The sequence below is a fragment of the Jaculus jaculus genome, chromosome 12, assembly GCF_020740685.1.
Source record: "Jaculus jaculus isolate mJacJac1 chromosome 12, mJacJac1.mat.Y.cur, whole genome shotgun sequence".
Lineage (NCBI taxonomy): Eukaryota > Metazoa > Chordata > Mammalia > Rodentia > Dipodidae > Jaculus > Jaculus jaculus.
In genome coordinates, this window is record NC_059113.1 from 55,177,945 (window position 1) to 55,299,840 (window position 121,896).

At 42.2% G+C, this 121,896-nt stretch overlaps 1 protein-coding gene across 2 annotated transcripts; it reads right to left on the reverse strand.

Annotated features, from left to right (window-relative positions):
• Window positions 1-27,090: 27,090 nt before the first annotated feature.
• Lcmt1 (leucine carboxyl methyltransferase 1) lies at window positions 27,091-112,253 on the reverse strand. Of its 2 annotated transcripts, XM_004668335.2 has the most exons (11): window positions 112,003-112,253; window positions 89,391-89,482; window positions 86,135-86,256; window positions 76,739-76,815; window positions 71,728-71,789; window positions 63,686-63,788; window positions 56,482-56,602; window positions 38,182-38,283; window positions 34,714-34,805; window positions 31,066-31,163; window positions 27,091-27,310 (listed from the first exon to the last, which is right to left on the reverse strand). In XM_004668335.2, the coding sequence occupies exons 1-11, from the start codon at window positions 112,092-112,094 to the stop codon at window positions 27,288-27,290; spliced, it is 984 nt and encodes a 327-aa protein (XP_004668392.2). In that variant the 5' UTR covers window positions 112,095-112,253; the 3' UTR covers window positions 27,091-27,287. The 2 variants fall into 2 exon arrangements, with proteins under 2 accessions (XP_004668392.2, XP_044987709.1); XM_045131774.1 differs by lacking the exons at window positions 86,135-86,256; window positions 112,003-112,253.
• Between the last annotated feature and the right edge of the window lie 9,643 nt (window positions 112,254-121,896).

Genomic DNA, 121,896 nt, shown 5'->3' on the forward strand with positions numbered 1-121,896 from the left:
AAAAAATGGCTACCCCTAGCTACAGATGATTGGGCTTCTGCGTGAGAATGAAAATACTTAGTAGCAGAGGCCAGTAAGTTAAAAAGGAGACATAAAGGGTAGAGAAAGGAAGGGAGGAGGATACTTAATAGGTTGATATTGTATATATGTAATTACAATGATTGTAATGGGGAGGTAATATGATGGAGAATGGAATTTCAAATGGGAAAGTGTGGGGGTGGGGAGGGAGGGAATTACCATGGGATATATTTTATAATCATGGAAAACGTTAATAAAAATTTATTTAAAAAAATGGCTACCAAGTTGTTGGGTACATAAACACCAAGAATTTGGGAACCTCTATGATGGTCACGCTTCTACTTCTAGGACTTCATGGAGGCAGCGTCTCACTCTGGCCCAGGCTCACCTGGAACTCACTCTGCAGCCCCAGGCTGGCCTCAAACTCATGCCAACCCTCCTACCTTAGCCTTCCAGGTGTGTGGATTGTATAGGCATGAGCCACCATGCCTGGCAGAAAGAACATTTCCTAGCTGATTTATCACCACCTATGTTTAAGACACCGTGCTTTCTGTCCATCACTCATAATGAAAACCCTTGAAAATTTAGTGGGCTGATGACATCAGTGCTCTGTGGACAATCCCAGAAATCAAAGCAAATACCTTTGTTCTGGAAGGGAGCCTGGGTTTGCACAGAAATAGCTCAGCTGTTGTTTCCCCCTGAGCAATGGCTTGGAGCCACCGGGCAACTTGACTGCTAGAAATTAGTCTAGTTTTCACTGTTCTGTTTGCTCATGTTGCAGGATTTGTCGGAACCCTCGTAACTTCCTTTCTACAGCGTCATCAGCACCTTCCTTGCTTCCGTGCAATGTCGAGTTCACAGCACTCCATGGCTTCTGAGGCATCAATAAACAGACGTAATGGCTATATTAGAATTCTCTATAGCCAGGAAGTTGCTGAACAGAGAAAGCAGTTCACTAAGACTCATTGACAAGGCTCATCCCCCATCATCTGCATGTAAAATGGTAGTAAAAATGGCTACCATTTCCTGAGGGCCTGCTCTGACCTTGGCCCTGTGTGACTTTCTATGATAGATCAGAATGTTCTCATGTTTCCTTTTCCTTTCTCTTTTATTCTTTCCCTGCCACTTAGATTTCTACAAAAGAGAAACTTGGGAAGGTCTTGGAGTGAGGCTCATTTGGGGGAGGGCTTGTCTAACACTGTAAGCTGGTAAGCTGATATCTGAGTCCAGTGGGGACCCACTAGGACTTGCAGGTTCTTTTGTCCTGGAACAAGGAATTGGCAGAGACACATGAATAGTAATAGAAGCAGAGGCAGTTTATTAAGAAATAACATGCTTGCCGGGCATGGTGGCAAATGTCTTTAATCCCAGCACTTGGAAAGCAGAGGTAGGAGGATCACCAAGAGTTTGAGGCCACCCTGAGACTACATAGTGAATCCCAAACCAGACTGAGCTACAGTGAGACCCTACCTTGAAAAACCAAAAAAATAAAATAAAAAAATTATTAGCATCCACTGCTGACAAAGATGAGGAAAACTTGTGAACTCAGACACCGATGAGCAACAGAGAAGGACATCCAAAGTTCTCTGCCTCCACACACACGTGCATGGTGGGTGTGCAACTGCACACACATTCACACACCACAGATGATTTACACACACACACACACAAGCAATATTTATCAAATGCTTACATACACATATCCATAGGCCTAGCAAGCCTCAAGTTTGGAAATTTATTGAAATAAAAACTATAGTAGCCAGGCATAGTGGTGCACACTTTTAATCCCAGAACTCAGGAGGCAGAGGTACGAGGATAACAGTGAGTTCAAGACCATCCTGAGACTACATAGTGAATTCCAGATCAGCCTGAGCTAGAGTGAGACCCTACCCTGAAAAACAAAACAAACAAACAAACAAAAAAAACAACACTACAGTAGATAAAAGAACACTTACAGAAACACTAATGACATAAAAACATAGAGAATGATATGACTGGTCAGAATTCTGAAAACAGTTAAACAAAATTAGGGAATTCCTATTTTAGCTTCACTCACATTTCAAGACTCTAAACAGACTGTTTCACTCCCACTACTCCCTCCCTAATCCTGACAAAACCCTACTCAGCAGCTTTATTGAGGTCTACTTGATATGCTGCACATAAAATAAGATAAGGTCTTGATGGGAGAGAGGAGCATGATGGGAAATGCAAGAGAAGCTCACAGACTTGAGGCAGAAGGACAGGCATGGAAGCACGCACCCTGTGGAGTCAGGGTTCACAAACCAGCAGCAGCAACGGTTCTGTCAGTTTAGGGAGGTTACTGGGGCAGGGGACACAGGGACTTTGGAGTGCTGGCATGTTCACTGTGCAATAACTCACAGCTTTTCTGTGTATGAGTCTATGTGATACTTCAATAAAAAGTTAAAAATAAACCCAATCTTTGTTTAGAAGAAGCTTGCTGTTTCTGTTTCTGATAGGTTCTTCTGGACATACTAAAAAGGGAATCTTGAGGGGAATTTATGGCCCCTAAGAAGAGAATACTGAATCTAATTTCAAAACTGCCAGTGGTACATTTTATCACCATAAAAATTAAATATAAACATATTCTCAGTGAAAATTTGTCTTTAAAAATCAGAAACTTGAGCTGGAGAGATGGTTCCGGAGGTAAGAACACTTGCCTGCAAGCATGAGGGCTCAAGAGAAACTGAGTTAAATCACTAACACCCGTAGGGGAAAATAAAAAATCTTAGCCCACGTGTTGTGGTAAGGCCCTCACAGAACAGAGAAGACAGCTGTGTCAATATGCATGTAAACAACCTTGAAGCCCAGTAGCTTAGGGTAATATGTTACTGTATTGGGGCAGGGGCGGAGGCTCCAGATGATGGGGTGGGGGCTGAGGAACTGAAGAAAAGAAAAACAAAAAAACATCTGCAGCAGACTGGTCAGCATCCTCCAGCCTACCTACCTCCCCTCCCCTGTCATTCTGTTCCACCTGAGATAGAAGTAACCAATCACATGTTGCTAAATATGTTCAGTGTGAAAAACCCAGAATCAGGACTCAGTTTCTTTGGAGGTGACTGCCACTGAATCATAGCCATCTAATAAAGCTGTTTTCTGGTGATCTTGGTGCCTTGGCCTTTCTTCTCCTGCATCATTGGAACCCTAGTCTGTCAGGAAGCAGAAACTGGAGTCTTGCTGGGGCTCACTGGTCAGCCAGTCTCACCTAAAATGGCAATTCCAGGTTTACAGGGAGATTCCGTCTCAAGGAGACAAAGTGGGAGAGTGACAGAGGGGGATACCCAACACTCTCCCCATCCCCCACACACATGCATGCGGGGCACGTTTCTCTGCATGTACATGTACACACATCACACCACACACACAACACACAAATAAATTAATGGCAGTAATTTTAAAAATCACAAACCTTAAGCCACTCCTGGTGATACCTACCTAAATAATCCCAGCACTGGAGAGGTTGAGGCAGAAGGACCGCCAGGAGTTCAAGCCTGAGCTACATTGTGATACTCTATTTCAAAGAAAAAAAGGGAGGGGATCTGAAAATAAAAATTATAAATCAGAAGCCTTTGCTTGTGCTTTATTACTGTAGCAATGGTTATTGTTATCAATAGCAATGCAGGTTAATGATCAGTAAATTCTAGTCCAGGTCATATACTGTTTAGTGAACATTGTCCTATTTATTCCTCATGCCAATCCCATGAGATAGATAGGCAAAGAGCCAAAGTGCAAAGACCTGGGGACTCTCTAAATAAAGGTCATATGTAACTGGGGTCTGAGCAGGCTTGCTAACTAGAGACTGTTTTGTTTTTTGTTCAAACAGGGTTTCACTCAAGGCTGGCCTTGAACTCATGACCCTCCTGCTTCAGCCTCTTGAATGCTAGGACCATAGGCATATGCTACTATTGCGAGCCTCCAAATTTATTTTATTCTTTCTTCCCCTAAATTTCTGACTTCTTCAGAGAGCAAAGAGCCTAATTTAATGAGAAAAATATGGTTTACCCAAAATCATAGTGCAATATTTTACTCCAATAATAGCAGAAAAAGTTGGGTGGTGAGCCTAAGAGATAAAGAACAATTGATAAGCAAAAAAATTAAAGGTAAAGCCTGAAAGCTTTTAAGATTAATGGACTAGAGCTTCCATGAAGAATGGGAGGGGAAAGCTTCTAAATTGATTTTTTTTTAATTTTGTGAGGTATTTGTTTCTTTCTTTGTTGATTATACTCTCTTTAGTCTAGTTTAATTTTTTATTTTGTATATAAAAATTATACCTTTTATGCCCTTGCCCCTACTACTATTATCCTGGGGCCTACTCAATGGGATTATGATATTCACTGTGGGGTCATGAAGAACTCAGTCAGTCCCAGTGTATGTGTGGAGAGGGGAAGTAGGGACCATGCCTCAGGATATACCTACCCACTCTGTGAATCTTACAATCTTTCCAACCCCTTTTCTGTAATGTTCCTTGAGCCATAGAAGGCCTCTTGGCAGTCTAGTTTAGTGTGGAATTGTTTGTAGCCTCTGGATTTCTGCTTTGATTGATTCTCCATGGCTAACTTCCCTTGTTTCTTCTATTGCTGGCCCCCCGATACTACTGCTCTTAGGCCTTACCATAGGACCATGCATTATTAGTGCTCTATGTAGATATATAAAGAAAAGAATAAATTCTGTTAAACTCATGGTATGGTGGACACAATACACCCCCTTGGATGAAAACACCCTAGACACTGTTCTTCGTGAGTCAAGGATTTGACTTAGTGTCAGATCAAGGGGGGAAATGGAAAATGGAATGTCAAAGGAATGATCCCTCTGCGCAATGCAGGTGTTTACTGTTACCTAAGGAATGGGATGATCCCTCTGTGCAACGTACCATGACCTCCCCGTATCTCTTTGTTTCTAACTATCTTTGTGATTACATAGCATAGACCGTTTTTTGCCTCAGTTCCCCCTTTGTGACCTATGTAACCTTGTAACTTCTTGTAATACCCCCCTCCCCACCTTGTTTAACAGTACGTAATTTTGTGGTTTAACTCCCAATCCTTTTTTTTTTTTTTTACTATAAACATCATGTAGTTATTTCTAATAAAAGCTGCCACAGCAACAACAAAAAAATTATTGTGTCTGTCACCATCACCCTGGGGCTGGTTGTCAGAGTAGCAGTAAAAACAGTGTTCATGTCACTGCTTTCTCTGCAATTTCTCTCAATTTCTCTTGGACCCTAGCAGATGTGGTAGAGGTGGTAGGTCCTGTGATGGGCAGTTGGCTATTTGTTTATCTGTGGATCTTGGTTCACTTCTGTTTTCTCGGCCGTCTGTAAAACAAAGCAGATTCTTTTAAGTTTTTAAGCTATTTTAAAAAAGATTTATCTGAACTACTTGGGAGTTTAAAAGTAGCTGCTGATATTGTATATATGTAAGTACAATGATTGAGATGGGGAGGTAATATGATGGAGAATGGAATTTCAAAGGGGAAAGTGTGTGGGGGTAGGGAGGGAATTACTATGGGATATTTTTTTATAATCATGGAAAATGCTAATAAAAATTTTAAAAAAAAATAGCTGCTGAGGGTTAGAGAGAGAGCTTAGAGGTTAAGGTGCTTGCCTGAGAAGCCTAAGGACCCAGGTTTGATTGCCCAGTACCCACATAAGCCAGATACACAAGGTGGCATATGCATCTGGAGTTTATTTGCATTGGCTAGAGGCCCTGGTGTGGCCATTCTCATTCTCTCTTTGTCTCTCTCTCTCTAATAAATAAATAAATAAATAATTTTTTAAATGTTTTTTAAAAAGCCAACAGTGGTGGTATATGTCACCAGAACACAGAAAGTTGATGCAGAAGGATCAGGAGTTCAATGTCATTCTTGGCTACAGAGTAAGTTAGATGCAAGTCTGACCTACATAAGATCCTAAATAAATAAATATTGCTGAGCCTAACTCATCCACACAGAAGCTGACTGGTGTAAAAAATTTAAAAGTTGCTGGGCATGGTGGCACAAGCCTTTAATCCCAGTACTTGGGAAGCAGAGGTAGAAGGCAGAGGTAGGCGGATTATCATGAGTTCAAGGCTACCCTGAGACTACATAATGAATTCCAGGCCAGCCTGAGCTAGAGCAAGGCCCTACCTCAAGGAAAGAAAAAAAAAATTAAAGTTGCCAAGCATGGGGGCACACATATTTAATCCCTGCACTTGGGTGGCAGAGGTAGGAGGATCTCTATGAGTTCAAGGCTGTCTTGAGACTACATAGTAAATTCCAGGCCAGCCTGGGATAGAGTGAAACCTTCCCTTGGAAAAACCAAAAAAATTTAAAGCAGAAAGAATTGGGAGTGGTGGCATGTGCCAATAACGCCAGCACCTGGAAGGCTGAAATAGGAGGATGATAAGTCTGAAACCAGCTTGGGCTACTTAGCGAGACTATCAAAAAAAAGGGGTGAAGAGATGGCTCAGCAGTTAAGGTGCTTGTCTGTGAAGCCTAATGACTGGGTTCGATTCCTCAGTACCCACATAAAGCCAGATATTCTCGGTGGTGCATGCATTTGGTGTTCCATTTCCTGTGGCTGGAGGCTCTGGTATGCCCATTCTCTCTCTCTCCTTGAAAATAAAAATAAATAAATAAAAGATTTTGGAAAGGAAAGGAAAAAAAGAAGAGAGGGGAGGGGAGGGGAGGAGAAGAAAGGAGAAGAGAGACAAGAAGAGAAAGAAGAGAATCACAGGCCCCGGAACCAAATCCAAGGTAAATTTATTGCATGACCCTTTGCTTTAAAGGGTGTTGAGCAAGAGGCTAACTTTAGAAGTACGTTTTTATGCTATAAACTTCTTGTGATTCGTTGAAAATTAACAAAGGCCATGCATGGTGACACACGGCTTTAGTTCCAGCACTCGGGAGGCGGAGGTAGGAGGATCACTGTGAGTTCGAGACCACCTTGAGACTACATAGTGAATTCCTGGTCGGCTTGGGCTAGAGCAAGACCCTACCTGGGGAGGGGGGGAGGAAATTAACAAAGACCAGGAAGGTAACTAGCAAGGACCAGGTGAGTGTGTGAGTGTGCATGTATGGTGGGGGGGAGGGTAGAGGTGTGCATGTAAATGTAAAGCCTTGGATATAGAAGAGGAGGGGCCAGCCTGGCTCACACCCAGCATCATCAACATAAAGGAGTAACCGGGCGTGGTGGCACACGCCTTTAATCCCAGCACTCGGGAGGCAGAGGTAGGAGGATCACTGTGAGTTCAAGGCCAGCCTGAGACTCCATAGTGCATTCCAGGTCTTCCTGAGCCAGAGTGAGACCTACCTCGAAAAACAAAAACAAAACAAAACAAAAAAATATAAAGGAGTAGACAGCTCTTCATTGTGGGAGACTATCCTGTGCATGGTAGGCTATTAGGCTATTGAGCTGCATCTCTGGCTTCAATCAGTAAGATGTTAGCAGCACCCGCTCCCACTCCCCCCCCCCCCACTTACAGAAAGGACTCATGAAAGACTAAGAATGTAGCTCAATGGCAGAGCACGTGTCTAGCATGCAAGAGGCCTTGAGTTCCGCCCTCAGCACTACACATGCGTGACACAACACATGCTGGTGACTAAATCTCTGTTGGGCAATACGAATGTCCCTTCACAGACCCAAGCATTCACAAAATGCCCAGACCTTTTCGAGATTATAATCTTACTATTTTCTCAGAAATTCTTAATACCTTGGTGATGGGACCAGAATAACTCAAGCTACTTTGTCGGTCTATCCACCAAATTCTCACTGATACTCCTGATTGTAGAGTGATGCCTGAAGGAATCTGAGAAGAATGTATTTCCAGGAGGTGTGGGCAGGAGGCTGGGGAGATGCTCAGAGGATAAAGTGCTTGCTGCACAAGCATGAGGACCTGAGTTCTGATATCCAGACCTCCCATAACAGCCAGAAAGTTTGGCTTCTGCAACCCTAGTATGTCAAACAAGATGGGAGGCAGAGACAGACCAGCACTGAACAATGACAAGAGACCTTGCCTCTTAAACAGGAGGGAAAATACAGCAGAGGGGTATTAGGGGAAAGGAGGGAAAGGGCAGAGAGGAAGGGGAACAGAGAAAAGATGGGAATCAACAAAACAAATTATCTTTGAAAATGCCAAAAAAGAAAAACAAGGTAGAAGGCAAGGTCCAACATCAGGAAGTTATCCCCTTCCTTCACCTGTGCACCATAATACATGCTTGCTTGCAACCACGCACATGAACACATGCACACATATCATAGACACGCAAACCAAAAATGAATAGATAAAAGTGAAATGCAGGGCTGGAGAGATGACTTAGAGGTTAAGGTGCTTGCCTGCAAAGCCTAAGGACCCAGGTTCAATTCTCTAGTACCCACATAAGTCAGACGCACAAGGTGGTGCAGGTGTCGAGTTTGTTTGTAGTGGCTAGAGACTCTGGTGTGCCCATTCTCTACCTCTCTCTCTCTCTTTCTCTCTCAAATAAATAAGTTTTTTTTTTTTTTAAGTGAGATGCAGACAAAAATCTCCCCTTTCTCCCAGACCCAGTTATAATGGCTTCTCTATTTTAATTTTTTATTGTATAATATAAAACTCATCATTATAACCCTGTCTGTCTGTTTATTTGAGACTGGGTCCCACTCTGTAGCCTAGGGTGGCCTACAGCTCACAAAGATCCTCCCACCTCTGCCTCCCAAGTGCTGAGATTACAGGGAAGAGCTGCCATACTTGATTTAAAAAAAAAAAAAAAAAGTCTGTCTTTTGCCAGGTGTAGTGGTGCATGACTTTAATTCCAGCTCTAGGGAAGCACAGGTAGGAGGATCACTGTGAGGGCACCCTGAGACTACATAATGAATTCCAGGTCAGCCTGAGCCAGAGTGAGACCCTACCTCGAAAAACCAAAAAAGAAGTCTGTCTTTGTTTTTTGCTCTTTCCTTTCTTTCTCCCTTCCTTCAATCCTGTCCCTCTTTTTATTTATTTTTTAATATTTATATTTGAGAGAAAGGAGCAGAAAGAGAGAAAATGGGCAGGCCAGGGCCTTCAGCCCCTGCGAACTCCAGATGCATGTGTCCCCTTGTGTGCCTGTGCACCATTGTGCACTTTCATCACTGTGTGTCTGGCTCCACGGGACCTCGAGATTTAAACATGCTGCCTTAACCACTAAGTCATCTCTCCAGCCCCTTTATTTCCTTTTTTTTTTTTTTTTTTTTTTTTTGTTTCTGAGGTAGGCTGACCTAGAATTCACTATGTAGTCTTAGGGTGGCCTCAAACTCACAGCAATCCTCCTACCTCTGCCTTCCACGTACTGGAATTAAAGGCATACACCACCATGCCTGGCTCTTTCTTTTTTTTCTATTTCTCTTTCTCTTTCTTTCTTCCTTCCTTTCTTTCCTTCTTTTGTGAGACAGAATCTCATGCAGTCAAAGCTGACCTTGAAATATGCTACTGACCATGATGCCCATGAACTCCTGAGCCTCCTACACCACCACGGTCAGCTGACATTTTAACCATCCTTAAGTGTACTGTTCAGTGGCATTAAGTACACTTATCTTACTGGGTAACCATCACCACCATCCATCTCCAAACTTTTCCATGTTGTAAAACTGAATCTCATTAAACCAATTTAATGCACCATTAAACAACACCCCATCTCTCCCTTTCCAAGTCCCTTAAAACCATAATTCTACTTTTTGTCTATGTGAGACTGACTACTCTAAGTAGCTTTTATAAGTAGAATCTTGAGGTGTTTGTTTGTTTTGTTTGGCTTATTTCACTTAACACAATGTCCTCTTGGCTCATCGATGTAACATGCACCAGAATTTCATTCCTTTTTACAAATGGATGCTCCAGTGTGTGTAAACCAACTTTACCCACTCAGCTTTGATGTATGCTGGCTATTCTGAATGGTCCAGTGGTTGATTGTGTGTGTGTGTATGTGGGTAGGTGTGTGCATGTGACCTTTACCCGTTCATTTCTAATGAACTGATGATGAACAGTGGCTACTATGAACAGTGCTGTCACACACATTGGTGTGGCTCTTCTTTGTTGATCTAATTTAATTTGGCTTTTGTTTTGTTTTCTTTTTATGGTTTTTCAAAGTAGGGTCTCATTCTAGCCCAGGCTGACAGGGAATTTAATATTTAATCTCAGGGTGACCTTGAACTCACAGAGATCCTCCTACCTCTGCCTCCCAAGTGCTGGGATTAAAGCTTGTGCCACCTGGATTAATTTGTTTTTTTGAGACAGGATCTCACTAAGTAGCCTAGGCTGACCTTGACCTTGGTATCCTTCAGGCTCAGCCTCAGCCTCACTAGTGCTGGAGTTACACTGTGAACCTCTGTACCAGGTTCTTGATTTTTTTAATATATATTTTATTTATTTACTTATTTGAGAGAGAGACAGAGAGAATGGGTACGCCAGGGCCTCCAGCCACTGCAACGAACTCCAGATGCATGTGCCCCTTGTGCATCTGGCTCACATGGGACCTGGAGAATTGAACCAGAATCCTTTGGCTTTGCAGGCATGTGCCTTAACTGCTAAGCCATCTCACTAGCCCTCTTGATTATTTTTAATCCTATTTGCTCCTGTCAGTGGTTGGTCTCTTTCTAGGTTCCCTTCTGTCTCCTGCTCCACCTCTGTAATGCGTATTGGTCATGACTCTCTGCTCATGATCCAATTCTTCATGCCTTGAGTGAAGCATCTTGACTCTCTTTGGGGAAACCACCCTTCCTCCTAGGTTCACACTGTCTGGAGAGTGCTGAGGGCCCTCCCTACCAATTCCTAGGTCCCCCAACCATGTTCTCCTCAGCCCTTTAAGGCATGGGCGTCCAGCCCAGCAGATACTCCATCTTCCAGGCCAGACCATACTGACTGTCTCTGGGATGGGCCTGGGATTCATATAAGGACATTACCAAGCAATTTTGAGACTTTTTCTCAGAGTTCTGAGAGCTGGAAATGTCCTCTCTTTATATCACACGCACACACACACACACACACACACACACAGCTTTTAAAAATGTTTTTGAGGTAGAGAGTCATTCTAGCCCAGATTGCCCTGGAACTCACTCTGTAGTACCAGGCCTCAAACTCACAACAATCCTTCTGCCTCTACCTCCAAAAGCTGAGATCAAAGGTGTGTGCCTCCATGAGTGGCTATACATAATTTTTTATTGATAACTTCCATAAATATAGACAATATACTATAATCATAATCCCCTACCACCACCCATTTTCCTTCTCCCAAATTGCCCCTCTACTAAATCCTTTCTTCTTTTGAATTTGTCTCTCTTCTATTTTGATGTCATATTTTTTTCTTCCTAAACAAGGAAGAAAGAGAGAGAGAATAGGTGCCACTTTGTATGTCTGGCTTTACATGGGTACTGTGGAGTTGAACTAGGCATCAGGCTTTACAAGCAAGCAACTTTTACTGCTGAGCCATCTCTCTAAACCTGGAAACACTCTCTCTATGGGATGCTAGTGGAGGGGAAGGACTTGAAGCTGCAGCTGCCATATTGACCACTATGAGAGAAGAGAGAGGAGAGAATGGAGCTGCCCAGAGGAAGGCAGAGCCCAGAGGGAGAACAAGACTGATGAATACATATTGTGCCTTGGGACAAGCCATGTGAGTTTTATAGGTCTTCTTTTCCTTTCTCCCTTTCCTTTCCTCCTTGTCTTGCCTTCCCTTTCCTTTCTGCCTTCCCTTCCCTTTCCCTTCCCTTTCTTCCTTTCCTTCCTGCCATCCTTCCTTGCCTTCCTTCCTTTCTTTCTTTCTTCCCTTCCTTCCTTCCTTCCCTCCTTCCCTCCCTTCCTCCCTCCCTCCCTCCCCCCTGCCTCTCTCTCTCTCTCATCCAGGCTGACCTGGAATTCACTCTGTAGTCTCAGGGTAGCCTCAAACTCATGATGATCCTCCTACATCAGCCTCCTGAGTGCTGGGATTAAAAGTGCGCACCACCACACCCAGCTCTCTTTCTTTCTTAAGCAAAGTCAAGCTAAGGATGTGCCTAGTCCTGCTTAGTGCCCTCATTTCCCTTCTGCAGCTACCACTTGCTTATCAGAATTTCTATGAGACCCCAACCACACACACCAAGGAAAGAGACATGCCCAGTGCCTCTGGACCATGGACATAGGTGGAGGGCAAGGCAACAATGTAATCATCCTGTGGCACACCTATCTTTCCAGAAGAAGGATGAGTAACTGATAATCTCTGGTGAATTTTACTGGCAAACAAGTCAACTAACTGCTACAGGAGGCAAAAGGTGAGGGCAAAAGCCACCTTTTGAGAAACTGTCCTAGAGTTTATAGCACTTCAGATGACTGACCCTGGGCCAGCAGATGGACTGTACATCCCATTTGTCACAATGCCAGACTGTCAGACAGTATGAGGACATCATCCTTTCCAAGAATGAAAATATCCCAGTGAGAATGAAGCATGAGTAGTGATTCATATGACTACCTGGGCTAGAGTGAGACCCTACCTTAAAAAAAGGAAGGAAGGAAGAAAGAAAGAAAAAGAAAGAAAGAAAGAAAGAAAGAAAGAAAGAAAGAAAGAAAGAAAGAAAGAAAGAAAGAAAAAGAGATCAGTTGACTTTGGCCTACAGTGAGAGCAGGACTCCAGGTAGAGGTCAGGAGTGACAGGGCAGGGTGGACAGCAATAGGGCAAAAAGTCAAGGAGCTACTAGGTAAGTAAGAACCAGAAACTGAAAGCAGCTGGAGTGACAGTGTTGTGGGGTGGAAGTTTACGAAAAAACAGATGTCCAGGGTACCTGGATGCCAATGGGTGGCCTCAGACACACTGCATTATGGTTTCTCTTATTTTTAAATATTTTTATTGACAACCTCCACAAATATAAACAATATTCTCACCCACCACCCTTCTTTCCCTTTGCCCCTGAAATCCTCCCTCCTCTGATTCCCTTTTTCAAGCAGTCTCTTGTCTCCTCTCTCTCTCTCTTTTTAAATTATTTATTTATTTATTTGAGAGCGACAGACACAGAGAGAAAGACAAGAGAGAGGGAATGGGCGCGCCAGGGCTTCCACCTCTGCAAACGAACTCCAGACGCGTGCGCCCCCTTGTGCATTTGGCTAACGTGGGACCTGGGGAACCGAGCCTCGAATCGGGGTCCTTAGGCTTCACAGGCAAGCGCTTAACTGCTAAGCCATCTCTCCAGCCCTCTCTCTCTCTTTTTGAGGCAGGGTCTCAGTCTAGTCCAGACTGACCTAGAATTCACTATGTATTCTCAGGGTGGCCTCAAACTCATGGTGATCCTCCTACCTCTGCCTCCTGAGTGCTGAGATTAAAGGCATGCGGCACCAAGCTGGCTCTTCTTCTATTTTATGCCATCATTGTTTCCCTTATCATGCAGGTCCTGTGTAGGTAGCATCAGCCACTGTGAAGTCATAATAGCAAGGCCACTTTGTGTCTAGAAGACAGTATCATAAGCACTCCTTTCCCTCCTTTGGCTCTTACATTCTTTCCACCACCTCTCCCACAGTGGTCCCTGAGCTTTGTGTGGCAGAGATGTCTCAGTAATGAGCACTTCACTGTCACTTCTCAGTACTTTGGTGAGTGATGAATCACACAGTGGTCACTACCATCTGAAAAACAAAGTTTTTCTAATGAAAAAATGAGATTAGAATATATGGGCATAAACTTAAGAATTTAGAAAGCAGTTTGGTGGATATGATATACTCATTTAGCCTAACAACAGTAGTAGTTCCCCCACCCAACCCCAGTCATAGGCTTTTCATTAGGTTTTCAGTCCAGGCAGGATTTTCCTCCTGTAGAATGGTCCTCAAGTCAATCAGAGAGCAATTGGTTACCCCCTGTATTGGTTTGATTCAGGCATCCCTCATAAACTTATGTGTTCTGAATGTTTAGCTGGTACAATTTGGGAATTAGAGCCTCCTGGAGGCACTGTATTATTGGTGGCAGGCTTATGGGTGGTATGGCCAACTTCCCCTAGCCAGTGTTTGCCACACTCTCCTGTTGCTGTTATCCTCTTGATACTATCCAGGAAATGATGTCCACCCTCTGATCATGCCATTGTTTCCCCTGCTATTATTATACTACCCCTCAAGTCTGTAAGCCAAAATAAATTCTTTCCTCCCATAAGCTGCTCTTGGTCAGTTGCTTTCTGCCAACAACAAGGAGCTAACTGCAACACCCCCATGACAGATATGCCACCATTGTACCAGTTGGTACATTTGGCCTGGCTGGCCAGCCATAAAGCTGGCAGGATCCACTGCTGGTTAAGACCACTGATGACTTTTTTTCCCCCAACAAGTTGCAGTGGTCTTGCCAGTATCCTGACAGCTATTCAATGAGGAGGAAGCTTCTAGCTCAGCTCCAGCTTGATTTCTCAGTGGCCTGCAGCCCAAGCATGTACAGTCTTCAGTAAAAGGGTCTTACCATCTAGATCTGGTGGACAGTCAAGAGCCTTGGCAATATCCTATAATGTTTTGGTAACATCAAGGGACTCCCTGACCAACAACTTGCTGGATGGTACCCTGGCCCCAGCACTGAAATTTTTTCAATAACAATCCATATCTTCTGGGCACAGCATTGTTCACCTCCACGGGACACTTCTGCCCAAATGCTGTCTTTGGGGTTTTTTGTTGTTGTTGTTGTTGCTGCTGTTTGTTTGTTCATTTGTTTTTCTGAGGCAAGCCCAACAGAATGGCTTTTTTTTTTTTTTCCTTAATATAAGTCAGGGGAGAGAATTTGCACACCAGGGTCTCCAGCCACTGCAATTAAACTCCAGATGCATGTGCCACCTTGTGCACATGTGTAGCCTTGTGCACTTGCATCACCTCATGTGTCTGGCTTATGTGGGACATAAGACAGTCAAACATGGGTCCTTAGGCTTTGCAGGCAAGTGCCTTAACTACTAAGCCATCTCTCCAGCTCCACACACTCTCTTTTTTAAACACATGTATTATTAGCTAGGGAAGAAGTAGTTTTCACATGTCTTATTCATACATCTTAACTTTTGATTAAGCCTCTTCCTACTCCCTTTCCCCCTCCTTTCCTCTATCCCTGAAGACATTATGGCTTCTCTGGATTCACTTAGTCCTCTGTGGAAGGTGGGTTTTATAATCATTAGCTTCATTTTACATATGAGAGAGCCAAGGCCCACAGAGATAAAGGACTGACTGTGTTCCAAAAACCACATCCCTGCAAATAGTAGAGCTGGAATTAACCAAGATAGCCTCCCCAAAGCCTTACTCTTTTCATTCTTCAAACTTGTTAAAATGTTATCTTACAGTTTGCTTTTGTTTAAAGGCATTAGGTGTAGCTATTCACAGTGAAACCATTTTATTTCCGTCATCACCGTCACACACACATGTAGACAGAGGAAAGATGAATAGCGTGAGCATGGATGTATTTCTCAACTTCAACTAATTCTTTTCTTTGCAGGGGAAACACAAAGAACCTTATCAATTTGAATAGCAAAAAAATCTTTAACACATAAATTGCTATCAGGTAAAATAAATTTCAGTTAAAGATAAGGCATGCACTATATTTCAAGGAATTCTTGGTATAAGTGCAGGAGTAAATAATTTGTAAGGACCAAAATACTCACTTCCTTGATAGCTGGCAAGTTTTTTAAGGGTGTCCTTTTAGACTCAGCCACATGCTTGGAAATTACTAGAGTTTATAATAATGATTCCTGATATCTAAATACTGTTGGGAAAGCTGAGTTGCCTCGTTTTTTAAAAAAAGTTGGAGCTTTGGGCTAGGAAGCAGTGCAAGTCACTTGTTTGCAACACCTTATGGCCTGGGTTTGATTCCCCAGTACTCACATAAAGCCAGATGCACAAACTGGTGCATGTGTCTGGAATTCATTTACAGTGGTAGGAGACCCTGACATATCCATATTCACTCACTTTCTCTCTCACTCTCAAGTAAATTAATAAAATATTTTTTCAAAAGTTGGAGCTTTGTCTCTTTCTTTTTGGCATGTGTGTATGTAATGTATGACAGAGTCCCTCCCTGTTTTTTTTGGTTAGATTGGCTAACTAGTGAACCCTGGCAATCCTCTTGTCTCAACACCTCTGATTTCAATTTCTAAGACCAGGAAAACACAGGATTCATATTTATTAGTTTGTGGTACTAAAAAAGGAGAAATTTTTGTAAACAGGACACCAAACACAAAAATAATAAAAACATTAAAAGACACACAGCACTGATAAATATGTAGATCAGCCCAATGAAGGAAGGAGAGCAGATGAGCATATGTAATGTTGAGAATTGTCACTCATTAGAAATGAAAATTGCAGCCAGGCGTGGTGGCACACGCCTTTAATCCCAGCACTCGGGAGGCAGAGGCAGGAGGATTGCTGTGAGTTCGAGGCCACCCTGAGTCTCCACAGTGAATTCCAGGTTAGCCTGGGCTAGAACAAGACCCTACCTTAAAAAAAAAAAAAAAAAAAAAGATGTCCAAAATAGGACATGAAGATGGACCACTCATATGGTACTGGTAGGGATGTTCAGCAATTGTGGACACAGTTGCATTGGGTTCACTTGATTGATTGTTTTAAACCTACAAATAACAAAAACAGTATTGGGTTAGAATCCAAAAGGTAAATAATGAATCCACATGGATAGAAATAAATGATAAATAAGTAAATAAGTGAGGGAAAGAAAAATCTCCCAGAGAAGTTAAACTAATTTTATAGAAACCCTATCTGACAGATGAAGCCTCTCCTGGGCCTTTAGTCTGGCTGTGTATGGGAACTTCCTTTAGTGTTGGTTGTGCATGCGGACTCCCTTCCACACAGGATGGTATGGAAAGAAGGGAAAGAGTGAACTTACAGTGGAGAGACCCTACTAACACTACCCCAGCCCAGCAATCAAGGTCAACATCTTCAGTAACGTGCTGTGTTGATAGTATCTTTGACATAATGAGATGAAAACTGACATCTGTGACAATTTGAGTGAATCAACAGAGAATTATGTAGAGAAAGGCCAGCCCTCAAGGATACATATTGTAAGAATCCACTTAAATAAAGTTCTTGAAATGAGGAAATGATAGGAATTGAGAAAAATTAGTGATTGCTATGTTTTAAGAAGGTTGGGTGGGAAAGGAGTGGGTGGGTGGGCTATAAAGAAGACCTGAGGGATCTTTACAGTGATGGAAATTACCTATATTCTATTGCATCAGTGTCAATATCCTGACTGTAATGTTGCACCATAGTTTCCAAAATACTAACATTGGATGTAAGCCAGGTGTGGTGGCACACACCTGTAATCCCAGCACTTGGGAGGTAGAGGTAGGAGGATCACTGCATTTGAGGGCAGCCTAAAACTACAGAGTTCCAGGTCAGCCTGGGCTATAGAATGAGACCCTCCCTGAAAAACAAACAGACATTGGATGTGGTGGTGTATACCTACAATGCCATCTCTCCAGAGGCTAAGGCAAGAGAATCGTGAGTTTGAGAACAACTTGGGCTACATAATGAGACTCTGTCTCAAAAAGACAACAGTCAAAAGACATTACCATTTAGAAATATATAAAGATTACAGAATATACCATGGGATATATTTTATAATCATGGAAAATGTTAATAAAAATTTTTTAAAAAAAGATTACAGAATATCACCCTGGACCTTTTCTTGCAAATGCATGTGAATTTACAATTATTTCAAGATAAAAAGTTTAGCTTTGAAAGGATACTTATGATTTCATTGAAAATACAAAACATATGTGAATTAATAAGTTTTCTCACTGCTATGACTAAATACCTGACAAGAAGCAGCTTCAGGAAAGAAGGGTTTATTTTGTCTTACAGTTCAAGGGATAGTTCATCATGATGGTGCAGGCATGAGTCCACAGGAGCTTGCTCACCTTCAGTCATGACACAGAGAGCAATGAGTGCTCACACTCAGCTCAACGCCTGTGTATTCCCTCTGGTACTCCAGCCCATGGAACGGTGCTGCCCACAGTAAGGAAGGGTCTTCCCATCTTAACCTGCTCTAGAATCAACCTCACAGGCAAGCCCAAAAATTTGACTCCTAGGTGATTCTAGATCCAATCAAGTTGACAATCAAGATTAAACATTACAAGATAGAAACAGAAAAAAAGAAAACTGGAAAAATATTCACCACATGACAAAGGTAGGCTGTAACAGTCAGCCTCACATGACTGGATGAACTTCCTCACCAGACACAGTTATGAAGAGGGAGATTTAGTGAAGATAGAGGGGAAGTTCTACAATGGCAGAAGAAGCTGGCCTACTTTCACAAGCCCAAGCAGAGAGAAGAGCCACAAGCCAAAACCCAAAAGCCACACCATTAGCGCAAGCAAGCACACTTCAGAAACACCAGGGAAAGCTCAGGCACTTTGCATATCTTTAGACTGGAATTTCAAATCCACCCCCATGCCTTAGGGCTCAACTCTAGGATCAGCCCAGTGATACCTCCTCCAGCCAGGCAGCTGGAGATCCATTACAAGCTTTAATGAAATCCTGAATATATTGAGGGACATCTATTCAAGCTACCACATTCTGCTTCTGGCCCCCAATATATTCATAACCATCTATATTGTAAGTTGTGTTCAGTCTAAATTCAAAGCTTGCCATAGTCTTTACCAAATTAAGATGGTTCTAAAGTCCCAAGTCTCATCTGAGATTTAAGATTGTCTCTTAGCTGTAAGTCCTATAAGAGCTTTTGCTTTTATAGTACATACTTATTTTCAAGTTATATACTATCAAAATATTAAAGGCACAGAGTAAACATTTTCAACAGCTACAAGGCATAGCAAGGGGAGACCGGAACAATGCAAACTCAATAACCATCAAGCAAACATCAAAATTCTGCAGTTCAAGTCCAATATCATAACTATTGACCAGTGAGGTGTCTCTGTATTTTCCAATTCCACTCCTCCAGCTGAGCTGAATATCCAGGGAAAATTTCCATCCCTAGGCAACAGCCTCCATGGTAGTCCTTTTATAGTCCTGGTATATCCAAGCATCTTCAGGACTCCATGCAATCCATGGTCCATTTCCCAATGGCTTTGACAGTCTATTAGGGTCATCACACCCTGCCTCATGCTGTCTCCGCAGTGGCTCCTGGGACCATGTGAACTTCATGACTATTCCATGCATTTTTTTCATGCTTCCCAAATCAATACCAGGTGTGCATGACACAGCCATATTCTTAATTCATGGTTAAAATAAATTGTAACCTTGAAAATCAGGTTTCTTTTCCAGTCAACTCTTTTACAAAAGAGTTTGAATATCTACAATAGTCTTTGCTCAGGCATCTTTTCCATTGTTTTAATGTAAAGTCATTGGGCCATCTTCCTTTCAAATGCTTGTATTTGACAGTAGCAGCTTCAGCAACCAGTTCTGTACCAGTAATTTTAAACTTGCTTGAGTTTTTCCAATTTAAAATTTTTAATCTCTTTGTGCCATATCTTTAGCCAAGCACATCAGTCCATTACAAATTTAACTTTGATCAAACTTTCTGGGCCTGGGCAGCAAAACACAGCCAGCCCTTATGCCAATAGCCCAGTCTTCTGCAGTCATTCCTTCCCCCCAGAAGTTTCATATGCCAAGACTGCAAGTTGATAAGCCAAAACTCCAAATACAGTTCTCTCTACACTTAGTATTCTCTCTCTCTCTCTTTTTTTGAGGTAGGGTCTCACTCTAGCCCAGGCTGACCTGGAATTCACTATGGAGTCTCAGGGTGGCCTCGAACTCATGGCAATCCTCCTACCTCTGCCTCCCGAGTGCTAGGATTAAAGGCATGCACCACCATGCCCAGCTTATTTAGTATTCTCAAACTCTCATCAGAATAGTCCATAAAACTTGGCTTATTGCTCCAGAAGGCATCTTCGGTTGCAAGTAGCAAGTTTCTCATTCTTCCAGCACACAAATTCCAAAAGACCAAAATCCACATGGCCAGATTCATCTCAGCACTTCCACTCCTCAGTACTGAGAGGGATTCAGTTAGGATGACTGGGCCCCGGAAAGTAAGACAGGAATGTCTACACTTACTAGAAATCAAAGATGATCTGACTTCTTATCTCTTACCTACTTCCCTAGACCTGTTTTTCCACAAAAAAACCTGGGACTCCTCCTGGGAGGAAGGTCTTTCCTAGGAAACATTGTGGTTGGTCAAGTTCAGGCCCTGGAATTTGGTGTCAGGGCTAGTCTCTTTCTGAGACAGGTCTCTGGTTCACCTGAGCCAGAATGCAGGGCCCACCACCAGAAGGTTATAAATACATTTGCAAGGGTAGGGGACACTCTCTGAGCTGCCTGACCACTTGGGAACTTCCAGCTGTTGGTAAATTTGCCCTCAGCTAGGCCCAAGCCTAGCCAGGCATAGCTGAGGGGAGAGCCCTCTAGCCCTTCCTCTTCACATGGACCTTTATTATCTTCCAGCTCCCCACATAGCAGGAGATCTTTGAACTTTCTTTTCTCTCTTCTCTTTCCAGTTTCCCAGACCCTCCATGTGGGATCTCTAGCCATGTGGGTGCCCTTCTTTGGCTCTGTAATTCCTGCAAAAATATAGTAATTTAATAATTATCTTTCTCATTTTTTATATTTAATTACTTTATTTATGAGACAGAGAGAGAGAGAGGCGGGGTCATGTCAGGGCCTCTAGCCACCACAAACAAACTCCAAATGCAGGTGCCACCATGTGCATCTAGCTTAGATGGTCTTACAGTCAGGTTTGCATTGCTGGTAGAAATCACCCAACCAAGAGTAGCTTGTGGGAAAAAAAGAGGTGTATTTTGGCTTACAGGCTCAAAAGGGAAGCTCTACTATGGCAGGGAAAAAAACGATGACATGAGCAGAGGGTAGACATCATCCCCTGGCCAACATAAGGTGGACCATGGCAACAGGAGAGTATGCCAAACACTGGCAAGGGGAAACTGGCCATAACACCTATAAGCCTGTCCCCAACAATACACTCCCTCCAGGAGGCATTAATTCCCAAATCTCCATCAGCTGGGAGCCTAGCATTCAGAACACCTAAGTTTATGGGGGACACCTGAATCAAGCCACCACAGATGGGTTCTGGGGAATTAAACCTGGGTCTTAAGGCTTCACAAGCAAGCACCTTGACCACTAAGCCATCTCTCTGGTCCCTCAGGCTTTTTTTTTTTTTTAGTCAAGTCTTATAAAATTAGAAATAAACCTGGGTTTGGAATCAAGGACTTTCCTAGACCCTGAGCACCCTGTTACATATTGCTGGCCAAGATGGGAACTATCTTGAGAGGGAAAGTTACAATTATTATATTATGAGAGAAAATGAGAAACACACTTTCCAGCTATGAGCATGGCTCAGGGTATTTCTATGGCTTCTCTCCACTTTTGGAAAAACTAGCTTGCTTTCTCTTCTTGCTGGAGGTTAATATCACTATCTCTGACTAAGCTGAGGGGAATGACTGGCACACTGCATTGGTGACTTTAAAAAAGAAATTTTAAGGGCTGGAGAGATGGCTTAGGGGTTAAGTGCTTGCCTGTGAAGCCTAAGGACCCCGGTTCGAGGCTTGGCTCCCCAGGACCCACGTTAGCCAGATGCACAAGGGGGCGCACGCGTCTGGAGTTTGTTTGCAGTGGCTGGAGGCCCTGGCGTGCCCATTCTCTCTCTCTCTCACTCTCCCTCTTTCTCTGTCTGTCACTCTCAAATAAATAAATAAAAACAAAATATTTTTTTTAAAAAAGGAAATAAATTCTAAATTAAAAAAAGAGAAAGTTTTAACACATGCCACATGGATGAACCTCAAAAATATCATGTTAGGTGTGCTAAACTGGATTTGAAGAACAAGGACTGTATAATTCCATGCACATGAGGTGCCTACAACAGTCAAATTCATAAACACAGTTGAGTTTCACATTCCAACCTGACAAGTCAAACACCTTAGCAGGCCTGTCCTAGGCACATGGGCTGTGACAGAGAAGCTTGATAACCCTCTGCACTTACATGAGGAGTAATATCACCTCAGTATTTCCAAACACACCATTTCTGGGAGTTTTTCAAAACTTTTTGTGCCTACATTGTTATTTTTATAACACTTGTCTTTAAATTAACTGACTTTTAAAAAATGTTTAAGGGGCTGGGCGTGGTGGCGCACGCCTTTACTCCCAGCACTTGGGAGGCAGAGGTAGGAGGATCGCCTTGAACTCGAGGCCACCCTGAGACTGCATAATGAATTCCAGGTCAGCCTGGGCTACAGTGAGACCCTAAATCGAAAAAAAAAAAAAAAATTGGGGGGGTGAGAATGGGCATGCCAGAGTCTACAGCCACTGAAAACAAACTCCAGATACATGCACCACTTTGTGCATCTGGCTTTACATGGGTACTGGGGACTCAAACTCAGGCTGTTAGGTTTTGCACCTTAACCACTGAACCACCTCTCTAGCCCTCACTTTTCTATATTTTGAAAACTCCTTTATTAGAAAAAGATAGTTAATATATTTTGAAACACAGTTAACATATTTTTAAATATCTTTTAGATATGGAGTCTTGATGATATCTGCTTGCTGATACCTTATTTCTAAACTATTTTTGATACTTTTATACATGTATATAACGTACTTTGGTCTTATTCCTTCCTGTGGTTGAATCAGATGTGTCCCATAAACTCATGTTTTGAGTGCTTGGTCCCAGCAGGTGGCAATTTGGAAAGTGAGAAGCCTTGCTGGGGGTGTATTGCTGGGGCCAGGTTTTGAGGTGTTTTAGCCAGTTCCTTCTTGCTAGTAGAAGCTCAGCTCAGTCTCTTACTGCTTTCTTTCAGCTACTATGACAAGAAGTGATGTCTAACCTCTGCTCTACCATCCTTCCCATGCTGTGAGAGAGCTTCTCCTCAAGACTGTAAGCCAAAATAAACTCTTTCCTTCCATCAGCTGTTGTTGGTCAGGTGTTTTTTCCTAGCAATATGAAAGTAAGTACAACTCCTCCCAATTACTCTGTCCATCCCTCCTCCACCAAAGCCCTTTTCCCCAACCAATCCCCATACTACTTTCCTGCCTTAGTGTTTTTTGTTTGTTTGTTTTTTGACTCCTAAATTCAATCAGAGGTGATGGCATAAGCATGGGTGGGAGGTTCTTTACTGGAGCATTGACAAATTACCAGTGGTGCAGCCACTGAAGAACATGACTTCCCTCCCTCAGCAGCTATCAGCTGCCATTAGCTATTCTGGGAGGTGCAGGGTCTGATGAGCTCTTTCTCATCAATGAGGAAACATTGACAGCCTCAATTTTGTGTAGTGAAGCACAGCTGCTGTGGGGTTCATGAGTGTAATGGTTAAGTCATATCCTTAAGACAGCATTTCATAGTGCCCCTTCCTTCCCATCCTCCCATTCTTACATTCTTTCCACCCACTCCTTCCATACTCCTCTTCCATGAGGTTTCCTGAGCCTTGTGGTGGGGGGTTAGATATCCTGTTTAAAGCTGACCACACAAAAGCTACTTACTCTTGGTAATTTTTAAAAAATATATTATTTTATTTATTTGATACAGAGAAAGAGGCAGAGAGGGAGAGAATGTGCACAACAGCCACTGTAAACCCAACTCCAGATGCACGTGCCCCCTTGTGCATCTGGCTTATGTGGGTCCTGGAGAATCAAACCGGAATCCTTTGGCTTTGCAGGCAAATGCCTTAACAGCTAAGTCATTTTTCCAGCCCCAACATTAACATTCTTAAAGGACAAGGTTATATTTTTTTATTTGTTTGGTTTTTGGAGGCAGAGTCTTGCGATATAGCCTAGGCTGGCTTGGAACCAGCCATCCTCCTACTTCAGCTCCTGAAGGCTGAACCATAGGTGTATTCTACCATATCTCACTGTTTTTGTTGAGACAGGGTCCATGTAGCCAAGGTTGCCTTGAACTCGATATGTAGCTGAGGATGAATTCCTGAACCTCCTGCTTCCATTTCCTTAGTGCTAGGATTGTGTACCATGATGGCTGGCACTTTTTTCAAATTTAAATTATTTAACTAATACATAAAACATAAACATTATGCCATGGGATGTCTTCATGCATGTATAGATGTTACGGTACTTAAGTCATGCCGTATGTGTCTACCTTTTCAAACATTCTTTTTTAAAAAATTTTTATTAGCATTTTCCATGATTATAAAAAAAATCCCATGGTAATTCCTCCCCCCCCCCCACTTTCCCCTTTGAAATTCCATTCTCCATCATATTACCTCCCCATCACAATCATTGTAAACTCTTGGTAACTTTTTTTAAATGTTCTTTTTTAAAAAATTTATTTAATTGACAGCAACAGAGAGAGAAAGAGGGACAGAATGGGTGCACCAGGGCCTCCAGCCACTGCAAACGAACTCCAGATGTGTGCGCCCCCTTGTGCATCTGGCTAATGTGGGACCTGGGGAACCGAGCCTCGAACCGGGGTCCTTAGGCTTCACAGGCAAGCGCTTAACCACTAAGCCATCTCTCCAGTCCTACTCTTGGTAATTTTGTCAGCTGTGCATTTCTGCATTAACCTCTGCCCATTGCAGAAAGAAATTTCTCTGTGATCAAAGCTATAAGTAGCACTAATCTATGGGAACAAATATTTAGGAGGAGTGTAACATCCTGTTTAGTCTACAGTAACAATAGTAAATTCTTCCCTGGGGCCTAGGATCTTAGACAGACTTCTGGCCAGGTTTTCAGTGTCAGGCATGAATTTCCTCCTGTGATGTGGGCCTCAAAACCAATCAGGAAGCAGCTGGGTTAGTCCCATAAGTCATGCCACTATTGTACCAGTAGACACATCTTGCTTGGAAGGTTGGTTGTGGAACACACAGGGTCTGCAGTGGGGTAGGACAGTTGACTTTATTCCCCTGGCAGGCTGCATACAACTTCCATTCATGAAGAAAGCCAGCCAACAGGAAGGAAGCTCAAATCTAGCTTGATTTCCTTACATCCTACAATAGATAACATGTGGTATCTTCAGCAATAGGGACTGAACACCTTGCTTAGGTGGGTAACCAAGAGAAACATAAATACATTGTTTCAAGGGCCTCTGTGGCCTCCCTGACCACCAATTTATTGGGAAGTATCTCATCCCTGGCACTGGAGTCTTTCATTAATAAGCTATGGCTTCTGGGACTGCCCCCTTTTTTATTTTGAGAGAATTGGCACATCGGGGCCTCCCAGCCACTGCAACTGAACTCCACTCACGCGTGACACCTTGCACGCATGTGTGACCTTGTGTGTCTGACTTTTGTGTATTCTGGGGAGCCAAACTTGGGTCCTTAGGCTTCCCAGGCAAGCCCCTTAACCACTAAACCATCTCTCGAGCTCTTGAACTCCCTTTTAAAAATTAAATTGAGCTGCTGGGCAGATAGCTTAGGGGTTAGGCCACTTAGCTGTGTAGCCTAAGTATCAGGTTCAATTCTCTGGTACCCACATAAGCCAGATGCTCAAAGTGGCACATGCATCTGGAGTTCGTTTTCTGTGGCTAGAGACCCTGGCATGCCCATTCTCTCTCAAATAAATACATATATATATGTTTAAAGATTGATGTTTTGTATGGTGGTACTGGAGCAGAGGCCAGGACTTTGTGCATGCTAGGCACGTGCTCTACACAGAGCTATACCCCCAGCCCAAGATGGTATTTGAGAGAGATTTCATAACACAATCATAAGTGGTGATGGAACATTATTTCCCCTGAAATTTCCTTTTTATCTAAAATGATAAAATAAAAAGTAAAAAGTAAAAAAAAAAAAAAAAAAAAAAAAAGCCAGGTGTTGTGGCACACACCTTTAATAGCAGCACTTGGGAGGCAGAGGTAGGAAGATCTCTGAGTCAAGGCCACCCTGAGACTATGCAGTGAATTCCAGGTCAGCTTGAGCTAGAATGAGACCCTACCTCGAAACACCAAAAATAAATAAAAGTTTTAAAAAATGAATGCAACGTTGGGTTTTTTAAGTCTAGCTAGGAACTCTTGCTGCCCTCTGGGAAGAGCTGTAATGACTTCAGCCTATGCTGATACAGAACAGACATGTCTCCTACTCACAATACACACATACAAATGAAAAGACTGCAAAGATGGTGCGCATATTTACCAATGGTAATGTGCTGTGATGTTTGTTATTCTGTTCCATCTTTTTAAATTAATGGACTTGCTCCACTAAGCTGACCTATACTCAGTAAGGCTGGTCTCAAGGCTCCAGATATTGGATCAGTGTGCAGACACAAGGGACTAAGACACATCATCATTAACTGGAACCCTTACCTTTGACCTGAGATGTGAAAGGTGACAAGAAAGGAAACAGCTTTCTCAGTCGATGATTCAATTTTATTTCAGGCTGTCTCAGCATACCAACTCCCATTAACAGGCATGCCACAAGAGGGGCAAGACCTAGCTCCAGGGAACACTGACCCAAAGGCTCCAAATGGTAGAGCAACTTCCCAGTTGAGGAGTATCCCAAGGGCTTCCCCACCGCTATTCCTGAATAAGGTGGTCCATGTTTATGGCCGTGTCATGTAACCAAAAAGTTATCTAGGTGTGAACAGGCCTTATGTTTATGAATTGTGGGCTTCGTGTTGGGCTAAGCCATCTCTCCAGCCCTAACCTTTTTTGTTTATTTTCTTTTTGTTGTTGTTTTTCAGGGCAGGGTCTCACTCTAGCTCAGGCTGACCTGGAATTCACTGTGTAGTCTCATGGTGGCCTCAAAACTTACAGCAATCCTCAAGTGCGGGGATTAAAGGTTTGCACCACCATGCCCGGCTCAATTGGTATAACCTTCTTTGCCACAGGAGGCCACACACACTGAGTTCCAAGGACAGGGACAAGAACATTTAAGTCCTGCCTTGATAACCAATATGAAGGATGCTCTTAAGCAGACTAGCTTGGCCAGGGAAGAGCTCTAGCATCTGCAATTGCCAGGGGTCAAGGGGCAGGGCCCACGACATGCTATAATAAAGAACACACAAAGTAAATGCCCAGATGGATTCTAGGTCATGCATGAGTTGGGTCTGACTCATAGGGGTGAGTCAAGGTCCAAGGGAGATTCAGAATCCTTGGATGTAGCTGTCACAGACTTTGTGAATCCTGGCCCACTCCACACCACACAATCCAGGAAAGCATCAGACAACCAGTAGAGGTCCAATGCACAGGTAACTGGCAAGTGAGATTTATTTAAACAATGATAAGTTAACAGGATCGGGGTCAAGATCTGGCACAAACACCTTCACAACTGAGGTTCTGAGGGACAGGATCCAGGCTGGAGATGAGGCCTCCCCATCCCTGAGGAAGCCCAGTGACCTCTTCTTCCAGAGACATCAGCTTCTGCCTAAGCATGAGCCTTCCACAGATCAGCAGGTTATCTCCTTCAAGCCTGAGGGGAGGAAACACAGATGCTGCTCAGACCCCTGCAGCACAGCAAGCATGGGGAGAATGAGACCATTCCCAGAGCTCTGAGCTGACCCTGGGTGCCAGTGTATCTGCTACTGCACCTCTGCTCTCCTGTTATGAAACAAAATTTTATAAGGAAGCAAGAGGTTAGGCCATCTTGTTTATTGGTGGTTTAAAAATGGATTAGGAAAGCATTATAACAATTTATGGGCTCTTTGCTATAAACATCTAAAATCTATCTTTTAACTGCTGAACTTTGAGCACATGTAGAGATGATTCCTCATCATTACAAACCAACCTTCCAGGCAGCTGGCAGAGGGTGGGGATCAAGAAGACCCTGGCACTTAAAAGTTCACTGTACCAACTGGGCGTGGTGGTGCATGCTTTTAATCCCAGCACTCAGGAGGCAGAGGTAGGAGGATTGCCGTGAGTTCAAGACCACCCTGAGTCACATAGTGAATTCCAGATACACAACTGTAATCCTGGCATTCAGAAGACTCAGGCAGGATGATCACAAGTTTGAGGCCAGTCTGAGACTACCACCTTATGGCAAAAACACCATATGGTGGGGCAGTGACAAAAAAGCCATTTCAACATACTGCTTCTTTCTTAAGGAGAGTTAACACAGAGCATTAGAAGCATCCTATGTTTTCCAAAGCATGGAAGGATGTGAGAAAAAATCATGTGACAGAATCTAATAAACTCATTAAAATTATGCTCAGCAAGAGGTTTTAGCAAGAAGAGGAAAAATGCTTATGTCACATTAACTTGAAAAAAATAAGAACCAAAGTTCCATGAGTATGTAAAATTCAACTCCATTAAAAATAAGACAGCTAAATTGGGCATGGAGATGCATGCCTTTAATCCCAGCACTTGAGAGGCAGAGGTAGGAAGATTGGCATGAGTTTGAGGCCACCCTGAGATTACATCATGAATTCCAGGTCACCTGGACTAGAATAAAACCCTACCTTGAGGAAAAAAAGAAGAAGACAGCCTAAACTGGGCGTGGTGGCGCACACCTTTAATCCCAGCACTCGGGAGGCAGAGGTAGGAGGATCACCATGAGTTTGAGGCCACCCAGAGACTACCTAGCGAATTCCAGGTCAGCCTGGGATAGAATGAGACCCTACCTTAAAAAAATAAATAAATAAGGTGTGTTGGTGTGCACCTTCTTTAATCCCAGCACCTGGAAGGCAGAGGTAGAAGGATAATTGTGAGTTCAAAGCTATGCTGAGACTATACGGTGAATTCCAGGTCAGCCTGGGTTAGAGCAAAACCCTACCTCAAAAAAAAAAAGACAAGGGCCAGACATGGTGGGGCAGGCCTTTAATCCTAGCACTGGGGAGGCAGAGGTAGAGGTAGGAGGACCACTGTGCGCTCAAGGTCAGCCTGAGACATAGTGAATTCCAGGTCAGCCTGGGCTAGAGTGAAACCCTACTTAAAAAAAAAAAAAAAAAAAAAACTTGAAAAAGAAAGAGATACAAGGGGGCCAGAGAGATGCCTCTGTGGTTAAGGTGCTTGCTTGCAAAGCCAGGTGGCCTGGGTTTGATTCCCCAGTACCTAAAGCCAGATGTACAAAGTGGAACATGCATCTGAAGTTTGTTTGCAGTGGCAGGAGGCCCTGGCACGCCCATTCTCTCCCTCTCTCTCCCTGCAGATGAATAAATAAATTAATTAATTAAAAAGACAAGGATTATGGGTATAGCTCAGAAGTAAACTGCTTGTGTAGCAGGTGTGAAGCCCTAGGTTTGAACCCTAACACCTCAAAATATAAATAAAATAAAGTCAGGTATGGTGGTAAAACCTGTAATTGCATGAAGCTAAATTGAAGTCAGCTTAGCTACATGTTTGGGCAAAAAAAAAAAAAAAAAAAAAAAAAAAAAAGCCCAAAGGGCTAGGAAGATGGCTTAGAGGTTAGGGTGCTTACCTGCAAAGCCTAAGGACCCAGGTTTGATTTCCCAGTACCCACATAAGCCAGATGCACAAGGTGGCATATATGTCTACAGTTCATCTGCAGTGGCTAGAAGCCCTGACATGCCCATTCTCTCTTTCTTTCCCTTCTTTCCCCTTTCTCTCTCAAATAAATAATAAAAAAAAAAAAAAGAATAAGCCCAAAGCCTTTAATCCCAGCACTAGGGAGGCAGAGGTAGGAGGATTGCTGTGAGTTCAAGGCCACCCTAAGACTACATAGTGAATTCCAGCTCGGGCCTGAGCTAGAGTGAAACCCTACTTCAAAAAACCAGAAAAAAGGAAAGGAAGGAAGGAAGGAAGGAAGGGATGGAGGGAGGGAGGGAGGGAGGGAAGGAAGAAAGGAAGGCCAAGTAAATAAATAAACAAGATAATCTAGGACACATAGCAGGAAATGTTATTGATGTTTATCACAGGCATACCAAGTAGATTTTCTTTGTTATACTTTTTATAAGTTTCTAGGGCTGGAGAGATAGTTTAGCAGTTAAGCGCTTGCCTGTGAAGCCTAAGGACCCCAGTTCAAGGCTCGATTCCCCAGGACCCACGTTAGCCAGATGCACAAGGGGGCGCATGCATCTGGAGTTCATTTTCAGTGGCTTGAGGCCCTGGCATGACCATTCTCTCTCTCTCTCTCTCTCTCTCTCTCTCTCTCTCTCTCTCTCTCTCTCTCTGCCTCTTTCTCTATCGCTCTCAAATAAATAAATAAAATAAACAATAAAAATTTAAAAAAAGATAGAAGTTTCTAGATTCCTAACTAAAAGTTATAATATTTTATAATTAATAGAGAGGATTACAATGTAAAACATATCAATAAGTGATTTTGAATCAAAAACAATGTTGGAAGTTTCTGTGGGTCGAACTGCACAGCTGGGTAAGTTAATAAGCAGAGTAAGCCCAAGCAGGCTTATGACCAGTCTCATGTTACTCAGAATTGTTACACTATTGCCTCTGTCACATTTTTATTTCCTACCAGCTGCCTGTCTGAGGCCATATATCATTCAGCTCATATCTGAGGAAGCCTGAAGGGAAGCTCTACATGGGCCTGGGATCTGATGTGGTCTTCACTGGTTGGAGTTGGCCTAAGAATAATTAGTCACTGGGGGTCAGAGAGGACTGAGGACAGGCATACAGAAGGGCTGAATCAAAATCCCAGTACTTGGAAGGCAGAGGTTAAGAGGATAACTGTGAGATTGAGACTAGAGAGTGAATTCCAGGTCAGCCTGGCCTAGAGTGAAACTCTACCTTGAAAAAACAAAACAAAACAAAAAAAACTAAGAGAACAAGGTGCTGGGATGAGATTCATCCCTGTCTGCCACAGCTAGGGAACCACACCCTAATCCCAGAGATAAGGGGGTAAATTCCACTTGTAGCTGTGTGGGTCTGTTACAGATGAAGCAATCTGTGTTTACTGTCTACTAAACTTGCAGGCTAGTGGAAAAGACAAACACTGGGTATTTTATTATTATTTTAAATCCTCAAAGTCTTCAATCTTCCCAACTGCAAAAACCCCACAGCAGCCCTGTCAAGGGCTGATAGTTTGGAGATTGTGGTTCACACAGTTCTCCTTAATTCTGCATTATAAAAACCTGGAAGAGAAAATCATGAATTCTCAGGACACATTTGTGGATATACACATGCACACACGCACACACGTGTGTGTGTGTATTTCCCTAGTTCTCTGAGCCTAAAGTTAAAGCTATGCCCTTCATTTTTTTGGAGGAAACACCTTCCCTCCTTCCAGGTCAAAGCAACAGAAGCACAATATCATACCAAGTTCATGGCCTCCTCTGGTGGCCCAGCACAGGCAATAATGCTGCATGAGCTGTTCTAGAAGCTCCAATTCATCCAGGAATTCGAGGGATTCTATTCTGTGCAGAGAATGAAAATAGGTGAGATGTATATTTATCATTTATACAATTAAAGATACCAAAAAAAAAAAAGGCTGGACATGGTGATACACACCTTTAATCCTACCACTTGGGAGGCAGAGGTAGGAGGATCACCATGAGTTCGAGGTCACCCTGAGACTACAAAGTAAATTCCAGGTCAGCCCAGACTAGAGCAAGATTTTACCTTAAAAAATAAATAAAAAAGATGAAGGTGATAATGACAGCAGTTACTGCTACAGAGAGATTTTCATTACATTTTACATGAAAAGAGGATAACTACAAAACATTATGACAGACTAGAGGTGACTCAGTGGTTTAGTGCACTTCCTGTGCAAGCCTAAGGGCTCAGGATGGATTTTCTTCAGGCTGTAATCAGCCCAGCTGGAGAGGCAGAATTGGAAGCTCAGAGACTTTTGTTGCAGGTCCAAGATTCTTGACATGGAGCTGCAGGCTTTAATGTTTTCCCTGCTTGTTTTTTTTTTTTTTTAATTTATTTATTTATTTATTTGAGAGCGACAGACACAGAGAGAAAGACAGATAGAGGGAGAGAGAGAGAATGGGCGTGTCAGAGCTTCCAGCCTCTGCAAACGAACTCCAGACGCGTGCGCCCCCTTGTGCATCTGGCTAACGTGGGACCTGGGGAACCGAGCCTTGAACCGGGGTCCTTAGGCTTCACAGGCAAGCGCTTAACCGCTAAGCCATCTCTCCAGCCCTCCCTGCTTGTTTTTGTTTTTTAAGTATTTTTATTTATTTGAGAGAGTGAGGCAGAGAGAGAAAGACAGAGAGAGAGAGGGAATGTGTCTATGAGCACACCAGGGCCTCTTGCTGTTGCAAGCAACAGATGCATGAACCACTTTATGCATCGAGATTTATGTGGGTACTGAGGAATCAAACCTGGGCTGTCAGGCTTTGTGAGCAAGTGCCTTTAACCCTGGAACCATTTCTCCAGCCCCCTATTTATTCTTGATGTTGTACTTGGTTTAGTCATTCCTTGCTGTGTTTTCTTTTGCAGTGGAGTTTTACTCTGGGCCATTACATATATGTAACTTGTGTTTTGAGTTTACAGAAAAGAGACTGTATCAGATGAGATTTTTGGATTTTTACAAGCAAGCACCTTTAACTGCTGAGCCATCTTCCCAACACAAGAGATTTTGTACTTTCAAACAGCATTGGGATTGGAAAAAAAACCTATGGAGACTTTTGTTTGTTTTTTGGTTTTTCAGGGTAGGATTTCACTCCAGCCCTGGCTGACCTGGAATTCACCATGTTGTCTCAGGGTGGCCTCAAACTCATGGTGATTCTCCTACCTCTGCCTCCTAAGTGCTGGGATTAAAGGCGTGCGCCACCACATCTGGCAAGACTTAAAAATTGAACTGAATACACAACAGGCACTCAGCATTTGTCAAATATATGAGCAGCACTAGATTTCTTTTTATACTCCACAGTATTGAGCAAATACAGACAAGCTACATAACATTGACAAAGCTGACAGGGCTGTTCAGGACAGACAGAGCAAAGCCCATTCCATTTCATCCCTGACCTCTGTTGGGGTTACAAAAGGCAATGGCCACACGAGACAAAAAACTGCCTATCAAATCAAATAAAGGGCTAGGGAGATGGCATAACTGTTCAGGTACTTGCCTACAAAGCCAAAGGACCCAGGTTTGATTCCCCAGAGCCCACACAAGCCAGATTCACATGGTGGCACATTTGTCTGGAGTTTGTTTGCCGTGGCTACAGGCCCCCACGCACCCATTCTCTTTATTTGCCTCTCTCTCTCTTAAATAAATGTGTGTGTGTGTGTGTGTGTAGTTTGTGGGTTGTTTTTTTTTAAGGTAGAGTCTTACTCTAGTCCAGGCTGACCTGAAATTCACTATGTAGTCTCAGAGTGGCCTTGAACTCAAGAAGATGCTCCTACCTCTGCCTCCCAAGTTCTGGGATCAAAGGTGTGCACCATCATGCCCAGCTAATGAAAATATTCTTTTTTAAAGACTGCCTACAAGTTACTCTACTTGTGTAGAATAAAGTTGCTTGAGCATCACCATTACAGATGCCAGACAAGGGACGCTCAAATCAGTCATCCTAACAAGCATCAAGTGGAAGCAAGCCTGTAAAAAAGCTTCCAGAAGAATCCAGTTAGCACTAATGTGCTTATATAGAGAGTGTTCTTTCTCTATCTTCAAGGCATTCATTACCAACTTCTGATGTACGTACGTGATGTTTTTACATGTTATACACACATGAAATAAGTGAGACTTTTATTCAAGGTAAAGTCTCTCTCTTTAGCCCAGGCTGACCTGGAATTCACTATGTAGTCTTGGGGTGGCCTCAAACTCACGGTGATCCTCCTATGTCTGCCTCGCAAGTGCTGAGATTAAAGGCATACAACACCACACCTGGCTTAAACTTCATGTCTTTGTGCTACAATTACAAATGATTAAAGTGTGTGTGTATGTGTGTGTACCAGCATGCCATGACCCATGTATGGAGGTCAGATGACAACCTTGGATGCTGGTTCTCATCTTTCACCTTGCTTGGGACAGGATCTCTTTGTTTTGCCTCTGTGCACACAAGGTTGGCTGCCCCAAATGTCCAAGGATTTTCCTGTTTCAGCCTCACATCTTGCTGCAGGGGTGATGGGATTACAGACATGCCCTGCTGTACCCAGCTTTAGCTGGGTTCTGGGTTGTCACAGTTGTTTATCAAGTACCTTTACCCACTGAGCCCAATATGATTTATTTTTAAGTTAAAAAGGGGAGAATTATTTCCACACTAATATTTGTAGTATGAATCTACTGATTCAGAAACCAGAAGGCTATGTGTCAATAAATATTTATCTATTGACATCCAGAGAATATGCTTGACTTTGTAATAAGAATTATCTGCCCCATAACTGAGCAGAAAACACCTCATGGGCACTGTGTAATTTGAAACTATTTTAGAACAATGAACACATCTCTCTTTTTTTATTTGATTATTTGCAAGGGTGGGGGAACGGGCACCAGGGCCTCCAGCCATTGCAAACAAACTCCAGATGCATGTGCCACTTTCTGCATCTGCCTTTATGTGGGCATTGGGGAATCCAACCTGGGTCCTTAGGCTTTGCAGACAAGCATTTTAACCACTGAGCCATCTCTTCAGCCCACATCTCTCTTTTGTAAGGAGGGAAAAGCCCATTTAGAAACCTGTCACCTGCAGTCTTCTCTTTCAGATGCTTGGCCAACATCATCTTTCTTCTGCTCCAAAACAGGGATTATACAAAATTTCCACTGTATCAAAAGCTCTGGGAATTTTCCATATGCAACTGCTTACTCTGACTCAAATAATCTGCTTCGACAAAGGTGCTATCTCAGTCAGTAGCTAATGAGTTACTCTCTCAAGCAGTTACCAATGTTTACCTTATTTCAAAATAAGTCTGCTTAAGGTTTTGTATTGTGCTTCACTTTAAAGAATGGAAAGAATGAATACAGATAATCATGCCTTTGATTTCTAGTTAGCTATGATGGAGCTAGGTTTGCCAGTCACTTACCTGTTCACCTCTGCTCGTGGTAACCTGCTGTACAACTCCATCATGTTGATTGCTGATGCTGTTTCCCACCCATTCAACAGCAGCCGGTCTTTCTGAAAGTGGGGTAGAGAGAACTGGAGAACCACAAGGCCTTACAGCACATAAGGACTGCTATGACACTAGTCCTCTTTCAAAAGCTCATCCTGGTCCCTATCATCTTTCCCCTTTTCACTTTCTAATTTTCTATATTTGAGCATTTATTGTCTTCATGGGGGAAAACTCACTGGAATATACTTAAAAAGATATCAAGGAAAAACACTTTTCAGCCAGGCATAGTGGTGCACACCTTTAATCCCAGCACTTGGGAGGCACAAGTAGGAGGATTGTCATGAGTGCAAGACCACCCTGAAACTACATAGCCTGGGCTATAGTGAGACTACTCTATCTTGAAAAACTAAGGGGGGAAAAACAGTTTTCTATGGATAAGAGCTTTTGTTTGCTTGGTTGGCTTGTTGGATGTGAGACAGGGCCTTGGCCATGTAGTCCAGGTTGATCTGGAGCTCACTAGCCCAGGAAGGCCTTGAACTTATGATCCTTGTGCTTTGGCCTGCCAAATGCTCAGATTACAGTTATAACACACAGCTTCATCTACAACCTAGCTGGAGGTCATATGACAAAACTTAATCTACAGCAGCAGGGGTAGGAGGTATCTCCAGCAAATGAATGACATTTTTTAAAAATGGGGGAGGGCTGGATAGATGGCTTAGTAGTTCAGGCACTTGCCTGCAAAGGCTAAGGACTCCCAATGCCACCTAAGACAGATGCACAAGGTGGCACATGTATCTGGAGTTCTACTGCAGTGGCTGGAGACCCTGGCATGCCAATTCTCTCTCTCATTAAAAAAAAGAAGGGGGCTGGGCATGGTGATACACATCTTTAATCCCAGCACTCAGGAGGCTGAAGTAGGATGATCATCCTGAGTTTGATGCCAACCTGGGCTACAGAGTGAACTCCAGGTCAGACTGGGCTATAATGAGATTCTACTTAAAAAAGACAAAACAAGGGCTGGAGAGATGGCTTAGCGGTTAAGCGCTTGCCTGTGAAGCCTAAGGACCCCGGTTCGAGGCTCGCTTCCCCAGGTCCCACGTTAGCCAGATGCACAAGGGGGCGCACGCGTCTGGAGTTCGTTTGCAGAGGCTGGAAGCCCTGGCGCGCCCATTCTCTCTCTCTCCCTCTATCTGTCTTTCTATGTCTGTCGCTCTCAAATAAATAAATAATTTTTTTAAAAAAAGACAAAACAAAATTAATTAATTAAAGTAAAAATAAAGTGTGGCCCATGGATGGATTCCAACTCAAATATACCTGGAAGCATCTTTTTAAATAACGGAAGCTGAACATGGGCTGAGAATCATGTGCTATAAAGAAGTTACAGTAAATGTGTGAAGTGTCATGATGGTGACATCACTATCCTTGGGGGGAAGTCTATAGTACAAGAATATTCACACTGAAGAATTTAGGCTGCAATCATACATTGTCTGATATGTGCTTGAAAGTACATTGACAATGCTAACAAAATATACTGTGGAGGGGAAACATGAATTAGTATTAGTAGAATATTATTAATTATTGAAACTGGGTGTGGTGCTTTGATTCAGGTGTCCCCCATAAACTTAAGTGTTCTGAATGCTAGGTTCCCAGCTGATAGAGATTGGGAATTAATGCCTCCTGGAGGGAGTGTATTGTTGGGGGTGTTCCTGTTGCCCACCTTATGTGGGCCAGGGGGTGATGTCCATCCCCTGCTCATGTCATCGTTTTTCCCTGCCATTGTGAAGCTTTCCCTCGAGCCTGTAAGCCAAAATAAACCTCTTTTCCCACAAGCTGCTCTTAGTTGGGCGATTTCTGCCAGCAATGCAAACCTGACTGCAACACTGAGTGATGATTGGCATTCAATGTAGTATTCATCCTTTTATGCTTGTTTGAAATTTTGCACAGTACAAAGTAAATTGGGCATAAAAATTTGTGGATGGCATTTATTTGATGCTGACTTCATTCTCTGTAGGAGAATCTGCTTCTCTTTTTCAGATGGACACAGAACCTGAGGAGAGACTCAGCCCATCACAACTCACCAGGGGCCCAGCTGAAACCATAGAATAACTGGGGAAATGAGCAAGAGTGCTGCTTTCTTGGTGAACCTGGTATCAGCACAAGGGTGAAGGAGATAGACACAGAGAATACTCAACTCCTACCAAACCAGATATCCAGAGCCACAGAGGCTCCCAAGACCTCGTCACTGAAGTAGACCTAAAATGAACCCAACATGGCTCAGGGTAATTAGTGGAAGAGGGGACGGAAAGTGTTAGAACCACTAGTTGGGACATTAGGCACAGAGATATTGCTTCTTCCCCATAAGTGATGGCAACCCCCACAATGCATGACCCACAATCCCCAAGGAGGAGGGTCCCTTCAGAGGGGGGAGGACAGGGAGGAAGCTAATGATGGTACCAACATGGCTGTTTACACACTGAGTATGCACATAACTAATAAAAAAAAAAAAAGTCAATGATTGTGATGGAGAGGTAATATGATGGAGAATGGAATTTCAAAGGGGATAGTGTGGGGGGGGAGGGAGGGAATTACCATGGGATTTTTTTTTTATAATCATGGAAAATGCTAATAAAAATTTTTAAAAAAAAGAAAAGAAAAAAATGTGATAAAACAAAGAAATAAAAGGAAAAAGGATTATTAGAAAATTGTTAAGCCAGGCATGGTGGCACATGCCTTTAATCCTAGCACTCGGTAGGCAGAGGTAGGAAGCTTGCTGTGAGTTCAAGTCACCCTGACACTACAGAGTGAATCAGGTCAACCTGGGCCAGAGCAAGAACCTACCTCAAAAAAACAAAAAAAGTTTAAAATTTCTATTATAATTTTCTTGGAAAGAAAACTATTAACTGTGCATGTTTCTATTATTTAGTTATAGTTACATATGTACTATTTAAATATAGTTGCATTGTAGTAATACATGGACTAAGCCATTGAACTATAATATTCAGCTGTAAATAAAATATCTTTGTAATGACTCACACACACACAAAGAAACTGCAGGATGGAGAGATGGCTTAGCAGTTAAGGTACATGTCTGCAAAATCTAACAACCCAGGTTCAATTCCCCAGAACCCAGGTAAGCCAGATGCATAAGGTCGTGCATGCATCTGGAGTTTGTTTGCAGTGAATGGAAGCCCTGGTGTGCCCATTCTCTCTGTTTTTCTCTCTCTCAAATAAATAAAATATTTTAAAAATAAAGAGATAAATAAAATTTTAGGCCGTAGTATATATAAGTTGTGTTTTCCATACCAAAGAGGATAGGCAGGACTTGGGTTGTCCTAGCATCAAAGAAACCCTCACTGTTTGTGGTGCAGGCAGGACAGGGCTTTTCACATGGCATCTGAGAGAATGCCCTTCCTTTGCCAGATGCCCCATGTATGCACTGACCTGTGACTCTAATGACTTGCAGGTTTCTACCCCTGCCAGGTCACACTGTCGCCTCCGGAGGTTTTCAATCATGATCTGCCCAAACCGGTCATCCATGTTCACCTTGGGAAAAGAGAAAGATTGGTTATGCATCACCACAAAGATCTAGTTTCTAAATAAGAAAAGTAATAAGAAATAAATAAGCAAAATAAAAATCTCATTTTTAACTGGTCAAAAGTGATGTGTGGTTACAGGTTCAGGAAGGAATGAATACTAGCATAGGATGATGGCAGACTGAGCTGGCGCAGCCCCAGGAAGGGCACTTGGGCACAACACACCCATTAGTATGCCAACCTGTGGCATAATACTTCCACCAACAGCAATTTATTCTACAGATACTCACATGCATACATATGCACATGAATGGGAGACTTCCCTGCAGTCTTAGATGCAAGAGGAAGAATCTTAAAATACTTATTATTGAAGGTTCTATCATCTTCATATAATGAAACATCATATAACCAAGAAGACAGAAGAAAGAAGGTAAAGATATAGACATGGAAGGACTTCAAGATGAATAAAAAGGTACAGAGGAATGTGAACAGAACACTCCCATCTGCCTCCGAGAAAAAAAAAAATTTCTATATGCATATAGGAAAATCCTAAAATACAGAAAATCATGTTGCTTCCTAGGTCAGAGGATTGAGGTCTAGGGGAAAAAGAGATTTTTACTTTTAGCTAACTTTTCATATTGCTTGGTTCTTATTTTAAGAGAGGCTATCTTTATGTAGCACAGGCAGGCCTTAAACTGTTCTTCCTGCCTCAGCCTCCCAAGTACTGCAGGCATATGCCACCCACATCCTGATTTGTTTATGAGCCATCTCTCCAGCCCTTGTTTGGGTTTTCTATTCTAAACATGCTATCAGTTTTTTTTTTATTATATATATCTACATACGTGTGTGTGTATTTTTTATTGACAACTTCCATAATTGTAAACAATATCCCACGGGAATTCCCTCCCTCCCCCGACTTTTCCTTTTGAAACTCCACACTCTATTATACCCCCTACCCCCTCTCAATCACTCTCTTATTTTGATGTCATGATCTTTTCTTCTTCTTATGATGGTCTTGTGTAAGTAATGTCAGGCACTGTGAGGTCCTGGATATCCAGGCCAATTTGTGTCTGGAGGAGCACACTGTAAGGAGCCATACCCTTCCTTTGGCTCTTACATTCTTTCTACCACCTCTTCTGCAATGGACCCTGAGCCATGGAAGGTGTGGTTGATATATTTCAGTGCTGAGCACTCCTCTGTTACTTCTTCTCAGCACTATGGTGCCTACTGAGTCATCCCAAGGTCGTTGCCATCTGAGAAGAAAAGGTTCTCTAGCTAAAAGTGATAGTAGCATAAATAAATGGGCATGAACGTCAAGAGAAGTGGTCACTGGGCAGTTTGGTGAGCACAGTATACACATTTAGCCAAACACTCTCTCCCATTGAACTGCATGCAGCATGGCTTTTTCCAGCTTTCTGTCAGCTGCTCTACATGGAAGAAGTTTTCAGCTCAGCTCCAGCAGGGTTTCTCAGTGATCTTACAGCCAAAGTATGTGGAGCCTTAAGCAAGAGGGTCTTACCATCTATTCCTGGTGGGGAACCAAGGGCCTTGGCAATGGCCTGTAATGTGTGGGGGCATCAGGGACAACCCTTGCCAACAATTCACTGGAAGGCATCCCATCCCTACCACTGAAAATTTTCTAGTAACACTCTATGGCTCCTGTGTATTCCACTGTCCAAAAAATTGGAAAGCCGGGCGTGGTGACGCACACCTTTAATCCCAGCACTCGGGAGGCAAAGGTATGAGGATCGCCATGAGTTCAAGGCTACCCTGAGACTTGATAGTGAATTCCAGGTCAGCCTGGGCAAGAGTGAGACCCTACCTCAAAAAAAAAAAAAAAAAAAAACTTGGGGTTGCCATATGACTTATTTATATCCTCTTAGATTTATATTAGCCCTCCTTCCACCTTTCCTTACTCAATCTCTTCCCCTGACCTCACTTAGGCCTTTTCAACCCCATTAATCTGTTCTTCTACTTACATATATACAATACCATCCTATTAGGTACCCCTCTCCCTCCCTTTCTATTCCCTTTGTATCTCCCTTCTAGCTTACTGGCCTCTGCTATTGAGTTTTCTTCTTTTTTTTTTTTTTTTTTTGTTTGTTTTTCGAGGTAGGGTCTCACTCTGGTCCAGGCTGACCTGGAATTTGAGTTTTCTTCTTACTCACATAGAAGTCCAATTATTTGTAGCTAGGATCCACATATGAGAGAGAACATGTGACATTTGGTTTCCTGGGCCTGTATATATGTAAGTACAATGATTGAGATGGGGAGGTAATATGATGGAAAATGGAATTTCAAAGGGGAAAGTGTGGGGGGAGGGAGGGAATTACCATGGGATATTTTTTTATAATCATGGAAAATGTTAATAAAGATTAAAAAATTAAAAAAAAAATTCTGTTTTTTGAGAGTGACAAAGGCAGGTACAGAGGGGAGGGGGGGAGAATGGGCACACCAGGGCCTCCACCACTGCAATCAAACACCAGACACGTGTGCCCCCTTGTGCATCTGGCTAACGTGGGTCCTGGGGAATCAAGCCTCGAACCAGGGTCCTTAGGCTTCACAGGCAAGCGCTTAACCACTAAGCCATCTCTCCAGCCCCCTAGATCTTTTTTAGATGCTTTGTGCCATCTGTATTTCGTCTTTTTAGAACTCTCTATTTAGTTCCATAGCCCATTTTTCAATTGGCTTGTTTATATTTTTTTTTAGTTCTTTGTATATCCTAGATATGAATATGCTATTAGATGTATAGCTGGCAAAGATTTTCTCCCAATCTGTAGGTTTCCTCTCTGCTCTATTCACAGTGTCTTTTGCTGTACAAAAGGTTTGTAATTTCATTAATTCCTAGCAATTAATCTGTGGTTTTATTGCCTGAGCAACTGGGGTTATATTCAGAAAGTACTTGCCAAGACCAATATGTTGAAGGGTTTCCCCTATTTTTTCCTGTGGCAGTTTCAAGGTTTCAGAACTGAAGCCGGGCATGGTGGCGCACGCCTTTAATCCCAGCACTCGGGAGGCAGAGGTAGGAGGATCACTGTGAGTTCGAGGCCACCCCGAGACTGCATAGAGAATTCCAGGTCAGCCTGAGCTAAAGTGAGACTCTACCTCGTAAAACCAAAAAAAAAAAAAAAAAAAAAAAAAAAAGAAAAAGAAAGACAGAACTGTTATTAAGGTCTTTGATCCATTTGGACTTAATTCTCGTGCATGAACAGAGATAAGAATCTATTTTCATCCTTCTGCAGATATATATCCAGTTTTCCCAACACCACTTGTTGAAGATGTCTTTTCTCCAATGAATATTTTTGGCATTTCTGTCAAAGATCAGGTGGCTATAGCTACCTGGACATACATCTGGGTCCTCTATTCTGTGCCATTGACCTACGTATTTGCTTTTGTGCCAGTACCATGCTGTTTTTGTTACTATGGCTCTGTAGCATATATTAAATTCAGGTATGGTGATACCACCAGCCTTATTTTTGTTGCTCAGAATTGTTTTTGATATTCAAGGATTTTTTATGCTTCCAAATAAACTTCTGGATTTTTTTTTTTTTTTTGTCTATTTGAGTGAAGAATGCCATGGGGATTTTGATGGAGATTGCATTAAATATGATTGCTTTTGGTAAAATTGCCATTTTCACAATATTGATTCTTCTGATCCAAGAACAAGGGATGTCTTTCATTTCCTAGTGATTTCAGCAATTTCTTGCTTGAGGGTTCTAAAGTTTTCATTGTAGAGATCCTTTACTTCCTTGGTTAGGTTTATTCCAAGGTACTTTCTCATTTATTTTGAAGCAATTGTGAATGGGATTCTCTGATTTCATCCTCTGTGTGTTTGTTGTTAGCATATAGGAAGGCTACTGATTTCTATGTGTTTATTTTGTATACTTTGGCTATAGTGTTTATCAGCTCTAACAGTTTGCTGGTAGAGTTTTTAGGGTCCTTTATGTACAAGATCATGTCATCTGCAAATAATAACTTGATCTCTTCCTTTACAACTTGTATCCCTTTTATGTGTGTCTCTTGCCTTATTACTATGCTAAGACTTCCGGTACTATATCGAATAAAAGTGGGGACAGTGGACAACCTTGTCTTGTTCCTGATTTTAGTGGAAAAACTTCCAGTTTTCCCCCACTTAGTAATATGTTGACTGTAGGCTTATCACAAATAGCCTTTATTATATTGAGATATGTCCCTTCTTATTCCCAGTCTCTGTAGGACTTCCATCATGAAGGAATGCTGGATTTTGTCAAATACTTTCTCTGCATCTAATGAGATGATCATGTGATTTTTGTCCTTCAGTCCATTTATATAATGTATTACATTTATCAATTTGCATATGTTGAACCATCCCTGCATCTGTGGGATAAAGCCAACTTGGTCAGGATGATCTTTCTGATATATTCTTGTATTCTGCTTGCCAATATTTTGTTAAGAATTTTTGCATTTATGTTCATGAGGGAGATTGGTCTGTAATTTTTTTTTTTTTCTGGTTCTATCTTTGCCTGGTTTTGGTATCAAGGTAATGCTGGCTTTGTAGATGGAGTTGGGCAGGATTCTGTCTTTTTGTATTTTATGGAAAAGTTTAAGAAGCATTGGTATTAGTTCTTCCATGAAGGTCTGGTAAAATTCACTGGTGAATCCATCTGGGCCTGGACTTTCTTTAGTTGGGAGATTTTTGATAACTGTTTGGATCTCCATACTTGTTATAGTCCATATAAGTGGTTAATCTCATCTTGATTTAATTTAGGCAGGTCATATAAAATAAGGAAATCATCCATTTCTTTCAGATTTTCAAACTTAGTGGAGTAAATGTTCTTATAGTAAGTCCCTATGATTTTTTTAATTTCTCTGGTATGTTGTAATAGTGCCTTTTTCATCTCTAATTTTGTTAATTTGTGGCTCTTCTTTCTTTTGGTCATATTTGCTAAAGGTTTATCAATTTTGTTTATTCTTTCAAAGAACCAATTCTTTTGTTTCATTGATTCTTTGGATTTTGTTGTTGTTGTCTCTATTTCATTAATTTGTGCCCTAATCTTCATTATTTCTTCCCACCTGATTTTCAATTTGCCTTTTTTCCAAAGCTTTAAGGTGAAGGGTTGTTTACTTGAGAACTTTCTAATTTCTTAATATAGGCGCTTAAAAGCTATAAGTTTCTGCTGGGCGTGGTGGTACATGCCTTTTATCCCAGCACTTGGGAGGCAGAGGTAGGAGGACTGCTGAGAGTTTGAGGCCACCCTGAGATTCCATAGTGAATTCCAGGTCAGCCTGGGCTAGAGTGAGACCCCGAAAAACCAAAAAAAAAAAAAAAAAAAAAAAAGCTATAAATTTCCCTCTTAGGACTGCCTTCATTGTGTCCCAAAAGTTTGGTATGTTTTATTCTCATTATCTTTTGACTCTATGAATTATTTTTATTCTTATTATTTCCTTCTTGATTTCTTCATTGACCCATTCATTATTTAGTACTGAATTGTTCAGTTTCCATGATTTTGTGCATGCTCTATAGCTTTTCTTGCTATTGATTTGTAGTTTGATCCCATTTGATCAGATAAGAGTGCAAGGAATTATTTCAATTTTCCTGTATTTGTTAAGATTTGTTTTGTGTCCTAATATATGTTTTATTTTAGAGAATGTTCCTTGTGCTGCTGAAAAGAATGTATATTGGATGAAATATCCTGGAGATATCTGTAAGGTCCATTTGTTCTAAGAGCTCATTTAACCTAGATGCATCTCTATTTTTTGCTGGGATGACCTGTCAATTGATGAGAGTGGGTTGTTGAAGTCACCCACTACCACTGTGCTTGATGTTATCTATGATCTTAATTCTAATAGTGTTTGTTTGATAAAATTGGGAGCTCCATGTTCGGTGCATATATGTTTAGGATTGTAATGTCCTCCTGTTGGAGTGTGCTTTAATATATATAAAGTGACCTTCCTTATATCTTTCCTAACTAATGTTGGACTGAAGTCTACCTTGTCAGATATTAGGATAGCAATCCCTGCTTATTTTCTAGGCCTATTTTCTTGAAACACCATTTTCCAACCTTTCCCCCTAAGATAGTGTACATCCTTTGTAGAAAGATGAATTTCTTGGAGGCAACAAATGGAAGGATCCTGCTTTTTAACCCAGTCTGCAAACCTATGTCTTTTTTGGTTGGGGTATTGAGGCCATTAATATTAAGAGGTATTATTGAAAGATGTGTACTTATTTTCTCCATTTTTCTTGTTTTGTAGTTCTTCCAGTTTTACCTTTGCTTTCTAGTGTTAACTAGTATTTGAGTATGGTTTGTCTTTTCCAGGTTCCTTATATGTATGTTTTTCTTTCTCTTCATCATAGAAGATCCTTTCAAGTATTTTTGTAGAGCTGGTTTTGTCTTCAAATATTCCTTAAGCCTGCCTTTGCTGTGGAATGTCCTTATTTCTCCATGATCTGAATGAATAGCTTTGCAAGATAAAGTAATCTTGGTTGACAATTGTTATCTTTCAGAACTTGGAATACATCATTCCAAGCCCTTCTGGCTTTGAAAGTTTGTGTTGAGTAATCTGTGATCCTGATGGGCTTGCCTTTGTATGTGATGTGATTTTTCTAACAGCTTTCAATATTTTTTCTTTGGTTTATGTGTTTGGTAGTTTAATATGGCAAGTAGGGGTTCTTTCCAGGTTTTGTCTGTTTCATGTTCTAAAGGCTTCCTGTATCTGCATTGGCATCGCTTTCCCAATTTGGGGGGAAGTTTTCTTCTATGATTATGTTAAAAATGCCTACTATTCCTTTGGAGTGAAATTCTCCTTCTACTATACCCTGAACTCTTATGTTTGATCTTTTCATAGTGTCTCAAATATCTTGAAATTCCCATTCATACTTTCCTATTAGTTTGTCTTTCTCTTTGTTGGACTGTATTAAATCTGCTCCCTGGTCTTCTAGTTTAGATATTCTGTCCTCTCCTTTATCCATTCTACTGGTGAGATTTTCTGCAGAACTTTTTATTTCATTGGCTGTTCTTCATTGCTACTAATTTTAACTAGTTTTTCTTTATTATTTCCATCTCCTTATTTATGTCTTGTATTGACCTCATTTCATTAAATTAGTTTCCTGTGTCTTCTTTGATTCCTTTGATTTCCTCACTGATTTCTTTGAACATATTTATTATCATTCTTTTGAAGTCTTTCTCAGGCATTTCCTCTAAATCAGTCTCACTGGAGATCATTTCTGGTACATTAATACTTTTTGGTGGATTTATATTGTCTTGATTTTTTGTGTTTCTTGTTTTATAATGTATGTATTTTTGCATCTTGGATGAATTTAATGCTTGGATTTTCAAATTAACTGCAGTATTATTAGATATCCCAATCAATATGGTGTTATATGCCTTCAGGATAAGAGCTTAAGGTTCTAGGTGTGGCTCTTATGACTCTCAGAGTAACTATAAAAGTGACTCTAGATGTTGGGTTTTCCTGCTATGAGAGTATTCAAGAAGGCTAAGTGGAACAAAATATAGGCAGATTCAAAAATTTAACTAAACAATTTACACATTCAGTGAAAAATAGCACAGACTATGCAAAAGTAGGCATTATGACTACCAGATCCTCAAAGTCACAGACTCTTAGGATGTGTGTTGCCCCACACCCTTAATCCTGTCAACTAGGATACTAAGATATCTGGTCTGTTGAGGGCTCCAAGTCAGCTTGTAACCATGTGAGACATTTCCCTGGTGTAATCCAAACTACCTTTTGGAATGATTTGGGTCTCAATTATGCTGAGCTCCTGCCTGGGTCCCTCTTTGTTACACTGTGGGTTCAGGTAGGCTGATAGAGTCACTGTTCTGATCGCCTGCCAGGTGCTGTGTAGGTGAGCTCCCTTCCCCAGGCCTCCTCGCTTGCTGGTGCTTATGCTGGCGGTGGGGGAGGGGAGGCTGTGAATGGTAGCTGATGTTTTCCTGCTGGTCCTTGCAATCTTCCTCCTCATGAGCTGCTCCTCCATTCTTCCCTGCTGTCCTACCTTCACATTTCTTGAGTTTACAAGAAGCTCCAGTGTGAGTGGAGAATCTTCTCACCTGGCTTTTCCTGCAGTTCATGCCGAGCCCTATGGTTGTAGCCAAGTGGACCTGGTACTGCTGCTGCTGGAGCCACTTCTGCCTGCTTTGGTGGGCTATCGATGCTTTAGATCTCGTCTACTTCTCTGTTGCTGTTGGTAATTTCTTATACACCTCACCCTTTAGTAGAAGAGTGTAATTTGCTGGGGATTTTTTGTTGTTGTTGTTTTCCTCTCCTAGGCTGCTTTGGTGTGGTCCTATGCCACCATCTTAACCATTTTTTTAATCACTTTTCAGCTGGGTGTGGTGGCACATTAGTTCAATTCCAGCACGAAAGAGGTATGAGGATCTCCATGAGTTCGAGACCAGCCTGAGAATACATAGTGAATTCCAGGTCAACCTGGGCTAGAGACCCTACCTCAAAAAAAAAAAAAAAGAAATCACCTTTCAAACATCTAAAATGTGCCCCTCAGCTACTGAGCAAGCATATATATAGCCTGTACAATGGCAAAATGGACCCAAAGCTTAGTTGTGACCATTTTGAAAATAAAGTATTTTGAAACTTAAAAAAAAATGGGGGGCTGGAGAGATGGTTCAGCAGTTAAGGTGCTTGCCTGCAAAGCCTAAGGATCTGAATGTGATTGCCCAGTACTCACATAACCCAGTTGCACAAGGTAGTGCATGGGTCTAGGGTTCATTTGCAGTGGGTAGAGGTCCTGGCACACCCATCCTCCCTCCATCTCCTTCTCTCTCTCTCCCTCCGCCTCTTTTTCTTTCCCTCTCAAATAAAAAAAAAAAATTTAAGCTAGAGATGGGCTGGAGGGATGGCTTAGCAGTTAAGGCGCTTGCCTGCAAAGTCAAAGGATAACAGTTCGATTCACCATGACCCATATAAAGTCAGATGAACAAGGTGGTGCATGCATCTGGAGTTTGTTTGCAGTGGCTGGAGGCCCTGGTGTGCCCATTCTCTCATTCTTTCTATCTCTATCTGCCCCCTCTCAAATAAAAAAAAAATTAAATATGAAAAATACTTTTGGGGCTGGAGAAATGGCTTAGTGGTTAAGGCACTTGACTGCAAAGCCAAAGGAGACCTTGGCTTGATTCCCCAGGACCCGTATTAGCCAGATGCACAAGTTGGCACATACATCTGGAGCTTGTTTGCAGTGACTGGAGGCCCTGGCATGCCCATTCTCTCTCTCTCAAAATAAAATATATTATATTTAAAGTTACAAATACTTTTTAAGCCTGGTGTGGTAGCACACGCCTTTAATCCCAGCACTCAGGAGGCAGAGGTAGAGGATTGCTGTGAGTTCGAGGCCACCATGAGACTCCATAGTGAATTCCAGGTCAGCCTGGGCTAGAGTGAGACCCTACCTCAAAAAAAAAAACAACAATAACAAAAACCTTTTTAAAAAGCTAGAGATATGACTCAGTGGTTAACAGTACTTCTTGTGCAAGAATACAGGCTGGAGAGGGCCTGAGACTGCTGAGTTTGAGTTCCAGAACCCATGTAAATAGCTGGGCACGGCCACACATGTCTGTAACCTCCATCCTGTAGCGGCAGAGACTGAAAAATCACCAAAGCTCCAGAATCAGTGGAGACCGATATCAAGGAAACAAGTAGATGAGCTGAGGGGACATCTGACATTCTTCTCTGACATCCACACATCCATAGGGTGCCACATCTGCAAATGTACATGCATACACACCACATTAAAATTGTTTTTCTTTTGTAATATATTTTATTTATTTCTTTGAATGAGAGAAAGAGAGACAGAGAGAGAGAGAGAATAGGTGCACCAGGGCCTCTAGACACTGCAAACTAACTCCAGATGCATGTGACCCTTGTGCATCTGGGTTACATGGGTACTGGAGAATTGAACCAGGATTCTTTGGTTTTGCAGACAAACACCTTAACCGCTAAGCCATCTCTCCAGCCCTCGTTTTTCTTTTTGGTTTTTCAAGGTAGGGTCTTGCTCAGGCTGACCTGGAATTCACTATGTAGTATCAGGGTGGCCTCAAACTCACAGCAATCCTTCTCTGCCTCCTGAGTGCTGGGATTAAGGGCGTGTATCACACCTGGCCTCAATTAGTTTTATAATGACACAATTTGGCAATGTACAAGCACAAATGCCAGAAAACATGCTATTACTATACACTATTATAGCATATACATTTTATTTTCTCACACAGAAGGTAAAAAACACCACTTTAACAATATATTCTCAGAAGTCATGTGACAACACCAGACTACACACAAATCACTCAGGACAGGTGTCTGAGAGCACATTCTTCATCATCCTATTGCCTTACTGGATTTCAATTCTGGCTTGACAACTGTGTGGCCTTGAACTGGCCAACTTGACTGTCAGGGGAGTGTGAACTGCTTGGGATATAAGGAAGTTAATACTGTTATATGAGTTAGTTAATACTGGGATATGAAGTAAGTTAATGCTGCAGAGTGTGAGGCAAGTTAACGCTGCGGTGTGAGGTAAGTTAATGCTGGGGTATGGGGTAAGTTAATGCATGGAAAACTCATAACAATGCACCAAGTATGCAAAGCTAAGTGTTTACTGTCATTTCTTGATTAGCAATATTAACATCATTCACATGGCTTTGTCATTTTAAACAATTAAGTAAAGCAGGTAAGCAACTAGCATACGTTGTCAGGTTGCTAATTCTGTATTTGTTAGCAATATGCTGATTTCAGTTAAATTACTACTGATAAGGAGAGGGTGTTGCATGGGAGTTGAACCAGGTGAGGGACATCTGTGGACAACACACAAAAGCTGGCACACTCTCAGGTATGCTCTGGAGTAAAAGGCCTATCAGAACTTAACCCACTGTCTCCCATTCAACATGGGATAAATGCTTGCTGGACAGAATTACAAGAAACAAAGGAGGACTTCCAGATAAGTTGGCAGCATAGCAGCCACACCAAGGCAGCCTAGGCAGGGGAAAAAGCCGAAAAACAGCAAAATACACTCTTCTATTAAAAAGTGACAATGTTTAAGTTATTATCAACCACAGCAGAGAAGCAGAAGAGACTCAGATCTTCTAGAAAGGAGGAAACTGGCCAGAATCCTGCCAAGGTCCTGGTGGCCCCAGTCAGCAAGTCTGCACACCCACACACCTGCCCCGCCAATACAGAGCTGCAGGAGCAGAAAGCAGGTGAAGGGATTGTCCACTCACATCAGCCACCTCCCAAAGCCAAAAAATCTGAAGGGGAAGACAGCAGGGACCAGCTAATCAGCTGCTGAAGGAGAACACAAATGGGACCAGCTGAGCAGCTCCTATTCAACTCAGGCCTCCTGCACAGTCTCCCATCCTCAACCACCAGTGCTGCAGCCAACCACCAGAGAATTCATTTAGCCCAAGGCTACAGGACATCCAGCTCAGCTGATCAGAAAACCAGATCTGCAGCATAACAGAGAGGGATCTGGGTGGGCAGTCAGCACTGGTGAGATTGGAAGCCATCCCAAAAGGTAACAGGGCCTACTTACACAAAGACAGGTACATAGCCCTGCAATGGAAGTGTTAAATCTCTCTTCCACGATAGGGCAGGTTATGTGTTACATATTCTTGGTTGGCTTTGCCATTCTCAAATAAGTTCTATTTTGGGATTGAGTATTGTTGCCTTAGATGCTTCCTGGTGTTTAGGGCCTTTGCTTTTTTCTTCTGTCATTATTGGGGGCCCAGTCTCACTTGTCCCTAGACTGACTTGGAACCTGTTTCAGACTAGAAAATCTCAACTACCCAGTGGACAGGATTAAGGGTATGGGGCAACGCACACCCTTAGGGACTTTGGCTTTATTAAATTATCTGTTTGTTTTAATCCCCACTCTTGCATAAATATTTGTGCTGATTTTGACTGAATGTGTATAATGCTCAGTTGAATTTTAGAATTGCCATTAAATTGCTCTACCTAGTCTACTAGAATATTTCAATAGCAGGAGCAAACTCAACACGTAGGGTCACTTCTGCTGTTTCTCTTGGAGTATAAGAGCTACGCATGGCACCTTAAACTCCTACCCTGAAGATACATAAAGTTAGATTTACATGGCTAAGAACACTGGAGAAGATAATTAGAAAACCCAAGCATCAAATTCACTCAAGATACAAAAACCTCAACATTATAATATAAGAAACGCAAAAAATCAAGACAATACAATTACACCAAAAATTAGACTGGAGCTGGTAAGGAGGTGAAGAAGCCATGGTCTAGCCCTAGATCTATCTAAAATTATTTAGCATGGGGACAAGTCTCCTTATTGCTCTTATCTTCAAAGATTAAAAAGGAAATGATTGGGTGGCTAAGGCAAGAGGACTGCCAGTGAGTTCATAATGAGACCCTATTTTGAAACAAAATTAAAAAACAATAAACTAGGCACAGTGTTACACACTTGCAACCCCAGCACTCAGAAAGCAGAAGTAGGAGAATTTCTGCAAGTTAAAGGCCAAACTTGTTTACATAGAGAATTCCAGGTACATCTTTCACAGCAGTCTTAAAGTTAGCAGCAGAAGAATTTAAAGTTCCTGCAGCAACAAGTGCAATTATTACCAATGATGGAATAGGGATAAATCCTGCTCAGACTGCTCGAAATGTTTTTCTAAAGCATGGTTCAGAACTACAAATTATTCCTAGAGATCGCGTTAGAAGTCATTAATACATGCAACTTGGAGTACAGTTACTGAACAGAATAAATATTGATGTTTATTGTTCCTGTAAAATTGAAATCAAGTACTTAAGATACTATAAAAATACCAAGAATCAAAGAAACAATGAATGGTAGCTCTTCTGTCCCTTGTTGTTCATATGAAGTGGGAAGCCTTATGAGTGGAGGGCACAAACTCCAGAGAATGTGGTACAGGTGATGGTTGCTATCTCGTAACAATTGAGAGTTCACTTGTGGCAAATGGATTATCTGACTTGACTAAAAGAACATTTGGAAAGTTAAAGTTCACATCATACTTATATTTGAGTTAAAATATAAAAGGATTATGGGTCATAGATGACAACTGACTTGATATTATCTTACATGCACACTCATAGTTTGATTATTATATAGTCTGATGAAGCTAACAGACGTTTCAGTGAAAAGCTGTCTTAGTTTTTTATTGTTTAGGGTTTTTTTTAATGTTTCAACCTTAATATATCCTGTAAATTTTCATTTCTCATCATGAAGCCAAAAAGTGAATTTTTTAGATCTATCCATTTTATCTATAAATTGATATAAATATTTGAACTGTGATCTTGCAAAATCCAGTACTTATAATTGAATTGACAAAAGTAAAAACATCTATTCCTGTGAAGAATGCCATTGGAACTTTAATGGGGATTTCATTAAATGTATAGACTGCTTTTGGTAAGATTGACATTTTCCTCAGTAGCAGAGGCCAGTAAGTTAAAAAGGAGACATAAAGGGAAGAGAAAGGAAGGGAGGAGGATACTTAATAGGTTGATATTGTATATATGTAAGTACAATGATTGTAATGGGGAGGTAATATGATGGAGAATGGAATTTCAAAGGGGAAAGTGTGGGGGTGGGGAGGGAGGGAATTACCATGGGATATATTTTATAATCATGGAAAATGTTAATAAAAATTTTTTAAAAATTTTAAAAATTTAAAAATAAATAAATAAATAAATAAGAAAATTGACATTTTCACAATATTAATTCTTCCAATCCAGCAATATGGGATATCTTTCCATTTCCTTGTGTCTTCTGCAATTTCTCGCTTGAGTGTTTTAAAGTTCTCATTGTAGAGCTCCTTCATTTCCTTAGTTAAGTTTATTCCAAGGTACTTTATTTATTTTTTTTTTTTTGAGGCAATTCTGAATGGGAGAGATTCCCTAATTTCATTCTCTGCACATTTATTGTTACTATATAGGAAAGCTACTGATTTCTATGTATTTATTTTGTATCCTGCTACATTGCTAAAAGTGTTTATCAGCTCTAACAGTTAGCTGGTAGAGTTTTTAAGGGTCTTTTATGTATAGAATCATATCATCTGCAAATAGTGATAATTTGATCTCTTCCTTTCCAATTCATCTCTCTCCTGTCAGAATGGCTACCATCAAGAAAACAAATGACAATAAATGTTGACGAGGTTGTGGTGAAAGGGGAACCCTTCTGCACTACTGGTGGGAATGTAATCTGGTACAGCCATTGTGGAAGTCAGTGTGGAGGTTCTTCAGACAGCTAAAAATAGATCTGCCATATGATCCAGCTATAGCACTCCCAAGCATATATCCTAATGACTCTTCTCACTACCTTAGAGATACTTGCATAACCATGTTTATCAATAGCTGCTCTATTCACAGTACGTAGGAAATGGAACGAGCCTAGATGTCCATCCACAGATGAATGGATAATAAAGATGTGGTACATCTACACAATGGAGTTCTATTCAGCAGTAAAGAAAAATGAAATTTGCGGGGAAATAAGTGGATCTGGAAAGGATTATACTAAGTGAGGTAACCCAGGCCAAACGTCGCATGTTCTCTGTTATATGTGAATCCTAGCTACAAATGTATAGACTTGTGTGTGATCTGGAACCAATAATCAGTAGCAGAGGCCCATAGGCTAGAAAAAGGCTCTAAGGGAAGGAGGAGAGGGAAGGTCTTAACAGGATGGTATTATATATATGTGTAAGTAGAAGAACAGATCATAGGGAGGGGAAAGGCTTAAGCAAGGTCAGGGGAAGAGATCGTATAAAAGAGAGATGGGGGGAGGGTCAATCAAAATTCAATGTATTCTGAATAAGACATATGAAAATCTACTTTCTTAAATAATGGTACATCCAAAAGCCATAGACTGTTACTTGAAAATTTTCAGTGGCTGGGATGGGATACCTCCCAGTGAGTCATTGGCCAGGGAGGTCTATGTTACCTCGAAAACATTATAGGCTATTGCCCAGGCTCTTGTTTGCCCATGAGAAAGATGGTAAGACCCTACTGCTGAAGACATCACATGCCTGAGTGGCAAAGTCACTGAGAAATCAAGCTGGTGCCCAGCAGAAAACCTTCTCCCTATAGCTCAGCCAACTGAAAGCTGGAAAAAGCTATCCTGTATGCAGTCTTATGAGAGACAGAAGTCATCAGCTGTGAAAACAGTGGATGCTGGAAACCTCCAGTTTGGCCAGACAGGCCAAATGACTGAACAAGTGCAATAGTGGCACATCTGCTCTGGGGGAAACCAACTGCCCAACTGAACTGAAGGCCTGCTCTATAAGAGGGAATACATGACTGGTACTGAAAACCTGATCAAAAGCCTATGGCAGAGAGGTCATGAGCCTTAGGGGTACAAAGCCTGTTCTTGTCTGGATAAATGCATACATTATTCTCACCAAATTGCCCTGAAAGCACTACCCTTAATGTTTATATTCATATATTAATGCTACTCTCACTTCTGGTTAGAGGAGCTTCTTTTTTCAGATAGTGATGACCACTGGGATGACCCAAAAGGCAACATAGTACTGAGAAGAAGGGATGAAGGAGTGTCCAGTACTGAAACATCTCATACCCTCCAAGGCTCAGGGTCCATTGCAGAAGAGGTGGCAGAAAGAATGTAAGAGCCAAAAGAAGGGTACCACTCCCTTCATACAACTGTCTAGACAGAATTTGGCCTCCATATCCAAGACCTCACAGTGCCTAGCAATACCCACACAAGACCCTCATAATAGAAGAAGATGATGACATCAAATTAAAAGAGAGACTAATGGACAGAGGGAGGGGATATGATGGAGAGCAGAGCTATGAAGGAGAAATTGGGGAAGGGGAGGAGAAGAAAATACCATGGTTTGTTGTTTGTAAGTATAAAAGTTTTCAATAAAAATATATATATAATAAAAAGAAACATCTTTGTTGACATTTTGGGGGGGGGTTGTTTGTATTTTGAGGTATGGTCTCATTCTAGCTCAGAGTGGCCTCAAACTCCAAGACCACCCTCCTACCTCTGCCTTTCAAGTGCTGGGATTAAAGGTGTTGTGCACCACCATGCCCAGCCCGAGTTATATATTCTTTTAATACCAACTTATATAACAGAAATCCTCAAGAAACCATTTCTTGAGGATATTTTTGAATAGTATTCAGAAAGAATACTGTTGCAGAGATGATCTGAAGTATACAATGTTTCTTTGAGCAAAGAAGTACTGATTGGAAGTGTTTGTGAGTAGAACTCACTGAAGACCTAGCCTTTAAGGAAGTATCATTACTAGTCATTTTTTTAGATAAGAAGCTAGGGGAGGGAAGATGGTAAGGCCCAGATGACCAGACTGGGTCAAGGAAATCAAAGGACAGCAGTAACAAGAAACAGCTCTGAGGGAATTAACATGGGATTTTTTTTTTAATAATCATGGAAAATGCTAATAAAAATTAAAAAAAATAAAAATAAAAATAGATTTACCATATGGCCCAGCTAAAAAATAAATAAATAATAAAATAAAATAAGAAATAGCTCTAAACCGGGCATGGTGGCACACACCTTTAATCCCAGCACTCGGGAGGCAGAAGTGGGAGGATCACCATGAGTTCGAGGCCATTCTGAGACTTTATAGTGAATTCTAGGTCAACCTGGGCTAGAGTGAGACCCTACCTTGAAAAAAAACCCAAAAACAAACAAACAAAAAAAAAAAAACAGCTCTACCACTGAGCTGCAGGAAAAGTGCATGGGCTGGACAAAACTAAAATAGGTTGTAGAAAACTGAAGACAAAGTATGTGACATAGACTTAAATACCAAATGACAAAGAGAGGAGGCTATATTATATGAATGTGCATACTTCAGAAATACCCCTGAAGAAAGTCCAAAGAAAGCTTTGTCCTTACAGAGAAAACCTCGACCTCTGCATGTCTTGAAAGATGAATTAAAGGCTCAGTGACTCAGAGCTGGGGCTTGAGCAGCTGTATTTTCAGTACTAAGCTCTGGAGGCAAGAGGAAGGTAGGTTTTCAATAAATACTTAATAAATTTGTGGATAAAGTCTCTAGGACCAATTTTTACTTTGACATGTTTGAGTGTTATAGGGCCTCAGCTCATTTGTAAGAAAATGTAACAGAGGGCTAGAGGGATGGCTTAGTGGTTAAGGCACTTGCCTGCAAAGCCAAAGGGCCCAGGTTTGATTCCCCAGGACCCAGGTTACCCAGATGCACAAGGGGGCGCATGTGTCTGAAGTTCATTTGCAGTGGCTAGGGGCCCTGGCATGCCCATTCGCTCTCTCCCTCTTTCTCTGTCAAATAAATAAATAAATATATTTTAGAAAATGTTAACAGTTTTTTTTTTGGGGGGGGGTTCAAGGAAGGGTCTCACTCTTGCCCAGGCTGACCTGGAATTCACTATGCAGTCTCAGGATGGCCTTTAACTCATGGTAATCCTTCTATCTCTGCCTCCCAAGTGCAGGGATTAAAGGCCTGTGCCACCAAGCCCAGCTTGTTGGTTTTTTTTCCAGGCAGGGTATCACTCTAGTCCAGACTGACCTAGAATTCACTCTGTAACTCCAGGCTGGCCTCAAACTCACAGTGATCCTTGTACCTCTGCCTTCAAGTGCTGTGATTAAAGGCATGAACCATTATGCCTGGCTTGGCCACAGGATAGGGAATATGACACTAATTCAGTACATCTAACTTCTCTTCAAAACCCAGTTGTTGTTGCAACTCTATGCTCAAGTGTCCATATGGTAACAACTGGCTGAACTTAAGGAGTGGCCATTCCAGGTCTCCTCAGTCCCACCATTTCACATCACTTGTACTGGCCACCATCGTCCATTATCCCTGAGAGCCTCTGAGTTTGCTACCCTGCTGATGGCAGCTGAAGTCCTCTTAACCATATTCCATGATTCTGCAGTAAGTACAATGATAAAGTTAGGACTTTCACTATATAGTCTCAGGGTGGCCTCGAACTCACAGCGATCCTCCTATCTCTGCCTCCCAAGTGCTGGGATTAAAGGCATGCACCACCACACCCAGCTTGAGAAACTTTTATAAAGAAACCAGTTCCAAACACTGGACAAAACTGGTGGGAGTAAGGAGCTGAGGAGAAAGAGTCTGCAAGGACAGATATAAAAGCAGATCATGAGAGGTGGGAGGCAGAAGGAAAAGATACGAAGAGAACATACAGAAGGGACATGGAGGCAAAGCCACTCTGGAAGCCCACACAGAATCCATTCTCCTGGGTGTCTTTGTACCTGTTCGTAGTTTACGAACATGGCTGTCTCAAAACTGTTGGCTGCCCACTTGATGAGGTTTGCCGACTGTTCTGGAGTCATATAAACCAGCACACATTCAGTTATCAGGAGTGTTGGCAACCTGAAGGGGAAAAAGGTACAAAAACGTGTTTTCATCATGTCAGGACATCTTATACACATACGTAGTAGGGCTGGCAGGTCATACCCAGGAAATGATCAATATCTAACACAAGTATAATGCCACGACAACCCAAAGTTTCATACTACCCCAAGATGGTCAGGGAGCTGGAAAGATTGCTCTGCAGTTAAGTGTGCTTCTGCACAAGCATGAGGGCCTGATAGAGCCTGAGACCTCCAAAGTTCAAATCTCCAGATCCCATATAAACAGCTGGACATGACTAAGTATGCCTACATTAGTACAACAGGGAAGCAGAGACTTGAAAATCACTGGAGCCCTGAAAGCTCTAGAATGGTAAAGAAGGGAATACAGCACCAAAAACAAAGACTGTGCGGAAGGGCAATGGAACAGGATATCCCATGTTCTGCTCTGGCCACTGAGATGAGTGTACCCTGTGGCAGCCAAGTATGGGAACACACACACACACACACACAGTGTATAGGCATTTGTCTACCTTGTGAAAATGAATCAAATGTGTGTGGTAGGAGGTAGAAAGGTTACAGGTCTTTCTCTGTGGCAAAGTCAGAGTGCAGATTCTCCCATTTCACAGGTGGTTTATTTTCCTACCCTGCAACCTAGGTTACTTACTCTTGCTCTGGTCAAAGAGGCCAGCAGCAATCACAATTCAGGAAGAACTTTATAAATCTGACACTGGTGCTTGCTCTCTTGCTGCACTGGGAAACCTGGCACACTAAATGAATGAAGGCAAGGTAGCTAGGTAATAGGAAGACCATGAGGCATCTCAGAACAGTCACCAGCAGGCCTGGGAAGAACGTGACTAATGGAAAGCAACACGTAGCATAGTCCAGAGGACTCAGAGGGGATAACGGAAGCACCCATCACAGAGCAACTCCCAGCAGAAAGACAGGCTTCCAGGGTCCAGGAAGGAACACCTCAAGTCTCCAGATGGAAGCCAACCCTCAGGTCAGTCAGTTTTATCTCCCCACAGTTCTTTCTCTCACTACATACATTCATCTCTAGATAATAACTAAGGACAATTTAGCACTTCCGACAGCCTACCCCCCAACCGTTGTTTCTGCCTCATATTGTTACTGTTGTTTTCTTCTTCTCTCTGTACTCTTTTTCTTTGTCCTCTTATATCCTAAAGCATGTAAGAAGGCCTAGTCTATAGCTCATCCTCCCGAGAAATGGGACTATTCTATGATATCGGATATCTCAGCCGATATTCAGCCAAACTCCCGTACCTCCCAGCCCCTTTTCTTTACCTCTACAGTCCCCCCTTCAATTTATGTTCTCCCCTACTTTCTATCAATCTAATACTAATTGTTTTTTTCTTCCACTCATATCCATAATAACTAATCAGTACACACAATACCATCAGTGTCACTTTACTCCTTAAAATAATTTGGTATTCAAGAAGTGTTTTATAGTAAAACACTTCTTATTTTCATCATGGGTCTATCCCTGGGTAGTGACTGTTGTAGTAGACAATATGTAACTCTTACATAAAGGGAAGGGATATAGCCAGGTGCCCTGAACATTAGTCTAACAGGAGAAGTGACACCTCAACCTTACTATAACATTGCAACATTCCCACTGAAAGAAGAAAGGCAATGTAAAAAAATAACATCAACCAATGATCTAACTTCATGACAAGAAAACACAAGTAACATAAAAAAACAAGACAACTTGTCTCTTCCCAAAACTACCAATCTCAGCTAATGAGAGTAACTTAGAAGATATTCCAGACAAAAATTGCAAAAGAATGATTATAAATATATTCAAAGAAATGAGCTGGGTGTGGTGGCACATGCCCTTAATGTTAGAACTCAGGAGGCAGAGATGGAAGAATCACTGTGAATTTGAGGACTGAGACTACATAGTGAATTCTAGGTCAGCCTGGGCTAGAGTGAGACCTTACCTTAAATAAAGGGGAGGGGGCTGGAGAGATGGGTTAGTGGTTAAGGTGCTTGCCTGTGAAGCCCAAGGACCCAAATTCGATTCCTCAGAACCCACATAAGTCAGATGCACAAGATGGCACATGAATCTTGAGTTTGCAGTGGCTAGAGGTCCTGGTGTGTCCATTCTCTCCTCTCCTCTCTTCCTCCCTCCCCCTGTCTCTCATAAATAAATAAAAATAAAAGATTTTTAAAAGGAATGAAAAACTATAAACACTTGCATGAAATAAAGAAGTCAATATAGGATCTAAAAATTGAATAGATAGAATTACTCAAGAAAGATGAAAATGAAATGCTGGTGATAAAAAATTCAGTAAGTCGCCAGGTGTGGTGGTGCCTACCTTTAATGCCAATACTCGGGAGGCAGATGTAGGAGGATCACTGTGAGTTCGAGGCCACCCTGAGACTGCATAGTGAATTCCATGTCAGCGTGGGCTAGAGTGAAACCCTACCTTGAAAAACAAAAGCAAACAAACAAAAGTTCAGTCAAATAAAAAGCTAATTGGAAAACCTTCCCAACTGAATAGATCACAGGAAGGACAGAATATCAAAGGCTGAAGACAGGGCACACTCAGTTATGGATAATGATAATACCCTTTAAAATGTACAAACAAGGCCTCAAGAGATGGCTCGGTAGTTAAAGGTGATTCAGCCAGCCTGTGTTCAATTCCTCGGCACCCATATAAAGCCAGATGCAAAGTGGTATATTCATCTGTAATCCCAACATGCCTGTGGCAATGGAAGGTAGAGCCACAGCAATCCTAAAACTTTCAGGTCAGCTAGACTGGGCCCTATTTCCCTTTAAGGAAATAAAGAATACAAATAAAACTATATGGAAAATTAGACACATAATTCTAAAACTTGCTTTATCAACTGTCCCAAAAGTGAGGCAAATTTCTCAGCCCTAAGCTGAGGAGATGATTCAGTGGGTGAAGTGTCTGTCTCATAGGCATAATGATCTGAGTTTGGATTCCCAGATCCCACTTACATGCCAGGCATGGTGGTGCACACTGTAATCCCAGCACCAGGGAAGTAAAACAGGCTGGACAATCCCTGGGGCTAGCTGGCTAGCCAGTCTCGCTGAATTAATGAGCTCCAGGTTCGGTGAAAGACACTTGTCTCAAAAAATAATGTGGAAGAGCCAGATGTGGTGGTGCACACCTTTAATCCCAGCACTGAGAGGCAAAGGAAGGAGGATGACTGAGTTCGAGGCCACCCTGAGACTCCATAGTAAATTCCAGGTCAGCCATCGCTAGAATGAGACCTAACCTCGAAAAACAAACAAAAAAAGAAAAAATAAGGTGGAAGGCTGGAGAGAGATGGCTTAGCAGTTAAGGCACTTGCCTACAAAGCGAAAAGACCCAGGTTCGACTCTCCAGGACCCACATAAGCCAGATGCACCAGGTGGCTCATGCATCTGGAGTTCGTATGCAGTGGCTAGAGGCCCTGGTATGCCCATTCTCTCTCTTATGCTATGTCTCTGCCCCTTTTACATTCTCTCAAATAAATAAAAATAAAACATTTAAAAAAAATAAGGTGACTGCAAAAGACACCTGATGTCAATTGGCCTTCACATGCACACACACCTGCACACATACGTGCCCCAAATATTCTAATACATACATACACACCCCACATATAAACATTTAAAAATGGGGGCAAAAAGAGCCAGTTCAAGCCGGGCGTGGTGGCGCATGCCTTTAATCCTAGCACTTGGGAGGCAGAGGTAGGAGGATCGCCATGAGTTCAAGGCCACCCTGAGACTACAGAGTTAATTCCAGGTCAGCCTGGACCAGAGTGAGACCCTACCTCGAAAAACCAAAAAAAAAAAAAGAGCCAGTTCAATTTATAACTGACTATTTTCCTGGTCTTCTGCAGAAGCTGCAGATCACTAACTAAAGTTAGATTCAGATGTGACTTTCTAAGTGCCTAGTAGGTGCCCCTTTCTATCCAACCATATTCACAAGCATTCCTTCACTTAATATTCAAAGCTATTTGGTGAGATAGTATTTGTCCCATCTCATCATGAAAAAACTAAGGTCCAAAGAAGTTTTTTAAAAAGAACAAAAACTTGGGCTGGAGAGATGGCTTAGTGGTTAAGCACTTGCCTGTGAAGGCTAAGGACCCTGGTTCAAGGCTTGATTCTCTAGGACCCACGTTAGCCAGATGCACAAGGGGGCGCATGCATCTGGAGTTCCTTTGCAGTGCCTGGAGGCCCTGGTGCACCCATCCTCTCTTTCTCCTCTCTTTCTCTCTCTATTTGCCTCTTTCTCTCTCTGTCACTCTCAAATAAATAAATAAAAAGTAACAACATTTTTTTTAAAGAAAAAGAAAAAGAACAAAAACTTTAAATGGTCACTGTCAAATAATCACTTTATACAAAGAAAGGTTCAAGTCAAACTCAGGATAGATTCTAAGACTCATGGTCCTTGACAATGAGGTGCCACAATCCCCTGTGAGCATCAGCTTCAATCACCAAACTGATAACTCACTCACTAACATCCCTTGCAAAATACATGCCTGAAACCAGTGTCCTTAAACATCAAGACTTATATGCAGCTACAGGAAGAATATGTCACACACTATAGCTTGTGAACTGAAGAAGGGGAGCCCAAAGCCAAAAAAAAGGCATTGAGGGGCTGAGGAGATAAAACACTTACCACTCAAGCCTAAGTACCCAAGTTAGATCCTCCCCAGATGCCACACAAAATGCCTGAAGCTGTAGTAGGCTTCTCTCATCCTAGCACTGTGACAGCAAGATGGGAGGTGAAGACAGGAAAGTCTGGACCCCTCAGCAAGTGCTGCACAAAGATCAACAGCAGAGCAAGCTTGAAAGAAACCTTGCCTCAAATGAGGTAGACAGACTAAAAGTTGTCCTCTGACTTCCATATACACTATGGCATGTGCAGGCCCACACATTCACATACACTAACACATACACACACGGACACACCCACATGATAAGATAAGCAGATGATAGATAAATTAAGTAAAAAAATGAAAGAGGCATAAACTAAGCTTATAGTTCACTGACTCAGGCATCTCTCCATATCACAACAAATATCTGACAGCCAAGCTCTAAAGAGAAAAGGGTTACTGTGGCATAGTTTCAAAGTTCTTTAACAAGATTAGCTGGCACTGTTGCTTTGGAGTCATGGCCAGGAGGAGCAAATGGCAGCACAGAGTGCACTTCATGACTAGGAAGCAAAGCCGAGAGGAAGGGGCCAAAGTCCCAGGTCCCATTTAAACGCACACTCCCAAGGACCAGACTGCCCACTCAGGTTCCACCCCCTTTCACCCAACATCATCATGAGCTGCAGACCAAGCCTTTAACACATGGACCTTTGAAGGACACTCATGACAACCACAGCACTGAGCTTGCTCTCTGAACACTCAGTGACAGCATTAGGTCAATTAGAGTCATCTCTAACACTGGACAGGTGGTGGTAAGTCCCAACAAGGACACCTGGCTGATGATTCTAGGTTGAACAAGTCAACAAGAACATCAGTGTGCAGAGGACAGCAATCACCACAGTAATGAGAGCAAGTCAGAAAACCATGGAACCCTGACTCCCTGCTGCCCTCCAACCATCTCCTGGAGCTCACCTGTGTCTGCATCATCCTGACCCTCCTTCAGCTCACTCAGAAGAATGGGTTCTTTCCCATGTCCATGCTCTACATCCTCCCACCTTTCTTCCCTAGGACCTTGTCCTAACAATGATTCCTGGCTGCTTGTTTCTTGAGATTTTGCCATTGATGTTTTGCCTTCAGTTTGTTCTTTAAAATGATATTCCTGGGCTGGAGATTGTTCAGTGGTTAAGTAAGCTTCCTGTGGGGTAAGGACCTGAAACTGCCTGAGTTCAAATCTCTAGCTCCCATGTAAAATGGCTGGTGTGGCCACACTTTCCTGCAACCCCAGTCCTCCAGGGAGCAGAGACCTGAGAATCAGCAGAGCCCTGCAAGCACCAGAAACAGAAAAATGCAACTCCATCTAAAAACAAGACCTGGCAGAAGAGCAATGGAGCAGGACACCAAATGTTCCACTCTGGCCACAGGCAAACATATGGGTTTCACAAGCGCAAACACACACATGCATGCATGCATGTAATTATGAAAATACAGTATCCTGAATGGTTGGATTTAATGCATTTTGTATCACATGAGGGATATCATTTTGCAATTTGATATTTTTATTAAATATTAGATTTGGAACTCTCTCCAGGTTGATCTGAGTCATGCATTTTACATTTTAGTCATTCAGTCTCCTGCTGATAGAATTTCTAGTTTTCTGCTACTTTGCTTGCTGTAGTGACTATCCTTCTCCAGGAAGTACACCCCAAGCTGGCCTGCTGTGTCACAAGGCACATATGCTCACCACTCATCTAAATGCCTTGACACTGATGCTCACAATGGTTGTACCCAGTTCACTTATACCTGGGGAGCCACTGGTGTATGCCTACTCCCTATCTTGCCAATTTACACTTACCAATAGTACAAACAATCACACTTACATGTTTTTTCAACCTTGGTGAGTGAAAAAAGAATTTCATCCAATTACCACTGAGGTCTGATAGCCTCCTATGATATACACACATCATATATCCTGATATTATATCACATTCAGTTTCTCTATGCAGTATTTTTCATAGGTACTGGTCTTTTTGTTTGTTTATTTATTTGTTTGTTTTCAACATAGGCTCTCACTCTAGCCCAGGCTGACATGGAACTCACCATGTAGTTTTAAACTGGCCTTGAACTCACAGTGATCCTACCTCTGCCTCCCAAGTACTGCGATTAAAGATATATGCCACATCTGGCAGGTGCCAGTTTTTATATATACAAGATGTAACCTTTCCTTATATATTTCATTCCAGGTTTGTATTTATATCGTTATCTTTTCCCAAACCTTGCTTATACTAGCTAGTGTCATTCAAAGGTAGACTCAAGAAACAGCATTGCCTAGATGTGCTAAAAAATGATTCTAAGACATAATGACATGAGAAAACTTATGAAGACAGAAGATGGGTTCATGCTGTACTTTGGAATAGCTATCACTCAAAACTAGCATGAAATCACAAATGCATGAGAGGGTAAAAAAAAGTCTCACTGTGTATTCATGTTACATTTCTTTAGTTTCTCTTCCAGTTCAGACAGGTCTCGGAGATCTGCTCCAATAATAGCGTATCTTTTTGAATCCAGCATGTACCCATCTGCAAATTAAGAAGAGGTTTTAATTCCAACAGAAGTCAATGAGGTCATACTTATAGTCCATATCACTTTCTCAAATGTAAAGGAACTACTGTTTTGTATCATAAAAAAATACATGCTTTCTATACTGTTCAAAGCTTCATCACAAGTTTCTTTTTTCAACAGGAAGAAGTTAATACAGAAATACATAACTGACAAAATTGCAAAGAGTAAGTGGCTACTGAGTGCCCAGCCTTAAACAGGACATCTAAACCACTGACTCGAAGGCTCAGAAAACCTCATGGAAGAGAGGGGCATGGAAGAGGGGTGGAAAGACTGTAAGAGCATGAGGGTGGAGAATAGGGCTGGAAATGCTTTATAAAGTTACAGCAAGTGTGGTTCCCAGCACAAGATACTTCACCATCAATGGGGGAAGGGTACATGAGACCCCACATCTCTCAAAGTAGCTAAGGGCAGCTAATGGTTGCTGGGAAAGGAAGAGTCAGGTTCATCAATGGTATAGCTACTTTTTTTTTTCCTTGAGGTAGGGTCTCACTCTAGCCCAGGCTGACCTGGAATTCACTATGGAGTCTCAGGGTGGCCTCAAACTCACGGTGATCTTCCTATCTCTACCTCCCCAGTGCTGCAATTAAAGGCATGCGCCACCACACCCAGCTGGTAAAGCTACTTCTGAGTTATGCATTCCACAGTAAAGAACCTTCCATCCATGATCATACAAGCAACCTTAACTCAACTCATTAAAAAGGGAAATGGGTGCTGGGGAGATGCCTCAGCAGTTAAAGGTACTTGCCGGCAAAGCCTGCCAGCCAGGATTCAATTCCCCAGTACTCAAAAAAACCCAGACGCACAAAGTGGTAAATGCATCTGAAGTTGTTTGCAGTGTCAAAAGGCCCTGGCATGCCCATACACTCTCTCCCTTTTTATTTTTTTTCCTGTCTCCCCTCTCTGCTGGCAAATAAGTTTAAATATACATTTTTTAGGACTGGAGAGATGGCTCAGCAGTTAAGGTGCTTGCCTGCAATGCCTAAGGACCCAGTTTCAATTCTCCAGTACCCACATAAGCCAGATACACTGGATGGTACATGTGTCTGGAGTTCATTTGCAGTGGCTAGATTCCCTTACAAGCCTATATTCTCTCTCTCTCTCTCTAAAGCAAATGAATAAAATATATATTTTTAAAATATTTTTAAATATATATTATTTGTTTGTTTGAGAGTGACAGAGAAAGAGGCAGAGAGAGAGAATGGGCATGCCAGGGCCTCCAGCCACTGCAAAAGAATTCCAGATGCATGTGCCCCCTAGTGCATCTGGCTTATGTGGGTCCTGGGGAATTGAGCCTCGAACCAGGGTTCTTAGGCTTCACAGGCAAGCACTTAACAGCGAAGCCATCTCCCCAGCCCTTACAAGTATTTTTAAATGTATTTTTAAAAGGTGGGGATTAATGGAGAGGAAGGATGTCAATGTGAAAGGAAGGGAGATAAGAGAGAATAGTTGGGGGAAATAAGACCAAAGTACAATATATATGTATGAAACTGTCAAAAATAAAAAACTATTTTTTTGAACCAAGCCAACAGAGTGGCCTTTTTTGTTTATTTTTATTTATTTGAGAGCGACAGACGAGAAAGAAAGAGGCAGAGAGATAGAGAGGAGAGTGGGCACACCAGGGCTTCTAGCCACTGCAAACAAACTCTAGACACATGTGACCCCTTGTGCATCTGGCTAACGTGGGTCCTGGGGAATCAAGCCTTGAACTGGGGTCCTTAGGCTTCACAGGCAAGCGCTTAACTGCTAAGCCATCTCTCCAGCCCCAGAGTGGCCTTTTTTAATGCGAGAGGGAGAATTGGCACACTAGAGCCTCCAGCCACTGTAATCCAACTTCAAACATGTTTCTGTGCACATGTACAACCATGTGCACTTATATCACCTTGTGCCTAGTTTACATGGACCTGGAAAATCAAACATGGATCCTTTGGCTTCACAGATAAGCACCTTAACTGCTACACCATCTCTCCAGCCCTAAAAACTATTATTTTTTCAAACTACATTAAACTGAGCATGGTAGTGCACGCCTTTAACTGTGGTACTCAGGAGGGAGAGGTAGGCGGACTGCCATGAGTTCAAGGACACTCTCAGACTACATAATGAATTCCAGGTCAGCATAGGATAGAATGAGACAATACCTCAGAACAAACAAAAATCGCATCAGGACTGAAGGGATGGCTTAGTGGTTAGAGCACTTGTCTACAAAATCCAAGGACCCAGGTTCGATTCCTCAGGACCCACATAAACCAGATGCATGAGATGGTACATGCATCTGGAACACATTTGCAGTAGCTAGATGCCCTGGCACACCCATTGTGTTTCTATCTGCCTATTCCTTTCTCTTTCTCTTTCTCTCTCTCTCTCTCAAATAAATAAAGGTGAATAAACTATTTTTTAAAAATCACATTAAGAGGAGAACAAAAATTAACCAAGTCACATCTTCTAAACCCAAGTATTAGTGTCTGGGCATACCACTGTAGACTTCTTTCTTTTTTAACTTCATAAAGACAACAGAAACATTTCTCTTTCTCTGTTCTTAAGTACATACACATGCACACACATACTTAAGAAAATGAGAATACTGAATACCTGTTGTGAAAATTGTTTTTCCTGCCTAATAGCAACACCAGAGTCATCATTCTCTGTTTTGGTTTGTTAGATGGCAGTATGTTGCTCAAACAGGTTCCTAGCTTGTAGCTCAGATGAAGCTACTCCCTCAGCTTGCCAAGTAGCTGGAACTACAAACATGCACAACCATGCCCAGGTTAGGGACATCATTTTCTCTGATTTCACAGTAGTCACTCAATTGAATGGTTAAAAACATTAACTTAAAGGGTTCCAGAGTACCACACACTGGGGATTAAGTATGCAAACACATCAGCCTATAGGGCACATTTTATATTCAAATGACCAGAGAACCGTTAACAAAAAGTGCTGAAAGTGTGCTGGGTTCAATCTTCCAGTACTGGAAAAATAAAAAATAATAAATAAATAAAGTGAACAGGTTCTCCTTACTCTTCACCACTTCATTTAGCTGAATCAAATACACTGGCTAAAAATCATATCTGGGAGACTTAGATATCAGTACTCCAGGGTACCACAATGCCCAAGTCAAGAAAATAATTCCAAGAGGCTGGGCATGGTGGCATACACCTTTGATACCAGCACTCGGGAGGAAGAGGTAGAAGGATCACTATGAATTCAAGGTCACCCTGAGATAACATAGTAAATTCCAGATCAGCCTGGGCTAGAGCAAGACCCTACCTCAAAAAACCAAAAAATAAAATAAGAATTCAAACCAGCTGGGCGTAGTGGCGCTTGCCTTTAATCCCAGCACTCAGGAGGCAGAGGTAGGAGGATGGATCACCATGACTTACAGGCCACCCTGAGACTACATAGTGAATTATAGGTCAGCCTGGACTAGTGTAAGACCCTACCTCAAAAACAAAAAACAAAAAACATTTGTCTGGACTACTATGAAAACAAGCACAGATGCCAGGCAATAGTGACACATGCCTTTAATCCCAGCACTCAGGAGGCAGAGGTAGGAGGACTGCCATACATTTGAGGCCAACCTGAAACTACATAGTGAACTCCATGTTAGCCTGGGCTAAAAAGAAATCCTACCTTGAAGAGGAAAAGAAAGAAAGAAAGAAAGAAAGAAAGAAAGAAGGAAGGAAGGAAGGAAGGAAGGAAGGAAGGAAGGAAGGAAGGAAGGAAGGAAGGAAGGAAGGAAGGGAGGGAGGGAGGGAGGGAGGAAGGGAGGGAGGGAGGGAGGGAGGGAAAAGAAACATACATGCCTGTGTGCCTTCTTGCCTTCTTACTTTTATTTTTAATTTTATTATGTATTTATTTATTTGACAGAGAAAGAGAGAGAAGAGTGAGAGAATGGGTGCACTAGCTCCTCCAGCCACTGCAAATAAACTCCAGATGCGTGTGCCCCCTTGTGTATCTGGCTAACATAAGTCCTAGGGAATCAAACTTGGGTCCTTTGGCTTTGCAGGAAAACTCCTTACCGCTAAGCCATCCCTCCAGCCCCTTTCCTGCCTTCTTGAAATAACAAATGCATTAATAAGCATGTCTTAAATGAGGCTTTTCCACTCCTGAAAAAAATCCAAAAAGGGGGCAGGGGGAAGGCCAATCAAAATTCAAGATAGTCTGAATAAGACATATGAAAATCTACTTTCTTAAATCCAGAAGCCATAGATTGTTACTAGTAAGTTTTCAGTGCCAGGGATGGGATCCCTTCCAGTGAGTTGTTGGCCAGGGAAGTCCCTGTTGCCTCCAAAATCTTATAGGCTATTGTCAAGGCCCTTGGTTTTCTGTGAAAAAGAGATGGTAAGACTCTTATTGCTGAAAACTTCACATGCCTGAGCAGCAAAGTCATTGAGAAATCAAGCTGGTGCTGAACAGAAAACCTTCTGCCTGTACCAACCAACTGAAAGCTGGAAAAAGCTGCACAGTATGCAGCCATATGGGAGACAGAAATCATCAGAGGTGAAAACAGTGGACACTGGAAGCCTCAAATTTGGCCACACAGGCTAAATGACTGAACAAGTGCAATAGTGGCATGTCTGTTCTGGGGGAAACCAAATGTTCTTTAATTGGACTGAAGGCCTGCTCTATAGGAGGGAATACATGCCTGGTACTGAAAACCTAATCAAAAGCCTATGGCAGGGAGGTCATGAGCTTTAGGGGTACAAAGCCTGTTCTTGTCTGGATAAATGCATACATTATTCTCACCAAATTGCCCTGAAAGCACTACCTTTAATGTTTATATTCATATATTAATGCTACTCTCACTTCTGGTTAGAGGAGCTTCTCTTTTCAGATGGTGATGATCACTGGGATGGCCCAAAAGGCAACACAGAACTGAGAAGAAGGGATGAAGGAGTGTCCAGTACTGAAACATCTCATACCCTCCAAGGCTCAGGGTCCATTACGGAAGAGGTAGAGAAAAGAATGTAAGAGCCAAAGCAAGGGTACCACTCCTTACCTACAACTGTCCAGATAGAAACTGGCCCTGATATCCATGACCTCACAGTGCCTAGCAATACCTACACAAGACCCTCATAATAGGAGAAAAAGATGGTAACTTCAAATTAAAAGAGAGACTAATGGAGAGAGGGAGGAGATATGACAGATAGCAGCATTATGAAGGGGAAAGTGGGGGAGGAGAGGGAAATACCATAGTTTGTTGTCTGTAAGTATGGAAGTTATCTATACACACACACGCACACACAGGCACACACGCACATAAAGACACACAGCAGATTATCAATGTGCCTGATTTCTGAGGATCTTGAGAAAAATAACTCAACAGTATGAAAAGCTACAACAGTACTAAAGAAGAAACAGGAGTTAAGGTAGTTTTTCAGGTAGTTAACAAGGACAGAAGCCCAAAGAGGGAACCAGGCAATGCCACTCCACCTGCCCTGGCATCTGATCCAGTCTCACCCAAAATGACTATGAACAATTTCTCAGCAAGAGCACCCCTTGCTGCTTCCCCAGTCTAGCACACCTGGGTAGACTGGTCCTCTGAGTCCAAGAACCAATCAGGTCTTTCCTTTGCATACCAGGATCATAAAAAGGAGGTTCAACATGCATATGAGCTCTCTTCTATTTTGGCAACCTGACCTGTGATTTTTTTTAAACCTGAATATACTCACGTGTAACTAATATAAATTCATTAGTAGTATATTTTTCTTGATTGCTTCCTTTTTTTTTTTCTTTTTTTTTTGAAACAGCTAGTGTATATTTAAAACTGGATTTAAGGGCATTAAGTAGAGTCATATAAAACCTGTTTTAAATTCTTTCATGGGAACCGGGTGTGGTGGCACACACCTTTAATCCCAGCACTCAGGAGACAGAAGTAGGAGGATCGCCAAGAGTTCAAGGCCACCCTGAGACTATATGGTTAATTCCAGACCAGCCTGGGCCAGAGTGAGACCCTACCTCAAAAAACCAAAAAAAATAAAAATAAATTCTTTCATGGGGATTGGCGAGATGTCTCAGCAGTTAAAGGCACTTGTTTGCAAAAACCTACCCACCTGAGTTCAATTCCCCAGTACCCACATAAAGGCAAATGCAAAGCAATACTGGCATCTAGAGCCCATTTGCAGCAAGAGGCTCTGGTACACCCATATACTTTCTCTCATCAAAGAGACAAAAATATCTAAATTCTTTCATGGTAACTGCGATGAAGAAGTATTCATTGTAAGCTGGGCAAAGTAGTACACTAAGGAGACAGAGACAGGAGGACTGCCAGAAGTTTGAGGCCAGCCCAGTCTGCATAGGTAGCTAGACAGACATTAGCAAGTTTGGAGATCTCCCGACAAGACTAATCAGGAAGATAGCACAGATACCACATAGCTTTTGTTTGGTTTTTTGATCAGGCCCATTAATGGAGGAGCCACTTCCTCTTTGCCAGAGGAACAAAAAGTCCTTGCTTCTCTCTGGATCTGAATAGAGACATGACATTCTAAGTTGCCAAAACAAGACTACAAAGACATACATCATCCTCTCTTTAAGAATTAATCCATAGCCCGACATGGGGACGAGCAAGGGGATGAGCATGCCTTTAATCCCAGCACTTGGGAGGCACAGGTAGGAGGATCAGTGAGTTCGAGGCCACACTGAGACTCCTTAGTGAATTCCAGGTCAGCCTGGGCTACAGTGAGACCCTACTTCAAAAAAAAAATAAAAAAAATTAATCCAGGGCTGGAAAGATGGCTTAGTGGTTAAAGGCACTTGCTTGAAAAATCTGAAGGCCTGGGCTCAATTCCCCAATAACCATGTAAAGCCAGACATACAGAACAGCTCATGTGTCTAGAGTTTGTTTTCAGTGGCACTAGGCATTCTCAGTCAGTCTGTATCTGTCTGTCTGTCTGTCTGTCTCTCTCTCTCTCTCTCTCTCTTTCTCTGTATCTCTACTTGCAAATAAATAAATTTAAAAAAAAAAAAGTTAGCCTAAGTAGACTTGTCATTCACTACTTGACCTGAATACTTAAAAAGGAGATGGGCCGGGCGTGGTGGCGCACGCCTTTAATCCCAGCACTCGGGAGGCAGAGGTAGGAGGATTGCCATGAGTTCAAGGCCACCCTGCGATGACAGAGTTAATTCCAGGTCAGCCTGGACCAGAGTGAGACCCTACCTCGAAAAACCAAAAAAAAAAAAAAAAAAAAAAAAGGAGATGGAAGGAATAACTTTTCCTCTAATGAGACAACATCATTTTACAACCCAGCTGCAAGCTCCTGAATGGCAACTTCCCTCTCTTTTGGAGACCCTTCCCACTCTCTCAAGAGTTTATGTTTTTTGTTGTTGTTGTTTTCCCTATATTTCCTTAATGAAATCTACTTTTGCCCTGCTTTCCCCTTGTCTGCATTCCTTAATTTCTCTTTGGCATGCAGCACAAACTCAGGAATCAGTAGTGGCCTGGTGACCACTGAGTTGTCTGGCACCTGAGCCACAAGAGTTAAGCCCACGTGGACCAAGAAAGGCCTCGTTGCCCTCAACTCTACATCCGCAAAACCCTGTCTGAAGACAACAAGCACATGTGATACACCAGGCACGGTGGCTCAGATCTGTAAGCACACCACTCAAGAGGCCAAGGCAGGAGAACTGCCAAGAGTTCAATGCTAACCTGAGCACTTTGCAAGCAAGTACCATTAACCACTGAGCCATTCGCCAACCCAGAATTAACTCTTAAATAAGAGGAAAATGGTTGTTTTTGTAGTCTTGTTTGGGGCAACTTAGAATGTCATGTTTCTGTTCAGATCCAGACCCTGTCTCAAACAAGCAAACAAAAATGTGTTTGTTGTATAACACGACACACACCATCTTTGAAAAGAAAAGGGATATTATTCATACAATCAATATTGTACTATGAAGGATACTTGCCGATTTGAAGAGTGTCCTCCAAATGTAACTCTAGGATGGGTTTGAACAAGAGAGGCTTGCTTCTATGAGAAGACAGGAAATAGGAGAAAAACAGGTCAGTCTGCTCATGAACTCATTTACCACCAAAATGCAGATGCCTTCTACAGAAATGACAAGTACAGATTGAACACCCCTTATCCAAAATGCTTAGGACCAGAATTTTTACAGATTCTAGATATTTTTCATATTCTGTAATACTTACATGATTAGACCAGTTAAGAATCCCTAATCTGACATGATGCTCAGAAAGTTTCAGATTGTGGAACATTTAGGATTTTTGGCTAAGGAAATTTGACATATCATATTGCTAATGTTTGAAGGACTACTCCACAAAGCTTTTGATTTAACTGCACATAGCAGAGACTCAGTATATACAGGTTTCAAGTGACACCTCCAACAAAGCTGCCTCTCTTGTCTACCCCCTCTCAACAGGTGTCCCAGGACCAGATAATTCCTATCTCCTATAAAGGAAATTGACTAAGCAATACTGCCAGCTTCAGGGCTTGGATGAGGAATGAGACTTCCTCCTAGCCACTACCTGTGGCCCTTGGTGGGGATTTCCCTGAAGGAGTTTCTGCAGGCACTCCAGAGAACTAAATGGCAAGAAAATCCAGACCCAGAAAAGAAGAAACCACCCTGTGATACTTAGATTCAGGTGCACCCCACAAACTGATGATCCGAATGCTAGGTTCCCGGCTGATGGAGATTTGGGAATTAACACCTCCAGGAAGCAGTGTATTGTTAAGGATGGGCTTATGGGTGTTATAGCCAGCTCCCCCCTGCTAGTGTTTGGCACACTCTCCTGATACCACTGCCCACCTTATGTTGGCCAGAGGGTGATGTCTACCCTCTGCTCAAGCCATTGTTTTCCCCTGACATCATGGAGCTTCCCCTTGAGTCTATATGCCAAAATAAACTCTTTTTCCCAAAGCCTGCTCTTAGTCAGGTGATTTCTGCCAGCAATGCGAGCCTGACTGCAACAGTAATGTTGGTACCAAGAGTGGGGTGCCTATCTGTGTGGATTTGGCCTTTTGAAGCTGATTTTCAAGAAGAATATGGATGAATTTGAAACCTTGGCCTAAGAGACACCTTGCAGTGCTATAAATACAGCTCATTAGATTATTAGATTAATTATTAGATTATTATGGTCAGAGTTGAAAGGCCTGAATCCATTAAGAACTATGTACTGTGAAGTTTGGCTTATGAGGGTGAAAAGGAGCTTTGTCTGGACTAGACTAGAAGCAGTTTGTGTGAGAGGCATGCTGTTATGCCTGTGTCCTGATAACTTGTGCAGGGTTTCAGTGCATAGAAATGGACTGATGTGAGCACAGGGATATGGCACAGAGAGAAATCTTTGGGCCAAAACTGCTGCCTGTTCACCTGCAACTGTATGAGAGAATACAACCATTGATATTTGACCAGCTGAACTGCACTGAGACAACAGAAACAATGCAGTCTTTTGAAGGGGCCTGAATTCTGAAGGAGAGTCCTGTTCTTCAAAATGTGCTTTATTCTCCCCTAGATTAACAATTTGGCACCCCACCTGGTATTATAAGTATATAGGAGTATAAGAAATGCAGAAAAGAGAGGGTCATTGAGTTTACAACTTGGTCTTGTTTTGGAAATGGCCATGGGCAGTATGAAGCACATTTTGCTGGACGCCTGCATGGAGACCTAATGGAGCTGTGAGGATGAACCATGAGTTGCAGTGGAGATGCCGGAACAAGATGGCTGCTAAGGAGAGCTGCCGGCCCCAGATGAAGTTTTCCAGGACTGTGAGTAGCCTAGCTGGAGGGGCAGAATCATTACTTATTAATGGTTAGAATTATCAGAGTTGTCATTGACTAGAGTTGTTGGACTTGGAGCTACAGAGTTTGATGTTTGCCCTGTTTAAATCTTGTATTGGTTGAGTATTTCTTTGCTATGCCCAATGCCATCTTTTACAGTGTGAATGTTTATTATGTGCCATTATGGGTTTGGGGGGGGCATTTTTTTGAATTATGGATCAGTTAAAAGACCTTGTATTATGGGGATGTATGAACATAATTGGACTTGATAAAATCTATGGAGGCTTTTAAAGTTGGATGGATGCATTGCATTTTACATCATGTATGGTTATTAGTTTATGGAGACCAGGGGAAGAATGTGGTGGTTTGATTCAGGTGTCCCCCATAAACTTAGGTGTTCTGAATTCTAGGTTACCAGCTGATGGGGATTTGGGAATTAACACCTCCAGGAGGCAGTGTATTGTTGGGGGCAGGCTTATGGGTGTTATAGCCAGCCCCCTATTCCGAGTGTGTGGCACACTCTCCTCTTGCTATTGTCTACTTTATATTGGCCAGGGAGTGATGTCCACCCTCTGCTCATGCCATCATTTTCCCTGCATCATGGAGCTTGAGTCTTTAAGCCAAAATAACCTGTTTTTTTCCCCCCAAAAGCTGTTCTTGGTCGGGTGATTTCTGCCAGCAATGCGAACTTGATTGCAACATGCCCCACAATCAGGTAGGCTTGAGTCACCTTGAGTCATGGGCGTACAACAACCTTTCCCTTGCAGTGTGGTTCTCCCCGCCCCTCCTTTTCCTAAAAACCCCTAAAATCTTCCTCCCCTTACTCAGGGTTCCAAGGCTTTTCCCTGTTGCTTTAAATCCCATCAGTCACTTCTGTTGTTCCAAAACTCCCTTCCTCTTTGCTTCAGAACTCACCCATCTGTTCTGATGTTCCATAAAACCATGAACCCAAAAACTGTCCAAGACTTTTACTGTGAACCCCAAACTCAGCCCAGGCTGTCAGTTCTGCATTATATTCAGCATATGAGGTTCAAATCACACATGTTTAACCTCAAAGTAATTTAACTCAGAAATGGCTAAAGGGAGGCTGGAGAGATGGCTCAGTGGTTAAGGCACTTGCCTGAAAGCCTAACAACCCAGTACCCATGTAAAGCTAGATGCACAAAGTGGTGCATACATCTGTAGTTCTTTTCTAGTGGCTAGAGGCCCTGGGGTGCCCCCCCCTTCTCCCTCTCTCTCTCTCTCTCTCTCTCTCTCTCTCTCTCTCTCTCTGTGTGTGTGTGTGTGTGTGTGTGTGTGTGTGCATGTGCGTGCGCATGCGTGTATTTCTGTCTCTCTCTCTGCTTATAAATAAATTTTAAAAATTTTTTTTAAGAAATAAGGGGACTGGAGAGATGGCTTAGCGGTTAAGACGCTTGTCTGCAAAGCCTAAGGACCCAAGTTCAATTCTCCAGGTCCCACGTAAGCCAGATGCACATGGTGGCGTATGCATCTGGAGATCATTTGCAGACCCTGGTGTGCCCATTCTCATATACTCTCTCTCTCTCCCTGTCTCTAATAAATTGAAATAAATTAAAGAAAAGAAAAAAGAAAGAAGGGTTAGAGAGATGGCTCAACAATTACAGCGCTTGTCTACAAAGCCTAAAGACCCCAGTTCATATCCCCAGAACCTACATAAGCCAGATGTACATGGTGGCACATGCTTCTAGAGTTTGTCTGCAGTGGCTAAAGGCCCTAGTGTTCCATTTCTCATTCTTACTCTATCTATATAATGAATAAATAAAAATAAAATAGAGAGCAGGCATTCACATTATATCATGGATGTTAGAGGGACTTGTAACACCTCACTCCTTCCAAAGTACCTGCTGGCAATTAGTGGTTGTTGGGGGAAGGGAAATCATGTCACTTAACAGTATAGCCACTGGTAAGAGCCCATACTCCAGCAAATAACCCCCACCCATGATCATGGTGGCACTCTAATTCTGTGGATAACAAAAGTCAGCAAAGTAGCCAAGTGTTGTGGAACATGTCTTTAATTCCAGCACTCAGGAGGCTGAGGTAGGAGGATCACTGTGAGTTCAAGGCCAGACTGAAACCCTACCTCAAAATAACAACAAAATATCATAAAAGTAGAAAAGGGATTAGTTGACAAGAGGTTTAGTGGGAGTAGGAGATGGGTAAGAGATGGTAATGAGGGATGAAGATGGCCAAAATAAATTTGATGTGAATGTATGTGAAAGAGACACAGAAAGAAGTTGTCAAAAATAAAACCAAAAGAATTTTCAGCTAAAAAGAACAGGAAAAACACTTAGTTCCTGAGTATACTGTGCAGAATGAGTGAAGGAATCTAAGAGAAGAGCACTTAGGCCCTCAAATATTGGGCTCAGAAAAGCAATAATAACAGCTCACATATATTCAATCAATAAAAACAAACAACAAAAAAACTATTGCAAGCCAGGCATGGTGGCGCACACCTTTAATCCCAGCACTCGAGTGGCAGAAATAGGAGGATGGCTGAGAGTCTGAGGCCACCCTGAGATTACATAGTGAATTCCAGGTCAGCCTGAGCTAGCATGAGACCCTACCTCAGAAAACAAAAAACAAACAAACAAAAAAAATTATTGTACATGTTCTGGGCCAGGTTACTACTTCCTATGCCCTGGGGATAAAGAAGTAATGAAAATACATATAAAATTTCAGATTATTCAACTATGACAGGATGGGGGGTGTTGTTTGTTTTTTAATTATTTATTTATTTGCAAAGAGAAGGAGAGGGAGAGAGAGTGAATGGGTGTGCCAGGGCCTCCAGCTGCTGCAAATGAATTCCAGATGCATGTGTCACTCTGTGTATGTGACTTTATATGAGCATTGGGGAACCAAGCCCAGGTCGTTAAGCTTTGCAGGTTAATGCCTTAACTGCTGAACCACCTCTCCAGCCCAAATAGAGCAGTTCTTAAAGGTTCAAAGAAATCAGATGAATGGATGAAAAAGGCCTGGTAAGCTAAGGTTCACTGAATATCGAACAATGCACAACATGCTAGACTGAAGGTCCTGGGGCAAGAAAGAAAGTGACCAGGGTGGTCAAGGAAAAGCAGTACCCTTAAATGAGGTCCCTCAATCCCACCACACCCAGAGCTGGTTCTCAGCTTGAACAGCTCTGAGTCCCACAGCAAAGCCCCACTCACTTGATGGTGTGCAGCTTCCTCGCAACTATCATTGGGAAGTCAACTTCAAAATATTTACTTGGAAGAAGACCTTCATCCTGGAAAAAACAAACACATCATTTCTTTTTTTTTAATATTTAATTTTTATTTATTTATTTGAGAGAAAATGCCAGAAAGAGAGAGAGAATAGGCACTCTAAGATCTCCAGCCACTGCAAACAAACTCCGATGAGCCACCTTGTGCATCTGGCTTACATAGGTCCTGGGGAATTAAACTTGGGCCCTTCAGCTTTGTAAGCAAGTACCTTAACCACTAAGTCATCTCTCCAGTACCCCCCTCCCTTTTTTTTACTTTCCACTCATCATTTCTTTTTTATTTTTTTCCTTTTTCTCAAGGTAGGGTTTCACTCTAGCCCAGGCTGACCTGGAATTCACTCAGTCTCAGGGTGGCTTCGAACTCACAGCGATCCACCTACATCTGCCTCCCAAGTGCTGGGATTAAAGGCATGCACCACCACGCCCGGCTCACTCATCATTTAACTGCCAGTCACCACATACACTAAGCACTAAGTGCCTAATCCCAGTGTGGGTATTCAGAAATTTTAAGTCAAAAACTGATGTTTCTTGAAGAATGGATTCCAGGGAGTGAAAACACAAATTGGAAACTCTAAAAGGCTTCTGTAGCTGTCCAGTAAGAAAGTCTATAGAACCTGAATTAGAGAGGAGCATGTGGGACGCAGGAGGGGGAGCTGTGAGGGACTTGAGAAATAGACAGTATTCTTCAAAAGCTGCCTGAAATAAATTAGAGAGGGCCACACAATCAGTGACATGGGTCTGACCTGACCAGCAGTTTAAGGATAAATCAGAATGAAACAGCCAGTAAGAGAAAGTATCACCTGATATTTTTATACTGCACCTTTCTAAAATAGCTTAGTCTAGTTGTCATGGTGAAGAGTAGGCACTCTGAATCTGGGAGCAGGACTCCAATTATATTTTATTTATTTATTTGACAGAAAAAGAGGGAGAGAGAGAGAGAAAGAGAGAAAAGAGAGAGAGAGAAAAGAGAGAGAGAGAGACAGAATGGTCATGTCAGGGCCTCCAGCCACTGCAAACAAACTACAGATGTGTGTACCCTCTTGTTCATCTGACCAATGTAGGTTCTGGAAAATTAAACCTGGGTCCTTTGGCTTTGCAGGCAAACGCCTTAACCGCTAAACCATCCCTCCAGCCCAAGGGCTCCAATTCTAGCTCCATCACTTACTTGACTGGGCCAAGGGGCCATCATTTTAAAAATGAAGACAGACTTCTGGGTAGGATGGTGGCATAGGAGCCACACCAAATCAGCCTAGGGAGGGATTTAAGCAAAACCACAGCAAAATACACTCTTCTTCAGGAAAGTGAAGGAGTATAGGTTCTTCTTAGACACAGTGGAGAAGCAGGAGAGACCAAGATCCACCAGAAAGGAGGAAAACAGCCAGGATCCCAATGAGGCAACTGTGGCCCACCAATCCACACACCTTACTGGAACCACCTGCCAAGCAACAGCAGCAGAGACCAAACAAGGGGATTTTCCAACCTCATCAGCATCCTTGCAAACTCAAGAAATCTGAAGGAAAGACAGCTAAGATCAACTAAGGAGCTACTGAAACGGATACAGACAGGACTGCAGGAGCAACTCCAGGCTTTCTGCACTCTCCCATCCCCCAACAATCAGAACCGTGAACCTCTGGCATTCACTGCCCAGTGGCAGCGCATCCGGCACAGCTGATCAGAACTCCAGCTCCATAGTACAACATGAAGGGGTCAAGGTGGGCATTCAGCATTGGTAAGACTGGGAGCCACCCCAAAAGGTAACAAGGGAAAACAAACAACAACAAAAAAAAATAGGAACATAGGCCTGCACAGGAAGTACTAATCCTTTTCCATGTTAGGGCAGGTTATGGGTTACACATTTTTTTTAAAGAACATATAAACAAATATTTATTTCCTCAACTGATGCCAATTTTTATGAGACTGAGACTCAAGGAACACTGATATATATACATCTACACAAATCACCCCTCCTCTTCCGTGGGTCAATATTAGGAATTGATAGCAAATGTGGGTAGAGATTCTCCAGAACTGAAAACCACTTTGCTCAGTCTCATAAACACAATGATTTACATAGATCTTTCACAGGGTTACACATTCTTGATTGGCTTTGCCACTTTCAAATTAGCTGTATTTGGGGGTTGAATATTGTTGCCATTGATGCTTTCATATTTATAGAGCCTTTGTCTTTTGCTTCCATCATTATTGGGGCAGGGTCTGATTCAGATCCAAGCTGACCTGGAACCTAATTCAGAACAGAAATCTCAACCTCTCAGCTGACAGAATTAAGGGTGTAAAGCAGCACACACCCTTAGGGATTTTGGCTTTACAAGTTATCTTTTTGTTTCAGTCCCCCCACTTGCATACTCTGTATTGGTTTCTATTGAATGTGTATATTGCTCAGTTGAAGTTTAGAATTAGCCAATAAGTTGTTCCACCCAGTCCACTAGAACACTTACTTAGGAAGCAAACTCAACACCCAGGATTACTTCTGTGGCTAGATTGGGATACAAGAGCTACACTTGGCACCTTAAACTCATATCCTGAAAGTATATAAAAGTGAATTACTACATCTAAGAACACTACAGATAAGTAGAAAACCCAAGCACCAAAACAATTCAGGATGCAAAAGTCACTACATTATAATACAAGAAACATAAAGAATCAAGACAATATAATCCTACCAAAAATTGTAAATCCACCAGAAATAATCACTAATGAGACTGTTTTAGATGAAATGCCTGACAAAGATTTCATAAAAATGATTGTATCTATACTCAAAGGAATCAAAGAAGAAAACAAAGGAATTAAAGAAGAAAACAAATTCCTGAAAGAGAACACAGGAAATGAGCTTAATGAAATAAGGAGTTGATTATAGGACATGAGTAAGGAAATAGAAATACCAGAAGAAAAACCAGGCTGAAATTCTAGTGCTGAAGAATAGTCAGTCAAATAAAAAACTGTGAAAAGTCTCACCAGTAGAACGAATAAAGGAGAGAACAGAATATCTAAACTAGAAGACCAAGTGGCAGACCTAATATAGTCCAACAAAGAGAAAGACAAGCTAGTAGCAAGGTATGAATGGGAATTTAAGATATCCAGGACAGTATAAAAAAAAAAAAATCAAACATAAGAATTCAGGGTATATTAGAAGGAGAAGAATTTCAATCCAGAGGCTTAGTAGGCATTTTCAACAAAATCATAGAAGAAAAATTTCCCCAAACTGGAAAAGAAGCCAGACGTGGTGAGGCACACCCTTAACTCCAGCACTCGGGAGGCAGAGGTAGGAGGACTGCCATGAGTTCGAGGCTACCCTGAGACTAGAGTGATTTCCAGGTCAGCCTGAGCTAGAGTGAGACCCTACCTTGAAAAAGCAAGAAAAAAACTGGGAAAGAAATGCCAGTGCAAATACAAGAAGCTTTTAGAACACCAAACAGACAAAACCTGGAAATAACCTCTGTTCGCCATGTTATAATTAAACTACTAAACACACAAACCAAAGAAAATATATTGGAAGCAGTTAGAGAGAAAAAGCAAGTCACCTACAAAGGCAAGCCCATCAGGACCACAGGAGATTACTCAACACAAACTTTAAAAAACAGAAGAGCTTGGAATGATGTTTTCCAAGTTCTGAAAGATAACAACTGTCAACCAAGGCTATTTTATCCTGCAAAGCTATCTATCCAAATTCATGGAGAAATAAAGACATTCCACAACAAAAACAGGCTAAAAGAATTTATGACAACTAAACCAGCTCTACTGAAAATACTTAAAGGGCCGGGCATGGTAGCACACACCTTTAGTCCCAGAACTTGAGAGGCAGAGGTAGGAGGATCACCGTGAGTTCGAGGTCACCCTGAGACTACATAGTGAATTCCAGGTCAGCCTGGGCTAGAGAAAGACTCTACCTTAAAAAAAAAAAAAAAAAAAAAAAAAGAATCTTTCATGCTGAGGAGAAAGCCAAACACACACAGGAGGAAATAGGAAAAAATAAACCATACTAAAATAATAGTTAAAACAAAAGAGTAAAGGAAAAACAGGAAGCACCACAAAATAAGAATGGTGAGAATAAATGCATACCTTTCAATAACAACTGTTAGTATCAATGGCCTCAGTGGCCCAACCAAAAGACACAGGCTTGCAGATTGTATTAAAAGGCAGGAACCTTCCATTTGTTGCCTCCAGGAAACTCATCTCTCAATAAAAGATAGACATTGTCTTAGGGTGAAAGGACAGAAAATGGTATTTCAAGCAAATAGGCCTAGGAAACAAGCAGGGGTTGTTGACAGGATAGACTTCAAACCAACATTAGTGAGAAAAGATAAGGAAGGTCATTTTATACTGACTAAAAGAACACTCCAACAGAAGGACATTACAATCCTAAACGTACATATATGCACCTAACATGGGGGCTCCCAATTTCATCAAACAAACACTATTAGACTCAAGGTCACTGTAGTTGGTGACCTCAATAGCCCATTCTCATCAATTGACAGGTCATCCTGGCAAAAAATAAACAGAAAGACTTCTGGATTAAATGTGGTCATGGAACAAATGGACCTAACAGATATCTAAAGAACATTCCATCCAAATGCTGCAGAATATACATTTTTCTCAGCAGCACATAGAACATTCTCCAAAAACAGACCATATATTAGGGCACAAAGCAAATCTCCACAAATACAGGAAAATTGAAATAATCCCTTGTACTGTATTTGACCATGATGGGATTAAACAGCAAATCAGCAACAAGAAATGCTACAGATCATACAGAAATTCATGGAGACTAAACAGTACACTATTAAATGATCAATGGGTCATTGAAGAAATCAAAAAGGAAATAAATTTTAAAAACATGCCTGATTTTAAGCTCTAGTACAAAGCCATAGTAACAAAAACATCATGGTATTGGCATAAAGACAGACATGCAGATCAATGGAGCTGAATAGAGGACCCAAATGTTAATACAGGCAGCTACAGCCATCTGATTTTTGACAAAAATGCCAAAAATATTCATTGGAGGAAAGATAGCCTCTTCAACAAGTGGTACTGAGAAAACTGGATGTATATATGCAGAAGGATGAAAATAGATCCTTGTCTTTCTCCATGTCTAAGAATCAAGTCCAAGTGAATCAGGGGCCTTAATAACAGACCTGAAGCTCTGAAATTTGTAGAGGAAAAGGTAGGGGAAACCCTTCAACATACTGGCATAGACAATATCTTTCTGAATATATCCCCAATTGTTCAGGAAATAAAACCACTGATCAACCACTGGGATCTCATGAAATTACAAAACTTTTGTACAGCAAAGGACACTATGAATAGAGAAAAGAGAAAATCTTTCCCAGCTACGCATCTGTCAGAGGATTAATATCCAGAATAAACAAAGAACTAAAAAAAAAAAAAGAATAAGAAGTCAAACAACCCAATTAAAAGTGGGCTATGGAACTAAATAAGAGTTCTCATTAGAAGAAATACAGATGGCATATAAACATCTAAAACAAAGTGTTCTAGGGGCTGGAGAGATGGCTTAGCGGTTAAGGCACTTGCTGGCAGAGCCAAAGTACCCAGGTTTGATTCTCCAGGACCCATGGGAGCCAGATGCATAAGGGGGCACACACGTCTGGAGTTTGTCTGCAGAATCGCACTCACTCTCTCTATCTTGCTCTCTCTCAGATAAATAAATAAAATATGTATTTTTTAAAAAGTGTTCTAACTCAGGAGCCATAGATTGTTGCAAGAAAATTTTCAGTGCCAGATGGGATACCTTCCAGTGAGTTGTTGGCCAGGGAAGTCCCTGATGCCCCAAAACATTACAGGCCATTGTCAAGGCCCTTGGTTTCCCACCAGGAATAGATGGCATATCCTAGATCAGGGCTCATGAATCTAAGCTGCCCATACATAAGAATTTGTGAGGTACAAAGTTGGGATGTGTAAAAACTACTCAAAGAGTGTGTTTAGAGGAGATATTAAGGAACTCTATTAAGACTGTTCATAAGGAGGTGGGGAGATGGCTCAATGAGTAAAATTGCTTGTTGTGCAAGTGTGATGACCCAAGTTCAGATCTCCAGTAGACAGCATCTATAATCCCAGCCTTCTGGCAGTGAGATGGGAGGTGGAGGCAGAATTCCATAAGCTCATGGGCATCCAGCCTAACATATGCAGCAATGAACAATGACATATCCTGCCTCAAATAAGTTGGAAAGCAAGGTTGTCCTCTGACCTCTACATGTGCACTGTAGCACCAATGCACAAGTGTGCGCACACACACAGATAATGGTTTTTAGACAAACGCCTTAACCACTGAGCCATTTCCCCAGCCCCAGATAATAGTTTTTAAATAAAGACTGTTCCTGAGCTTTGATTTGGAGCCAGGGTTGTGGTTCAGTGGCAGAGCACTTGCCTAGCATGTAAGAAATCCTGGACTCAATCCTTAGCAACCAACACAAAATTAGCATGTCTGCTCACAGAACACAGACAGTGAAAAGCCACCTTTCACAAGCAGTGTCCTCCCCTGAGCCTCCTGAGAAATCCAAATGAGAGGAGCCTTGGAACTTTTAGGGAACAAATAGCTTCCCTTCTTCATTCTGAAGGGAAAACAGCTATGGTAAGTGACACTTCCACCACTGATGCCATGATTCTCTATGGCCTTTGACATTCCACTCCCAAAAAGCTCCCACTTCCTGAGTTGATGTGGAAGACGCTAAACCCACGGAAGGCTAGAGGGCAGCCGGGAACCTCCTCACTCAGATACAGAAAGAAGCCACCTCGGCTGACCACTTCACAGGCTGCCAAAGTCAACACTGCTTCCCTACTCAGCTGGTTGTTCATGTAGAAATAGGACTTGAGACATCAACAAGCTAAAGTGTCACCTTAAAGGACTTCAGCCATCCCTATTCCTGTCAATGGGAAACTCAAGCCACAGAAACAATCCTGGGCCTCTGAGATCATACAGAAAGAACAGCAGTAGCAGTGGTTAGGTCAAGACAGACTGTACCTCTGCAGGCACAGCCTTCTTAGCTAGAAGGTGATGGGGTCACAGGAGGAACATGGAAAAGGCTTTTCTTATTCTTTTATGAAAACATAAATATAGATAGCTCTAAAACAGAGATGAGTAAACTCTTTCTTCAAAGGGACAGAAAATACACTATTTAGCTTTTGTAGGCTGGATGGCCTATGTTGTAAGTAGTCAAGTATGCTGTCATCCTTGTCATATGGCTACTAAAGCACAACATGCAAACAGTTCGAAGTGGCTGTGTTCCAATAAAATCTTATTACAAAAAAAAAATGGCATACAATTTACAATTTGGGTTCTAAAAGAACAAGCAAGGAAAATACCTATATATACTTTAAAATATTTTATTTATTTGCAAGGAAAGAGAGACTGGGCATGCCAGGGCCTCTAGCCACTGCAAATGAACTCCAGACGTATGTGTACTTTGTGCTTCTGGCCTTATGTGGTGAGTTCTGGAGAACCAAATCCAGGTCTTTAGGCTTTGCAGGCAAGCACCTTAGATGCTGAGGCATCTCCCATATATATATAGTTTATCCCTATATATACTTTAAAAGTAATTTTGGACACCAAAAAAGTGCTTCAGACCAACATGATTATCAATAAAAAATTTTACTTTTACATAAAGCACTTTTAGATATTCTGCAATTCTCCTTCCTCACTATTAAAAACAATTTTTGGAAGGAATGTTAACCTCAGTGCACTTTGTTCATAAATAAAAATCCCAGACTTATAGGCCTACCTGCAAGACGGGTGGGGGTGGGGGAGAAGAGAGCAAATCATGCGATCAAGGGTTCTTAGGCCCAACAGAGCATCTCTTCAGCAGTCTTTGTCAACATTGATGTAGCACAGCCCTTACATGACATGTGTTCCAATTCTCACAGCACCACAACACATGCCTGTCAAAAAGGTAGTGTCACCTAAGAGATCTCTTTGAAAAACTACAGGGACTATAGGTAAAGAAGAAAGAATCTGGGGCTTGATGAGCTGAATGCTGTACGTATTTCCTGGGCCACTAGCTGTAGGATCTTGAAGACACTATCTATCTAGTCCCTGTTCAGCTCTGTGAAGATCCCTCCTAGAGTTCTCACATCAATGCTTGAGGTCACCTCCACAGAAGCATCTCACCAGTGTTAGCTATCTAATCCTAGGAGAAGGCAGCCAAGGCCACCAAGAAACAGCGGGTCTCTCACAGCAGTCTGGAAGCTCTGAGAACCAAAGCCCTTATGAAGTGAGCTGACTAGGGAGCAAAGAGCCAAGCAGCTTGTATACATATGCTCTAAATCTACCTTGTTCTACTTGCAAGGAATCTCAGAAATGTACATACTCAGCATGTCACATGACTGATTTCCCAGAGGAATCAAGGAATCTGCACAAACTGACAAGGAAAATGCAGCCAGGAAAGCCACTGCAGAGAAAAGGTTTAACAGTAAAAACCAAGCTCAAGAGTCAAAGAGCAGCAAGTAGTCCTGGTCTTGCCACTGCCTTCATTGTGAGTCTATATACAATCAGATCTTCCCTCAAATCCTAACAGGGTACTCAGGGGAGCCACTCAGAATAACCACAAAAGGCCTTTACATCATAGTATCATGCTTGGCCTCACAAGTCTCATAATTTTACCCAAGGTGACAAACAGTATGTGGACAACAGATTAGTGTCAAAATCCAAAATTCATCGGCTTTGTCTGAGCAATTCTAGTTGTGGAATTTTTCCTCCACATATATATCCAGTCATACACAGGGAAATATATGAATTTTTATTATAATACCACTTCAAATAACAACAATAGAAACACTGAATCTTACTGGGTCCTGGTGAGATAGAACATGGGGCTGATGGTGACAAGGAGAGGGGTCTAGGCAGGTTGGAACAATGGTGAGAGATAGACTATCAGTGAGTTCTTTATAATGCTTTTTTTTTTTTTTTTGGTTTTTTGAGGTAGGATCTCACTCTGGCCCCAGGCTGACCTGGAATTCACTCTGTAGTCTCAGAGTGGCCTTGAACTCATGGTAATCCTCCTACCTCTGCCTTCCAGTGCTGGGATTAAAGGCATACACCACAACGCCCAGCTTAAAATGCTAAAATTTTGAAGTAGGTAATATTCTTCAAAAAATTAAACTGAGCCGAGCGTGGTGGTGCACTCCTTTAATCTCAACACTTGGAAGACTAAGGCAGGAGGGTCACTGTGAGTTCAAGGCCACTCTGAGACTACAGAGTGAATTGCTGGTTAGCCTGGGCCAGAGCGAGACCCTATCTTGAAAAGAAAAAATAAATAACTGAAACAACTGGAGAGGCAGGAGGGGAATTTTAAATTACCTTTAATTTCCAGAAGGTGGTATCCATCCCAGCCCCAAGGTTGAGAATTTGGCAATGACATTCTGTCTTCTGAAGAAAAGTCTTTATAAGCTGACTGACACCATGGACTCGAGCAAAATATCCTAAGAGAGAGGTCCAGAGAAATAAACTGTCATCCAGACAGACTACAAATTATCCCTGACAAAGCCCACCAGAACCAAGTTCCAAGGGGGATGACACTTAGCTCTGGAACATTTGATAGGGAAATTTCCTCAGGACCACAGGAGGGAATGCAAATCTCTCATAGAACCCGCATGCCTGCAGGAGCTCTCCTCAGGGACCAAGAGTCCTTAAACATGAGCCAATATGAATTTGGTCAATATCTCAATAAGACTGAAAGGTAACTCATGCTGCTGCCTCAAACCCTTGAACTTCCTTGATGAAAATTACTTACAGAAGCCAGATGTGGTGGTGCACACCTTTGATCCCAAGACTTGGGAGGCAGGAGTAGAAGGATCATCATTAGTTTGAGGCCACCATGAATTCCAGGTCAGCCTAAGCTAGAATAAGACCCTACCTCAACGCCCCCACCGAAAAAAAGGAAAAAGAAAATTACTTACAGAGCCTAACAGTGTTTTAACAGTACAAAAAAAGATAACATGAACAAATAGTTCATAGTAAAAGATGTTCTGGGTTTTGCTCTAGGTATACATGTGCCAAAGTGTGCACTTGGACAACAGAGGATGCTAGTGTTAGTCCTCACCTTCAACCTTGTTTGAGGCATCTTTCTTGTTATTCACTGTTGTATTTTCCAGACTAGTAGCCTGCAAACTTCTGGGCTATTCTCTTGTACCCACCCTCCCTTTTCCCCTTGAGTGTGCTGGGATGGTAGATGTCTGCTACAGCATTTAGCTTTATATGGTTTCTAAGGATCTAAACTCAGGTATTCACACTTCCATGGCAAGTGTTTTATCCACTGAGCCATCTCTTTTAGCCCCTGATTGGTTGGTCCATCTGTCTGCTTAAAACAGAGTCTTGCTAAATATTTAGCCTAGACTAGCCTCAAACTCAGGATTCTTCTGCCTTAGCCTCTAGGGTTTTAGAGTTAAAGAAGTATCCCACCACACCTGGCTTATAAATGAATTTTGTTTTATATGTGTTACAATTACCTTCTTCTTACTGGGGGTAAAAAAAAATTAAAAATACCTTCCCAGAAGCAACTTATGGGAGCAAAGGGTTTATTTCAGCTTACAGTTTTAAGGGAAAGTTCCAACATGGTAAGGAAGCGTAACAGGCAGAAATCCTAGGTCACGTCTCTACATTAACAAGAAGTAGTTACGTGAGATAGCTAATAAACACCCAGTAAGGCTGGACCAAGGAACTTCAAGGTCTATCCCCAGTGATACATTTTCTCTAGCAAGGTTCTACCTTCCAAAGGCTCCATCAGCTGGGGACTAAGTATGAGGCTTAACCACAAATACTTGAGGCTATGGGGAACATTTTACATTCAAACTACCACAATGCTTGAATTTTGCATTGCTGGAGATTAAACTTGTGATCTTGTGCATGCTAGGCAAACATTCTATGACTAAGCCACATCTGTAGTCATAAGTGGTGTGTTTTGTTTTGTTTTATTGTTTTTCAAGGTAGGGTCTCACTCTAGCTCAGGCTGACCTGGAATTCTCTATGTAGTCTTAGGCTGACCTCAAACTCACAGCAATCCTCCTACCTTGGCCTCCCAAGTAATGGAATTAAAGGTGTGTGCCACCACCCCCAGGACAAGTATTTTTGGTTTTTGGGTTTTTTTTTATGAGAGGGAGTGAGAATTAGCATGCCAGGGACTACAGCCATTGCAAGCAAACTCCAGACACATGCACCACCTTGTGTGCATGTGCGAACTTGCTGTTACCTAGTGCCTCTGGCTTACATGAGACCTGGAGAGTCAAACATGGTTCCTTAGACTTTGCAGGCAAGTACCTTAACTGCTAAGCCATCTCTCCGGTCCATAGTGAGTTGTCACTTTTTCTTTTACTTTTTTTTTTTTTTCTTTTTGAGACAAGCCCAACAGACTGGCCTTTTTTTTTTTTTTTTTAATGCGAGAGAGAAAGAGAGAAAGAGAAACTAGAAAGTCAAATATGAATCCTTAGGCTTCACAGGCAAGTACCTTAACTGCTAAGCCATCTCTCCAGCATATAAATGGGTTCTTTTTTTTTTAGGCAAGCCCAACAGACAGACCCCTTTTGTTTTTATGCTAGAGTGCGAGTGAAAGACAGTGAGAATTGGCCTACCAAGGCCTCAGCTACTGAAATCAAATTCCAGTGCCCCTTTTGCGCATGTGCAACCTAGTACATTTGCATCACTTTGTGCATCTTGCTTACATAGGACCTATGTAAGTCACATTGAGTCCTTAGGCTTCACAGGCAAAAGCCTTAACTGCTAAACCGTCTCTCCAGCCCCCATAATGTGGGTTTTAAACATACAAAAAAATAGTCTCGGGCTAGAGAGATGGTTTAGTGGTTAGGGCACTTGTCTGCAAAGCCAAAGGACCTTGGCTCGAGTCCACAGAACCCATGTAAGCCAGATGCACAAGATGGTACATGCATTTGAGTTTCTTTGCAGCAGCTAGAGGCCCTGGCACGCCCATTCTCTCCCTCCCTCCCTCTCTCTCTGCCTCTTTCTGCCTCTCAAATACATAAAAATAAAATATTTTTAAAATAGCCTCACCTACAAATAAGATGATTATTTAATAAAATTTCAGTTATACTATTTGTCATTACCCAATTAACAGATTAAAAAGTTTCATAGCATATCATGCTGGTGAAGATATTGGGAAATAAGACCTTTCCGTTGGAAGAGTGCATACTGGAACACTTTTTTTTTTTTATAAATTTTTTATTTATTTATTTGAGAGCGACAGATACAGAGAGAAAGACAGATAGAGGGAGAGAGAGAGAATGGGCGCGCCAGGGCTTCCAGCCTCTGCAAACAAACTCCAGACGCATGCGCCCCCTTGTGCATCTGGCTAACGTGGGACCTGGGGAACCGAGCCTCAAACCGGGGTCCTTAGGCTTCACAGGCAAGCGCTTAACCGCTAAGCCATCTCTCCAGCCCTGGAACACTTTTTAAGAACAAGTCTTGAGGGAGGGAATTACCATGGGATATTTTTTTATAATCATGGAAGATGCTAATAAAAATTAATTAAAAAAAAAGAACAAGTCTTCAAGCCCCAGGACTTACGACTGTCGAGAAGATTCTAGAGAAAGTGATAGCCACTTACCTCTGTTAATTTCAGGTGCCTTCCTTTCTTTAGACTGCCTCACAAGGTGCTCGATATATGGGTCACGCCAGTAGCCAATGCTTACTGCAAATCTGAAAAGGAAAGAAAGCAGGTGAGTGGAGATGCATAGTTTCAGGCCCAGTACCAGTCTTATTCCCAGGAACCAAGTGGAAGATCTGAAGAACCATCTACCTCTAACGACTAACAAATGCACATTTATTCACATGACACTGCCCCACATGCTTCCCACAGTGACCATTTCTCACCTCTCATACTGTGAATTACTTTCCTAGGACTCTAAACACATGGCACCAACTCAAACTACTGAGATCACCTGTGATCTTTTGCTCATTTAGTGAACACACTGCTCAGAGACAGTCAGATAACTCTACTAAGCCAACACTCTGCCTATAGGGGAACCCTAAAGTACTGGCCAACCTCACACCACTAACTTTTACCTAAGTTCTCCCAACTCTGTGTTAGGTGAGACTCATCACACTTCCTTTGAGGTCACCACAGGAAAACCAGGAACAAATAAAAGTAACTACCCTCTGAAAGTACTATGACAGCTTGAATCAATCAATCTCAACCTTAATCAACCTCTCTCCCTCTCCCTCCCCCTCCCCCTCCCCCCCCCCCTGGGTCTGCACTAAGGAGGTAAAGTTTCAGTGTTCTAAGCCTGGGAGCTGATACCCTCACTATTGCTGAAAGCTCCTAACATCCCCAAGGAGCCAGGCTGAGGACAACTGAGAAATCAGAACAAGAAGTTGGGTCCTCAAGGCTACCCTAATCCACTCTGGATCTGTAGGTTCAATCCCAACACTAGCAGTGTGGCTTTCAGTGAGTTGTGACCCATTAACATCACAAAAAATTCGTGTGAAAATTGACATTTTTAAAATTCAAAGGCAAAGAGGGTAAAATAATAAATGCTATCAAACACAGGAGAGATTAAGATTGTTTCAACTGTGTGTTGAGGATCTAGCTTCAGTGAACGAGTCTTTTCTCACTGTGGGTGGCTGTTTTGACAAGCAGATTTCAAAGGCATCTTGTAGTGCCATCTAGGGGTAAAATCCATACCTGTAGTTAAGACAAGAATGGTTCCTTCCAACCCTTACCACTAAGGAAGTTGGAAATTAACTGAACAAACTACAGTATATTCACACAATGAAATATAAATGAACCATTTAAATCACAAACCAGAAGACAGGGGCATAGCAAGATGTTCAAGACATACAGCTAAGAGAAAATACCAAACAAGTGCCCCAAAAGATATTTCTATCTACATAAAGAATTACTGGGCTGGAGAGATGGCTTACCAGCTGACATGCTTGCCTGAGAAGCCTAAGGACCTATGTTCTACTCTCCAGATCCCACATTAGCCAGACTCACAAAGGTGAGGTAAGCACAAGGTTGCATATGCCCTAGGTGACCCAAGCTTTTGGCATTCTACTGCAGTGGCTGAGGCCTTGGCACACCAATTCTCTATCTCTCCTCCCCTCATGTGCACACAGGTGCTCTCTACAAATTAAAAACAAAAAAATTAGGGGCTGGAGGAATGGCTCAGTGGTTAAGGCATTTGCCTGCAAAGCCAAAGGACCCAGGTTTGATTCTCCAGGACCCATGTAAGCCAGATGCACAAGGTAGTGGCACATATATCTGGAGTTAGTTTGCAGTGGCTGAAGGCCCTGGCACACCCATTCGCATGCTCACATGTTCGCTTGCTCCTGCCCACCCTCCCTCTCTCTCCCTCCCTCTTTCTCTAGCTTTGTTTCAAATAAATAGATGCTTTTTTAATTTTTAAAGAATTACTATAGGAATAACAAAACATTAGCATCCAGGAGTGATAGTGCATGCCTTTAATTTCAGCACTTGGGAAGCAGATGTAGGAGGATTGCTGTGAGTTCAAGGCCAGCCCAGGCTAGAGTGAAACCCTACCTAAAAAAGAAAGGAAGGAAGGAAGGAGAAAGAAGGAAGAGGAGGAGGAGAGCTAGAGAGATGAATTGGTACTTGCCTGTGAAATCTAAAGACCCAGATTCAACTCCCCAGCACCCACATAAGACAAATGCACAAGGTGGTGCATGTGTCTGGAGTTCATCTGCAGTGGCTGGGGGCCCTGATACACCTATCCTCCCTTCCTTCCTCTCCCTCCCTCCCTCTCTCTCTCTCTCTCTCTTCCCCCTCACCCCCTTTCAAATAAATAAATCAAAAATAAAATTTTAGGGCTGAAGAGATGGCTTAATAGATAAGGCACTTGCCTGCAAGGCCAAAGGACCCAAGTTTGATACTCCAGGATCCACATAAGCCAGATGCTCAAGGTGGTGCATGCATCTGGAGTTCATTTGCAGTGGATGAAGGCCCTGGCACATGTGCACACATGCACGTTCTCTCTCTCATACACACAAATAAATAAAATACTTAAAAAAAAAATAACAATGAAGACAGGCATGATGGTGCACGCCTTTAATCCCAGCATTTGGGAGGCAGAGGCAGGAGGACTTCCATGAGTTCGAGGCCAACCTGTGAGTACATAGTGAATTCCAATCAGCCTGAGCTGGAGTGAGACCCTACCTCAGAAAAAAACAACAACAACGAGAGCTGGGCGTGGTGGCACTTGGGAGGCAGAGGTAGAAGGATCTCCGTGAGTTCAAAGCCACCCTAAGACTACATTAGTGAATTACAGGTCAGCTTAAGCTAAAGTGAAATCCTACCTCAAAAAAAAAAAAAAAAAAAATCACCCCAATCCCTGAAGAAAGAAACAGACAAAAGACATATCTGTGGGGGGGGGAAGGGATATGAAGAGACAGCTTAGCGGCTAAGGCACTTGCTTGTGAAGCCAAAGGACCCAGGTGCGATCCTCCAGAACCCACATAAGCCAGATGCACGTGATGGTGCATGTGTCTGAAGTTCATTTGCAGTGGCTAGAGGCCCTGGTATGCCCATTCTACCCCCAACTCACTCACACTTTCTTTCTCTTTCTCTCTCAAATAAATAAATAAATAATTTTTTAAAAAGACATATGTGAGCTGAAGAGATGACTCAGTACTTAAAGGTGCTTGCTTACAAAGCCTACAGGCCTGGGTTCAATTCCCAGTACCCACATAAAGTCAGATATACAAAGTGGCATATACATCTGGAGTTCATTTGCAGTGGCAGGAGGCCATGGTATACCCATATATACTTACTCTCTCTCTTTTCCATTAAATACATAAGTAAATATTTCAAAAATATATTTAAAAAGGACTGGAGAGATGGCTTAGCAGTTAAAAGTATTCACCTACAAAGCCAAAGGACCAAGGTTCAACTTCCCAGTACCCATGTAAAGCCAAATACACAAGGTGGCACAAGCATCTGAAGTTTGCTTGCAACGGCTAGAGGCCCTGGTATGCCCATTCTCCTCCCCCACTCACATAGATATGTAAATAAATAAATATTTGAAAATATGTGTGACATATATGTGCCAGGCATGGGGGCACACATCTTTTATCCAAGCACTTGGTAGGCAGAGGTTAGGAGGATAAATGTGAGCTCAAGGCCAGTCTGGGACTACAGAGTGAGTGTCAGATCAGCCTGGGCTAGAATGAGATCCTACCTAAAAAAGAAAAATAAATAAATAAGTAAATAAATATATTATATATATATATCTGTGTTTGTGCACATGTGTATGTATAAATATGGAGAGAGAGAGTGCGTGGACCTATTAAAGGGAACTCTCAAAAGAAATATAGCCAATCAACAAACACAAAAAAGCTCAGCCTTAATAAATTTTTTTTTCTTTTAGTGAGACTGAGAATTGGTGCGCCAGGGCCTCAACAACTACAATCAAACTCCAGATGCTTGTGCCACCTAGTGGGCATGTGCTACCTTGCACTTTCCTCACCTTTGTGCATCTGGATTATGTGGGATCTGGAGAGCAGAACAAGGATCCTTAGGCTTCGCAGACAAGCACCTGAACCACTAAGCCATCTCTATACCCCCTTAATGATTTTTTTTAAGGCAAAGTAAGGGTTAAGGGGCTGGTAAGATGGCTTAGCAGTTAAGGCAGTTGCCTGCAAAGTGAAAGGACCATGGTTTGATTCCCCATGTAACCCAGGTGTACCAGGTAGCACTTGTGTCTGGAACTCATTTTTAGAGGTGCCCATTCTCTCTCTCTCTCTCTTTTTCTTTCTCTCAAATAAATAAATAATATATATTTTTAAAGTTCTTCAAAATAAGGGTTAGCGGTTAAAGCGTTTGCCTGCAAAGCCAAAGGACCCTGGTTCGATTTCCCAGGACCCACATTAGCCACATGCACAAAGGGGCGCATGCATCTGGAGTTCCTTTGCAGTGGCTGGAGGCCCTGGCACGCCCATTCTTTCTCTCTCTCTCCCTCTTTCTCTGTCAAATAAGTAAAATAAATAATAAAATAAGGGTTAGTAAAGTGCTTGTTTCACAAGCATAAGACATGTGCTATCTTGTGCATTTGGCTTTACATGGACACTGGGCAATCAAACCTGGGTAATTAGGCTTTATAAGCAAGTGCCTCTAACCACTGAGCAATCTCCCCAACCATGGGGTCAGACTCGTACTTGCCACCTCCAGGGTCCTCAAATTTGGTTGCTTGCCCTCCTCTATCAGTAACAGACTTTTTCAGCCTATATATACATATATATATATTTATGTGTTAAAATGCATACTTGGCTCTTTTGGGCTTTTTATTTTTCTTGAACTTCCAGGACCCTGCTCTGGTAAGCCCACCTCATCTTAGCCCTCCTGGGCTCAGATGGAGGGGGACCTATTCACATATGTACTCTCTACCCCTCCTGTCTTCCACATGGCAGGAGGTCTCTGTATTTTCTTCTTTTGATCTAATAAAATCTCTTTAAATCTTTTTTTTTAATGTACACTTGTATTTTAACATTTAAAAAAAGAACAAGGGCTAGACAGATGGCTTAGCAGTTCAGGTGCTTGCCTGTGAAGCTTAAGGACCCATATTCAACTCTCCGGATCCCATGTAAGCCAGATGCACAAAGGTGAGGCAAGCACAAGGTCGTACATACTCACGGGTGTTGCAAGTGTCTGGAGTTCAGTTGCAGTGGCTGAGGCCATGGTATGCCAATTTTCTCTTTCTCTCTCTCTCTTTCTCTCTCTCTTGCTCACTCTAAAATTTAAGAAAAGTTTGAAAAAAAAAAAACATTGGAGGTGTAAGGGCTTAGAAGGGTAAGGGATAGGTAGGGAAGTACACAAAAGTTAAGAAAAACATGAATCAGCTCCATAGACACCCTCATTCTGGCTAGCTTTCTATAAGACATAACTACCAATAAAGGGAGAAGAGGCCAGTCCAGACAGAAGGTGGAAAAAGCTTAACTTTAAAATCATGGAGCTGGGTATGGTAGCACACAGCATTAATCCAAGCACTTGGGAGGCAAAGAAAGAACTATCCTTAGTTCAAGGACTGCCTGAGACTACATAGGGAATTCCAAGTCAGGCTGCTTTAGCGCTAGACCCTACCTCAAAAACTAAAACAAAATAACAACAAAAACAAATGGGCTCTGGCCAGTAAATCTCCAGACCCAGAATTGGGTTGCTCCCCACAGCAAGCTGTTGGCCAGGGATAGCCATGAGATCCCAAAAACAATGCAGACCATTGCCAAAAAACTTGATTGCCTGCCAGAGCTAAAAGGTAAGACCCTACTGCTGAAGACACTACTGGCTGCAGTCATAGGACATTAAAATATCATGCGGGGACCAAAAGGCAAACTAACTATCACCTGGCTAGCCCTCATAGTGCTGAAAAGCCTTAGCAGGAGCCACTGGAGGAAAATGGTCACCAACTGCATGAATAAGCAGGAGACCCTACAAACTACAAAATCAACCAGCTGGTCAAAAAGTCCACACTTGGGCAATAATGACAAGCCTCTGCAGGTAATCAACCCTTCTCTGATTGGACATGCGGCCCACTCAGAGGGACAGAACTCATATCTGGTACCAGAAACCAAGTCGGAATCCCATTGCCAAGAAAGCCAAAGACCCTAGAGATAAGCTCCCACTGCACTCTGGAAAGAAGAGTCGACTTGCACACCAAAAAATAAAAATAAGGGCTGGAGGGATGGCTTAGTGGTTGAAGCACTAGCTGGCAAAGCCAAAGGACCCAGATTTGATTCCCCAGGACCCACATAAGCCAGATGCACAAGGTGGCACATGCTTCTAGAATCTGTTTACAGTGGCTGAATGCCATGGCGTGCCAATTCTCTCCCTCCCTCCCTCTCCCTCTCTCTCTCTAATAAATAAAATAAGTAAAAATTTAAAACACGAAATCATAATTATAAAAAATAAACAAACACAAAAAAGGAACCTCTCAAATTTGTATTACCCGCCTCCCCAATACCAAACCCAAGCACAGATAGAACAAAAAAAAAGAAAATTACAGACTGATCTCCCTCATGAACATAGATGCAAAAATTCTCAACAAAATATTTGCAAACAGAATACAAGAATGTGTCAAAAAGATCATTCAACCCAACCAAGTAGGCTTTATCCCAGAGATGCAGGGAAGGTTCAACATACACAAATCAACAAATGTAATATATTATATAAATAGACTGAAGGACAAAAAACACATGATCATCTCATTTGATGCAGAGAAAGCATTTGACAAAATCCAACATCCCTTCATGATCAAAGTCCTACAGAGACTGGGAATAGAAGAAACATATCTCAATATAATAAAGGCTATTTATGACAAGCCTACAGTCAACAAATTACTAAATGGGGAAAAACCTGAACCTTTTCCACTAAGATCCGGAACAAGGCAAGGATGTCAACTGCCCCCACTTTTATTTAATATAGTACTAGAAGCCTTACCCATAGCAATAAGGCAAGAGACACACATAAAAGGGATACAAATTGCTGGAAGAGACCAAGTTATCATTATTTGCAGATGACATGATTCTATACATAAAGGACCCTAAAGACTCTACCAGCTAAGACCCTATTGCTGAAGACTCCACATACTGGGGCTGCAAGGCCACTGAGAAATCCTGCTGGAACTCAGCTGATAACCTCCTCCATGTAGACCAGCTGACAGAAAGCTGGAAAAAGCCATTCTACATGTAGTTCAATGGGAGAAAGAGATACCACCAGTGAAGATACTCAGCAGTGGACACTGCAAACCTTATAATTGGCCATCCAGCCCAAATGAGCCAATGGGTGTAATAGCAGCACGTCTGTCATGGTGGAAACCAACTGCCCTCCAATTGGACTGGAGGCCTGCTCCATGGGGGGAAACACATCCCTGATACTGAAAACTTAAACCAGAGGTAGTCAAGAGCCCTAGGGGTGTAACATCTGCTGATGTCTGGAAAAATGTATATACTATGCTTATCAAACTGCCCAGTAAGCAATTCTCTTAATATTTATACCCTTATATTAACACTACTCTCACTTTGGGTAGAGAATCTTCTCTTTTTAGATGGCAGTGACTTTGGGATGACTCAGAAGGTATCACAGTGCTGGAAAGAAGTAACTGGACAACTGAGTAACATCTCGATCACACCTTCCAAGGCTCAGGGAATAATGCGGAAGAGGTGGCGGAAAGAATGTAAGAGCCAAAGGAAGGGTAAGACTCCTTACAACATGCTCCCTCCAGACATAAAATGGCCTGGATATCCATATCCTCATAGTGCCTGACACTACCTACACAAGACCATCATAAGAGGAAAAGACCATGACATCAAAATAAAAGAGACTGACTGAGATGAGGAGGTTATATGATGAAGAATGGAATTTCAAAGGGGAAAGTGGGCCGGGGGAGGGGGGGTATTACCATGGGATACTTTTTTTTTTTTTTTTAAATTTGAGAGCAACAGACACAGAGAGAAAGACAGATAGAGGGAGAGAGAGAATGGGCGCACCAGGGCTTCCAGCCTCTGCAAACGAACTCCAGACGTGTGCGCCCCCTTGTGCATCTGGCTAACGGGGTCCTTAGGCTTCACAGGCAAGCGCTTAACCACTAAGCCATCTCTCCAGCCCTACCATGGGATACTTTTTAAAATATCATGGAAAATGTTAATAAAAATTGAGAGAGAAAAAAAAGACTCTACCAGCAAACTATTAGAGCTGATCAATACCTATAGCCATGTAGCAGGATACAAAATAAATACACAGAAATCAGTAGCCTTCCTATATGCTAACAACAAACACACAGAGGATGCAATCAGAGAATCACTCCCATTCACTACTGTGCTACAAAAATAAATAAATAAATACAATACCTTGAATAAACCTAACCAAGGAAGTGAAGGATCTCTGCAATAAAAACTTTAAAACATTCAAGTGAGAAATTGCAGAAGACACTAGGAAATGGAAAAACATCCCTTGTTCCTGGATCGAAGGAATCAATATTGTGGCAATGGCAATCTTACCAAAAGCAATCTATACATTTAATACAATCCTCATCAAAATTCCAATGGCATTCTTTACGGAAATAGAAAAAACAATCCAAATTTCATTTGGAATCACAAAAAAACCCCTCAAATACCTAAAACAATACTGAGCAACAAAAATAAGGCTGGTGGTATCACCCTACCTGATTTTAACATATACTTCAGAGCCATAGTAACTAAAACAGCATGGTACTGGCACAAAAGCACACATGTAGATCAATGGAACAGAACAGAGGACCCAAATGTAAGTCCAGGTAGCTATAGCCACCTGATATTTGATAAAAATGCCAAAAATACTCATTGGAAAAAAGACAGCCTCTTCACAAATGGTGCTGGAAAAACCTGTAGAAGGATGAAAATAAATCCTTATCTCTCTCCATGCACAAGAATTATGCCCAAATGGATCAAAGACCTTAATATCAGACCTGAAACTCTGAAACTGCTAGAGGGGAAAGTAAGGGCAACCCTTCAACACATTGTCATGGCAAAGACTTTCTGAATATAACCCCAACTGCTCAGGCAATCGATGGGACCTCATGAGATCACAAAGGTTTTGTATGGCAAAAGACAGTGTGAATAGAGCAAAGAGGGAACCTACAAAATGGGAGAAAAATCTTTGCCAGCTATACATCTGATAGAGGATTAATATCTAGTATATACAATGAACACAAAAAATTAAATAATGAGAAATCAAACAACCCAATTAAAAATGGGCTATGGAACTAAATAGAGTTCTCAAAAGAAGAAACACAGATGGCATAATAACATCAAGAAAATATTCTACATCCCTAGTCATGAGGGAAATGCATAATAAATTACGTTGAAGCCGGGTGTGGTGGCACACGCCTTTAATCCCAGCACTCGGGAGGCAGAAGTAGGAGGACTGCCATGAGTTCAAGGCCACCCTGAGATGACAGAGTTAATTCCAGGTCAGCCTGGACCAGAGTGAGACCCTACCTCGAAAAGCCAAAAAAAAAAAAAAAAATTACGTTGAAATTCCATCTCACACCTGTCAGATTGGATACCATTATGAAAACGAATGAACATAAATGCTGGTGAGGATATAGAAAAAGAGGAACCCTTCTACACTGTTGGTAGGAATGCAATCGGGTCCAGCCTTTGTTAAAATTAGCGTGGAGGTTCCTGAGACAGCTAAAAATAGATCTACCATATGATCCAGCTATAGGCCTCCCAGGCATATATCATAAGAACTCCTCTCACTACCTTAGAGATATTTGCTCAACCATGTTTATTGCCACTCTATTCACAATAGCTGGGAAATGGAACCAGCCTAGCTGTCCCTCAACTGATAAGTGGATAATGAAGATGTGGCACATTTATACAATGGAGTTCTACTCAGCGGCAAAGAAAAATGAAGTTAAGAAACTTGCAGGAAAATGGATGGATCTGGAAAGGATTATACTAAGTGAGGTAACCCAGACCCAGAAAACCAAATGCCACATGTTCTCTCTCATATGTGGATCCTAGGTACAAATGACTGGACTTCTGTGTGAGTAGGCAGAAAACTCAGTAGCAGAAGCCAGTAAGCTAGAAGGGAGATATAAAGGGAATAGAAAGGGAGGAAGGGGGGACTTAATAGGATGGTATTGCATATATGTAAGTAAAACAGATTAATGGGAATGAAAAGGCCTAAGTGAGGGCAGGGGAAGAGACTGAGTAAAGGAAAGGTAAAGGGAGGGCTAATCAAAATCTAAGAAAATATAAATAAGTCATATGGAAACCTACTTTTTTGGACAATGGAACACTCAGGAGCTGTAGATTGTTGCTTAAAAATTTTCAGTGCCAGAGATGGGATACCTTCCAGTGCGTTGTTGGCCAGGGAGGTCCCTGATGCCCCCAAAACATTACAGGACATTGCCAAGGCCCTTGGTTTCCCACCAGGAATAGATGGTAAGACCCTATTGCTGAAGACTCCACATACTTGGGCTGCAAGGTCACTGAAAAGTCCTGCTAGAGCTGAGCTGAAAACCTCCTCTGTGTAGAACAACTGACAGAAAGCTGGAAAAAGCCATGCTGCATGCAGTTCAATGGGAGAGAAGGAAATCACCAGTGAAGATATTCAACAGTGGACACTGCAAGCCTTAAATTTGGCCAGCCAAACAAATGAGCCAATGGATGCAATAGTGGCATGTCTGTTATGGGGGATACCAACTGCCCTGTAATTGGATTGGAGGCCCTCTACATAGGAATGAATACATCCCTGATACTGAAAACCTACAACAGTGTAGTCATGAGCCTTAGGGGTGTAATGTCTGCTGGTGTCTGGCTAAATGCATATAGTATGCTCACAAAACTGCCCAGTAAGTACTATTCTTCATGTTCATGCCCATATATTAATGCTACTCTCACTTTTGGTTAGAGAACCTTCTCTTTTCAGAAGACCTTGGGATGACTCAGAAGGCACCATGGTGCTGAGAAATGACAGAGGAGTTATCACACTGAAATACCTCTATCACACCTTCCAAGGCTCAGAGTCCATTTCAGAAAAGGTGGCAGAAAGAATGTAAGAGCCAAAGGAAGGGCAGGACTCCTTACAATATGCTCCTCCAGAGACAAAATGGCCTGGATATCCATGACCTCACAGTGCCTGACACTACCTACACAAGACCATCATAACAGGAGGAAAAGATCATGACATCAAAATAAAAGAGACTGATTAAGAGGGGAAGGGGGATGATAGAGGGTGGAGTTTCAAAGGGGAGAATGGGGAGGGATGGAATTACCATGAGATATTGCTTACAATTATGGAAGTTGTCAAAAGAAAAAAAAAAAAAAAAGAAGCAGGTGACACTAGAGAATCCACAGAAGGGAACAGAAGGGGATGGACATGTGTCCCCCACCTCCATTAGAAATGGCATTCTCCTGTGTCTTATTCAGGGAATACATCACTCCTGTGCAGTTCATACCTGCTGGCTGTATTCCAGGCTGACCTCTAATTCACTATGTGGTCTGGACTGGCAATTCCCTTTGCCTTGAACATTCTTCCATGCTCCCTCCTCTTCTGTTGAGTAAATTTTCTTCACTGCAGGCCTCAGAAACTTTCCATGACTTCTGCCTGGAAGCCTGCTCTGCCTAACCCATCTCCCGGCTCTGGCTAACCCTTCTCCCTGCTCTGGCTAATCCATCTCCCTGCTCTGGCTAACCCTCCTCCCTGCTCGGACTAACCCTTTTCCCTGCTCAGGCTAACCCTTCTCCCTGCTCTCTTCATGTCCCTACCCTGGCTAACCCTTCTCTTGCATCCCATGGCCTCTTATCTTATGCTCTGGAACAGTCTGCTTTGTCTCACAAGATTCCAAATTCTATAATACCAAGGATGTTAGTGTTTCCCAAGGGCAAAAACAATGGGAAATATGGGTTTACTACATTAGTTATTTGGAATTTCAGAAATCCTAAGCCAAAAACAAATAAAAGTAATTTCCCCAACAATTAAAAAGAAAAAAGATTGAACTTGTAATTTCAGTCTCCAGTGGGCAGTGCCCTGCTGGGGAAGAGAGATGTCACTGGAGGTGGATCTTATAGTCCAACCCTACTAGGAGTATACAAAATAATTTGAGTTTGGCCAGTGGTGCTTGATGGCTATTTGATGGTGTCTCTGTGCTATGTGTCTATGGAATTAAGCCAGGTTCTTCCACCATTGACAGTGTTTTCTCTATACTCTGTAAGCCTGAAATAAACCCTTTCCTCCCATAAGCTGCTTCTGGTCTGATGATTGTCAGACAAGAAAATAATGGTAACATACACACACACAGCCCAAATAAATAAAGATCTTAAAAAATAAAAACAAACTACAAGGCTAGAGAGGTTGCTTAGTGGTTAAAGTGCTTGCCTAGGAAGCCTAAAGACACAGGTTCAATTCTCCAGGTCACACGTAAGCCAGATGTACATGGTGGCACATGCATTTGGAATTTGTTTACGGTGGCTGGAGGCCCTAGTGCTTACATTACCCTCCCCCCACACACACACCTCTCTCTCTCTCTCTCTCTCTCTCACACACACACACACACACACACACACACTGTTTCCCTCCCTCTCTCTCAAATAAATAAGTAGTTCTTAAAAAACTACAATCTTAAAAATTGAGTCAACTGGGCTGGAGAGATGGCTTAGCAGTTAAGCACTTGCCTGTGAAGCCTAAGGACCCCAATTCGAGGCTCGAGTCCCCAGGACCCATGTTCGCCAGATGCACAAGGGGGCACACACATCTAGAGTTCGTTTGTAGTGGCTGGAGGGCCTGGTGCACCCATTCTCTTTCTCTCCCTCTGCCTCTTTCTCTCTAAGTCTGTCACTCTCAAATAAATAAATAGATAAATAATTGAGTCGACCCATAGGAAGAAGCCAGTATCCAGATTATCATAACATCCTTGGCCTTGGGAAATACAAAGAGCAGAAGATGAACAGGTTCATTAACTAACAAAATGATATTTAATAAATATATACAAACTATGTATGCACACAGTGGATGGAAAGATGATCTCTACCAGAGACACTGCGGAGCACTTCACAAAATGAAATGACGTGGTAGCTTGTAGGTACCAGAAGCCATCTCTCAGGAGCTGTGTCTTTGGATACTGTGAATCATAGGGGAGGTGAAGGCCCATGTGGATCACAGAGGAGGTCAGGACATGTTGGGTGAAGTAAAGGAATGAATATAAGAACTAAATGTGCAATATACATATCCAGCAAAAATACAACAGGGGGGCTGGAGAGATGGCTTAGCAGTTAAGGCATTTGCCTGAGAAGCCAAAGTGAGGACAAGGAAGGAGGATGAGAAAGAGAAAATAAGCTGGACAAAGTGGTTTGTTTATCATGATGAAAAAGATACAAGTCGTATCAAGATCTAACCACCAAAACTGTATATATAACAAATTGCACAAATGCCACCCTAAATGTCACCACAAAAACAGGGACTGCAGCTGGGCATGGTAGTGCACAACTTTAATCCCAGCACTTGGGAGGCAGAGGTCAGAGGAGTGCCATGAGTCCGAGTCCACCCTGAGACTACACAGTGAATTCCAGGTCAGCCTGAACTACAGTGAGACCCTACCTTGAAAAATCAAGACAAAAAGCAGGGGACTGTGATGATGGATCCATGGGTAAAGTGCTTGCCACGCAAACATAAGCACCTGAGTTTGGATCCCCAGCACACACATAAAGCCAGACACAGTAGCTGGAAGTTGTCAATAAAAAAATTTTTTAAAATTAAATAAATTTAAAAAATAGAAAAAAAAGAGAACTGCCTGCCAGGCGCAGTGGCAGATGCCTTTAATCCCAGCAGAGGGGAACCAGAGGTAGGAGAATCTCCATGAATTCGAGGCCACCCTGACACTACACAGTGAATTCCAGGTCAGCCTAAGCTACAAGTAAGACCCTACCCTGAACCCACCCCTCCAAAAAAAAAAAGTTTAAAGAAAAAAACATATTACTGCCAGGTGTGGTTACACACATCTTTGATCCCAGCACTCTGGAGGCAAAGGCAGGAGGATTATGATGAAAATGATGAAGTCTATCCACAGCAATAGGGGAAGGAGACTGAATGATTTTGTTGATGAAAAGAAGAGCCATGAAGAATCACATTTTTCTGTCTTAAAAATGATTTGTGGGCTGTAGAGATGGCTTAGCGGTTAAGGGCTTGCCTGTGAAGCCTAAGGACCCGGTTTGAGGCTTGGTTCCCCACGACCCATGTTAGCCAGATGCACAAGGGGGCATACATGTCTGGAGTTCGTTTGCAGTGGCTGGAGGCCCTGGCACGCCCATTCTCTCCCTCCTAACCCCTGCCTCTTTCTCTCTCTGTCACTCTCAAATAAATAAAAATAAACAAAAAAATTTTAAAAAAAAAGAAAAGCTTTTTAAAAAATGGTTTGTATTCAGGCATGGAGGTACATGCTTTTAATCCTAGCACTTGGGAGGCAGAGGTAAGAGGACTGCCATGAATTCAAGGCCACCATGAGAATACAGAGTGAATTCCAGGTCAGTCTGGGTTAGAGAGACCCTACCTCGAAAAACAAAAACAAAAACAAACAAACAAACAAAATATATATATATATAAAATCTTCCTGGCAGTTGATAAACAAAGAAAGAAAAAGTCAGGGAAGAAGAAAAGGAAAGGAGGGAGGGAAGGGAAGGGAAGATAGAAAGAAGGAAGGAAGGCTGTTCTATCTCCATGATTCAGTTCACTTTATTCTTGGACTAGTTTTGCAGCTCATTTATCTTTACCAGAAAGCTTTACTTCTATAGTGATATATCTTCTCTGGGAACGGAAAATAGTATCTGCCTTGGAAACATTTCAGATCAAAATTTCCACCTTGTTCTCTAGAACAGAGCCCTGAAGATGCAATCAGTGTGCTGGGAAGGCCCTGGGTCTAAGACCTCAGGATAAACTAAATTTGTCTTTGCATAGAGGGGACCCTGTAGCCCACCTTTATGTCAAGGGGAGACTTTTATCTGGGGGGGGGGAGATTTTTTGATTAAGTTCTACAATTTTCACAAGGAACTTCAGCCTTCCAAGCCCTTGTTTAGCTTCTCTAACATACAGACCACTCTAAACCAGAACTCTACAGCCTTACCAGCAATACAATCTTGACACATAAATTCAGTTTCTCATCTGGCAAACATTTTCTGTGTGCCTACAATGCACACAGCACAAAGAAAGGCATGGACCTGCTCTGTGTTTATTCTTCCATCAGACACAAATATTAAACAGTGAATTTTCTGAATTATACCAGGACTACTGACCACTGGAGACACAGGGCACCAGGCAAACATTAAAGAGAGCAATGTTCTTGTGGGTGTCAGAGACACCTCTCTAGGGGCCACATCTAAGAGTCAAACACCACAGAATCAGACTGCTTAGTCTCGCCCACATGTCTGTCAGCAGAGTCTACCAGCTCCTTCCAAATGCTTCCAGAATCTGATGGATTATCAGTACCAATCCCACTACCATCCTGCCCCAGATGCCAGCATTTCTCACTCAGGATACCCTCAGTGCCAGCAGTCTTAATCTCTAGCCCTCCATCTTTGTCCCCTAGTCTGTTCCCATCCCAAGGAAACTCATGGATTAGTCATAGATATGGCCTCCTTTTGCCCTATGGCATGCTTCTGCACACATATGTACATATACCAAAACTGCACAGCATATGTACTATACAGAGGGAGAGAGAAGAAAAAAAAGAGCCAAGCTGGTATGATGGCCCATGCCAATAAATCTAGCACTTGGGAAACTGAGGTTAGGAGCATCACTCAATTTGAAGCCACTGTGAGCTACAGAGCGAGTTCTAGGTCAGCCTGGCTGGCTAGAGTGAGACCCTGCCCACCCCTTCCCCCCATACACACAGTTAGGTCACCTCATTCTCCAGTTGAAAAGCCCACCAATGGCTCCCATCTCATAAGAGAAAAGGTCATGTTCTTACAAGAACATGTCATGCATGGCCTGCAACCTCTGCCCACCCCCTAACCCCCATACTCTTCTCCTTTTCTCCCTCTGTTGCTCTAGTACTGTAATTCTGGAGCAGGTCCAGCAAGCCCTACCCTTAGGGCCTTTCTACTTGATTTTCTGCTTGGAATGCCGATTCCCCAAATACGCACAGGGCTCAGCCCTTGGCCCTGCAAGTGCTTCCTCTGCATTCACCTTCTCAGTGGGGCTTCACTGACCACACCCTTCAAATCCTTCCATCTCCTTCAATACACTTACTGCATCCATCTAGCATGCTGTGTATGTGGCTTGTTTCCTAGCTGGTCTACAAGAGTGCAATTTAATCGGTTCACTTCTGTGCCCACAATGTCTATAACAGCATTTCCATATGTGAGACATTCAATAAAGAATGCTGGATTAAAAAGAAAAGAGAAAGAATGCTGGATGGATGAATGCATTATTCTGAGAACTGACATGAAACCAGTTAGTCAAAGAAGGATGGGAGGAAGTATTCTGAAGCAGAGAGCACAACAGCCTGCTCAGGGATCCTGAGGAAGGACAGTTCAGGGAAGGGCAGAGTGGTTGAAGTGATGCTGGGGTCCCCATTAGAGCAGGAAGGGCTCTATTGTGTTACATGGTAGGTAAGGTCATCACGAAATAGCAGCAGGAAGCCATTAAGTAAGGGGTGAAATGATCAAGCTGCCTTCCTGCAAACTTCTGGTGTCTACTGCGGGAGAGGTGGCAGAAAGAACATAAGGGCCAAAGGAAAAAAAGGACTCCTTACAATGCACTCTTCCAAACACAAAATGGCCTGGCTACCCATGACCTCACAGTGCCTAGCACTACTTACACAAGACCATCATAAGATCATGACATCAAAATAAGAGAAACTGACTAATACGGGGAGGGGATATGATGGACAGTGGAGTTGTGAAGGGGAAAGTGAGGGGGAGGGAATTATGGTTTATTGTATATAATTATGGAAGCTGTTAGTAATAAAAAAATTTTAAAAAGGTGCTTGTTTGCAAAGCCTAAAGGCCCAGGATTCAATTCCCCAGCACCAATGTAAAGGCAGATGCAAAAAGTGACACATGGGCTGGAGAAATGGCTTAGTGGTTAAGCACTTGCCTATGAAGCCTAAGGACCCCAGTTTGAGGCCCGATTCCCCAAGACCCATGTTAGCCTGATGCACAAGGGGGCACACACATCTGGAGTTCATTTGCAGTGCCTGGAGGCCCTGGTGCGCCCATTCTCTCTCTCTCTCTGCCTCTTTCTCTCTGTCACTTTCAATTAAATAAATAAACAAAAAATTTTTCTAAGTGACACATGCATCTAGAGTGTGTTTGCAGTGACAAGAGGCCTTTGTATGCCCATTCTCTGTCTCTGTCTGCTTGCAAATGAGTAAATATTATATATATATGTGTGTATATATATATATGTGTGTGTGTGTGTATATATATATCTATATATATACATATATATATCTATATATATATATAAATGTATATAAATATATACATATATTTGTGCGTGTGTGTTTTCCAGGTAAAGTCTCACTCCAGCCTTCACTGACTTGGAACTCTATAGCTCCAGACTGGCCTCACACTCACAGCAATCCTCCTTGGTGCTATAATTAAAGGCGTGTGCCACCATATCAGAAGGGAGGGAGGGAGGGAGGAAAGGAAGGAAGGAAGGAAGGAAGGAAGGAAGGAAGGAAGGAAGGAAGGAAGGAAGGAAGGAAGGAAGGAAGGAAGTAAGTTAGGAAGTTAAGAAGGAAGGAAGTTAGGAAGGAAGGAAGGGAGGGAGGGAGGAAAGGAGGGAGGGAGGGACAAAAAACCATAAACCAGGTGTGGTAGCACACACTGTTAATCCCAGCACTCTGACTCCAGAGGAAGAGCTAGGAGGATCACGGTAAGTTTAAGGCCACCCTGAGACTACCTAGTAAATTCCAGGTCAGCCTGGATTACAGTGAAACCCTACCTTGAAAAAAATAGACAAATTAAAAACAAATATATATATACACATACACACACACACACATTTTTTAATTATATATATACATATATATATACATATACATATACATATACATATACACACACACACACACATACATACATACATATATATATATATATATATATATATGTATACATATATATCCCTAGGTAGGGTCTTACTCTAGCCCAGACTGACCTAGAATTCACTAGGTAGTCTCAGGTGGCCTTGAACTCAAGGCAATCCTCCTACTTCTGCCTCGAGTGCTAGGATTAACAGTATGCGCCACCATGCCCAGCTAAAAATATATTTCTTTTTATTTTATTTATTTTTTTAGTGAGAAAAAAAGAATTGGCATGCTATGGCCTCCAGACACTGAATCAAACTCCAGACATGTATGCCACCTCATGTGCATGTACAACCTTGTGCTTGCATCACCTTGTGTGTCTGGCTTACGTGGGATCTGGAGAGTCAAACATGGGTCCTTAGGCTTTGCAGTAAAGAGCCTTAAGTGGTAAGCCATCTCTCCAGCCCCAAAAAACATATTTTTAGAAAAACAGCCAGACATGGTGGCTCACGCCTTTAATCCCAGCACTTGAAAGGCAGAGAGGTAGGAGAACTGCCATGAGTTTGAGGCCATCCTGAGGCAATACAGTGAATTCCAGGTCAGTCTGGGCTAGAGTGAGACCCTACCCTGAAAAACCCAAAAAGAGAAAAATAAAAGACAGTTTGCTGGCTAGAGAGATGGTTCAGAGGTTAATATGTTCATCTGCAAAGCCTAATGACCCAGGCTTGATTCCCTAGTACTCTCTAAGGCCAGATGCATAGGGTGGTACATGCATTTGGAGTACATCTGAAGAAGCTGGAGGCCCTGGTATGTCATATTTTCTTCCTCCCTCCCTCCCTCCCTCCCCTCTCTCCTTCTCTCTCTCTCTCTCTCCTTGCAAATAAATTTTAATTTTTTAATTTTTTAAAGTTTGCCCAAAAATATAGCAAAAATATTAAATTATCCTGACCCCAGTAGCTACCCAAAAGAATTACATCTACTGTTTTTCTTTCAAGATTTATTTTTATTTATTTATTAGAGACAGAGAGAGAGGGGTGGGGAAAAGAAAGAGAATAGGCATGTCAGGGCCTCTAACCACTGCAAACAAACTCCATATGCATGTGCCAACATGTGCATCTGGCTTATGAGAGACCTGGAGAATTGAACTTGGGTCCTTAGGCTTCATAGGCATGCACCTTAACTACTAAGCCATATCTCCAGTCCATATCTACTGTTTTTTAAGACACGGTCATATTATATAGCCCAGGCTGGCCTCAAACCCATTGTTACAGTTACCATCCTATTGCTGGCACAAAGCGCCCACCTAACCAAACATAGCTGGGAGGAAAGTTGTTCATTTTGGCTTACAGTCTAAGGGAACGCTCCATAATAGCAGGAAAAGGTGCAGAATGAGCAAAGGCTGGACATTATCTCTGCCACAGCAGGTGGAAACAGCAGCAGGAGAGTGAGGCCAAACTAACACTGGCAAGCTAAGAGCTAATAAACCATCAAGATCCTCCCCCAGCTACAACAAGGCTCCACCTCCCAAACTGCCATCAGCTGGGATCAAGCATTCAGAACACAAGAGTTTATGGGGGACACCTAACTCAAACCAGCACACCCATGATCTTCCTGCGAGCTAGGATTACAAGGATGCACCACCATGCCCAAATGAGAAACGGTACTTCTGATTTGACAGCGCTATAGATGTGATCAATAGTAATTGAGAGCTGCACAAGAAATAAGATCCAGCACAATCCCTTTACATTTGCAAATCTCACCAGGGGCTGCCTCCAAGCCACCACTCACACCACCACACTGCTCTAGGGCTCTGCTAATATTCAGTATTACCGAATAGCTAGGCATGGTGACACATGCCTTACTTAATCCTAGCACTTGGGAGGAAAAGGTAGGAGAATCGCCATGAGTTCAAGGCCACCCTGAGACTACATAGGACTACATAGTGAATTCTAGGTCAGCCTGGGATACTGCAAGACCCTACCTTGAAAAAGAAATATAACTGGACTGAAGGCCCACTCTATGGGAGAGAATACATGCCTCTTACTAAAAACCTAATCAAGGCCTAGCTCAGGGGAGGTCATGAGCCTTAAGAGTGTAATACCTGCTCTTACCTGGCTAAATGCATATATTATGTTCACCGAACTTCTCTGTAAGCACGTCACTTAATGTTCATACCCATACATTAACACTACTCTCACTTTTGGTTTGAGAAGCTTCTCTTTTCAAATGGTGGTGACCATCAAGATGACCCACAAGGAAACTGAGAAGTGATGGAGTTTTCGGCACTGAAACATCTCTATCACACCCTTCAAGACTCAGGGTGCATTGCGGAGGTGGTGAAAAGAATGTAAGACCCAAAGGAAGGGTATGACTCTTTACAATCCAACTGTCCAGACAGAAACCGGCCTCGAAATAAATAAATAAAATAGTTTAAAAAGGGGGGGGGGTGCTGGAGAGATGCTTAGCAGTTAAGGAGCATGCCTGTGAAGCCTAAGGACCCAAGTTCAAATCTCCAGGTCCCACCTAAGCCAGATGCACATACTGGCGCATGTGTCTGGAGTTTGTTTGCAGTGGCTAGAAGCCCTGGTGCACCCATTCTCACTCTCTCCCTCTGACTGTAATAAACAAACAAATAAATAAATAAAATCTTTAAAAAAGAAATTGGCCTCAATATTCACAACCTCACAGTGCCTAGCAATAAATTCACAAGACCTGCTAATAGGAGAAAAAGATGATGACATCAAAAGAAAAAAGAATGCTGGGCGTGGTGGCGCATGCCTTTAATCCCAGCACTCGGGAGGCAGAGGTAGGAGGATTGTCGTGAGTTCGAGGCCACCCTGAGACTCCACAGTGAATTCCAGGTCAGCCTGGGCTGGAGTGAGACCCTACCTCGAAAAAAAAAAAAAAAAGAGAGAGAGAGAGAGAGAGAGAGAGAGAGGCCAGGCGTGGTGGTGCATGCCTTTAATCCCAGCACTTGGGAAGCAGAGGTAGAAGGATCGCCGTGAGTTCAAGGCCACCCTGAGACTTCATGGTGAATTCCAGGTCAGCCTGGGCTAGAGTGAGACCCTACCTTGAAAAAACAAAAAAACAATAAAAATAATAAATAAATAAATAAAAGAGAGACTAATGGAGAGAGGGAGGACATATGATGGAGAGTGGTGAAGGCAAAAGTGTGGGGGGGTAATGATTATGGTTTATTGTATGTAAGTATAGAAGCTGTCAATAAAAAAAATTATAAAATAAAGAAAAGCCAAATATATATGTGTGTGTGTATAGCATTGCTGAATAGGGCTTGAGAGATGGCTCAATGGTTAAAGGTGTTTGCTAGAAAGCCTGATGGCCACAAGAGCCAAATGCACAAAGTGATGCATGCATCTGGAGTTTGTTTGCCCTGGCGCACTCATATTCATTCTCTTTCTCTCTCTCCTTGAAAATAAATAAAAAATAAAATAAGACAAATTACTGAATCTTAAAACCACCTTGCAAACAGACATTGTTATCACACTCACTTTTGAGATAAGAAAACCAAACCACAGAACAGACTAGAACTCACCCAAGTTCACACAACTAGTAAGCAGCAGTCTGGCTCCACAGTGATACCCTGAATCTCTATGTTCAGTCCCCAAGACCCGACAAAGGTGCAAGACTTCATTCAAGATTTTGGTATTCCCCAAAACTACAATCCCTTTGAGGCCCTACTCTACTAGTCCCATCTCCAAAGCATTTTCTCAGTTACTGTAACCATCCCTTGCTCTGCCTGCACACCTTCCTACATCCCTTATTTAAAGCCTTCTCAGCTTAAACATCACTGGAGGGACTGCTTAGTGGTTAAGGCTCTTGGCCTACAAAACCTAAGGACCCAGGTTCAATTCCCCAGGACCCATGTAAAACAAAAGTACAAGGTGGTACATGCATTTGGAGTTTATTTGCAGTGGCTACAAGTCCTGCCCTGCCCATTTTCTCTCTCTCTCATAAATAAATAAATTTAAATTATAAATTCTAATGGCATCTGTTCTTCTCTAAGCGCCTAACACAAAATTATAATTATTTCACAAGCAAGTATTTGTTTCCTGGATGTCTTTCTCAACTAGGCAACTGGTATGTTCACACCATATCTGTTTTGCTCTTTGGGCATTCCCAATCACTGACCCCTCACCAATTAGTCTCCGCACACTTTGTTGAATGAATAAATGAATGAAAAACCTTGTTGTTTTCTTTCTTAGGAACACCTTCATTGACAATGTCCATCCCTCCCTTGCTACTACACCACAAATATTGGAGCCTTGATGTGAACGGTATTGACTCTAAACAGACAGGTGGCCACAGGACAGATCATCATCTGTCATGGAGCTAAGTTTCTGGGGCACAAAGGCATCATGACCAACCCCAACAGAATGTAACCTATAAAGAAGGGGAAATTTGCATTTCTCGTAACCCATCAAAGCTGTAGTTACTACTTGCAACACGCCGGTCGTTCCAGAATGCCAGCGTCGCGTCTGCCCTGCTGAGCACTGTACCCCCAGGGATGGTGCTCCAGGATCACACGTTGTGACAGGAACCCCTCCCGGCTCAGGGTGCGTCCCACGGGTGGAGCGAATCGCTACAGGTAGGTGCGGTAGGCCTTTCAGGCGACCAGGCCTAGGCCTTGGACAGTGGCTCGCCTCGCACCCAGGCCCGGAACCCCGGACCCGCAGGCACCTCTTGCACAGGGAAGCATCCTCGCAGGTGCCGCGAACGCCCTCGTCGTCCACGTCGCGGCTCGACGAGGACTCCCTCAGACTAGCGGCCATGGGCGTTCAGGGTCCGGGGTGCTGCGACCACCAGGGACATGGAAGCAGGGCGACAGAAGCAGCAAGCTACGCGACAAGACCTCGGCACCGAACCCGCCACCGAGCTGGAAAGGGCCAGCGACACCGCCGCCCGCAGCACAAGCAGCCTTCCGGCGGACGGGAGCCTGCGCCGTGACGTCACGGCGTCGTCTTCGCGCCGCAGCTTCTCATTGGAAGATTCTCTTGGCGCCGCCCATATAACGCGGAAGTTGGGGAAGAGACCGGAAACTGAAAGTACCGCAGTGCTTTCGGGGAAATGTGGTCTTAAGTGCTCTGGGGCACTGCCTGTTTCCTTATTGCCAGTCACAAAATTTTATGAATGTAATTAATTCAGAGCAGAAGAGCTAGTAAGATCTTTAGCACTAGGACAAAAGGCAGAGAATACAGTTAGAAGAAACAAATGTAAGGTGTTACTTTCAATCGGGGCTCAGTTGTTAGGCAACAAACTTAACAAATTTTCAGTATTTTTATTTTTGCTTGCTTATTTTTTTATTTGCAAGCAGAGAGAGAGAGAGAGAGAATTAGAAGAAGTAATGTGCATGCGAGGGCGCCTCTTGACACTGCAAACGAACTCGGGATTCATGTGCCACTTTCCGTATCTGACTACGTGGGTATCGGGGACTTGAAGCCAGGCGGCCAGCTTTGCAAGCAAGTGCCTTTAACCGCTGAGCCATATCCCCAACCATGAGTTAACAGATTTTTTAAGGGGTGCCTACAGGTCCCAGGTCTGTGCTAAGAGGTTTGTATACATAATCGTCTTTAAGATGTTGTGAAGGAATGAGGTTATAGCTCAGAAATGATGCTCTTGCCTAACAATCTAATGTCATGGGTTCAGTTCTAGACAACATGGATAAAAACGCTGGAGAAAGCTGTGGGTGGTAGTTCACACCTTTAATCCCAGCACTAGGGGAGGCAGAGGTAGGAGGGTCGCTGTGAGTTTGAGGCTACCCTGAGACTACACAGTGAATTCTAGACCAGCCTGGGCTAATGTGAGACCCTACCTCAAAAAAAGAAAGAAAAGGAAAGAAAAAGAAAAACACTGAGGAGGTAATTGTGAAAATCAGAAGGCAAAATTGTGGAACTATGAAAATGAACCAAAGGTACCAGGTGCCTGTATTCCTTAATGGCTGAGTTTCAGAAATGATAATTATCCTATGAGAGATATTTTTATTGATAACTTTCATAATTGTAAACAATATCCCATGGTAATCCCCCCACACTGTTTTTGAGAAATATTTTATATGCTTATAAAGTTCAAACCAAACCAAATTAATATTGTTTAGAAAAACACCAGTATAGGCCTTGACAGATGAATCAGCAGCTAAAAGCATTTGCTTACAAACATTATGGCCTGGATGAGGCATGGTGGTGCACATCTTTAATGCCAGCACTTGAGAGACAGAAGTAGTAGGATCACTGTATTTGAGGCCAGCCTAAGACTACAGAGTGAATTCCAAGTCAGCCTGGGCTGTAGTGAGACTACATATATATATGGCACACAGAAGTCATAGATTGTTACAAGAAAAATTTCAGTGCCAGGAATGGGATACCTTCCAGCCTGTTGTTGGCCAGGAAGGTTCCTGATGCCCCAAAAACATTATAGTCCATTGCCAAGGGTATTGCTTTCTCACCAGAAATAGAAGATAAGACCCTCTTGCTGAAGACTCCACATACTTGGGCTGCAAGATCACTGAGAAATCAAGCTGGAGCTGAGCCGAAAACCTCCTCTGCCCTGGCCAGTGGGGAGTTGAACAAGGACCTGAGGGGAAGTTAACCTGAATGGGAGAAGGCAAACAGACACAAGAAAGAGACCAAGCTAGGTATTTGTCAAGGTCTTGAGATTTTATTTTTACACATAGGTTTATATAGGGTTGTAGGGGGGAAGGAGTTATATTCAGGCCCGAGATCACAGGGTTACTGGCTAAATGCAATTTCTTTGTTTCTTCATTAATGACTGGCAGCAACAGGAGAGGCTATCACCCAGGCATAATGGCTTCTTCATTTCTGGTAATAGGTCATTAGATGAGGAAATAGAAACTTAACTTGCTATATGGCAGTTTCTGTCAACATGGCCAAGGTTTGGTTCATAGCTCCCAACACTCCTCCATGTAGACCAGCTGACAGAAAGCTGGAAAAACCTACATGCAGCCTTGCATGTGTGTGTGTGTGTGTGTGTGTGTGTGTGAGAGAGAGAGAGAGAGAGAGAGAGAGAGAGAGAGAGAGAGAGAGAGAGAGAGAAAGAAAGAAAGAGAGAGGGAGAGAAAGAGAGAGAAGTCATCAACAGTGATAAACAACAGTGCATATTTCAAGCCTTAAGTTTGACCAGGCAGGCCAAATGAGGCAAAGGGAATAGTAGTGGCATGTCTGTTATGGGAGAAACCACTCACTCTAATTGGACTGGAGGCCCAATCCATAGAAGGGAGTACATGCCTGATACTGAAAACCTCCTGAGCCTTAGGGGTTAATGCCTGATGGTATCTACCTAAATGTATATACTTTGCTCACCAAACTGCCCAGTAAGCACTTTTCTTAATGTTCATAACCATATATTAATGCTACTCTCACCTTTGGTAAAAGAAGCTTCGCTTTTCAGATGGCAGTGGCCACTGGGATGACTCAAAAGGCACCACAAAGCTGGGAAGAAGTAACAGAGGAGTGTTCGGCACTGAGATATGTCTATCATACTTTCCAAATCTCAGGGTCCATTGTGGAAGAGGTGGAATGAATGTTAAGAGCCAAGGTAGTAAGAGAGCAGGGAAAGAATCTATGGAAACTTTAGGAAATTTTAATCATACTCATAAAATACATAATAATTTTAGGGATATAGGGTAGTGATAGAACACTTCTTACCAGTACTTTACAAGGCCTTGTGTCTGAGCCTAACATGGAAGACAAGAAGTGGGAGGAAAAATAGAGGTGAAAGGGAAGGAAGAAATACAGAATGGTAGACTATACCCATAGTTCCTTGAGAAGCTGAGTTAGGAAGACTCTTTGAGCACAGAGGTTCAAGGTCAGCCTAGACAATATAGCAATACCACTTCCAAATAATTTTTTTAGGTAAGCCCAGTCGACTGGCCTTCTTTTTATGAGAGACAGCAAGAGTGAGAGCAAGAGTGAATTAGTACACCAGGGCCTCCAGCCACTGTCATTGAACTCCAGATGCACATGTCATCTTGTGAGCATGTGCAACCTTGTGTGTATGCATCTGGCTTAGATGGGATCTGGGGAGTCCAACATGGACTTTAGATTTAGCAGGCAAGCTCCTTAACTGCTAAACCATCTTTCCAGTCTTTATAATAATTTTTTGAGATGTGGTCTCATGTAGCCCATTCTGGCCTCTAATTCATTACATAATCAAGGGTGATGTTGATCGTCTGATTTTCCTGATTCTACCTCTTCAGTGCTGGGATTACAGGAATGATCCTCCATATTCAATTTATGTGGTGCTATAGATGGAACCCAGAGCCTTGTGAGTGCTAGGCAAGCTATGTTCCTAGCATTCAAATTTAAAAAAAAAAAAAAAAAAAAAAAAGAGGCCAGGTATGGTGGTACACACCTTTAATTCCAGCACTCAAGAGCAGAGGTAGGAACATAGCCACAGTTTTGAGGCCACCCTGAGACTACATAATGAATTCCAGGTAGCCTAAGCTAAAGTGAGACCCTACCTTGAAAAACCAAAAAATAAAATAAACCAATAAAAACAGGAAAATAGATGCCGAGGCCCTTGGTTTCCCATCAGGAATAGATGGTAAGACCCTATTGCAGAAGACTCCACATACTTGGGCTGCAAGGCCGCTGAGAAATCCTGCTGGAACTGAGCTGATAACCTCCATGTAGAAAAGCTGACAGAAAGCTGGAAGAAGCCATTCTGCACACAGCTCAATGGGAGAGGGAGAAATCACCAGTGAAGATACTCAACAGTGGACACTGCAATATTAAAATTTGCTAGCCAGGCCCAATGAGGCAACAGGTGCAATAGTGGCATGTCTGTCATGGTGGAAACCAACTGTCCTCTAATTGGATACAAGGTCTGCTCCATCAGAGGGAATACATCCCTGATACTGAAAACTTAAAACAAGGGTAGTCATAAGCCCTAGGGGTATAATGTCTGCTGCTTTCTGGCTAAATGTATATACTATGTTTATCAAGCTACCCAGTAAGCACTTCTCTTAATGTTCATGCCTATACATTAATGCTACTCTCACTTTTGATAGAGAACCTTCTCTTTTCACATGGCAGTGAACTCAAGATGACTCAGAAGGCACCATGGTGCTAAGAAGAAGTGACAGAAGAGTGCTCAGCATTGCAATATCTCTATCACACCTTCCAAGGCTCAGGGTCTATTGCAGAAGAGGTGGTGGAAAGAATGTAAGAGCCAAAGGAAGAGTAGACCCTCTTACAATGTGCTCCCCCCAGACACAAAATGGCCTGGATATCCATGACCTCACACTGCCTGACACTACCTACACAAGACCATAATAATAGGAGGAAAGGATCATGATATCAAAATAAAAGAGAGACTGATTGAGATGGGGAGGGGATATGATGGAGAATGGAGTTTCAAAGGGGAAAGTGGGGGAGAGAGGGTATTACTATGGGATATTTTTTATAATCATGGAAGTAGTTAATAAAAAAAAATTGAAAAGAAAACAAAGCAGGAAAATGGAGAGAAGTGGCCCAGAGAGCAGCCACCAGTAATTGGTACTCTACAGACATGACACATGGATGCTCAACATTCTGTCTCGGCTTGTACCCCTGCCCAGCTAAAGAAAGGTAAGGTGGAGAGCTCCAATTGGTAACAGAAACTCCAGCACCATGTGTGGAGAAACCTGATACAATGTGACCAGCTGTCTCATGTTCTTGCCACTATGACTTCTTCCAGTCAATTCCATGTTGCTGTGATGAACTTCCAAACAGACACAGTTTATGGGGAGGAATGGGTTTATTTCACGCTTTCAGATCCAGGGGAAGTTCTATCAATGGTGGAAGAAGCTGCTTCCATACATCCAAGCAAAGAGAAACAGCACCCAAAGCAGCAAGCAGGAACCCAGAGTTGAAACTCCTCTCCACACCTATATGCTGGAATTCAGATCTGCCCCACTGATAAGTTCCCTCCAGCACGCTGCTGGAGACTTAAGCAGGAACTTTAACGTTAATTTAAAAAAAAAAAAAAAACCTGAGGCTATGAGGGACATACATTCAAACTACCACACCCTCCAATAATAAGCCAAAATAAACCCTGAAGTTTCTAAGCTAGAAGACCAGGTGGCAGATCTAATACAGTCCAACAAAGAGAAAGACAAACTTATAGAAAAGTGTCAGTGGGAATTTCAAGATATTCGGGACATTATGAAAAGATCAAGTATAATAATTAAGCATAGTAGAAGGAGAAGAATTCTACTCCAAAGGCATAGTAGGGGTCTTCAACAAAATCATAGAGGAAAACTTCCCCCAAATTGCGAAAGAGGTGCCAATGCAGAATCGGAAGCCTTTAGAACCCCAGCCAGACAAAACCTGGAAAGAACCTCTCCTCGTCATTATAATCAAACTACCAAACACACAAACCAAGGAAAAAATATTGAAAGCAGTTAGAAAAATCAAGTTACCTACAAAGGCAAGCCCATCAGGATTACAGCAGACTATTCAACACAAACTCTAAAAACCAGAAGGAGGCCGGGCATGGAGGCGCATGCCTTTAATCCCAGCACTCAGGAGGCAGAAGTAAGAGGATTGCCGTGAGTTCGAGGCCACCCTGAGACTACAGAGTGAATTTCAGGTCAGCCTGGGATACAGCGAGACCCTACTTCAGAAAACCAAAAAAATAAAAATAAATAAAAAATAAAAGCAAGAAAGGCTTGGAGTGATGTATTCCAAGTTCTGAAGATAACAACTGTCCGCCAAGGTTACTTTATCCTGCAAAGCTATCCATTCAAATAGGTGGAGAAATAAGGACATTCCACGACAAAAGCAGGTTAAAGGAGTATTTGAAGACAAAACCAGCTCTACAGAAAATACTTGATAGGATCCTCTGTGCTGAAGAAAAGGAAAAGCACACATATAAGGAACCTGGTAAAAACAAGCAATACTCCAATATTAGTTAACACAGGAGAGCACAGGTAGAACTGGAACCACAAAAAAAGAATGGCACACATAAATACACACCTTTCAATAATATCTATTAATATTAACAGCCTCAATGCCCCAACCAAAAGACATAGGTTTTCAGACTGGGTTAAAAGGCAGGATCCTACAATTTGTTGTCTCCAAGAAACTCACCTTTCTACAAAGGATAGACATTATCTTAGGGTGAAAGGTTGGAAAACAGTGTTTCAAGCAAATGGGCCTAGAAAACAAGCAGGGGTTGCTATCCTAATATCTGACAAGGTAGACTTTAGTCCAACGTTGGTCAAGAAAGATAAGGAAGGTCACTTTGTATTGATTAAGGGCACACTCCAACAGGAGGACATTACAATCCTAAACATACATGCACCTAACATGGGGGCTACCAAATTCATCAAACAAACACTATTAGAACTAAGGTTACAGATAACACCAAACACAGTGGTAGTGGGTGACTTTAACAACCCACTCTCATCAATTGACAGGTCATCCCGGGAAAAAATAAACAGAGAGTCATCTGGACTAAATGAGGTCATAGAAGGAATGGACCTAACAGATATATACAGGACATTTCATGCAAAGGCTGTAGAATATACATTCTTTTCAGCAGCACATGGAATATTCTCTAAAATAGACCATATTTTAGGACACAAAGCAAATCTTAACAAATTCAGGAAAATTGCAATTATTCCTTGCATTCTATCTGACCACACTGGAATTAAACTACAAATCAGTAGCAAGAAAGGCTATAGAGCATACACAAAATCATGGAAACTAAACTATACACTACTAAATGATGAATGGGTCAATGAAGAAATCAAGAAGGAAATCAAAAAATTTATAGAGTCAAACGATAATGAGAACAAAACATATTAAAATCTCTGGGACACAATGAAGGCAGTTCTAAGAGGTAAATTTATAGCCTTAAGTGCCTATATTAAGAAATTAGAAAAGTTGCAAGTAAATGACCTAATGCTTCACCTTAAAGCCTTGGAAAAAGAAGAATCTCTACAATGAGAACTTTAAAACACTCAACTGAGAAATTGCAGAGGACACTATAAAGTGGAGAAACATCCCTTGTTCCTGGATTGGAAGAATCAATATTGTGAAAATGGCAATCTTTCCAAAAGCAATCTACACATTTAATGCAATCCCTATCAAAATTGCAGAGGCATTCTTCATGGAAATCGAAAAAACAACCCAAAAATTCATTTGGAATCACAAAAAACCTCGAATATCTAAAATAATACTGAGCAACAAAAATAAGGCTGGTGTTATCACCATATCTGATTTTAACCTATACTACAGAGTCATAGTAACAAAAACAGTGTGGTATTGGCACAAAAACAGACATGGAGATCAGTGGAATAGAATAGAGGACCCAGATGTAAGCCCAAGTAGCTATAGCCACCTGATATTTGATAAAAATGCCAAAAATACTTATTGGAGAAAAGACAGCCTCTTCAGCAAATGGTGTTGGGAAAACTGGATATATATCTGCAGAAGGATGAAAATAGATTCTTCTGTCTCTTCATGCACAAGAATTAAGTCCAAATGGATTAAAGACCTTAACATCAGACCTGAAACTCTGAAACTGCTAGAGGAAAAAGTAGGGGAAACCCTTCAACATATTGGTCTTGGCAAAGACTTTCTGAATACAACCCCAATTGCTCAGGCAATAAAACCACAGATTAATCACTGAGACCTCATGAAATTACAAAGATTTTGCCCTGCAAAGGACACAGTGAAAAAAGCAAAGAGGCAACCCACAGAATGGGAAAAAACCTTCGCCAGCTATATATCTGATAGAGGACTAATATCTAGGATATACAAAGAACTCAAAAAGTTAAATAATAAGGAATCAAGGAAGCCAATCAAAAAATGGGCTTTGGAGCTAAATAGAGCATTATCAAAGGAAGAAATAAGAATGGTATATAAGCGTCTAAAAAAATGTTTTATGTCACCAGTCATCAGGGAAATGCAGATTAAAAGTACATTGAGATTTCATCTCACTCCTGTCAGATTGGCAACCATCATGAAAACAAATGATCATAAATGTTGGCAGGGATGTGGAAAAAGAGGAACCCTTCTACACTGCTGGTGGGAATGCAATCTGGTCCTGCCATTGTGGAAATCAGTGTGAAGGCTCCTAAAACAGCTAAAGATTGATCTACCATATGACCCAGCTATAGCACTCTTAGGCATATATCTGAAGGAATCATCTCATTTCCTTAGAAGTACGTGCTCAACCATGTTTATTGCTGCTCAATTTATAATAGCTGGGAAATGGAACCAGCCTAGATGTCCCTCAACTGATGAGTGGATAATGAAGATGTGGCACATTTCTACAATCTAGTTCTACTCAGTGGTAATGAAAAATTAAGTTACGAAATTTGCAGAAAAATGGATGGGACTGGAAAGGATTATTCTAAGTGAGGTAACCCAGGCCCAGAAAGCCAAGTGCCACATGTTCTCCCTCATATGTGGATCCTAGGTACAGATGATTGGGCTTCTGCTTGAGAAGAAAAATACTTAGTAGCAGAGACCAGTAAGTTAAAAAGGAGATATAAAGGGAATAGAAAGGAAGGGAGGAGGGTACTTAATAGGTTGGTATTGTATATATGTAAGTACAATGATTGAGATGGGGAGGTAATATGATGGAGAATGGAATGTCAAAGGGGAATGTGGGGGGATTTGTTTTATAATCGTGGAAAATGTTAATAAAAATTAAATTTAAAAAAGTAGAAAGAAGCCATTGCTCAGTTCTCATATGTGGAGTTCATGAGGATAGATAGCATTGCCTGGGCCACCTACCAAGGAGCAACCTATATTCCAACAGATTGGCTCAATAAGTTGATGGCTTTGATCCCCTACATTAACCAGAGGTTACATCCTTGAAGAACTAAGCTACATGTCCTTCTGTCATTCCTGCTCTGTCACCTGGCACCTGATTTGATGATGGTGTTGTTGTTTTGTTTTCACAATTAATCCTTATGGATGGTAGTGGCATCAAAGTGGCAAAGGTCACATTTAATAAGCAGGACTTCTTTGTAATCCTCACCATCATGGCTATCCTCAAAATCAGGAACTTCAACTTCTGTTCAGTAACAGTGAGTTTCAGCCAAGGTCAGTCATGAAGGTTGCAATTGGTACCTGTGTGACCACTGATACCTTACTCATCCCACTGCAGAGTGAGCAGGTGGGTAATTTGATGAAGAAATTATCAGAGGACTGCCTTCCTCTGTGTAATTGTGCAGAACACTTGATATCTGGGTACCCAATATCATATCCTTTATGCTGACTTCATAAAGAGTTCAAACATTGGCCACACATCCCAGAGCTCCTTGGAGACACAACACTATGTGGATTGTAGGGCAGATTCCACAGCTGGTTAGTATCTGCTTTTGGTCTGCCCATGGCCACACCTATTGAAAAAAAGCTAATATCTACTGCCAGTGTCTAAGTTCCCTACAAATACCACATGATATACATGAAGGAGGAGTTGAAACCCTTCTGTCACTTAGAAGGAAACCCCTTTCTGCAGCACCACGTGTGTTTCTCAGAACCAGCAGAAACACTGCCCAGGGCCTAGCTTGTGACCAGAAAGTAGTTGGCCCTCACCAGATCTGAAGAATTTAAATGC

Excerpts from the sequence above, each read along its gene's own strand:
- Lcmt1 (XM_004668335.2), bottom strand. The coding sequence starts at position 112,094 with ATGGCCGCTAGTCTGAGGGAGTCCTCGTCGAGCCGCGACGTGGACGAC. Across the intron at positions 34,806-38,181 it reads GCAAGTCATTAGAGTCACAG|AAAGACCGGCTGCTGTTGAA; the intron begins GTCAGTGCATAC and ends CCCCACTTTCAG. Across the intron at positions 27,311-31,065 it reads CAGAGGAGGCCATGAACTTG|GCTTGAAGGAGATAACCTGC; the intron begins GTATGATATTGT and ends TCCTCCCCTCAG.